The sequence below is a fragment of the Mobula birostris genome, chromosome 4 (assembly GCF_030028105.1).
Source record: "Mobula birostris isolate sMobBir1 chromosome 4, sMobBir1.hap1, whole genome shotgun sequence".
Classification (NCBI taxonomy): Eukaryota; Metazoa; Chordata; class Chondrichthyes; order Myliobatiformes; family Myliobatidae; genus Mobula; species Mobula birostris.
In genome coordinates this window covers 174641074-174751487 of record NC_092373.1, presented here as the reverse complement: position 1 = coordinate 174751487, position 110414 = coordinate 174641074, and the positions used below count along the sequence as shown (strand labels likewise).

General features: G+C 45.7%; 1 protein-coding gene across 11 annotated transcripts; it reads left to right on the top strand.

The window, feature by feature from the left end:
- Nucleotides 1-3724: 3724 nt before the first annotated feature.
- On the top strand, nucleotides 3725-73401 carry LOC140196770 (cyclin-dependent kinase-like 2). 11 transcript variants are annotated; one of them, XM_072256520.1, is made up of 15 exons: nucleotides 3726-3815; nucleotides 5575-5686; nucleotides 7641-7793; nucleotides 9026-9216; nucleotides 22763-22957; nucleotides 27900-28078; nucleotides 32044-32156; nucleotides 39162-39301; nucleotides 39500-39588; nucleotides 50883-51018; nucleotides 52646-52971; nucleotides 55688-55781; nucleotides 62339-62492; nucleotides 72171-72305; nucleotides 72891-73401. In XM_072256520.1, the coding sequence occupies exons 3-15, from the start codon at nucleotides 7772-7774 to the stop codon at nucleotides 72899-72901; spliced, it is 1785 nt and encodes a 594-aa protein (XP_072112621.1). In that variant the 5' UTR covers nucleotides 3726-3815; nucleotides 5575-5686; nucleotides 7641-7771; the 3' UTR covers nucleotides 72902-73401. The 11 variants fall into 11 exon arrangements, 10 of the variants coding, with proteins under 10 accessions (XP_072112620.1, XP_072112624.1, XP_072112622.1 ...); XM_072256519.1 differs by lacking the exon at nucleotides 5575-5686 and having other exon boundaries at nucleotides 3725-3999; XR_011885808.1 differs by lacking the exons at nucleotides 5575-5686; nucleotides 72171-72305; nucleotides 72891-73401 and adding an exon at nucleotides 58918-59051 and having other exon boundaries at nucleotides 3725-3999; nucleotides 62339-62427.
- The last annotated feature ends 37013 nt before the right edge of the window (nucleotides 73402-110414 follow it).

The following is a 110414-nucleotide window of genomic DNA, read 5'->3' as shown; positions in this document are numbered from 1 at the left end:
AATGACCTTCCTTTCTGCTGGAGCTGGAAAATGATCAGGTTTTGCAAAAACATAAGCAATGACTCGTATTTATAAAAAAAAACCTTTAATATGATAGCTTCATCGGAGCCCTAATACAGAGCCATAAAGAAATAACAAGGTAATTGGCCAAATGCTGGAACAGAAGTATTTTAGGACTAAGGATGATCAGAGATTACGGCTGATGGAAATCTGGGATAGTCACCAAGATAGAATTGGTTTGGATAGGTGGATTATTCTATGCAGGCTGTGAGAGAAATAGACAGGGTGAGGACTTGTAGGCAATTTTGGTCTTTGGTTTAACATCTCACCCGAAAGGTGACAGTGCAGCTTCCCCTCAGTTTGGCAATGGGAATTAATGTGACTGAATGGGCGGCACAAATGATGGATGGACAGGCAGGAGAATGATGGATGGACAGGCAGGAGACAGAACAAATGATGGATGGACAGGCAGGAGGCAGAACAAATGATGGATGTGACAGGCAGGAGAATGAAGGGGAAGAAATCGCTCAAGGTTCTACAAATGAAATTTGTCAATGTCTATAGATTAACCCCTTGAAAAATGACTGCTATCTTCATTACATGGTAGAAAAACAGTATAAATGTGTTCATTATTTACCTACCATTAGCACTAATAGTAAATTTACAACTTGGTACATCAAAGTTTTTAAAATGTAAAATATTTACAACAGACAATTAGGCTATTCGTAAGGGTAAGTGGAAGGATAAACCAGCGCTGAAGAAGATTTTTCAGTCCCGAATCGGGAGCAACGAACAAGGTCCCGTATGGGAGGTTAGTTAGGAAAATTCAGTCGCTAGGTATACATGGAGAGGTGGTAAATTGGATTAGACATTGGCTCAATGGAAGAAGCCAAAGAGTGGTAGTAGAGAATTGCTTCTCCATGTGGAGGCCTGTGACTAGTGGTGTGCCACAGGGATCAGTGCTGGGTCCATTGTTATTTGTCATCTATATCAATGATCTGGATGATAATGTGGTAAATTGGATCAGAAAATTTGCTGATGATACAAAGATTGGAGGTGTAGTAGACAGTGAGGAAGGTTTTCAGAGCCTGCAGAGGGACTTGGACCAGCTGGAAAAATGGGCTGAAAAATGGCAGATAGAGTTTAATACAGACAAGTGTGAGGTATTGCACGTTGGAAGGACAAACCAAGGTAGAACATACTGGGTTAATGGTAAGGCATTGAGGAGTGCAGTAGAACAGAGGGATCTGGGAATACAGATACAAAATTCCCTAAAAGTGGCGTCACAGGTAGATTGGGTCGTAAAGAGAGCTTTTGGTACATTGGCCTTTATTAATCAAAGTATTGAGTATAAGAGCTGGAATGTTATGATGAGGTTGTATAAGGCATTGGTGAGGCCGAATCTGGAGTATTGTGTTCAGTTTTGGTCACCAAATTACAGGAAGGATATAAATAAGGTTGAAAGAGTGCAGAGAAGGTTTACAAGGATGTTGCTGGGACTTGAGAAACTCAGTTACAGAGAAAGGCTGAAGGACTTTATTCCCTGGAGCATAGAAGAATGGGGGGAGATTTGATAGAGGTATATAAGATTATGATGGGTATAGATAGAGCGAATGCAAGCAGGCTTTTTCCACTGAGGCAAGGGGAGAAAAAAAGAGGACATGGGTTAAGGGTGGGGGGGGGGGAAAGTTTAAAGGGAACATTGGGGGGGGGCTTCTTCACACAGAGAGTGGTGGGAGTATGGAATGAGCTGCCAGACGAGGTGGTAAATGTGGGTTCTTTTTTAACACTTAAGGATAAATTGGACAGATACATGGATGGGAGGTGTATGGAGGGATATGGTCCGTGTGCAGGTCAGTGGGACTAGGCAGAAAATAGTTCGGCACAGCCAAGAAGGGCCAAAAGGCCTGTTTCTGTGCTGTAGTTTTTTCTGTGGTTTTCTAACAATTCTTTCCTTCCTGGGGCCGGTTACGTGTGAGAAACGGGTGTCCGTTAATGATCCTGGGCTGTGTCACGGCTTAGATTATTTGTGTCTGGAAGTATGTTAGAGGCTCTCTGTTACCTGTGAGCAGTCCCATACATTAGAAATGAGCAGACAGAATTTTACAGCTCCAAAGTATTGCAGATGCTGGAATTTATTGATAGATACATTGCAAAACAGGCCGCCAGGCGATTTACCGATTTAACTCCAGCCTAATCAGGGGGCAATTTACAATGACTAATTAACCCACTAACCGGTACATCCTTGGACGGTGGGAGGAAGCCGGAGCACAAGGAGGCAACCTCGCGCACTCAGGAAGGAACGTACAAACTTGCTTACAGAGGATGCCAGAACTGAGCTCTGACGTTCCGAACTGTAAAAACATCGCGCTAACCGTAAGGCTACTGTGGAACATAAACAGGCTCTTGACGCCGAGATATCCACGCGAAGCATGATGCCAATTTAATCTACACATGATCTAACTCCATCAATTACCAACGTTTGAACGTGTAAAACAGAAGCCAAGGTCATGAAAAATCTTATCTGTGAAGATGGGAACAGTTTCAAGTCGATGGTCTTCCAGACTTGGCGTGAAGATTTCCTATAGGTTGATATCATTTACTGCTTTCAGTGATTGGTGTGTGAAATGTTGAACTGGGTGAGTGTAGGCAAGTGAAAGCTAAAGAGAGATTTATTTGAGGCGTAAACAAATGGGGAGCCTGGTGGGTCGAGCCGGAGCAGCTCGATGACAGTACAAAAGGCCACGGTTCAAGGAGCTTGGTAGATCTGTTTGAGAGACGAGGAAACCTCTTCACGCAGAATAGCTCCATGTTGAGCCAGTGGGAGAGGTACTCTCTTTTCCTACCACACAGGCTATGTTGTTTGTGGGACTATTGCAACCCCCACACACTGAACCCCCGGAGTAAAACTTACCCCTCAGGACAAGCTCCCGCTCCTACCGTGGAGCTGCGTGGTAGAGTAGTGGTTAGCGCAATGCTACTGTGAAGCCGATGGCCGGGGTTCGATTCCTGCTGCTCTTCTCGTGACCATGTGGGTTTCCACCACGGTGCCCCGGTTTCTTCCCACTTTCCAAAGACATGCGGGTTAGGGCTAGTAAACTATGTGACACCTGACGTGCATATTTGAGCTCTGTTCCTCGTTGATTCAAAGGACAGTTTTTGCTGTATATGTTTATGCACATGTGACAAAAAAAGCTCATCTTTGCCAATGGGTGATGGGGCCATGAACCCCCTGTATGCTGTGGCTGGAACCACACCCCCTCCCCCTCAGTATGAACTTGTGGGAGGGGGATCTCCGTTTCTCAGATTGCTCTTCAGCTAGCGGTGGTTAGATCTTCTGTATTGCTGGGATGGAGTGGGACAACATGTAAGGCATCACTATAGGACTTTCTTATTGAGATTAGGGTTATTGCTCCAGAGCAAACACTTAACACGCCTTTCTCGACTTCTTACCACCACTGGCGAGAATGGGCACTTCCCATTGGCTTAGACCGGCAGTTCCACAGGCTCTTTTCTTTCATCTCTCGTTTCCATTGGCCGACACTGGCAGAGCCACAGGCTCTCCCATTGGCTGAGCGAGTAACTGTCCTCGGTGCCGCATCTCGGAGCCCCAAGTCCCCTTTTGAACCAACCGCAATGTCCGGCTGACTGGGCGGGGAGAGGCGCGAGACGGTGGGGCGGTGGTTGGACTCTCCTGTAAGGAAGAAGCACCGCCCTTACTCCGAGCCTCCCACACCAGGAGCCAGCAGCGGCTATCTGTGGGACAGGAGCTAGATGTGAAGCGCCGCTGGAATCCAGGAACTCTGACCGTGGAGGTACAGTTGAGGGAGGGTTTGTTCATGACAACGAACATAGTATCGCAACGATCCCGCCGTGGGGTCAACTCCCGGGAATATGCTCTCCTCAACGCGATTTGTGGGAGGTTGTCCTATCCTTACCGATTTGAACCATCTGAGGATCTCGCCCTGATACCTGACACTGGTTCGCAGGGTTGTACAGGTATGGTGGGGTTAAATGTTTAAAGTTGACTCCGAGTGATACAAGATACTGCAGGAAGTGAGCAGGTCGGTCATTGAGACTTGATGCGGAGTCTCGGCCCGAAACCTCGACACTCTCCTTTCCCCCAACACCTGCTGCTCGGCATAAATTCCTCCAGCAGATTGCTGAGATTACTCAAATGTTTAAACTGCACCCTGATTCTGGAGCAAGAGCGATGACTAGGGAAGACACGGATCTAACGAAGCATGGACACACTATTTCCCCCTTCGCAACTCGCCGGTTCTCGGTTTGACCGCTCTGTGCATTTTGACCCGGGGTTCTCACTGATGTCTGTCTCCTCCAGCCCAACGCCACCACCCTGCCCAGGGAAAACAAATGCTCACCATTCTAAAACCATCTTGACCTACTTTTCTGTGGTTTCCAGGCTATAAGGAGGTGCAAGGCTATTTTGGAGGAAAAAAAAACACATCTCATTTTCCCACGTTTCAGTCCTGGAAACGTGATACAGTATTGAATTAGCCAACTCTCTCTCTCTCTCTGCCAGAATTGAACAGATCTGCTGTTCAGTAAATTTATTTCGCCGTGATTCTATTACTGTGGCATTCCCATATTTCAGAGCCTTTACAGCACTTTGTCAGCACGCTTCAGGTGCCCAGTTGCTGTGTTCTCAACCAGAGATCAATTTCATCTGTAGGCTTGTCTAGACCTCTCAATTCTATACTTCCGAATTAAATCTCCCTTAGGGTAATTATGTTCATTCCTCGGTTTAATATCTCATCCAAAAGTCAGTCCCTTTGATCAGCCAGTACTGCTGCAGAGTGAGAGTTTATAATGAGTTCATTACTGTCCAGGGTCCCCTGTGGCTGTGTGTTTTGTGAGAAGGGGAATGCTGAGCTGCGAGTGGGTCGCCTGAAAACAAGCTCCAGAAGTGTGTACAGTAATTGTTAATGCGGGTACTCATCTCCGTTTGAAAATTTGGTTATAAACGACTGTTCTACGTCGTTCATTCCTGTCAATGAACTAAGCCTCCAGCCTTGGTGTTTTGTGTTGGTGCCACTCCCATACACAGGAGATGAGATTTAGAGGTGCTACAAACCTCGTAGTTACACAAGGACACATCAAACTATAACTCTTTCTTCTTGCAAACTAATGACAAGTTCATTTACAACTGCGCTAGAAATTTCTAAACGACTGAAAACGTGAACAGTCTTAATCCATAATTATAATCTTCTGCTTTCAGTTATTGCGCGTGTTCAAATATTTGCATGTTTGCACATCCCTGTTCCTATAAGCTTCTCCTGCGCTCTCACTCCCCCATCCGCCTCTATAGCCCTCAGCGGCCCCGCACCCCTCAATCTCTGTAAACCCCTCCGGCCCCTACACCCCTCCCTATCTCCGTAACCCCCTCCGACCCCTACACCCCTCCCTATCTCTGTAACCCCCTCCGGCCCCTACACTTCCGTATCTCTGCACTACTTTGTATTGATCTGGTTAATGTCCCCACACTACTCCCTCACACTGGTGACTTTTCCGTTTGATCCTAACTTTGGGAATTTACCCCTGTCCTCTGTTCAGATGCTGGTTGCCTGAGCTTTCTAATGACCGCAGTCTGGAATGTTACTGGGCAGCACCCGTGAAGTAGAGCAGAGTCCATTGTGCTGAAGGTGTTCTATAATGTGAGATGAAGGTATCTTTGTGTTTCAGACGGTACACGCTAGAGCAAATATTTTGTCATAATGCGTTGATTTTATTTTTGTGACTGATATGTCCCTCTATTGCAGGGCCTTGTGTAGAGTCCCAGCATGGAAACAGGTGGGGTGGGTAACCCGGAGGAGTGGGAATAGTTATTGGATTGGCAAAGATCAACACCACCTCCTCCCTCACCATCCCCTCAATCCTCATTCCCAGTTTATGCAGCTGATTTTATGCACCCATACCGTCCTATAGGAAACAGTTCCACACCAGCCTCCACTTCCAACACGTAGTTTCTGAAACTTCTGCGACGGGATCCCACCACCAAGGTCACCTTTCTGCTTTCCGCAGGGATTGCTCCCTTGTTCATTCGTCCCTCCCCACTGATCTTCCTCCTGGCACTTATCCTTGCAAGCGGAACAAGTGCTACACCTGCCCCCACACCTCCCTTGTCACTACCATTCAGGGCCCCAAACAGTCCTTCCAGGTGAGGCGACACTTCACTTGTGAGTCTGTTGGAGTCATCTACTGTATCTGGTGTTCCTGTTGTGGCCTCCTGTATGTTGGTGAGACCCTGCACAGACTGGAGACTGCTTCACCAAGCATCTAAGCTCCATCCCCCAGAAAAAGCAGGATCTCCCAGTGACCACCCATTTTAATTCCACTTCCCATTCCCATTTCGACATGCCAATCTGTAACACTCTCTACTGTTGCGATGAAGCCACACTCAGGTTGGAGAAGCAACAGCTGATATTCCGTCTGGGTAGCCTCCAACCTGATGGCAGGAGCATGCCACCACAACCCCACCCCCCCAGCTCCCGCCTGTTCCCCATTCCCATTCCCTCCTCTCTCACCTCCTTACCAACCCATCACGTCCCTCTGGTGCTCTTCCCCTTCCCTTTCTTCCATGGCCTTCTGTCCTCTCCTATCAGAGGAGTCACCCTTCTCTAGCCCTTTATTTCTTTCACTAATCGAGCTCCCAGCTCCCCCTGTTTCAACAATCACTTACCATCTTGTACTACTTCTTCCCTTCCCCCAACCTTCTTAGTCTGACCTCTCATCTTTTTTCCGCCGGTCCTGATGAAGGGTCTCCAGCCCAAATGTTGAATGTTTACTGTTTTCCACAGATGCTGCCTGGCCTGCTGAGATCCTCCAGCATTTTGAGTGTGTTGCTGGATTTCAAGCATATGCAGATTTTATCTTGTTTGTGATTGGCTCATTCTCTGGCTAAGAGCTATCTCCTGAACTCTGAAGGGTCATTGGTATCTTCTGCAGGAGAAGGATTCTCTTTGAATTTGATCCATGTGCCACTTGTCAATTGTGGCAGAGAAAGAGGCCATTTTGCTCATTGGGTCCATGCTGATAGCCAGTAGAGTGATCCCATCAGCCCTATTCTCCCTGCAATGTTTCCTCTTTCTCCACCCGTCAACTCTCCTTTGAATATTTTCTGCTTGAGCGTTCTGGGGGGTTATTTATGGCTTCTCCTCAATAGGTGCCAGGTGTTGCATTTTGAGATGACAAATGGTAGGACTTTCACAGTGAATGGTAGGACATTATGGAACTCAGGAGTACAAGCATGCGGTTTCCTGAAAGTGCCCTTACAGGTAGACAGGTAGAAGCCTGTGTCAGGACACTGAGGGTACAAGTTGGGATATTATGTTGCAGTTGTACAGGACATTGGCGAGGCTGTATTTGGAATACTGTATTTGGTTACCCTGCTGTAAGAACTGGAAAGGGCACAGAGGAGACTTCTGAGGCTGTTGCCAGGTCTCGAGGGACTGAGTTATGGAGAGGGGTTGAGCCGGTTAGGGCTATATTCATTGGGCCTTAGGAGAATGAGAACTGATGAATAGATGAGTTTAAAAGTATCAAAGTTCAAAGTAAATTTTTTATCAAAGTACATATACTGTATGTCAGCATGTATTACATAGAGATTCATTTTCTTGCAGGCATTCACAGTCGAACAAAGAAATACAGTAGAATCAGTGAAAAACGACACATAAACAAAGACTGAAAAAGCAACGTGCCAAAGAAGACAAACTGCAAACATAATAATAAGTAAACAAATAATACTGAGAACATGAGCTGTAGAGCCCCACAAGGTGAGTCCAAAGGTTGTGGAATCTATTCATTGTTGAGGTAAGAGAAGTTAACCACGCTGGTTTAAGAGGTTGATGGTTGAGGGGTAATTACTGTACTTGAGCCTGCTAGGGCTCCTCTAACTCATTCTCAGCAAGAAGAGAGCATGGCTGGATGATGGGGGCCCTTGATGACGGATGCCGATTTCCTAAGGCAGCACCTCTTGCAAATCTGCTCAATGGTGGGAAGGAATTTGCCTGTGATAGACCGGGCTGTATCCACTGCTTTTTGAAGGGTTACTCATTCATGGGCATTGATGTTTCCATACCAGGCCATGATACAATCAGTGAAAATACTCTCCACTGTATGACTATAGAAGTTTGTCAAATGTTAGATGACGTGCTGAATCTACACAGAACGAGGAAAGTAGCTGTTGTGGCATGTTACAGTTACGTGCTGGTCCCAGAACAGATCCTCTGATATGATTACACCAACAATATTAAAGTTATTGACCCTTTTCTTTGTCCTGTAGTAAATTATCAGCTCTTTGGTTTTGCTGACCATGAAAGGCAATAGAGAGGATGAATAATCACCATCGTTTCCCCAGGGTTTAGGAATCACAAAATGGATGGTTTAAAGTGAATGGGGAGGATTTTCATAGAAACATATGAGGCAACTTTTTTACAGTGGTGCTCAGTATATAGAATGAGCTGCCAAAGAAAGAGGGTGAGGCAGTTATATTAGCGGCATTTAAAAGGAAACATGAATAGGAAAGATTTGGAGGGATATAGGCCAAACACTGGAAAAATGGGACTAGCTTTAGATAGGTGTCTCATTTGGGCCCAAAGGCTTGTTTACATGTTATATGACTCTATGTGGGAGGAAAGTCAGCTGGTCACAGGGAAGTTGTGACTCCACAGGGAGAGCACGATGGCAGGATTGAACCCACATCCCTGGAGCGCTGTAGTGGCAGCTCTGTCAGCTGTGCTATTCTTCCATCCAGACTTCCTGAAGTTGCTTTATTCTCCGCTTGCTCAGAACTCTCCTGATGTTTAATCTCACAGTTCCAATGACTTCCTCGTAAACGTTCCCGGCACCTTCTCCCATCTTCTGTACCTGTTTGTGAAATGGGACAAGAGCTGTACACAACAGTGTGGTGTGGGCCGAGCTGTGTTTGTTGCACACTCTGTTGGAGTTCAAAGTTTGATCTGCAGCAGTTTCTGATAACAGAATGATCTGCTCCTTCCTGGTGCAGGTCATCGACGGACATTAAGGAATATGGAAAAGTACGAATATTTGGGCATGCTAGGTGAAGGGAGCTATGGAATGGTCACAAAATGCAGGAATAAGGAAAATGGAAGGATTGTTGCCATCAAAAAATTCCTGGAGGGTGATGATGACAAATTCGTGAAAAAAATAGCCATGAGGGAAATACGGTTATTAAAGGTAAGTGTACTCTTTCTGTTGGAGCTCACCTGGTGTCTGGTTACAGATGGTAAGAAGCATCAACCTTTACAGAGGTGGGATGGGAGTGAGATAGAAGCAGGACCAGGCTATTTGGCCCCTCCATCCTGTTCTATTCCTCTATAAGATCCTAGCAGCCTCCTCTATATCGGTGACACTGGGGGGGACCACTTCGTCGAGCACCTTTGCCCCATTTGGTACAAAGGTGGAAATTTCCAGTGACCACCCATTTCAATTCGACTTCCTATTTCTATTCCATCATATCCCCATCCATGGCCTCATCTACTGCCCCAATGAGGCCACTCTTGGATTTGAAGAGCAACACCTGGATAGCCTTCAATCTGATGGCATGAACATTGATTTCTCAAGCTTCCAGTAATTTCTCCCTCCCCTCTCTTTCCATTCCCTATTCTCTCTCACACTTACCCATTCTCTTTTCCTCACCTCCCTCTGGTCCTCCTCACCCTTCTCTTTCTCTCATGTTCTACTATCTTCTATCAGATTCTTTCTTCTTCAGTCCTTGACTGTTTCCACCTATCACTTCCCAGCTTCTTACTTCATCCCTTCCCACCCGCCCACCTTCCCACTTACCTGATTTCACCTATCACCTGCCAGCTTGTACTCCTTCCACTCCCCCACCTTATTCTGGCTTCTTCCCCCTTCTATTCCAGTCCTGACGAAGGGCTTCGGCCCAAAATGTCAACTGCTTATTCTTCACCAGATGCTGCTTTACCTGCCGAATTCCTCCAGCACTTCATGTGTGTACCTCAAGATTTTCAGTATCTGCAGAACCTCTTGTGTTCGTGAATCTCTGCCCCATCTGCTCCTTCCTCTCTGCTTCCATATCCAGTGACTCCAATAATCTATGGATGTCAGCCCTGAGTGGCTGACAGCATCCAGAGCTCTTGGGAGGAGAATTCCAGAGATTTTTCTCATCTAGATTGTGATGATCCATCCCTTAACCTGAGCTATCACACACAAAATCTCGGAATTGCTGCCTGTGCCACGAGACAGAGGGTAGGAACAGGAAGTTATGGCAGATGAATGCGTGGCTGAAGAGTTGGTGCAGGGGGCAGGGGTTCAGATTTCTGGATCATTGGGATCTCTTCTGGGAAAGGTCTGACCTGTACAAAAAGGACGGGCTGCAACTGAACTGGAAAGGGACCAATATCCCGGTGAGCAGGTTTGCTAGAACTGTTGGGGAGGGTTTAAACTAGTTTGGCAGGGGGATGGGAATCAGAATGTGAGTGCAGAGATGAGGGTAGAAAGACAAGGGCACGATGCTATGTGTTCTGAGTTGGTGAGGAGGGACAGGCAGGGGACAAAACATAAATGTAGCCAGTTAGAGGGGTTGAAATGTGTCCATTTCAACGCTTGGAGTATTAGGAATAAAGGGGATGAACTTAGAGCATGAATCAGTACGTGGAACTACGATGTTGTGGCCGTTACTGAAACTTGGCTGGAGGAAGGGCAGGATTGGCTGATGCAGGTACCGGGGTTCAGGTGTTTTAAAAGGAATAGGATGGGAGGTAGAAAAATGGGGTGAGTAGCATTACTGGTCAGGGATAGTATCACGGCTGTAGAAATGGAGGACACTGCAGAGGGAGTGTCCACTGAGTCGGTGTGGGTGGAAGTCAGAAATAGGAAGGGATCAGTCACTGTGCTGGGAGTAGTCTATAGGTCCCCAAATAGACCTCGGGACACCGAGGAGCAGGTAAGCAGGCAGATTTTAGAATGGTGCAGGAAATACAGGGTTGTAGTTATGGGTGATTTCATCTTCCCTCATATTGACTGGCACCTCCTGACTGCAAGGGGAATAGATGGGGCTGAATTTGTCAGGTGTGTTCAAGAAGGATTCCTGACACAGTATGTGGACGGACCAACAAGAGGAGAGGCCATGCTGGATCTAGTTCTGGGTGATGAACCTGGTCGGGTGATGAACCTGGTCAGGTGGCAGACCTCTTGGTGGGGGAGCATTTTGGTGAGAGTGACCACAACTCCCTTAGCTTCAGCATAGCTATGGAAAAGGATAAAAACAGACGAAATGGGAAAGTGCTTAACTGGGGAAGGGCTAACTATGAAGGGATGAGGCAGGAACTAGCGAGAGTAAATTGGAAACAGATGTTCAAGGGTGAAAGCACAGAAGTAATGTGGAGGAAGTCTAGGGATCACTTGTGCTGGGTGCAGGATAGGTTTGTCCCACTGAGACAAGGAAAAAATAGTAGGAAAAGGGAACCGTGGCTGACAAAACACGTGAGGCAACTCGTCAAGAGGAAGAAGGAAGCATATGTTAGATATAAGAAGCAGGAAGCAGGAGGGGCTCATGAGAAATATAGGGTAGCCTGGAAGGAGCTTAAGAAAGGACTTAGGAGAGCTCGAAGGGGACGTGAGAAGGCCTTGGCATGTAGGATTAAGGAGAACCCCAAGGCATTCTATGTGTATGTGAAGAACAGAAGGATGACAAGAATAAAGGTGGGTCTGGTAAAGGATAAAGAAGGCAACATGTGCCTGGAGGCGGAGGAGGTTGGGGAGGTCCTAAATAAATATTTTGCTTCAGTATTCACAAGTGAAAAGGACCTTGATCAAGGTGAGGTCAAAATAGAACAGGCCTGTGTGCTGGACAATGTGGAGATTAAGGAAGAAGAAGTGTTGGAGGGCCGGCTGTGGCGCAATGACATCAGTGCCAGACCCGGGAGCGGAGGTTCCCGGGTTCGAAACCAGTCGGGTCTGCTCCCGCGTATGCCTTCTATCCGTGCTGGGTTGAGTGTCGAGATCACAACTCAACCTCGTAAAATAAAGGGAAAATATTGCAAGATGTCTGTGTGAGGAGTGGCATGTCTCTCCTCCCCCCTCTCCTCCCCCCTCTCCTCCCCCCTCTCCTCCCCCCTCTCCTCCCCCCTCTCCTCCCCCCTCTCCTCCCCCCTCTCCTCCCCCCCCCCCCCGCGCCTTGTAAAAAGATATCATCACGGATGCACGCACGCAGGCACACGCCAAAAAAAAAGTGTTGGATCTTCTTAAAAACATCAAGATTGAAAAGTCCCCAGGGCCGGACGTGATATACCCCATGTTGCTGTGGGAAGTGAGAGAAGAGATCGCTGGAGCAGTAGCTATGATCTTTGAATCCTCTTTGGCTGCAGGGGAGGTGCCGGAGGATTGGAGAATGGCAAATGTAGTTCCCTTGTTTAAAAAAGGAAACAGGGAGAATCCTGGGAATTATAGACCAGTGAGTCTTACGTCAGTGGTCTGCAAATTATTGGAAAGGATTCTTAAGAATAGGATCTACGAGCACTTGGAGAAGTACAGTCTACTCAAGGATAGTCAACATGGCTTTCTGAACGGAAGGTCATGCCTCACGAGCCTAATTGAGTTTTTTGAAGAGGTAACAAAAGAAGTTGATGAGGGTAGGGCGGTAGCTGTGGTCTACATGGATTTTAGCAAGGCATTTGACAAGGTCCCCCATGAGAGACTCATCCAGAAAGTCATGAGGCATGGGATCAGTGGAACCTTGGCTGTTTGGATAAAAAGTTGGCTTACGGGAAGAAAGCAGAGGGTAGTAGTGGAAGGAAAGTATTCTGCCTGGAGGTCGGTGGCTAGTGGAGTGCCACAAGGATCTGTCCTGGGACCCCTGCTGTTTGTGATTTTTATAAATAACCTGGATGAAGAGGCGAAAGGATGGGTGAGTAAGTTTGCGGATGACACGAAGATTGGAGGAGTTGTGGATGGAGCTGTAAGTTGTCGAAGGTTACAAGAGGATATAGACAGGATGCAGAGTTGGGCAGAAAAGTGGCAGATGGAGTTCAATCCAGATATGGGATGCTAGACTTCATTAGTAGGGGGATTGAGTTCAAGAGTAGAGAGGTCATGTTGCAACTCGACAAATCTCTGGTGAGACCACACTTAGAGTATTGTGTTCAGTTCTGGTCACCTCATTATAGGAAGGATGTGGAAGCTATGGAGAGGGTGCAGAAGAGATTTACCAGGATGTTGCCTGGATTGGAAAACAGTCTTATGAGGCAAGGTTAGCAGAGCTGGGAATTTTCTCTTTGGAGTGTAGAAGGATGAGAGGAGACTTGATAGAGGTCTACAAGTTTATGAGAGGCATAGATAGGGTGGATAGCCAGTACCTGTTTCTCAGGGCACGAATAGCAATCACCAGAGGGCAAATGTGCAAAGTCAAGGGAGGGAAGTTTAGGGGAGACATCGGATAAGTTTTTTACACAGAGGGTTGTGGGTGCCTGGAATGACTTGCCAGGGATGGTGGTGGAGGCTAAAACTTTAGGGGTATTTAAGAGCCTCTTGGACAGGCGCATGGATGAAAAAAAAATAGAGCGTTGCGGGGTAGTGTGGGTTTAGTACATTTTTTAAGGAATATATGGGTTGGCACAACACCGAGGGCCAAAAAGCCTGTACTGTGCTGTAGTATTCTAGTGTCTAGTGTCTAAAATGCTGGAGGAATGTGGAAACATCTTCTTCCTCCATAGATGCTGCCTTACCTGCTGAGCATCTCGTGTCTCCCTGAATCTGGACTCTCTGCATCCACTCTGTCAGTTCCTCTCTGAATACTGCATCTTATCTTGTATTTGATAAATAGGTAAATTGGTTTATTCTTGTTACAAGCTGAGGTACAGTGCAAATGTTTGTTTTGCATGCCATCTATTTCATCACATCAGTACATTAAACAGTCTTGAGCTGGTTCAAGGGAACAACAATGTGATTTTTTTTATTTTACTAAACTGCAGGGTGTAACCATCTCCCCTGCTTCATGGGGGCCAAATTTGTGAACCAACCTGTGATTTACTGACTCTGAGACCAGTCAACCTTCCTTCAAATAAAGGATCAACACTTCCCAACTTACTTTCTGCATGGTATCACCAAGCCCTGTACATTAGCGTGGCTTCCTTACTTTCAACACACCTTGCAAAGACCAGCACATCAATTGTATCCTGAGTTGCTACCCGTTGACTCTCTGTCGTTAACTGAACAAAATCCCTCAGCAGAAGATTTACTGGTTTCTCAATTTTCAGAAAATACTTGTTTAGAGTTTTAAAAGTTGAGTGGGCAGTGGGATAAATTTCAATGACAGTTGATGATGTGCTTACCAGGGATATATTCCCAGATAATTTTATTTCTCTGTTTGACACATACGAGAATCCCAATGCTGGAATCTGAAACAAGAAACAAGCTGCTGGATGAGTGGGTCAGGCAGCATCTGTGCAATGAAATGGACAGTCAACTATTCAGGTGGAGATCTCCATCTAAACCTGCATCTTTTTCCTCCTGAAGAAATTAAACCTATACGTTTCCATATCATAAAAACAAATACTCAGCAGGTCAGGGCAGCACCTGTTGGGAGGCAAACTGAGAAAATGTTCAGTAAGTTGACTCATCATCTAAATTTTATTTCCTATTAGTAATATTGGCAGTACTTCCTTTGTTGTATTACTCTGACATGTCATCTTTCTCTACAATTTTGCTCTACAGTTTGGTGAACGAGGATCACTGTGAGTCGGTGATCTCAATAATTCATTTCATTCTGCTTCCTTTGTGTTTAATGGAGACCCTTCACATTAAAACATGCTTTCAGCATTACATCATCCATCATTCAATTCAATTCAAGTTTAATGGTCATTCAACCATGCATGAATACCCATGAATATAGCCAAATGAGACAGTGTTACTCTGGGGCCAGCGTGCAATACACAGCACCAACAGTCACACGCAACACAAAGCACACATCGAACATACAAAATAGCAAGCACATGTTAAATACAGCCATGCAAAAAAAAAGTCAAGACCCAGTCCGTGAACGCCGCAGAAATCTGCAGTTGACTGCAATACAGCTTGTCTTCTGCGGACCGAACACTGGGGGTGGTACTGACTCCAGCCCGGGCACCACAGCTCATCCTCAAGTCATGAACATACACAGAAGTAGGCCTGTAATTCCTCACTGACCATGTGTAACTACTGAATGCTCCATAGAGTTATACTGCAGGGAAAACAGTCCCAGCCTATCCAGTCTCGCCTTATAATTTAAAATCTTCAGTCTTGGCAACATACTTTTGACTCTTTTTTTTCTGTCTGTTCTCCAGCTTCCTAGTGTCTGCTGATCAGAACTGTCCCCTCCACGTGTGGTCTTCTGCACAGCGACCCCATGATGACAAGCTCTTGCACTCTGTGCCATGGTAGATGCAGGCAAGCGTGCCAAACACCACCTCACCACACTGCCTCGTGTGTCAACTCTCACGGAAATGTGTACCTGTAGCCCCACGTCTCTCTGTCCCACAGGCTTTAGGTGAAATAGGATAAATATTAGCTTGAATGGGGAAGGACAATGTCCACGTGGGGTTGGGTGAGGGGAAAGGAGGGCAGGAAGGTGGGAGGAGCGGAAGCAGTGGTGTACTATAGACACAGTCACTCAGCATATACAATTGAACTGCTGCTTCACTGATCCAGTTACCTGGATTCAATCCTGACCATCTGCTGTCTGTGTGGAGTTTACATGTTCTCCCGTGACTGCGTGGGGTTCCACCCACTGCTCTCGTTTCCTTGAACTTTCCAAAGATGTTTGAGTTGGTAATTAAAGTGGCCACTGTAACTTGCCCCTAGTATAGGTGACTGGCAGGAGATTTGGAGGGTAGATTATGGACCTGTGAGGGAGAACAGATTACAGGGAAATACTTGGGGACTGGAACTGGTAAGGAATGCCCGGAGAGCTGGCATGAACTTGATGGGCAAAAGGTGAGCATTGCCTGCTTCCTTTCTGTAGCAAAAGAGTTTGTGGTGAGAGTTCTGTGGGAGTTCCGGTCCAGGACTGGAGCTCGTACCCTGGACTGGTGTTACTCTGCAACAGGGTTGGAGTTCTGTCTGACTCTGTGTGAGAGATGTTAAATGGCCCCACTCCTCTGTTCTGCTGGGTGCCTGACACCAGATTTGGAGATAATTAACATCGACAGGACACTCACAGGAGGCAGAGCTGGGCTGAGAAGCGGCAGATGGAGTTCAACCTTGAAAAGTGTGAAATGAAGGGGACAGAGTACAGGGTTAAAGGTGTTCAGGGCATAGTCACCTCATTATAGAAAGGATGTGGAAGCTTTGGAGAGTGTGCAGAGGAGATTTACCAGGATGCTGCCTGGAGTTGAGGAGATGGCTCCTGTGAATAGGCTGAGCAAGCTGTGGTTTTTCTTTATAGAACAAAGGAAGATGAGAGGTGACTTGATAAAGGTGTATAAGATGATAAAGACTAAAGCAGAGAAAATATTCTAGTCTTACTATTCCAGAAGTGGGATTCAATTCCACAAAGTTACATTTATAGAAAGTTCGTAAGGAACAAAAATTTAATTTTGCTTTGATTTCTTTCTGGAATGAATTTGTTGAGCCAGGCAATGGTGAACTAGTGGTCTGTAGCTGCATATAAAGAATTATTGATGTACCTGTGCATATCCCTAGAGATAAAGTGATTATGTAAAAGCAGGTATGGAGGTATCTGGATGGAACCAACAATAAGAGATTAATTTAACTCTTAAATTGTAAGCAGTTTATGTCTAGGTGTATGTTTAAATGTCAGAACTCCTAAAGCAGAGCAGTTAGTTAAAATCATGAGCAGGTTACTGAAAGACTAATAGTTTCAGTAAAGAGGCAAGTGAGCCAGTGAAAGTCAGATTCAGTAAAAGAGGATTGCACTTGTTAATATAAATATCTGCTGGCATTTACATATTTATAACATCTTATTCCAGACAGTATCTGTACTTTAACCTTTAGCTTATTTTATGTAGTTCTTTATTCTTTATAATGGTTGAATGTTGTTGCTTTTGTTGCATGTCACACCAATACACCACAGCAAATTCCTAATACATATCAATGTATATGGTGAGCAAAGCTGATCCTTGGGAAGCAGTGCCTTTTGTTCTCTGATTGATCACCACTGAATATCAACCTGGCGGCAATGGACATGATGTGCAGGGATGACAGGGAGCTTTGTACTCTTGGGCTGTATTCTGTTGACAAGTTAGGCCAGTAGTTTATATTAGTGAGTTTTCAGTCAGTGTTCTGGTTACACAATAATACAATTCACACTATTCAAATCTCATTGCCATAAAGCTAATAAATTCATGCATAATATACTCAGTGTGGGCATTGACTGGAGAATTGGAATCACAGGATATGATGAGATTACAAGATATGGTGGTGAAGCCAGCTACTCTCACATTCAAGAAATACCTAGACAATCACTTTAATTGCTAAGGCATAGAGAAATATGAACCAAATTCTAGCAAATGGAGTTAACACAGATAAATAAAGGAGGGAGGAGAAGATGGCGACGTGACACAGCATGCGTGGCCATTCCGAATTAATATCGTATGTGTAACTAGGGGGCCGTGCACAATCCGGATTTGATGGAGACAGCTGTAAGAAGCTCGGAGGAAGACCTGCAGTAACTTCTGAAATGCCTGCTTCGCTGCCACTGCTACTGTGCGATCGAGAGTCTCCAGAGATGAAGGCCCCAAATCCTCGGCTTTGCCTATTGCCTGTAGCCGGGGCCAGGGTCAAAGCGCTTGGCAGAGATAGTGCTCAGTGTCGGAGAGCTGGTCGGAGGCTCGGAGTTTTCGGACGGACACGGAGTCGGATTGCGGTCGGATGCTTCCAGTATGCTGCGTCGGCAAGTTGGCAGCGCTGGAGGTTTACCGTCTGTGTGAGATGATGGGACTTTCGAGAGGCTTTGAGACTTTTACCGTGCCCATGGTCTGTTCTTATCAAATTGCGGTATTGCTTTGCACTGTTGTAAATATATGTTATAATTATGTGGTTTTTGTTAGTTTTTAAGTCGGTTTGTCAGGTGTTTCTGTGATATCATTCTGGAAAAACATTGTATCATTTCTTAATGCATGCATTACTAAATGACAATAAAAGAGGACTGCGTGTCCTCATAATCATAATCGAATAATTGGTGGTTGGTGTGACTGACTAAAACTGAGCCTCACGGAAGCTGTAACTGGGAAATACTGACGTCTTTATGCACGCAGCAAACCTCCAGGTGACAGAGAATCTGAGAGGAGTTCACTGTCTGGACACAATGTTTTATACGTCTTAAACAGAGAGAACAATAAATGATTGACTATTGTTTCAGTTGTTTTAATCACCTGTCTTCTGGTAGATGATGGCACGCTTGGACACAGCGGCCTCTCAGGGATGAACTAATTAGAGAAAATCTGCAGATGCTGGAAATCCTCCAGCATTTTGTGTGTTACAAAGGTGTTTTTGTCTTTTTTATGATTGCAATACAATGCCGCAATTTAAGAACATCAGGTACTGCAGCTCTACCCCATCAGTGAGCTGCTCGTTAGAGTTGGACTTTGTGCAGACCGTGTTGCTGCCTGCTACAGGAGGGCATCGGAGTTGGTGCACAAAGATGGCATGCAGTGTAATGACGGGTGATCGTCTCGGATGTTTCAATCATAAACACTATTGGACACTGATAATTTAAGTTGCCACAGGCCCGTTTCCCTTATTTGTTGAGTGACAAGCGGCAGAGGAGCTGCGTGGCTTGGTTGTCGCGAGAACTAGCCGTTAAGTTGCAGGCTTGCCTGTTGCTGGGTCCAGGAGAGGAGACACCAGAATCAGTGTTGCGTGGTATCCATGCTCAGTTGAGGGCTATTCTCTCCCATTGGTGCTGCCCTCCAGTGTTCAATCATTGGAATGACAAGCTGGATTGTGTGCACTGGTGCACTTGTCTGTAGACTGCCAGGAACTCTTTTTTTCTTCTTGCCATGCAGCATCAATTTGTGGGACATGTCACTTAGAGACTTGGGCTATACGCTTTTTGTGTGACTGTATGTATGCTTGTCATCTTGAATGTGCTGAGTATGCCTTTATGCCTTGTGCTGTGTATGTTTTTCACTTTGCCCCAGGAGAACGCTGTTTTGTTTGGCTGTATTTGTGAATGATTGAATGATAATTAAACGTAACTTGAACTTAACTTTAACATTTGAAATATAGTCAAGTAAATTTACAGAATTACATATTTATGAAGGCAACGCATCTCATCTTGGGGAATCACTTTGAAAACTCAAGACTGGTGTCTGTTCCAAAGGCCAGACGCCCAAATTATACCTGTTTTGTTACATATTGAGGGATGACTGTATGACTAACCACAAGGTTAAGTGAAACAACAGATCTGTCCTGAACCGTGCCTTAAGTGGCAGGGATGCCTGTGGACAGGAGCTGGCTTGACCAAAGTAATTTCAATGAGATAGAATCAGAACAGAGCAACTTCCAGCACTGCTTTCAATAAAGTGGATGAATAAATGTTTTACCTGAAGATGCAAAAAGTGGGGCAGCGATATCTCAGTTGGGTCGTGGGTTAGAGAAATGTGGTCAAGACCATTCGAAAGAGCAGGTTCTAAATGCCATGCCCTAATTCACAGGGTCTGTGTCACTGTGCGACTAGAGCATGGGGGTGGTACTAGATAACACTGTAGTTCAGTTGTGAATGGCAACAATGTGCGGACTGAGTGTGGAAATAACGCGATGACTTCAGACCAGATTTTTCATGATATGCCAAGTGCAGAGGTGTCACGTTGCTTTTCAGCAACACTATCATGCTTTGAGCAAAGTCTAAGAAAACAGTAGGTTATCAGGAGTTGAGGATTACATGATCATTATAATCATTTATGAGGTACTGGGGATGAAATGTTTATAATAAGTCATTAATTTCTAAAATTAGGCCTGTAATTCCTCAGCTGGCCTCCTCCTATCGAGTGCCCCCCCACCGCCCCTTTATCTTTATTACCCCCTTAGAAACTGCCACCACCCAAATTACTGCCTACTTCGGGAACCACTGGTCTAACGCCTTCTGCGACAGCACCATGGGAGTGCCTTCACCAGAGGGATTATAGCAGTTCATGAAGGCAGCTTACCTCCTGTAAGGAAAGAGTTAAATGTGACTCCTCCTTGGTATATGCTAAAATATCATGGAAGTCTGTAAGATAAATTGGTGTTAGCTTGGAGTGGCATTGTTTTGAGAAAGTGCAATTGGAACAGTACACAGCAATGTTTTTGAGAAAGTCAAGCAAGTACAAGTCTACAGTCATAACTGGGAAATGGTGAAAAATGTTACCTGGCATGGTAAGAGATGAGGGGGTGCAAATGGTACCACCATGGGATGGGAAAATACTTGTGTAACAGGTTTTGAAGGGTATAAAAAAGGGCACTTTCTTTATGCAAGTGGGAGAGTTTTGTCTCAGGTTAGGTTATGGCTGTGTTAGTGCTAAGATAGGGAAAAGTGCTTCAAGTCTGAGTTAGAGTTTGAGAGAGGGGGGAAACGGGCTGTGTGGAAGATTGTTGGATCAGTGGCCCCCTCTGACATGGCAGAGATTGGCATGTTTAGTGGATGACAAGTGTTATTTTGATTTCTGTACTGCTACTACCGTAGACACTTATTATTTTTTCTTTCTGTATTGCATTTATGCTAGTCCCAATAGAGTATTATCTTGTGGTTTAATGTGTGTGCAATGTCTCCTTAGTTTGTGAATGCATATGCAAATACCCTGAGCTGAATAAGAAAAGAACAACACAGAACAAATTTGAAAATAATTTTCCTTTCACCTCCACCTCCTCAGGGTGACTAAAGATGGGCAAGAAACGCTGACTTTTGCCATAATAATTCATTCACAAAGATGAATAAGTGAAAAGTAGAAGTGTAAAGGGGAGATTATAACCAGGAGGTTGATAACTCCAGAAGGAGGTAAGGGAAGGAGAGTGGGTTTAGTCAGTGTGGTGGACATCAGGAATGTACCTGCTGAAAAGGCAAAGCATCTTCGAAGTTCAAAGTGAGTTTATTATCAAAGTACATTTTCAGTACATCACCATATACTACCCTGAGCTTTATTTTCCTGCAGATATTCACGGCAGCACAAAGAAATACATTAGAATCAATGAAAACTGCAATAAAACAGACTGACAAACAACCAATGTGCAAAAGGCGGGAGGGGAACGTCGACTCAGACCGTGAGAGGCCTGCGTTGGGCATTTTCATGCCTTACAAGGCGCAGATTGGAAGTCTGTGTGGGACGCCACTCCTCGCACAGACACCAGAGCAATGTGTGATTAAGTGCCTTGCTCAAGGACACAAACACGCTGCCACAGCTGAGGCTCGAACTAGCGACCTTCAAATCACTAGATGAACACCTTAACCACTTGGCCACGTGCCCAACACAAAAGATGACAAACTGCAAATACAAAAAAAAACAAATAACAATTAAAAAAAATAAACAAATAAATAATAAGTGGGAAGCGCCAAGAGAAATTGTTGAGAACAAAGTGTGGGACTGTGGGAGAGAATGGGCAGAGGACTCGCTGGGAACTCCTTCAAAGAGTGGTCACTGGCTCAATGGAGTGAATGGCCTCTGCAGAATCACTTTTTGATTAAAATTGCAAATTAATATAAAAATGGAAAAAGTACTAGATATGTTTAAATTATCTTTTGTTCTGTTAACAATGATTATGTGATTATTCTCCAGTGGCTTCCCTCCGCTGGTCTTGGCACCTTGCTCACTGTGAACTACTGGTTAATGTGTTTTTGATTTGAATCCTATGTTTACGAAGTCCTTGGGTGACCAGACAAGTCTGAGCTTGCTGTGGAATGCAGCTTGCCCATTGCTTTGGCTCAGAGTCATGTTTTCAGGTTCCTGCTGAGATAAAGAAATGTACGTCTGCCTGTGTACTTGATGTGCTTGAGTGACGTGGTGGGGCGAGGGCTGCTTCCTGTGAAGATTTTTTTTACACATGCCTGATGTAGGCCAGTAGACCCGTCACTCTGTGCTGGCATTCCCACCTCACTCTGACCTCTTCCCACTTCTCTCCGTACCTCCCCAAAAGCACTGCAGATGCTGGAAACCTAAAATAAAAACAATGAATGCTGGGAGTACTAGATGGATTCAGACTGCACCTGTGCAGGGAGAAACAGGGTTAGTGTTTTGGGGTTGAAAACCTTATTAAGCATGAATGTCAACCATTCCTTCTCTCCATCTCTCTTTCTCTCTCCAGCTTCCCTTTAAACCCAACCCCACTGCACTCCTTGACCCCTCCATCTGTGGCAAGTCCCACATTCCTCTTGCTCTCTGTTCCCATCTTCACTCCACTCCTGAAACTCTGGAAGCTGTAGCAACCTCTTCCAGGTTATCCACAGGACCTTCTCCTTTCAAAGGAAGGAGCACAGGTCTTTGTGCCAGTTAGCAAAAATATTTAACCTGATTTGAATGTGTTTGAAAGGAAGGATATCCACATAGAAACAAATCAACCCAAATCTGAACACAGATTCCCCTGCTCCCTTAGGTCTCACCAGGGTCTCAGTCTCTGTGGAACTCACCAAGGTCCCAGGTCTCACTCTCTCCCAAGACTTGCTTTTATCTATAAAAACTGGCCCGCTGCCTGACTGTGTGAGGACAATTGCTAACTTTGCCAATAGCCTGTTTGATAGGTAGCTTGGGATTGCAGTAACACCTGGGACAACCATTCTTCTTGTTTTTAACAGCGGCTTCGACACGAGAACCTGGTCAGTCTGCTGGAAGTCTTCAAGAAGAAAGGTCGCTGGTTCCTGGTCTTTGAGTACATGGACCGCACGCTCCTGGATGACTTGGAGCAGTTTCCCAAAGGGCTTGACTACAGCAGAGTCAGGAGCTACCTGTTTCAAATCCTGCGGGGCTTGGCCTTCTGTCACAGCCACAACGTGAGTCCGACCTACCCTCCCAACAATGGCACCAGGACAACACCTTGTATTCTGTCTGGGTAGCCTCCAACCTGATGGCATCAACATCAATTTCTCCAGCTTCCGGTAATGCTGCCCCCGCCCCCCCCCAACTTCACCATTCTCCATCTCCTTTTCTCTCTCACCTTCTCTTCTTGCCCGCCCATCACCTCCCCCCTTTTCTTTCTTCCATGGCCTTCTGTCCTCTCCTATCAGACTCCTCCTTCTACTGCCCTGTATCTCATTCACCAATCAACTACCCAAGTCTTTACTTCACCCCTCCCCCTTCAGGTTTCACCAATCACCTTGTGTTTCCCCTCCCCCCCACCTTTAAAATCTACTCCTCAGCACTTTTTCTCCAGTCCTGCCGAAGGGTCTCAGCCTGAAATGTTGACTGTACTCCTTTCCGTAGACGCCACCTGGCCTGCTGAGTTGCTCGAGCATTTCATGTGTGTGTTGCTTGGATTTCCAGCATCTGCAGATTTTCTCTTGTTTGTGACTGGCATCAGGAAACACCTTTGAAACTACGCTGGTCACTAAGGAGAGACTGGATAGGCTGGGCTGTGTTCCTCGGACTGAAGGAAGCTGAGGGGTGCCCTGACCAACATGTATAAACTTAAGGGGGAGTAGATCGAGTGTATGGTCAGAATCTTTTCCTTATGTTTGGGGTGTCTTAAGAGAAGAGGGTACAATTTAAGGTGAGATGTTTAGAGGGGTTCTGAGGGGGAATGATTCCCCCCAGAGGGTGGTTGGAATCTAGAATGCACTACTTTGAGGGGTGGTGGAGGCAGAGACTCGCACACCATTGAAGAAGAATTGGATGAGCACTTGACTCAAAGGAATGGCTAGCTCCAGACCAAGTAATAGTAACTGGGATTAGTTAGTTAGGTACAATGGCTGTTGTTTGCACTAGTAGTTTCAAATGACAAATATCTCAGGGCAATTTGTTAATTCTTTAGCTAATTAATGCAATGCACACTTCCCCACTCAGCTAATGACCTTAAGACACAAGAGTCTGCAGATGCTGTGGGGAGGGGGGGTGGAAACGAACTGCTAGAATAACTCAGTAGCTTGAGTAACATTTGCGGAGGCAGAGAGATGATCGACGTTTTGGGTCGAGGCTCTTCGTCTGGACTGTGAGTATAGAGGAAAGTATAAGGAAGAGAGGGAGAGGGGTAACAAAGGTGAATCATAGAACAATACAGCACCAGTACAGGCCCTTCAGCCTAACAAATCCATGCAGACCACAGCACCTTCCCGGCCAGTCCAATTTTCATATCACACAAACCCTGCCTTTGCACGTACCTGTTCAGGTGCTTCTTAAATGGTACTATTGTACTATTGGACAGGTATCAGCCTTCAACCAACAGGTTCCTGAACCAGAGTGGATAACTTCACTCGCCTTAACACTGAACTGATTCCAAAACCTGTGGACTCACTTTCAAAGACTCGACAGATCAGCTTCTCAATATTATTCATCTATTTATTTATTATTTTTCATTTGTATTTGCACAGTTTGTTGCCTGTTGCACACTGGTTGGTTGTCTGTCTTTGTGTGTAGTTTTTCATTGATTCTATTGTGCTTCTTTACATCTACCATGAATGCCTGCAAGCAAACGAATTTCAGGGTGACTTACACATACTTTGATAATAAATTTACTTTGAAATTTGATCTTTGAACTACCCCAAATGTTTTCTCTGACAGCTCGTTCCATATATTCACCACCCTCTATGGAAATATTGACCCCCAAGTCCCTTTTAAATCTTTCCCTTTTCAGCGTAAATCTATGTCATCTCCCCCCCCCCCAATCTTTGGACTCCCCTACCCTGGAGTAAAGACTGTTACCATCCACCTTATCAATGCCTCTGATGATTTTAAACATTTCTAAAAGGTCATCTGTGTTCCAAGGAATAAAGATCTAGCCCGGCAAATCGCTCCTTATAATCCAGCCCCTCAAGAATTAGAATTAGAATCGGAATCCAGTTTAAGATTACTGGCCTATGTCATGAAATTTATTGTTTTGTGGCAGCAGTACAGTGCAATACATAATGATATAAAAACTATAAATTACAAATGTACAATAGGAAATATATTTAACAAAATAAATTAAATAAGCAGTGCAATAAGAGGGCAAAAGAAATTGAGTAGTGTATATGGGTTCATTGTCCATTTAGAAATCTGATGGCGAAAGAGAAGAAGCTGTTTCTGAAATATTAAATATCGCTTCAAACACCTTCACCACCTCCTTGATGGTAGCAATGAGAAGAGGGCATGTCCTGGGTGATAGGGCTCTTAATGATGGATGCTGTCTTTTAAAGGCATTGTTTTTTTGAAGGTGTCATCCATGCTGTGGAGTCTAGCGCCCATGATAGAGGTGCCCGAGTTCTCAGCTTTCTGTAGCTTCTTCTGATCCTGTGCAGTCGCAACCCTAAATCTTCTCTGCACTCTTTCTAGTTTAACCACATCTTTCCTACAACAGGGTGACCAAAACTGTACATAATACTCCGTGTGGTCTCATCAATGACTTTTATCACTGCGACACAATGTACCAACTCCTAATCTCAGTGCCCTGACTAATGAAGGCTAGCATGCTAAATGCCTTTTTCAACACTCTGTCAACCTGTGACTTGTAACCCTGGGTCCCTCTGTTCTATTACACTCCCTAGTGTCTTCGTATTGATTTTACATTCATACCATTTGCTGGTATGAGTCCTAGATGGGCTTCATCTGTCCATCATACTCCCTCTCGCTTCTTGTAAGGAATTGATCTTATCTGTCTTATTGCTTTCGATGTCATTCATTACAAAACCATGGAACTAAGCTAGGCTGCCATGTCAAGTGATTTTCATGTTTTATCTGATTTATAGACAAGATTGATGTTGTTGTACCTTTTTGCACCTTGTGGGGCGTCAGGCGGCATTTTCCGCTGTTTCCACAGCAATTTTCTGTTCTTTTTTACAAGGTTGAGTTGCTAACTTGACACTCAACCCAATACGAATAGAAGGCATGCAAAGAGCTGGTTGGTTTTGAACCCGGACAATTTGCCTCCAAGTCCGGTGCTGATGCCATTACACCACAGGCCGGCTAAAATCGCCTTGTAGACATCTGTACAACAGAACTCATTATTACTTGGGAACAGCCCGTGTCCTATTTCAGAAATTTGTTACTCTGTCACCAGGAGCTAAATTTTGGAATTGAGCTTATTAAATGTTCATCATGAATATTAAGGGTTATTTCTATCCCCAGTCATTCATGTTTCCCTGATCTTATTGCTGAATTAAATGAATTGGGGAGCCTTTGTTACTACATCTGGCCAGCTGTGAGCTGAACTCTGGTTTTGGTGCCTTCTCTGATACTCAGCAGTAGGGTTGCAGAACACTGAGACTGTGAGGATTTCAAAATGGCTCAAGTCTTGCCACCCAGACAGACCACAAGTGGAGCCAGTGCTGGTAGAATAGTTGCCTTACAGCTTCAGAGGCCCTGATAAAAAAAAAAGTGCTCCCAGGAGCCTATTGAGGACAGTGATGAAGGTGAAGGAGATGAAGGAGTCTGGATAGGCTGGGACTTTTTCCCTGGAGCTCAGGAGGTGAAGGTGTGACCTTATAGACATATATAAAATCATGCGGGTAAACGGTCACAGAGTTTTCTCCAGGGTATGGAAATCGAAAACTAGAGGGCACAGATTTAAGGTGAGAGGGAAGGTTTTCAAGGGGACCTGAGGGAGACAACTTCCACACATACGGTGGTGGAAATATGGAACAAACTGCCAGATGAGGTGGTAGAAGCGGGAGAAATGACAATGTTTTAAAGACATTTAAACAAGTAGATGGACAGGAACGGTTCAGAAGGAAATGGGCTAAATCGAGGCAAATAGGACTAGTTTGGATAGCTATCTTGGTCACTGAAGGGCAAGTTTGTATTCTATAAAACTCGCTATCTCAAATAATGACATTCCGACATCTTCAAGCTTCCTTAAGATCTTGTATTTGAATTAAGTTGCCCCTCATTCTTCTAAACTCCAAAAAGTACAGACCCAAACTGTCTAGTATCTCTTGATAGAACAATCCTCTCACCCCAGGAATTAGCCTGTTGTGCTTCCTCTACCAGTGCTACTATATCCATTTTTTGGTAAAACTGTGCACAACATTCCAACTGCGAACACCAATTATAAGAAAACCTCCCTATTCTCAAATGCTGACCTCTTTGTATAAAGTCCAATATGCTGTTTTCCACTTTAACCACCTGTTGGACCTACTGCTAACTTTTTTTTTGTGATTACTGCACCAGAACTCCTAGATCCCTCCGGACTTCATTCACCAGTAGTCTCTCTCCATTCAGGTAATTATCCACCTTTCCAAAACCCTTCCTTAAATGTGAGAGTTATCAAATTCCACTGCAGAATCACAGTTATCCTCATCCGCATGCCTTTTCACCTTTTTTATTTAGAGAAGCAGCTCCGTAATCCACATTCGCCAGCCAACTTGGAAACTTTGCATTTCATTCCCTCCTACAGATCATTAATGTAAATAGGAACCAGCTGAGGACCAGGAAACGATCCCTGTGATCCTCCACTCACTGCATCCCTCCAGCCTGAGCAGGACCCATTTATTCCTACCATATGCTTTCTACATGACAGCTAGATTTGATTCCATGCTGACACAGTGCATTAGCCATACCGGACAGAATCACACAGGATGAGTCCATGAGGGAGCCTTTGATCAGTCCCTCCTTCTCTGCCACTCTTCCTCATGGTCCCTTTTGTAACCTGGTTGCATCTGGGTGTCTGTACAGGGTGCCCAGTTAGTGTGTGTAACGTGTATATTTAACATAGTTTTATCGCCCTTCACCGGAGAGGGCCGGGGACAGAATGGAGTCGGGACTGGAGGCTGTTGCCTTGTCACTTTGTTGTAAGTTTTCTTTCAGATCATTCACCGTGACATCAAGCTGGAGAACATCCTGGTGTCTGAACGCAGCGTGCTCAAACTGTGTGACTTCGGCTTTGCCCGTACCCTGGCAGCCCCAGGGGAGGCACACACCGAGTACGTAGCGACCCGTTGGTACCGCGCACCGGAACTCCTAGTGGGAGACTCCACGTATGGCAAGTACGCATTATGATTCAGGAGCTGGGGGAGGCTATTCAAACCTCTGTCCCTTTCTACCTTTCCGGTGGGGCTGTGTGCTCAGTATGGCTGCTCTTTATAATATATAGGAGCAAAATTAGGCCATTTCACCCATCTATTCTGCTCCACCATTCAATCATGGCTGATTTTTTTTTCATCCCAATTCTCCTCCTCCTCATTATCATTAGCCCCTTTTCCAATAAATAACATTAATCTCTGCCTTCCAATCTTGATAACATCCTTCTGAATCTTTTCTACAGCCTTTTCATCTTTATGGCATCCTTCCTAAAGGCAGGTAACCAGAACAGTGCACAATACTCCATGTGAGATCTCACTTGGCCTCCACTGCCCTCTGTGGCAACAAAATCCACAGATTCATCACCCCCTGGCTGCAGAAATTTCTCTTCAGCACAGTTTTAAAGAGATGTCTCTTCATGTTGACACTGGGCCCTTGGATCCCGGACTCTCTTATTTTGCCTTTGTCGCAGCTCTGGACTCTTCCCGTCAGACTCAGATCGGGAGCTCTTGATCGACTCACAGATGAGGAGTGGTGGAAGAGAGTTTCTCCTTTCCCACCCCTCTGTGTGTGATACTGCTTCGTTCCTGATGTGCTCTGTAAATGGTGGGAAGGCATGGGGAGGGGGTGTCAGGAGGTGAGTTGTTTGTCATAGGGTCCCCAGCCTCTGGCATGTTCTTATAATCACAGTCTTCCTGTGGCCAGTCCTTGTCAATCGTGACCCCACCCCCACCCCACAGGAGGTTGACAGAAAATGGTGGACACGCACAGCGGATCTGGCAGCGTTCATGGAGAGAGAAGCAGTTAATGTTACAGGTCAGGGTCGCTTCATCAGAACCAAATGATGCAGAGAAAGGACATCAAACTCTAAACATTACATGTTTCTCTCTCCACAAGTGCTGTCTGACCTGCTGGGTATTTTCAGCACTTGCTGGTTTTAGTTCAGATCTCCAGAACCTGAATTTGTTTTTTTGATTTTTATTGACCCCAGGATGTTGATGGTGGATAAATCACCGTAGAATGTAAAGGTTATTAGTGAAAAATGAATCAATTTGAACAGCAGCTGTTGAGAAGCAAACACTCAGTTTTTTTGGTTCGTCTCCCTGAGCGAACAACTCCAACATGAAAATTGTGTCCCTTTATTCTGATCCCTGGCAGTTCTCGGCTTTCACTCTACCACTTCCTGAATTGGATCATCGCTTACTGAACGCACTGACCCTTCAACTGGAGGTTATTGAGTGGGGATGAAGGTTCATTGGAAGTCGGACTGTATTCCCTGGGGCAGAGAAGAGTGAGTGGAGATCTTATAGAAGTAACAGAATTATGAGGGGTATGGATAGGGTGAATAGCAGGCTTTTCCCCTTCAGGTTGGGTGAGACTGGGTCTAGAGGTCGCAGGTTTAGGGAGCCTGAATGGGAACTTCTTCACCCAGCGTGGTCCGAGTGTGGAATGAGGTGGCAGATGCGTTATTCACTTGTAACATATAAGAAAAGTTTGGATGGATACATGGATGAGAGGGGTTGGAAGACTAGATGGAATTAGGCAGAACACCAGGTTTGGAATGGACTAGATTGGTCTTGGGTTCTTTGCTCTATGACTCCATAAAGTATTAATACTCTGACAACAGGATATCTCCCCATTGCAGCTGTCCCACTTAATGATGCAAAAGGTCTTGTTTCTTTCAAAATAAAATTATAGGAATGTCACATTTTCCACTACCTTTCTGCAAGGTTCCTATATTTTGTACATTAGTTTGGAAGATCATTATCTGAGCTCCTCCTCTGCACCTGTGCCAGGGCCATGATGTCCTTTCGAGAGGGCGGGCTGCAGGATTGTCACGATATTGTGGTTGGCAGTGAATATCAGTGCTTCCATTGACATGAGTAGAGGAGTTGGGACATCATATTACAGGTGGACATGTCACTGGTGAGAACATACAGTACTTGGAGTATTGAGTGCGATCTTGATTGCCAGCATAGGAAGCATATGATTGGGCTGGCGATGATGCAGAAAAGATTTATGAAGATATTTCTTGAACTGGAGGGCCTGAGTTATGTATGTTTTCCTTGCAGCGAAGGATGCTAATGGGTGATGCATTGAAGTTTATAAAATCACAAGGGATCGTAGATAAATTAGTGCTTTGATAGTGTGACGAGAATACACATAGATTAAGATGTTAGCTGTCCTGTGCTGGCACCAGTGGGATCAGCAGTTGGTCTGCCACCTGTCTTCAGGAGAGAGAGATAAGGAAAACAATGAAGCAGCATTTGGAGATGTTAATGAAGGGACGGGAGAGAGTAACGGAAGGAGAGCTGTCAAGATCGGCTCCCCCTTTGAACCCTGAACTGATTGAAGTGATGGACAGGCGATACCCCAGCAGGGGGATAAAAAGGGACAGGTTCGCTAAGGCAAGACACACACGACACCCCGAGGTAACGAGACCCTGGAAGCGGTGCATCTCTCACAAGTCGTTGGGAAGTTTTGGACGGCTGGTCGCGGGACAGGCCATAGACGCACAGGGTGGAAAGGCACGATCGGCGGGAACCTGGTGTGCGTCCACCCTTGCCTGGGTGCCAAGTTCACCGCAGAGAAACGATCGTATCTGGAAACGGAGGGGTCACGGTTGGTGACCTCAGATGACATCACAAAGGGCTCGCACGAAAGCTGACTGCGAAGGTCTGTGTGTGGAAGCAGTTTGAATATTCATTCGTTTTGCTCTCTCTCTCCTTCCCCCCACTGTCTGCGAATTGAACTGAACTAAATTGAACTGAACTTTGCGTCACTTTGAAACTGGTCATTTACCCCTAGACAACGCTCGAGCTTGATTGATCCTGTTATCTTAATTCTGTGCACATGTGTGTTTATCATTGCTGAACTGTTGCATTTATTATCCTTTTGATTGGAGTACTGTGTTGCTTGTTTCTTTAATAAAACTTTCTTAGTTCTAGTAATCCAGACTCCAACTGAGTGATCCATTTCTGCTGGTTTGGCAACCCAGTTACGAGGTACGTAACAATAGGGATAGGAGGATCTAAAACTAGAGGGCACAGGTTTAAGCCGAGAGTGGAAAGATTTAAAGGGGATCTGAGGAGCAATTTTTCCACATAGAGGATGGTGGATATTTGGAATGAGATGCCAGAGGTAGTGGTAGAGGTAGGTAACCTTATATTCAAAAGAAATCGGACAGATTCATAGAAAGGTATTACGGGAAAGGTTTATTGGATATGCAGCAAACATGGGCAAGTGGGAAAGTGTAGGTGGAAAACTTGGCCAGCCTGTATCCATGCTGTCTGACTCATGACTTTGATTTAAAAACCACCTCCGTCCCAGCTCCGCGCCTTTAGTGATCGCCTGCCGAGAAAATCGACAAAACTCCACCTTGATTGTGATGAACAGTGACTGAGCCTGTGGATTTCAAACGTTCACCTGAGTGAAGCAATTTCTCCTCACCTCACTCTCACGCATCTTTACTCTGGGATTGTGACCCTGCCCCTAGTATCCTCAGCTGGAAGAAATGCTCTCCTTGTCGAACCCTGTGAGAATTTTGCCCATTTCCCTGCATGGATATAATGTTCTGATGAGCTGTGGTTGCAACAAATCCCAGAAATTGAATACCAGTAGCTTCACATCATCCCTCAGCTGTGGAGCCTGCTTCTCATGCTGGGGTATGTGAAAGGGGTCGACGTTACCACAAGGGGTCCACTGGGCAGTTGTGGCAGAAAGAAGTGTCTCATCATGCCCCACCCCACGTGTTACTACCCTTGCAAAGCCAGTACAGTACAGTTTGTGACTGGTAAGAGTTCTGTTCTGGTTTAGTATGCTTTCCCTGCTCATCAGTCCGTAATGAACTGAGGATCGCAATCGTTTAGCTATCACATAATCTGCACTTGCTGTTTAATGGTGTAATGCAAGTACATTTTGTTGTCCCCAGATCAGTGGATGTTTGGGCCGTGGGTTGCCTGGTGACAGAGATGTTGACAGGAGAGCCGCTTTTCCCTGGAGATTCTGATATCGATCAGTTATATCTCATTATCAGGTGCCTTGGTGAGTGTTATAGTTCAACTCCATTGGTTGGTGGAAAGGCCTGTCATTTAAAATAAATAAAACCACTCTTAAGGTTAGTGACAGTTAATCTTTTCTTATATATATTCTCAGAAGCCAGCATGTATTCCCCATCTCTTTCTGCCCTTGTGAAGGTAGTGGTGAATTGCCTTCTTGAACAAAGTAGTCTCTCTGGTGAAGGTGCCTACAGTTTCAACTCTGTGATTGATTTCCAGGTCAGCCTAGTGTGTCAGCAGAGGGCATTTGCAGGAGATGGTGTTCCTTGCACCTGTTGCCCGTATCCATCTTTTTGGTAGAGGTCATGGTCTTGGGAAGTACTGTCAGAGTCTCTCACCACAGGATATCCCGACCTGAGCTGCTGTGGTAGCCAAAGTAATTTTGTGGCTATTCTACTTGTGTTTCCGGTCAATGGTTACCTTTCAAATCAAAAGGGGAATTAGAATCAGGTTCAGAATCATATTTATTATCACCAAAAGTTGTTAAAGTGGAAGTAAATGTGAAAGTTGTTAATTTTCAGCAGCAATACAGTGCAAAGATATAAAATTACAAAAAAAGTACAAAGATAAATAGTTTTTAAAAAATGGTCTATCACTTATTGTTCATAGGTTCTGATGGTGTTGTTCTGATGGCGGAGGGGAAAAAGCTGTTAATCGTTGAGTGTGGGTCTTCAGACTTCTTCACCTACTCCCCAGTGGTAGTAAAGAGAAGAGACCATGCCCCAGATGGATGAGGTTCTTTAGAAACATAGAAAACCTACAGCCCAATACAGGCTCTTTGGCCCACAAAGCTATGCTGAACATGTCCTTACCTTAGAAATTACCTAGGGTTACCCATAGACCTCCATTTTCCTAAGCTCCATGTACTTATCCAGGAGTCTCTTAAAAGACCCTATCATTTCCGCCTCCACCACCGTCACCGGCCACCTATTCCATGCACTCACCACTCTCTGCATAAAAAAACTTACCCCTGATATCTCCTCTGTACTTGCTTCCAAGCACCTTAAAACTGTGCCGTCTCATGCTAGCCATTTCAGCCTTGGGAAAAGGCCTCCGATTATCCACACAATTAATGTCTCTCATCAACTTATACACCTCTGTCAGGTCACCTCTCATCCTCCATCACTCCAAGGAGAAAAGGCCGAGTTGACTCAACCTATTCTCTTAAGGAATGCTCTCCAATCCAGGCAACAACCTGGTAAATCTCCTCTGCATCCTTTCGATGGTTTCCACATCCTTCCTGTAGTGACGCAACCAGAACTGAGCACAGTACTCCAAGTGGGGTCTGACCAGGGTCCTATATACCTCTCGGCTCCTAAACTCAATCCCACGATTGATGAAGGCCAATGCACCATATGCCTTCTTAACCACAGAGTCAACCTGCACAACAGCTTTGAGCGTCCTGTGGACTTGGACCCCAAGATCCCTCTGATCCTCCACACTGCCAAGAGTCTTACCATTAATTCTGTATTCTGTCATCATATTTGACCTACCAAAATAAACCACCTCACACTTATCTGGGTTGAATTCCATCTGCCACTTTTCAGCCCAGTTTTGCATCCTATCGATGTCCTGCTGTAACCTCTGCTAGCCCTCCACACTACCGACAACCACCCCCGAGCTTTGTGTCTTCAGCAAATTTACTGACCCATCCCTCCACTTCCTCATCCAGGTCATTTATAAAAATCACGAAGAGTAGGGATCCCAGAACAAATCTCTGAGGCACACGACTGGTCACCAACCTCCATGCAGAATGTGACCCGTCTACAACCACTCTTTGCCTTCTGTACTGTACTAGGATGTGATGCAACCTGTCGGGATGTTGATGGTTTAGATGCTCCCTTGATGGAGATGATTGCTACCTGGTAATGTGCTGCGACGTCACTTATCACTCACTCATGCTCCAGTCTTACTGCATGCAGGGATAGACTGTTTCACTTGCTGAGCAGGTGAATGGGATAGAATATTATGCAAACCTCAGTGAACATCCACACGTCTGCCCTTAGAAGGAAGGTCATTGATGAATCTGAAGTGGTTTGGGCGCACGACACTATCCTGAGCAACTCCTGCAGAGATGTCCTGTATCTGGAATGATTGACTTTCAACCATCACTACCATCTCCCTTTGTGGGTTGTGTGCTTCCAAAAACCAGATCAGCAGACTGTATCCCCTTCAATTCCCAAAAGTTGTAAATCATCAGGACTGCTTTTTGCTGTTCCAACACTCCTATGAAGCTTCTTGATTTTTTTTTAGAATGTTCAAAGAGCTATGCAAGTCGTATCTGTTGTTGGCATTAACAATATGTAGCTGCCTTGGTGCTGCTGTGTCCTCAGCACACTCAAACAAGGGTAGGGCTGAAACAGTAAACGGTAGGACTTTAATGATTGTTGATGAACAGAGAGACCCGAGGTCCATTTTCACTGTTGCCTAAAATTGGCAACACAGGCCAATAGGGTGGTAAAAAATGAGAATGGAATGCTTGCCTTCACAGGTCAGGGTAGAGAATATAAGAGTTAGGATGTTGTGTTGCAACCTTAGACCACACAGTTCTGGTCACCACACTATAAGGAAGATGTGGTTGCACTTGAGTGAGTGCAGAGGAGATTCACCTGGATGTTGTCGGGACTGGAAGTCTTTAGTTATGGGGAGGGATTGGATATGTTGGGCTTGTTCTCCCTGGAGTGACCTGTTGGTATTATATCATTACAAGAGACACAGATAGGATAGATGGACAAAAACTTTATCCCTCAGTTTCCTCCCATGTCCCAAAAACGTGTAGGTTTGTGGTTAGCTGGCTGCTGTGAATTGCCCTGTGTGTGTGGGTGAGGGATAGAACCTGGGGCAAGCTGATGGGAAAGCAGGATTGGTACAAATGGCTGGCAGTTTGTCAGTGTGGGCTCTGTGGATAGAGAGGGCTGTTTCTGTACCTTATCTCTCTACAGCTTTGTAGTAGAGGTATCAGAAACGAGGGCACAGTTTCAGGTGAGTGGAAGGAGCCTCAGAGGGAATCTAGGGCTAAGTTTTTAACACGCAGAGCAGTTGATATCTGGAACTCACTGGCAGAGGAAATGGAATCAGATTCAATGTTAGAGACACTTAGACTAAAACCTAAATAAGAAAAACATAGAGAGAAATGGGCTTAATATGGGGGGCATATGGGACTGGTGTACAGTACTGTGCAAAAGTCTTAAACACATATATTTAGCCAGGGTGCCTGACTTTTGCACAGTACTGTAGTAATTTTACGTATTGCACTGTACTGTAAGAAAACAAACTTCATGGCATGTAAGTGATGATAAACCTGATACTGATATGGGTCTCTATTGTAGACTGAGAGTTGGAATGGGGCAGGGAGAGGGGAATCGAGGATGAGAAAAGGGAAAGGGAGAAGGGAGAGAGCAGGGAGTACCGGGGAGACATCCTATAATAATCAATAAACCTATTATTTGGAATCAAATGACCTTACCTGGTGTTTCAGGGGTGGGTGTGCCTGCAGTCATGCTATCCCCCCCCCCCCCCCCGGCACTCCTTCTCTACCACTTGTCCCACACCCCCCCTGCGGTGCTGCACCCTCACCATTCCCATTGCTCAGCTCCATGTTGACAAATATAGTACTGTGCAGAAGTCTTAGACAGAAGGTGGGTATGGGCAAGTGGGACTGAAGCACCCACTCCTGTTCTGTACTACTCTGTGGCTCAGTGCGGTCTGAAAATGCCTGGGAGGATGCTGAGTGTTTGTCAGGACGGACAGGTAATGAGATGGACCTGAGATGAACGTGTGTGAAAGGTAGTGCTTCCAGCACCACTATTACTGACTGATGGTTGCCTATGCTGTTCTGAGCTTGGGGAGTGGTCCTTTGAGGGTGGAGATGAGCTACACTCCACGGGTGAAACAGAGTGGGGTTATCGTTGCCTAGACTGCTCGTGCAAAGCCTGGTAGAGTGGCGGGTGGTTCTGTGAGAAGTGCCAGGAGCAGTGGGCCCTCCTGGGCTGGATTCTCAGTCCATTCCCATGGCGAAGGCACGCTGAAGACTGACTGCTGAGGGAGGTCTGCTTGTTTAGGCCAGGAACTGGCAGGACCATGCAAAAGCTGTGTAGTTGGCAGCTTCCAATGCAGCAAACACAGTGACGGTGGGGGGGGGTGGGGTGTGGAGAAACGTCAGCGAACGCCTGAGGGACTGTGTTGAAGTTGCATTAGCATAGTTATCCACATGTTGCTATGGAGCCAGTGACACGAGGTTTCAGAGCAGAATTGCTTCGGGCACCACTAGTAGATTCCGATCAAAATTACCTCTTCTGAACAACACAGACCTACGCTTCACCCTGGACCTTCACACAATCGCAAGCTTCAGGACAACCACAACATGAACACTGATTAATTTTGGACCAGAACAACTTTGGCTGAACTTTTACTTGAATGGTAATATCCCATTAATTATTTACTGGCTTTTCTATTAAACTTTCATGACTGACTGTGCTTTGTGTCTCTGTTATTCTGGAGTTAATGGCTCACTGATTCTCACTGAAGACCCTCCTTCCCTTATTCCATGGTCCACTTTCCTCTCCTATTTGATTTTCTTCTTCAGCCCTTTACCTCTTCCATCTATTTCCTCCCACCTTCTTACTTCTCCCCCACCCACCTTCCCCCCCTCACCTGGTTTCGCCTATAACCTGCCAACTTATATTCCTTCCTACCCCCCCCCCCCACCTTCTTATTCAGCTTCTGCCCCCTTCCTTTCCAATCTTGATGCAGGAACTGCCTGACTTGCCAAGTTCCTCCAGCATTTTTTTAGATTAGATTATGAGGACACGCAGTCCTCCTTCATTGTTATTTAGTAATGCATGCATTAAGAAATGATACAATATTCCTCCAGTGTGATATCACAGAAACACAAGACAGACCAAGACTGAAAAACTGACAAAAACCACATAATTATAACACATAGTTGCAACAGCGCAAAGCAATACAGTAATTTGATGAAGAACAAACCAAGGGCACGGTAAGAAGTCTCAAAGTCTTCCGAAAGTCCCATCATCTCACGCAGGTGGTAGAAGGAAGAAAAAAAAACTCTCTTCCTGCCATGAGCTTCCTGCGCCGCAAACTTGCTGATGCAGCACCCTGGAGGTACCCGACCACAGTCCGACTCAGAGTCCGTCCGAAAACTTCGAGCCTCCGACCAGCCCTCCGACACCGAGCACCATCTCTGCTGAGCACTTCAACCCCAGCCCCAGCCGCCAGCAACAGGCAAAGCCGAGCATTTGTGGCCTTCCCCTCCGGAGATTCTCAATCGCACAGTAGCAGCAGCAGTGAAGCAGGCATTTCAGAAGTTACTCCAGATGTTCGTCTGTGCTTCTCACGTCTGTCTCCATCAAATCAAGATTGTGCACGGTACCTACTTTACAAATACCGATATCATTCCGGAGCGCCCGCGCGCACTGCATCACATCGCCATCTTCTCCTCGCTCCAGCGTTTTGTGTGTACAAAATACACAGCATTTTGTGTGTATTCTTCAATGAAAGTGACTGCATTTGTGTACAAACCCACTCTATGGTGAGGAGCACTTTTTTCCTGCTAACCTTTGATAACCGGTGTTTTTCATTACATTGTGAGAGTGAATGGACCTGTACTTGCGCCATGCCTTCTAGAACATTCTGAACAACCCCCTCTCCCAGGCTAGTCCAACAGCGCCTTTCCCAAACTATCTTCACCACCAAGGACTAAGGCAGCAGTTGTGGGTGAACACCATCACCTGCAGGTTCCGCTCCCTGCTACTCCTCACACTGGTGTCAGCAGAGATTGTTTTGGAATGGTTTGTGTGTCTGGTCTTCGGGGACAAAGACAGGGAGCTCAGGGAGGTGCTCTGGAGATCAGGGTCTCCGCTCAGGGGAGTTGGAGAGAAATGTCATTAGTGACTCAATTTCAAGATGTAGCTAGAAAGGCTAGCATTTATTGACTATCCCTAATTGCCCTTGAGAAGATAATGTGAGCTGATACCATGAGCCATTGCAGTCCTTCTGGTGAAAGTGCTCTCTGAGTTGGTGGGACGGAGCTCGGGGATTTAGACCCACTGATAACGAAAGAACAACAATCTTGTTATGTATGTGCAGAGACAATGGAGTAATGTGATTGAATGTTGTTACTGAGTCCTGTTAGCCACAGGCAAGTTACTGTGTGGGACTGACTAACATAGCTCGCCGAGACAAAAACGTGCACTCGAAAGTCCGTGCTAAAGAGACCAATTGATTCACCACGTGATCAATCAGCAGCATACGCGTTTGTCACTTTCTTACAATTGATCCGATACTGGTCAAGTATATTTCCAAGACAGAAATTGTATGAAATTTGGAAGAGAACCTGCATGTGGCGGTGCTCCCTTGCATCTGCTACCCTTGTCCTTGTAGTGGTCATGGATTTGGGAGAAGACGTTGCTGGAATATTCTGAGCAAGTAACTGCAGTGCACATTGTAGAGGTACTCACTATACCCCACTGCACTGGTGACAGAGGAAGGGCGTGTTTGCATTGGTCTTGGTGAGGTGCAAAGTATGAATCGGTGAACAGGCTATGGGTAAGTAAAAGCTGCTGGATAGCACTATCATTTCGTGATCACTGACAGCTGATTGATTGTGATGTGAATAGCCACGTTTGATTTGACCTGCTTCTTGGTGAACATGACAGACCACATTGCTGGGTAGATGCCAGTGTTGTAACTGGACTGGAACAGCTTGGCTGGAGGTACAACTGGTCATCAGTATGACAGCTGAAGATCCTGCCTGGTTTTGCCTCATCGAGTGACATTAATCAGCTGGAGACAGGTGCCTGTGATAGCTGCCCAGAGCTTTCCTGCGAACCTGTGTTCGTGCTCACAGACATCGGCACATTCTGGTCCTTAACAAAGGGTAACTCTTCCTAAATCTTCATAGGTGGCACATCCCACTTGCAGTTCCAACCTTCACCTACTCCAAATAATTCCAGGAATTTTTCTGTCACAGGAAATTTAACTCCAAGACACCAGGAACTTTTCTACAAGAATCCCCTCTTTGCTGGACTACGTCTTCCCATAATCACAGAAACCAAACTTCTTGAAGAACGCTATCCTAAGATACCCCTGATGGTCATTGATTTGGTAAAGGTACGTACATGATGCTGTTAAAGTGTCAGGGACAAGGCAAGGTCAAGGGCATTCAAGGTCGGTCTTTAAAGGCACTATACATCTGCTAGTTTCACGTCACATGCCGGTGATAATAAACCTGATTCTGATTCTAGTTCTTGTTGCTAGGGGTCGATTATACTGTGTCATTGCTGCAAACTGTTTCTTATGTGTTTCCAGAAATGTTTGCACATTGATCCGAATAAAAGATCATCGTGTACTGAGTTGCTGGAGCATGAATATTTCACAAAGGACAGCTTCCCTGACAGGTGAATGTCCATTTTGTTGGATTGCAACTCCTTATAGTTGGAGGAAAACTACATGGGTGAAAACATTGTGGCTTTCCCACTCGAGTACTGGGAATTCTGGAGGTGAGGGCATGGGGTGAGAGGAATTTTTGATTAAGCCTCAAGAATCATTCATTCTAATAATGACAATCTTGTTCATTTCAGTCATTGGCTAGAGGAAGGGATGGCATCATTCTGATAGACATGTTGGGAGACCAGTGACTAGAGAGAATTGCAATGTTAGGAGATCATGTTACCCTAGATCTCTGATATCCCTGGTATCTGTTTATCACACATCTGTTCCTATTGGGATCTCTTTGCTCCGGATTCCTGTTTCCCGGGGATTTCTGTCCTCCTCTAATATTACCCTGATAATTCATAATATCCTTTCCCCCCCCCATCCTAACCCACTTGAGGCCATGTCTTTCAACGCCTGAGCCTCATTCCCTGTTGATTTCTCTCGACCTCTCTCTCTAAGGTGCTCCTTAAAATCAGCTTCTTCGACCAAGCTTTGGTCACTGGTCTCTTTCTGAGGTTCACTGTTAATTTTTATTTGATATTTACAACAATCTGTTGTGAAACTGGTGCAAATTTCACCACTTGGTTGATCTCTCTCCCTCTATCTCTCTTTCCTTGCCCTGTCTCCCACTTCCACACCTCCCTTGCCTTCCATCTCCCTCCCCTATCTCTCTGAGACCTGCTCTGCCTCCCCATCCTTTTCCCTCTTTACATCTCTCTCCTACCTCCGTAACTCCTGTCTCTTCTGCCTTCCCACTCCTCTCCCTACCCCCCCACCCCCGCCGGCGCACTCTCCCCCTCTCCCAGCACCCCCCCCACTACTACCCCCGCTCTCAACCCCCCCCCCCCCCACATCATTGCAGTTGCTGTGTTGTTATATTTCCAGTGCTCAGCAAAACTCCAATTGTTTGAATCATTGGGCACATTTCCCAGATTATTGAATATTACCCACATTAAAATCCTAACACACTTTGCTTTGCAAACATCATGAGATTGTCTAGCTTATCAGATCCACTGGTATTGACTCAAAAATACACCTTGGCGTTGAGTCAGAGCCATCCAGAGCAGAAGTGGGCCCTTCATGGAACATAGAACAGTACAGCACAGGAACAGGCCCTTCAGCCCACAGTGCTGTGCTGAACCAATTCAATGAGTTGTCAAGTAGCAACTAAACTTCTCTTCCGCCTGCTCAATGTCCCTATTGTTCTACTTTCATCACATTCATGTGCCTACCTAAACGTCTCTTAAATTCCTCATGTTTCTGCCTCTACCCAGCTTGTCCATGTTGACATCTTGCCTTTCTGCACTAAACTCAGTTGTCCACGAGGAGTGACTCCTTCTGTTTAAGTGATAGCCGAAATGTCTCAAACATCGTGACTGTATCTGATTTCAGCGCCACCTCTGACAGCAAGTTCCAGATATCAGCCACAGTTTGTGTAGAAAACCTGTCCCTCAGATCCAATTTAAAACTTCTTCCTCTCACCTTCATCATGAGTGCTCTTATTTTTGATACTCCTACCACGGAGAACTATCTGACTATCTACCCTGTCTGTTCCTCTCTTAATCTTACATTCCTGTATCAGGTCACCTCTCAGCCTCAGTTGCTCCAAGTAAAACAAGCACGGTCGATCCAATCTCTCCCATGAGTTCAAAGTAAACTTATTCTTAAAGTACATAAATGTCACGATAAACAACCCTGAGATTCATTTTTCTTGTGGGCAGTCACAGTAAAAACAAGAAACACAATACAATCAACAAAAGATGCATCCAACAGAATCAAGTCAAGTTTATTGTCATTTATTTATATACGTGTATATAATGTATTTAACCATATAATGTATATAGAAACAAGACAACGTTTCTCTGAGCTAGAGTGTAATGGACAGTGACCAATGTGCAAAAAAAAGTAACAAACTGTGTAAATACAAAAAGAAAGAACGATAAATAAATAAGCAATAAATATGAAGAGCGTGAAATGAAATGCCCTGGAAAGTGAGTTCTTAGGTTGTGGGAACATTTCATTGATGGGTAATGGAAGTTATCCCCTTTGATTCAAGACCTTGATGGTTGAGGGGGTAGTAACCGTTCCTGAAGCTGGTGTTGTAGGTCCTGAGGCTCCTGTATCTTATTCCTGATGGCAGCAGCGAGAAGAGAGCATGGCCTGGGTGGTGAGGTTCCCTGATGATGGATGCTGCTTTCCTGTGACAACACACCATGTAGATGTGCTCAATGGTGGGGAGGGACTGGGCCATTTCCACTACATTTTCCATACAAGGGCATTGGGGGGGTCCATACCAGACTCTGATACATCCAATCAATTTACTCACCACCATGCATCTATTGAAGTTTTAGATGACATGTCGAATCTTTGCAAACTCCTCAGAGGTGCTGCTGTACTTTCTTTGTAATGGCATTTACGTGCTGGATCCAGGACAGATCCTCTGAGATGTCAGCACTGAGGAATTTAAAGTTACTGACACTCCCCACCTATGATTGCCCTGACATTGAGTTGCAGCACGACTCCGCCAAATTTTCAATGTGCTGATTCATCACCACCTTTGATTTGGCCAATGACAGTGGTATCGTTGGAAAATGTAAATATACATTGGATGTGTGCTTAGCCTCACAATCATGAGTATAAAGCAAATAGAGCAGGGGGGCTAAGCACGCAGCCTTGTGGTGCACCTGTACTGAGGGAGATTGTACAGAAGATGATATTGCCAATCCAGACTGACTGGGGTCTGTGAGTAAGGAGATAGAGGATCAAATTGCACAAGGAGGTATTGAGGGGATGATAGCATTGTATGTCAAACAACTGTAGTCAATGAAGAGCATCCTGATGTATGCATTTTCACAGCCCAGATGTTCCAGGATTGAGCAAAGAGCCAATTAGCATCTGCTGTTGACCTGTTGTGACGGTGGGCAAATTGGAGTAGATCGAAGTTGCTTCTCAGGCAGAAGTTGATGTGTTTCATCACCAACCTCTCAAAGCTTTCACCACTGTGGATGTAAGTGCTACTGGACGATAGTCATTGAGGCAGATTACCCCGTCCTTCTTAGGCACCGGTATAACCGAAGCCTGCTCGAAGCAGGTGGTTGCAGAAGCGAGAGGTTGAAGATATTGGTGAACACTCCAGCCACTTGAACAGCACAGGTCTTTAGTAGTCGATCAGGTACCTTTTCTGGGCTTTCCTGTGGGATCACCCTCCCGAAGGATGCTCTCACATCGGCCTCAGAGACTGAACTCAGAGGGTAATCGTGCTGTGAGAGTTTGTGAAGGTGCTTCCATGTTTTGATGGTCAAACCCAGCATAAAAGGCATTGAGCTCATCTGGGAGCAAAGCCTTGTTGTCACTTATGTTGCTTGGTTTCACTTTGTAGGAAGTGACGGCCACAGCTGTCGAGCATCACAGTGACTATAGGATCATGAGGAGGAGCAAAATTAGGTCATTTGTCCCATCGAGTCTGCTCCACCATTTCATCATGGCTGATTCATTTCCCTATCAGTCCCAATCTCCTGTCTTCTCCCCATATCCCTTCATGCCCAGAGTAATCAAAACTCTATCAACCTTTTGCCATAAGTATACCCAATGACCTGGCTTCCACAGCAGCTTTTAACAAAGAATTCCACAGATTCACCAGACTCTGGCTAAAGAAATTCCTCCTCATCTCTGTTCTAAATGGACATCCCTTTTTTTCTGAGGCTGGGTCCTCTGGTCTTAGACTCTACCACCATAGGAAACATCCTCTCCACATCCACTCTGTCGAGGCCTTTCACCTTTCGATAGCATTCAGTGAGGTCACTCCTCATTCTTCTGAATTCCGGTGAATACAGGCCCAGAGCCATCAAATGCTTCTGATGTGATAAGCCGTTCAATCCAGGAATCATTTTTGTGAGTGTCCTTTGAGCCCTCTCCGATGTCAGCACACCCTTTCTTAGATAAGGGATCCAAAACTGCTCATTATACTCCAAGTGAGGCCTCACCAGTGCTTTATAAAGCCTGAACAGAACATCCTTGCATTTGTTATCTAAAAATGAATGCTAAGATTGCTTTCTTCATCACTGACTCAACCTGCAGATTAACCCTTGGGGAATCCTGCAAAAGGACTCCTAAGTTCCTTTGCACCTCAGACTTTTTGAATTCTCTTTCCATTTAGAAAATAGTACAGTATATATGACCGTACAGTTCCCGACGCTGTATTCCATCTGCCAATTCTTTGCCCTTTCTCCTAATCTATCTAAGCCCTTCGGTAGCCTCTCTGCTTCCTTAACACCAGCTGTCCTCCACCTATCTTTGTATCATCTGCAACTTGGCCACAAGTCACTGACTCTTTCATCTAATTCATTGACATGTACTAAAAAGAAGTGGTTCCAACACAGACCCTGTGGGACACTACTAGTACTGGCAGCAAACGAGAAAAAGTTCCCTTTATTCCCACTCTTTGGCTCCTGCCAGTCATCCACTGCTTTATCCATGCTAGCATCTTTCCTGTGCCAATCAACTAGCTGGAGTATTCAAGGACATTTGCAACCTCTCACTGCTATGGGTGGAAGTTCCCACTTGCTTCAAAAAGGCAACAATTATACCAGTGCCTAAGAAGAATTATGCGAGCTGCCTTGATGACTATCGCCCAGTAGCACTCATATCGACAGTGATGAAAGGCTTTGAGAGGTTGGTCATGACTAGACAGAACTCCTGCCTCAACAAGGACCTGGACCCATTGCAATTTGCCTATCACCACAATAGGTCAATGGCAGACACAATCTCAGTGGTTCTCCACATAGCTTTAGACCACCTGGACTACACAAACCTATGTCAGGATGCTGTTCACAACAGCAGATGCTGGAAATTCAAGCAACACACATCAAAGTTGCTGGTGAACGCAGCAGGCCAGGCAGCATCTCTAGGAAGAGGTACAGTCGACGTTTCAGGCAGAGACCCTTCGTCAGGACTAACTGAAGGAAGAGCTAGTAAGAGATTTGAAAGTCTGTTCATTGACTAGAGCTCAGCATTGAACACCATCATTCCCACAATCCTGATTGAGAAGTTGCAGAACCTGGGACTCTATACCTCCCTCTGCAATTGGATCCTCAACTTCCTAACCAGAAGACCACAATCTGTGTGGATTGGTGATAACATATCCTCCTCGGTGACAATCAACACTGGTGCACCTCAGGAGTGTGTGCTCAGCCCACTGCTCTACTCTCTCTATACACATGACTGTGTACCTAGGCACAGCTCAAATATCATCTGTAAATTTGCTGATGATACAACCATTGTTGGTAGAATCTCAGCTAGTGACGAGAGGGCATACAGGAGTGAGATATGCCAACTAGTTGAGTGGTGCCACAGCAACAACCTGGCACTCAACATCAGTAAGACGAAAGAGCTGATTGTGGAATTCAGGAAGGGTAAGACGAAAGAACACATACCAATCCTCATAGAGGGATCAGAAGTGGGGAGAGTGAGCAGTTTCAAGTTCCTGGGTGTCAAGATCTCTGAGGATCTAACCTGGTCCCAACATATCGTTGTAGTTATAAAGAAAGCAAGACAGCAGCTATACTTCATTAGGAGTTTGAAGAGATTTGGCATATCAACAAATACACTCAAAAGCTTCTATAGTTGTACCATGGAGAGCATTCTGACAGGCTGCATCACCGTCTGGTATGGAGGGGCTACTGCACAGGACCAAAAGAAGCTGCAGAGGGTTGTAAATCTAGTCAGCTCCATCCTGGGCACTAGCATACAAAGTACCCAGGACATCTTCAAGGAGCGGTGTCTGAGAAAGGCAGTGTCCATTATTAAGGACCTCCAGCACCCAGGGCATGTCCTTTTCTCACTGTTACCATCAGGTAGGAGGTACAGAAGCCTGAAGAGACACACTCAGCGATTCAGGAACAGCTTCTTCCCCTCTGCCATCCGATTCCTAAATGGACATTGAATCTTTGGGCACTACCTCACTTTTTTTTTTAATATACACTATTTCTGTTTTCGTGTTTTTTAATCTATTCAATATATGCAATTGATTTATTTATTATTATCATTTCTTATTTTATTTGTTATTTTTTCTTTCTGCTAGATTATGTATTGCGTTCAACTGCTGCTGCTAAGTTAACAAATTTCACATCACACGCTGGTGATAATAAACCTGATTCTGATTCTGTAATACTATGGGCTCTTAACATGTTAAGCAGCCTCATGTGTGGCACCTTGTCGAAGGCCTTCCGAAAATCCAAATATACAACATCCACTGACCCTCCTCTGTCTATCCTGCTTGTTATTTTTCAGGCAAGATTGTCCCTTGAGGAAACTATGCTGACTACGGCATATTTTATCATGCACCTCCAAGTACCCCGAGACTACATCCTTAACAATCGACTCCAATATCTTCCCAACCACTGAGGTCAGACTAACTGGCCTATAATTTCCTTTCTTCTACCTGTCTCCCTTGAAGAATGGAGTGACATTTGCAATTTTCCAGTCCTCTGGAACCATGCCAGAACCTATTGATTCTTGAAAGATCATTACTAATGCCTACACAATCTCTTCAGCCCCCTCTTTCAGAACCCTTGGGTGTAGGCCATCTGGGCTAGATAACTTATCGCCCTATCAGACCTTTCAGTTTCCCAAGCACTTTCTCCCTAGTAATGGCAACTTCACTACTTTTGCCCCCTGACACTCAAACTTCTGGGATACTGCTAGTGTCTTCCATGATGAAGAATGATGCAAAATACTTATTTGGTTTGTCCACCATTTCCTTGTCCCCCATTACTACCTCTCTGGCATAATTTTCAGCCGTCCAATATCTACCTTCACCCCTCATCCCTCATACTGCCTTTAGAAAACTACTTCTTTCTTGTGATGTATCTATCCTGCTCCTTCCAAATTGCTCTCAGAAACTCCAACCATTCTGCTGTGCCATTATTCCTACTAGTGTTCCCTTCCAATCAATTTTGGCCAACTCCTCTCTCATGTCTCTGTAATTCCCTTTACTCCACTGTAATATTGTAATCTGACTTTAGTTTCTCCTTCTCAAATCACAGTGTGAATTCTATCATATTATGATCACTGGTCCCCAAGGGTTCTTTTACCTTAAGTTCTCTAATCAGTTCTGGTTCAATCCACAGCACCTAGTCCAGAGTAGCTGATCCCCTAGTGCAGGGGTCCCCAACCTTTTTTGCACCGCGGACCGGTTTAATATTGACAATATTCTTGCGGACCGGCCGACCGGGGGTGGGGGGTGTTCAAGTAAGGTTAAACTCACCTCAACATGTCTTTTACAGTTAGGGTTGCCAACTTCCACACTCCCAAATAAGGGACAAAAGTAGCAGTCAAATACCGGACAGTGTTTACCCCGAGAAAGACTACCATGACCATGAAGCCCTGCGTGGGCATCTGTGTGCACATGCGCGTACGTGCTGATTTTTTTCACAAATCAGTTTTGGCTTAATCTTCCTGACTATACTGTACATACATTATTTCTACTTTATATAGGCTGTGTATTTATCATATCATTCCTGCTTTTACTATATGTTAGTGTTATTTTAGGTCTTATGTGTTATTTGGTATGATTTGGTAGGTTTTTTTTGGGTCTGGGAATGCTCAAAATTTTTCCCATATAAATTAATGGCAATTGCTTCTTTGCTTTATGCCATTTCGGCACGAAAGGTTTCATAGGAACGCCCTACCTTAGCGGGGGAAATACGGGACAAGGGCAGTCCCATATGGGACAAACCAATTTAGCCCAATATACATGATGTCCCAGCAAATAAGGGACAGTTGGCAACCCTATGTTCAAGTTCAACAGTGCGTGACAGGGAATGAGGAAAGGTGCAGCTGACTCGTATCGTTTCCTCGTGGCCCGGTAGCACATGCTTTGCGGTCCGGTACCGGTCCGCAGCCCAGTGGATGGGGACCGCTGCCTAGTGGGCTCAACCATGTTGCTGGAAAAAGCCATTTCATAGGCATTCTAAAAATTCCCCTTCTTGGGGTCCAGCATCAACCTGATTTTCCCAATCTACCTGCATATTGAAATCCCCATGATTATTGTAACACTGCCCCTTTGACATGCATTTTCTATCTCCCATTATAATTTGTAGGCACATTGTTGCTACTGTTCGGAGGTCTATATACAACTCCCACCAGGGTCTTTTTACCCTTGCAGTTTCTTAGCTCTGCTCACAATGATTCTGCACTTTCCAGTCCTATGTTATCTCTTTCTAAGGATTTGATTTCATTTTTTACCATCAGATCCACCCCACTCCCTCTGCCTAGCTGCCTGTCCTTCCAATGCAATATGTATGATTAGATGCTAAGCTCTCAGGTATAATTTTCTTTCAGCCATGATTCAGTGACGCCCACAACATCATACATGCCAATCTGTAACTGTGCTACAATTTCATCTATGCATATATTGTGTGCGTTCAAATGTAACACCTTGAGTCTTGTATCCATCATCCTTTTTGATTTTGTTCCCCTTTTACGATGCAACTCATTCTGTTGGCTGCAATTTTACTCCATCATCAGCCTCTCCTTGCGAGGAGTCTCACTACACACTGCTCCTGTTTGTAAACCAACTACCCCATCCTTAGCCCTATCACTCTGGTTCCCAACCCCCTGCTAAATTAGATGAAACCCTCCTGAACAGCTCTAGCAAACCTGCCCGAAAGGATCTTGGCCCCCTCGAGTTCGGGTGTAACCCGTCCCTCTCGTACAGGTGGTACTTCCCCTAGATCGCAATGATCTATAAATCCGAACCTCTGCCCCCACACCAATTTCTCAGCCACTCGCCATCTGTCAAATCATCCTATTCTTGCCCCCTCTGGTGCATGGGACAAGCAGCCATCCAGGGATTACTACCCTGGAGGTCCTGCTTTTCAGCTTTCTAACTCCCTAAATTCTCTCTTCAGGATCTCCTCACCTTCCCTACCTCAGTCACTAGCACCAATATGTACCAAGGCTTCTGGCTGCTCACCCTCTCCCTTTAGAGTGTAGTGGACCCAATCCGAGACATCCCCCACCCTGGCACCTGGAAGGTAATATACATCCGGGTGTCTCTGTCGTGCCCTCAGAGTCCCATCTCTGTTCCTCTAACTGTGAAATCTCCTATCACCACTGCAGTCCTCTTCCCCTCTTTTCTTTTCTGAGCCACAGCACCAGACTCCGTGCCAGAGACCGGTCACTGCGGCTCCCCCCACCCCCACCCCCAGTAGATCGTCCCCCTCAACAGTATCCAAAGTGGTATAGTTATTATTGGGGGGGGGGGAAGAGGGTGTCCACAGGGGTATTCTGCACCGGCTGCCCATTTCCCTTCCTGCTTCTGACAGTCACCCAGTTACCCGCCTCCTGCAACCCAGAGGTGCTTATCTCCCTGTGGTTCTAACCTATCACCTCCTCTGTCTCCCGTATGAGCCGAAGTCATCGAGAACACCTTTGACCACAGGGCCATCAGCCAGTGGTCAGCACGAAGTGTCCTGCAGGCACTGCAGGAGAAGGACGTGATGGACACAGTGGGGTGGTTCCCTGAGCAGACTGTCCAGTTCATCTGGCAAAATGCCTCATCGCCAGATCTCACCAACAGGCACCAAGACCTCGCCTGGCTGGCGGTGAGAGGGGCCCTCCCAGTCAGAGCCCTCCTGTACACCCGGAATGTCGTCTCCGCACCCCACTGCCCATGGGAGGACTGCAGTGAGGAGGAGTCTGTGACTCACCTCTTTGCACACTGCCAGTTCGCAAAGAGGGTGTGGAGGAGGATGGGCGGGCTAGTGTCACGTTTTATCCCCAGCAGCTGCGTAACAGAGGACTCTCTGATCTACGGGCTGTTCCTGGGGACGCACACGGAGACCAACATTCGGTGCTGCTGGCAGATCATCAACTCGGTGAAAGACGCTCTTTGGTCAGCCCGAAACTTGATGATCTACCAGCACATGGAGATGTCCGTGGGAGAATGCTGCCGACTGACACGTGCTGAGGGACGCACTGAAACTTGGTGCAGCCACCGCAAGGGCCCGGTGGGGAAGGACCACAGTATAGGTTTCTCCACCCGTGGGAGTGGGAGGGGTCGGTGGGCGGGGAGTATACCCCTCAACAATGATATGCTAAGCTGAACTACTGGAGTGCCACGTGGGTGGCTATTAATAAGGATATTTACTGAGTATAATGGAAACGTATGTAAAGGATGAAAAGTTATTGAATGGTTTATTGTATATATTTATATTTGAATAAAGTATATTTTGAAATAAAAAAAAACACCTCCTCCGAGGAGCCGCATCTCGCTGCAGATGTGGTTTTCCGGGAAGCTGGAGGCCTCCCAGAATTCCCACATCTCACACACAGACAAAACACAGTCCCTGGAGCCAGTCGCACTGCACGAACGGACAAGGAATGAAGAATAAAGAGGAAAAAGAGAAACTTACCAGATACTTTCCTCGCCCAAGCCCGATAAGCCAAAGCCACTCCAATATAAAAACCTTGGAGTAGGCTACTCCTTGTTTGCTAATCACAGAACTGAAAACGGCAAATGCTTGTTTAACATCTGCCTTTGGCGGTATGTAAACTGCCATCAGGATCATGGAGCAGAAATAAATTGAACTAAAGTTAACTGAAGTTACCATAACTTTATAACATAACTATGGGCAGTACAGTAGTGTCAAGGTTAGTGTAGCACTATTACATTGCCAGCAGTCCAGGCTTAATTCAGCTGCTCCCTGTGAGGGGTTGGCACATTAGCCTCGTCTGGGTGTTTGGTTAGCGAAACACTTTTACAGCGCCAGTGACCCAGGTTCAATTCAGCCGCTGTCTGTAAGAAGTTTGTAGGTTCTCCTTGTGACCACGTGGGTTTCCTCCAGTTTCCAGAGATTTATGGGTTAGTGGGGTAATTGGTCACATGGTGTCACTGGGTGGCACAGGCTCACTGGGTTGGTAGGGCCTGTTACCATGCAGTACTTCTAAATAAAACAAAATCATGAAAGTAACTAAAGTCCTGCAGTCCAGGCAACTTCCTGGCGAACCTCCTCTGTGCTATTTCATCCATTGGCAAAACGGCATCTGTTCATCTTCAAAGAGGTGCCTTGGGAGCTCGGATGGGGACTTTGTCCAGCATCACATCACTGGGAGAAGGCAATAGGAGCTGATGGGGAGATGATGGGAGGACGAAGGTGTGGAATGGGGAGGGGTCTGGGATTTACAGACTGTTGTGGTGACAGTTCTCAGGGTACTCTTGGAAAGTCACTTGTTCTGCTCTTGTGCCCGAGACCAGATTTACGCAGGACTTTGAGACTCACACTCTGCAGGACTGGAAAGGTAACCTTCCAATACCAAAAAAATCAATAACTGGCAAGAAGAATATGGAGGAAGTGATGGAAAGCCAGAAGAATTTTGAGGTGGATTCAAAGGTAACTCAGACCCAGCGAAGAGACTCGGTGGCCACGGGCAGTCCTACGTGGTTGCCGTACAAACCAGCTGATGTAGAGTATATAACCAAACCTTGTTGTTAATTTGTCATTTCTCATTAGTGAGGCTTATGGAATGCCCTGAGTATAAAATAGTGCAGCCCGGAGCCTGATTACTTTCAGCCGCTAATGAGCCTTGTCATAGAACGATACAACACAGATGCAGGGTCTTTAGCTCAAAATCCTCAAACTTTTCTGCACTGTTTCCACTTGCACCACATCTATCCTATAAAGGGGGGTGACCAAAACTATACACGGTACTCCAAATGCTGCCTGAACACTAGCATCTAATATTAATGTACTAATGTCTTCAGATTAATTACTAAATATTAAAATGTTACTTTTCTGCTTTTTTTTCCTGCATCTCAGCTTTATTGCCCTCTGTTTTACTTTCTGTTCATGATCTAGCATTTACTAAACACAAACTTGGCGACCATTTCAGTGATCACTTCCATTCCGTCCATGATGGCTACCTGGAGATCTCTGTGGCCATCCATTTTCATTCTCTTCCCCATTCCCGCTTCAAACTGCCTGTCTTTGGTCCCCTTCACTGCAAAGGTGAGGCTAAACACGAATAAACGTATTCTGCCTGTGCAGTCTACAACTTACAAGAACATTGATTTCTCCTGCTTCTAGTTAATTGCTCCCCATCTTGTCTCTTTTTTTCTCTCCTCCTGAATTAAGCCGTTCTTTTTACACTCACCAAGCCCCGGTTACCCTGTTTCTCTCCCCTCTTCCACCCACACATTGGGTCCTCTCGTTGGTCTCTCCGTCCTGAAGTTCCTATCTGTCATCCCTCCTCCCTCACGATTCCATGCTTCACCTGCCTGTCCAATCAGATTCCGTTATCCATCTCCCTCTGTCAGCACCACATATCACCAGCCTTTGTCATTCCACCCCCCCCCCCACAACTGCCTATCACTCCCCCTCACCTTGATCCATATATCACCTGCTACACACAAAATGCTACAGGAACTCAACAGGTCAGATAGCATCTATGCAGGGAAATAGACAGCCAATATTTTGGGCCAAATCCCTTTCTGATGACCAGCCTGAAACATTGTTCATTTCTTCCATAGATGCTGAGTTCCTCCAGCATTTTGAATGTGTCACTCAAGATTTCCAGCATCTGTAAAAGCTCTTGTGGCCATCTATGACCTGCCAGCAATTGTGCCACCCCTCCCCCCACATTTAACTGGTTCTCTCACCTTTTCCCTTATAGTCCAGAGGACAGCTCTTGACCGGAAATGTTGATGTCCATTTCCCTCTGCAGATGCTGCCTGACCCACTGAATTCCTCTGGTACAGTATTGTGTTTGTTGCTCCAGCAGTTATCCTGCCTTGTTCAGACTCATCGTTCTGGTGAACATTCTAAGCTTGGCTTGGGTCTGGCACCATTGTTAGTCCTGCAGAGGGTGGCATGTGGTGTTGGGTCACAAGATCCAGCAAGTTCTGGTGCATACAGCCAGGACATTAGTGTGTGTGTGTGTGGTGGAGTGTGAGGCAGGACACTGTTGCCTCTGGTAAATTAAGGAAGGATAACTCAAGGGTGTTTCCTTTCTGAAGCACAGGTTGAAGACGCAGAGCCAAAGAGCAGGGATGGTAAACCCGATAGTAAAGCTCTCAGAATCAAAGCATCAGAAGCTGTCTGTGAGAAAGTTGCCACACTGGAGAGAGCCCAGGATGCCCCAAGTCAAAACGCTGGTTACTGTGCGAGTCCCTGCATTCAGAACACAAAGAGATTCCTCTCTCCAGGTTTGGGCAAGGAACAGACCTCAAACAACTATAAAAAGCCATCGGCTGTTGTCATCGTCCCTCCCATTAGCCAGGGTCACCCCTCTACCCTGCAGCTAGCAGGGAGCCCCTGGACTGGAGCTTCGGGACCACCCAACCTCTGGTAAGGCTAAGTGAAAGGCCACTGTATGCTTGGAAATAGCTGCATCCACACATCTCAACTGTCCTGTTAATGTGGCAAGCATCCAGCACTGGCAACAAAGGGCTGACAAGTGTTACAGGAGGTTTTACAGGAAGGGAGGTGACAGAGTTATAGAGATGTACAACACATTTGTCCATCCCGACCTTTTTGACTCATCCTATTTGTTTATGTTAGGATCACATCCTGATATTCCTTCCCAATTCAAATGTAGCGATTCCACCACCTCATCTGGCAGAGAGTTCCGGATATCAAGCACTCTCTGTGTAAAATCCTCCAAAAGGACCACAACCTTGTCATATGGTTGCGTGCCTCAATGACTCGGAGAGCTATGTTGGCTGGAGCTGTGGAGGGGATTTTGCTCATCAGTTGGGAGGGAAACTGGCAGGACAGTGGTGTGGAGAATGCTGATGAAAATGAATGGTGTCAGATGTTATAACCAGGTTCCAGTGTGAGTGGAGAATGGAAGTTTGGCTACAATGGATAAAGAAAAGGCTGAATGTCTGGGACACAAACACGAGGAATTCTGCAGATGCTGTGTTCACCAGCAACTTTGATAAATGTCTGGGAAGCACGTTTACAAAGTTACGTAGACTAGACAATGTAGGGGATGAGTATATTAAGAGACAACAACGTATTTTGATGAAGAATGGGAAGATTTGTGAGAAACGAGACATTTGAGAGAGCCATGGATGATGAATTTATGTAGGCTTACCTGAAATTGCTGTCAATAGTGCAAGTACTACAGGGCCCAGGACAGGATGTGATCAGTTCCAGCATCTGCCCCAGACAGTCCTGAAGAAATTGCCTGAGATTGGAAAAGGACTGTGGTGTTGCCTACTGTTAGATCTGGGAATGATCTGACACTGCCAAGAAGCTACAGCCTTATACTCTCACCTCTTCACTGTGTAAAATAATGGAGAAAATGATAGTAATTAGGCTGATGTTTATTTTGGAGAAGAGACTGTTACTTTGCCCCTGCCAATGTGGGTTTTGTAAAGGAAGATCTACGTATCATGCCCTCGTACAATTGAGAAATGAAATTCGGAAAGCTTTTACTGTAAGAGAATCGGTAGTTTCAGTGTTTCTGGACATAGAAAAAGTTTATGGTATGCTATGGAGGGGAGGGGCTTTTGACTAAACTAACTGAGCTTGGTATTGGTGGGAGGCTTTACAACTGGGTTTTGGATTTTTTGTTTGGTTGGTTGATTAGAGTGAAGCAGTGTCATCAGAGTTTGCAGTGGATAATAGGACCACCCCTCCCCCTCCCCAGGGTAGTGTTTAGTCCAATATTGTTTAACCTGATGATTAATGATATTTTGATGGTGTTGGGCATTGATTTGGATTGGCTTTATATGCTGATGATGGGGCTCTGTGGAAAAGGGGTTGTAATACTGCCTATGTGGAAAGGTCTGTGTAAACAGCTTTATCAGCAATGGAAGAATGATCTTTGAACTGGGGTTTAAAATTTTCTGTTTCTAAGTCAAACTATATGGTTTATACTCAGAAACATGGGTTGGATAGCATTCATGTATGGGCGTTTGCTGTCTAGAGCTCCCGTGTTTAAATATTTGGGATTATGGCTGTGGCTAGATGCGAGGTTGACTTGGAGAACACAAATAAAGTTTTTGGAGGATAAATGTTAGCAGGTCATTAACGCTTTGCAGTGTGTGGCTGGGTATGAGTGGGGAGCTTCTAGGGGTATGCTGTTGACAATTTATCAAGCTTTAATGCACTCTTGTCTGGGCTATGGTTGTATGACTTATGGGGAGGCAGCTCATTCAGTTTTGTAAAAGTTGGATGTCCTACCGGTCATGGCACTTAGAATCTCAAGTGGAGCATTCCAAACCACACCTCGAGATGCCTTGGGGGTTGAACTAGGCGAGATGCTTCTTGTCCCGCGGAGAGGAAAATTGAGCCTTGCGTGCTGGGCTTCTGTGGTAGGGTGGGGGAACATTCAGATTTAATGGATTGCTGGGAATATACTAACAGAGTTGGTAAATGTTTTGGGCGGATAGCTAGGGAATACGTGTGGGAGTATGGTCCTGAGGATTTGTGGATCACCCAATGGTGGCCTGGCCAGGAGTTCCACCTTGGAAGTTTCTAGACATGGGAATAGATGGTCATTAATGGAGGAGATAGATAGCATCTTGTGGGTGATGAGAGGGTGTCTGATCATCTACAGCAGAAATCAGAAATGAGAAATACAGGGCTACGGGGGGGAGGGGGCGGGGGAGGAAGAAATCACTTGGGGCGAGACCTGCTCTGTTACAGGTGTTCAAAATGAAATACCACGAGTTTTCTCACAAAGTAGATGTGAGGGAGTTTCTGTGGCAGGGGGCAGGTGACCAAAGGGAACAGGTGAAGGAACCGTGGGAAAGGAGGGAGCAGATTCAACAGGCTCCTCCACAAGAGAGCTGGAGAAGAAAGTTTACCTAGCTATGGAGATGAGAGGATTGGAACAGATTAGGGAACTCTTGCAAAGGGCCAGCACAAGTCCAATGGGCTGAATGATCTCTAGCACAATCAAATTCTCTGTTCATATCCATGGATTTTCCGCTTTGAATCTGTGCTTGTGACTGGGTTGATATCACATGGGTGAACCTAGTGAAGGGATGGGATGGATGGGCTTTGCTGATTGGCCACAATGACTGTGTGCATTCTCTTTTCTCTTCTGAAGGTCCAACCTTAAGATGAAGAGGCACAAAAACCTGCAGGGGAATCTTCAGCAGCTGCCTCACACCAGACCTATCGACCTGCTCTTAAACAGCCAGGTAAGATCCTCAAAGAGTCTAGGGGAGTTGGCCAAACACCACCAACCGCATGGGCAAACCCCTGACTCCAGTAATCCATGACCTCAACCCACAACTTGCCAATTAAAGGAGGATAGAAAGATAAATTGGTAAATTAGTTTATTATTGTTACTTACACACACATACACACAAAAACACACACATACACACAAAAACACACACACACAAAAACACACACACACACACACACACACACATATATTGTTGTGATCAGATGATTCAACGCAATAGAATCAACAAAAGATGCACCCAACAGAATCAGGTCAAGTCAGTTTCTAGGGTAGGTTACATGGTCAGCACAACATTGTGGGCTGAAGGGCCTGTAATGTTCTGTAGATTTCTATGTTTATCAGAAACCATAGTTTTTAAGCAGGTTGTTATGAGGGGAGATGCCTTGAGTTATTTACCGATTCAGGCAGAATTAGAGAAGCAGGTCATGTCTCCATGTCGCTGAGCAGCATATTATGTGTGTACAAAACTGAACTCTGGTCTAACATTCTCTGTCCAGCAACTCCCATGGTCTGGCATTCTTAGAATATTATTACAGATCCACACTAGTTAGTGGATTGAAAATTAACTAAGATCTATTCTAACCTGTAGCTAATTAACCCAGCAATACAACTGGGGTATTTAACAGATTTCAGCCAGCACCTTCCTGACTTAGAAAAACTTTAGGTCACTGTAAGTTCTCAGAACTCTTACATGACTGAGGAGTGTCTGTACTTATAAAGGCTGCTCTGTCCCTGCTCAGAGGGAGATGATATGGGGCAATTTTTGTGGTCTGGCTCCAATCAAGGTCCCAAGGATGAGATCAGAGGGGCAGAGGGGTTTGGTAAGGGGAGCCCAGGACTGGAGCTAGGCAGTGAAGGGCAGAGTTGCTTGTGTTGAGGAGATGGCAATCGGGATGGTAAAGAACACAGACACCTGCAAGAATTGAAGAGCTGCAGGGGCTCGTAGAGCTAGGAGGGGGAAAATCCACAAGAAGGGTTTGTAAACAAGGGGGGCATAAAGTTGTTGAACATAGAAACAGCCCTTCATGTCTGTGCCACCTGTTGTACCCATCTATGTTAATCCTACCCACCTGTGTTAGGGCTTCTGTTTTCTATCACTTGTACTTACTCTTGTTTGTACTTGGGGCGCCATGGTAGCATAGTGGTGATCGCAGTGCTATGAAAGCACAGGGCGTCAGAGTCTGCAGTTCAATTCCAACGCGTTCTGTAAAGAGTTTGTACGTTCTCCCCGTAGCCCTGTGGGTTTCCTCTGGATGCTCTGGTTTCCTCCCACACTCCAAAGACTGGCTGGTTGGTAGGTTAATTGTTCATTGTAAATTGTCCTGTGATTAGGTTAGTGAGTTGCTGGGCGGTGTGGTTCGTTGGCCCAGAAGGGCCTGTTCCATACGCTATCTCTAAATTAATAAATAAACAGAGGACAAAAATGGCAGATGTGATTAATACATTTTTGGCATCTGTCTTCGCCACAGAAGACTTGCTAATATCCCTAATCTAACTGATAGGCTGATTTCAGATAACATGGTAGAACTTATAAAACTCGCAATGATAAGGGATAAAGTATTGGCAAATCTAACAAGAGGCCAACGGCAGGCAAATTGCCAGAACCTGATGGACTGCACATTTGGGCTTTAACAGAAGTGGTTGTGGAGATGGTGGAACCTTTGGATGAAATTTTTCATAGCTCGCTAAAGTCGGGGCGGGAGGGGAATAAACTGGAAGGTGGGAAAGCAGACAGTATGACTCCCTTGTTCAGAAGAGGAGGAAGGCACAAGGCAGGGAACTACAGGCAATTGCTAGATGTAATAGATATTGTTGACAAGGTGCTGAAGTCTCTTTTCGTTTGAGCAGTTGTCAGCTAAATATAGCTTACCAAAAACCCACTTTTTTCGACATTTACAAATTAGAGACTTTCTGCAATCTCAATTACATACATTTCCTAAAAGTCCTGATAAGAATTTATTAGATGTAATTTTTAATGTGAAACCTTTTCATAATGGATCAATATCTAATATTTATGCTATGTTGTTGGGAATGAGAAACGCTCCTTTAGACACAATTAAAAATCTCTGGGAACAAGACTTACGGACTTCAATTTCTGAGGAAGCTTGGAATGGAATTTTTAAATTGGTTAATACCTCATTGTTACGTGCCTGTCATTCCCTCCTACAATTTAAAGTGGTCCATAGGGGCCCACATGACTAATGATAAGCTCTCTCATTTTTATTCGGATATATCTCCCTATTGTGACAGATGTAACAATGGAGAAGCTTCACTAATTCACATGTTCTGGACATGCCCGAGTATTGAAAAATATTGGAAAGAAGTATTCCAAACTTTTTCTGTACTTTTCAGAATAAATTTAAAACCTAACTATATTTAAAATTTAAATTTAAAACCATTGGCTATATTTAAGAGGGAGTTACCCTTGTGGCTAAAGAGATCAGAGGGTATGGAGAGAAGGCAGGTACAGAGTTCTGAGTTGGATGATCAGCCATTATCTTACTCAATGGCGGTGCAGGCTCCAACCTACCCCTGCACCTATTTTCTATATTTCTATGTTTAACCCTTTGATTGCCTTATTCTGTATAATTGGCGGAATAGATATTATCTTGGAGACACCTGATTTGCACATTTTGGCTTTTATTCCTCTTATAGCGAGGAGGGCATTGTTGTTTAGGTGGAAAGATGTTGCTCCGCCTACTCATGCTCAATGGTTAAGTGATGTTATGTCCTGCTTAAATTTAGATAAGATTCGTTGTTCAATTTCTGAATCTAGACAAGACTTTCTAACATTGTGGGGACCATTTTTGAATTATTTTCAAAATCTTTGATTTGGTATTATGTACAGATGTTGGCTAATAATGTTTTGCTGCATGATTTACTCTCCTTTCTTTACTAAACAGCTTTTCTTGGTAGTGGGTTTAGATTTTTTTTGTATAATAAAATTATTACTTTTCAATATTATGATTCAATTTAATTTGCAGACATACATGAATATGGGGTAATGAGATAATAAGTGTGATTTAAATATATTGTAATTGATATATAATGTATACCCTCCTGTACACTGTATTCTTTTCTGTAAGAAATCAATAAAAATATTGAAAAAGAAAAAGACAAGGTGCTGGGGTCAGCAATCAAAGAGGAAATGACTACTCACAATGTTCTTATCACATGTTGTTCTCTAAGAGAAAACAAAAGGCTGATTGTTCCTAAGTTGGTAAGTTTGTTAATTATTTTCATGTGTACTGAGGTCTTTCATTGATTCTGTATGGTTATTATTCTATTATGGATTTATTGTGTATACCTGCAAGAAAACAAATCTCAGGGTTGTATGTAGTGACATACACGTACTTCGATAATAAATTTACTTTGAACTTTGAAGCTGGGTGAGCAGGAACTTCATGTCCAGACACCAGGAGGTATTGATTAGGAGGCAGACCTGACCACTTACAGCTGTGCCCGAGGGTACTGCATGGTCCATTTGGAGAACTGAGAAGCCCTCAGGTGTATGACAGTCAGGTAAAGCAAATGAATGAAATACAAAGGGTTCAAGGTATTCTAGTATATGAATGACAAGGCAATTAGCAGGCAGTCCAACAGGTAGTTAAGGTAAAAGTGATTTTGGTTTTTATTGCAAAGGAGTTGGAGTTAAAAAAAATTTATAATTCTACAGGGCGTTGGAGGTGCCACACCTGTGAACAGTTTTAGACCTCTTATCTGATTTTAAAAAAACATAGTCACTTCAGAGGCAGATCGAAATAAATTCACCACGCTACATCCTGAGATGCGAAGGTTGCTGTACTGAGAGAGACTAAATAGTTTGGGTCTATATTCCTTTTAGAAGAATGAGGGTGACTTTATTCAAACAGATCAGATCCTTGGGGGTCTTGACAGGATTGATATTGGGATGTTTTCACCCAGAGAGTCTCAAACAAGAGGACATGGTTACAACACAAGGGGCTAGTCATTTAAAACTGACGTTGGTAGAAGTTTCTTCCTCTCAGACTGTGGTGGATCTCTGGATTCCTCCGCTCCCGAAGATGGCAGAAGCTGCATCTTAGCAGTGTTTAATGGAGGTGGAGAAATATTTGAGGAATGGAGGGGTGTGAAGAAATTGCACAAAAGAGGAGTTGAGGCTGGCATAGATCATCCATGATAACATTAAATGGTGGGATAGGGTTGAGGGGCCGAGTGGCCAACTCCTGCTCCTGATTTCCTGTGTACTTGGCCATTGTCAACCTGTGACACGTCCAGGAATTGTGAACAACTTGCGAGTCATCAACTGAGAATGGATGGAGGGGGTCTGAGCACTGGGATAGTCACCCCATAAACAGGCACCGCTAACTGAAGCTCAATGTTCTGGACCTCAACACAAGGTCTACTTGTACCTGAGTAAAATAAAACCTTATTTTCCTCATTAATTTGTCATTACAATGGTGCATTATTTCTGAAGTTGCTTCATAAAGCAGCAGAGGGGTACTGCCCATTTTGTGAGAGGGGAGATCTGCTCCATCCTATCTCCCAGCTGGGCGACATCAGCCCGTTTCCCTGATGTTAACCGGATGACCTGCTATATCTCAGCCAGCCAGCAGGCGGTGCCAGCTCCACAAATATTGGGCACCAGGCTGACATTTGCACTTCCTGCAGCACAGAAGGAGCCCAGTTGTTCCATGGTCCCTGTGACAGCTCTTCGGAAGTTTCTCACAGCTCTGCACATTTTTCCTCCCTTCTTCCCACATTGCACTAACACCCCCCCCCCACACACAAATTCTACTCCTCACCTACACACAAGGGCCTCAATTTATAGAGCCCGCTTAACTCTCCGGCCCTGATCACCTTTGCCATGTGAGGAGAACCCACAGGGTTGCAGGGAGATGTGCGAACTCCACACAAAAGCACCCAAAGGTTAAAGAGGACATGGCAAACTTACTTAGCCTCCTGAGGAAGGAGAACTCTGGTGTGCTTTCATAGTCAATGTAGTTGGATCAGGACACCAGACATCCCACCCTGCAAAAACTCATTTCAGGGAGGTAGCACCATCAATTTGCGGGAGACTCCCAGAACTTCCAGGAGAGATGGGATGTCTGCAATAGAGTAGCTCCCTAGCAGCTAGCCAGCTAGTTTAAATAACGTTAGCTATGCTAATGAACAAATGACACCTGTTAAATTCACCTCAACATGTCTTTTACAGTCTTAACCCATCATGGGCAATAGAAAAGTCACTGTTGCAAACAGTGCAGCGAGCAACACTGTCATTATTTTTGACCCCTATTAGGCAGGGGTACACTTTAGGGTAGTCTGTGGTGACGTACGTTTTATATTTTCTTTTTTTGGAACACTCTGCCATGGCGCGTGCGCGCTCCCTCGCTCCCTCTCGCCCTCTTGCTCTCTCGCTCGCTCTCTCTTGCGGTCACTCGCACTCTCTCGCTCACTCTCTCTTACTTTCTCTCTCTCACACTCACTTGCTCTCAAAAAAATTGATTTCTGGGATATTGTATATAATTTGTGGACATCAGGGGGCCACTATTAATATGCGGGAGACCCCCGGAACTTCCAGGAGAGGTGGGATGTCTGGGACACGCTATTGGTGATGTTTACTCCTAGGAACCTGAGCTTAGCCATGTTGTAGATAGGACTATGAGAACTGCCTCCCTTCCTGCTGTCAATGACCAGTTTTTCTGTTGCCATTGAGAAGATTGTTGTCATGAAAGCATGTCACTAGGCCCTCTACCTCCTTGAACTCCAACTCATCATTATTTGAGATACAGCCCACTGCGGTGGTTATCATCTGTAAATCTGTACGTGGAGTTGGCAAAGAATCTGCCCACATAATTGCGAGTGGGTTGGCAGTAGAGTAGGGAGCGGAGGGGCCTTGTGGAGAGCCAGTGCTGAGAACTATCGCCATGGAGGTGTTGCCACCTATCCTTAATGGTTTGTGATTAATTGGTCAGGAAGTTGCAAAGGGAGGTATTGATCCTAGATGGAGGAGTTTGGAGGTGAGTTTGTTTGGAATTATTGTACTGAAGGCAGAGCTGCAGTCAGTAAACAATAGGCTAATGTTCAGATGCACATTCAGATGTTCAGATGTTCGCTGTTGAGATGCACTCAATGAGGTTTAGAATCTGGGGGGGGAGTTTATGGGGATTTGAGGAGAGTTAATAGTAGAATTAGACTGCTCTGAGAGGTGGAATACACTCGTGGCCAACTGGCCTCTTCCTTTGACTATGGAAAGTAGGACAGCCCCAGTTTTTCCAGGCACTACTGGGCCAGAATCCCTCAACCGTGGACAGTCTCAGTAAGTCTCTTCCTCGCCCTCACTGAGATTTGAATACATTATGCGAACACGTCTCCTCCCCTTGGTGTACTGCGTGGGGTAGTACCTCACTGCTCGTCAGTGTGTTGCTGTGGTGTGTAGTGTAAAGGACTCTTGTGTGCACAAAATGGCTGGAAATTACTGGGTAAATTCCCTCACTAATGCCTGCCTCCCTGACCCTTCTGCCTCAGCTCCAACACAAGAAGGCAAATAGTTACGCCCAGCTGGAGAGAATGGGAAACTCTGGCAGGAAGCAGCGGGAGGCTTGGAGACCTGAGAGGGAGGGAATCCACTTCCCGGATCTCAGCAGCAGGTGTCACGTTGCCGACCCCATCACCAGAGAAGGTAAAGTTGTGTTCCGTGTTGAGCCCCGTGGACTGTTGGGTGTCCAGTCAGAGGATGAGGTGCAGTTCTTCAAGGCTGTGCCGAGTCTTAGCTTATCAGCCAGAAAACATAACTGTTTCTCTCCACAGACGCAGCCTGACCGGCTGAGTGTTTCCAGCATTTTCAGCTTTTATTTTGGGATTAGTTAAATATTTCATTTCTGTTTTTCACCAGGTTACTTTGACATGGATTTGTTAATAATTTAATTCATTTCAAACAAAAAATAATTTCATAACCTTTTATAAGTTACCCATAACCAAAAGCTTGATGAAATGCACATTACAAAGTTCCATCAGGCCACATATACAGAGAGGCCTAGTGAGGTCATCATCGTCATTATGGGACGTATCATATGACATGGGCAATCATGGTCTCCAAAATAAAGCAGTGTTCCTCGCTCCTGAACTCGACAGCCAATCGGGTACAGGAGGCAAAGACTGGCTGGGGGGAGAGGGAGGTCATTCAGCCCCTGACCCTACTCTGTCACAATTCAATAATGGTTGGTCAATATCTTGTCTTCATCTACTTAACTTGGATCCAGATCTCCCCCAGTGTGACATTCCCCATACTGAGGCACTCCCTCATCATCACCCCTCCCACAGTGAGAAGCTCCCTCAGTGCCACCCCTCCCATAGTATGGCACTCCCTCACTTTCATCTGTCCCACAGTGTCATCTGATAGTTGAACATGTGTCTGCTCAGTGAATGTAACTGATGTGTCATCTTTTACAGCCAGATGTTCCAGAGTGAGGAGGGACCCCTGGAAACATCCCGAGTCCAAAATTCCTTCCCTGGAGGCTGTGGAATTAATTCACCTGCCCACCCGTCCAACATAAGCTCACAGGTGGTCGGTGCTGGGTACAAGACACAGACACAAACACACGCATAGGCATGCATACGGGCGCATCCAGACTAACACGCCAGCAATACCATACTCCCAGATTCACAGCCACCTCTGTACCCACACGCACAGACACCACAACCCCCTGAACAGAATCCCCTCTGACATCCTCTCATCTGCTCATTCCCTCCTACAGAAAGCTCAAGCCAATTTCCACATGTACACGCCCAGCAAGACAGCGGTTCACTGTGAGGCACTAATACACACTTAAACTTGTACACAATTATACTCGCAGGTACTGAATCGGGAATGGAGTCCTACGTTAACTAAAATCCTAAAGTTGGGCATTTGGACTGACCCCCATGGGGGAATCTGACTCAGTGAAGAGGGATTGGTGGGCAGCAATTTAACCAGTGATTTCTTTTTACTGTCTGTAGGATGCCAGGGCGTATTTTTAGGTTTAATGGGGAGGAAGGAGAGTATTTGCTTGAGTACATATTGTGGCCTCGCTAGGGTCTGATACATTGTAGGGACAGCGATACGGGGAATGCAGTGAATGGGGGCACTGAGGTAGATTGTAGGGACAGCGATATGGGGAATGCAGTGAATGAGGGTGCTGAGGTAGATTGTAGGGACAGTGATGTGGGGAATGCAGTGAATGGGGTGCTGAGGTAGATTGTAGGGACAGCGATATGGGGAATGCAGTGAATGAGGGTGCTGAGGTAGATTGTAGGGACAGTGATGTGGGGAATGCAGTGAATGGGGTGCTGAGGTAGATTGTAGGGACAGCGATATGGGGAATGCAGTGAATGAGGGTGCTGAGGTAGATGGTAGGGACAGTGATGTGGGGAATGCAGTGAATGGGGTGCTGAGGTAGATTGTAGGGACAGTGATGTGGGGAACGCAGTGAATGGGGTGCTGAGGTAGATTTTAGGGACAGCGACATGGGGAACGCAGTGAATGGGGGAGCTGAGGTAGATTGTACGGACAGCGACGTGGGGAATGCAGTGAATGGGGTGCTGAGGTAGATGGTAGGGACAGTGATGTGGAGAATGCAGTGAATGGGGTGCTGAGGTAGATTGTAGGGACAGTGACGTGGGGAACGCAGTGAATGGGGTGCTGAGGTAGATTGTACAGACAGTGACGTGGGGAATGCAGTGAATGAGGGTGCTGAGGTAGATTGTACGGACAGTGACGTGGGGAATGCAGTGAATGAGGGTGCTGAGGTAGATTGTAGGGACAGCGATGTGGGGAATGCAGTGAATGGGGGTGCTGAGGTAGATTGTAGGGACAGTGACATGGGGAATGCAGTGAATAGGGGTGCTGAGGTAGATTGTAGGGACAGCGATGTGGAGAATGCAGTGAATGGGGGTGCTGAGGTAGATTGTAGGGAAAGCGATATGGGGAATGCAGTGAATGAGGGTGCTGAGGTAGATTGTAGGGACAGTGATGTGGGGAATGCAGTGAATGGGGTGCTGAGGTAGATTGTAGGGACAGCGATATGGGGAATGCAGTGAATGAGGGTGCTGAGGTAGATGGTAGGGACAGTGATGTGGGGAATGCAGTGAATGGGGTGCTGAGGTAGATTGTAGGGACAGTGATGTGGGGAACGCAGTGAATGGGGTGCTGAGGTAGATTTTAGGGACAGCGACATGGGGAACGCAGTGAATGGGGGAGCTGAGGTAGATTGTACGGACAGCGACGTGGGGAATGCAGTGAATGAGGGTGCTGAGGTAGATTGTACGGACAGCGACGTGGGGAATGCAGTGAATGGGGTGCTGAGGTAGATGGTAGGGACAGTGATGTGGAGAATGCAGTGAATGGGGTGCTGAGGTAGATTGTAGGGACAGTGACGTGGGGAATGCAGTGAATGAGGGTGCTGAGGTAGATTGTAGGGACAGCGACATGGGGAACGCAGTGAATGGGGGAGCTGAGGTAGATTGTACAGACAGCGACGTGGGGAATGCAGTGAATGGGGTGCTGAGGTAGATGGTAGGGACAGTGATGTGGAGAATGCAGTGAATGGGGTGCTGAGGTAGATTGTAGGGACAGTGACGTGGGGAACGCAGTGAATGGGGTGCTGAGGTAGATTGTACAGACAGTGACGTGGGGAATGCAGTGAATGAGGGTGCTGAGGTAGATTGTACGGACAGTGACGTGGGGAATGCAGTGAATGAGGGTGCTGAGGTAGATTGTAGGGACAGCGATGTGGGGAATGCAGTGAATGGGGGTGCTGAGGTAGATTGTAGGGACAGTGACATGGGGAATGCAGTGAATAGGGGTGCTGAGGTAGATTGTAGGGACAGCGATGTGGAGAATGCAGTGAATGGGGGTGCTGAGGTAGATTGTAGGGAAAGCGATATGGGGAATGCAGTGAATGAGGGTGCTGAGGTAGATTGTAGGGACAGCGATGTGGGGAATGCAGTGAATGGGGTCACTGAGGTCGGCTGTGACTCTTAGTCCAAACACTCGGGACCACCACACTGGCAGGTTCTGTCCCTGTGAACCTGGACCAATGGCACTGGGACTGGCCACAGCTCCCCACCGCCTAACTGTGGCTCAGTGGGTTGCGCTTCCTTGCTTGGTCAGGGGGTCAGAGGTTCTAGTCCCACTGCAGAAAATAGAGCTGCAATCCCAGGGTGGTAATGACATCACTGTGACATCAGTAACACCCCTGCATGGCTCTGAGGGTGCAGGGCATGGCTGGAGGTTCTCCCATCCACATGGAACAGTCCTGTGAATGATCCCTACACTGTTCCAAACAAATGCTGGGAGTTGGCTGCATGAATTAGGTGTGGCTGTTTGACTGTCCAATTTACTCTTTAATATGATCTCAGCTGATTGTAGTCTCAGCTGTACATTCCCAGCCACCCTCAGTAGCCTAATGTAGAAGAAAGCACAGTACAGGACAGGAACATGATGTTTTAAGTTAGTCGTGCTATTGATTAAATGTGTAGCTAAGCTTGTCCTTTCTGCCTACACAAGTCCATAATTCCTCCGTTCTCTCCACATTCACATTTTTTTATCAACCTAATTACTTCCATTAGGGAGAGTATAGCTACAAATACTGGCAACCTCTAATGCCAACCTTGTAACAAGACGGCAACCGTGCCAGAATTTACAAGTATTTCTGATTCAGGTTGTAACAAAGAGTCTACTTGCTGTCTCGATCCTGTCCCTACCACACTTTTTAAGGACGCATTTAATAATGTTTTCAGTTCTGTTCGGAAAATTACTAACAAGTCCCTTGAAACTGGAGATTTTCCAGATGACTTCAAAAGTGTGACCCCTACTTAAAAAGCCAAACCCTTATAACGAGGTACTAGCTAAACTACAGGCCGACATCAAATCTTCCCTGGGCAAGAATCTTCAGAAATTCATAACCAATTCAACAACTTTCTGAAAAAGCTTTGCTCAGGTTTTAGAGCAAACCACAGAATGAAGACAACCCTTGCAAAATCGTTGGCAATCTTAGGCCCAGCACTGATGCCAACAGAGTCCCAGTTCCAATTCCTCTAGATCTAGGGAGCTGCCTTCGACATAATTGATCACATTCTCACAGATCACCTTGAGAGCTGGCTTGACCTCTCGGGTAATGCCCTTAATTGGTTTTGTTTATGCATCTCAGAGAGAAAATTTTTGTCTGTTTTGGAGGCCAATTTTCTAAGAGATACGATGTACCTTTTGGTGTTCCTCAGGGAAACTCTCTTGGTCCCCCATTCGTCTCCTTACACATGCTCTGCTTAGGAGACATCATTCAAGAGCGTAAACTTCATTTCCACAATTATGCAGATGATACACAATTGTATGTCTCGGTTGAGCCTAATGATGATAACACTCTATCTTCTCTGACTTCTGGTATGACAGCAACAAACAAGTAGATGAGCAATAATTTCCTAAAACTAAATGAAGATAAAACTGAAATACTTTTGGTTGGACTCAAAGCCAAAGGAGATAAACTAGGGAACTTGGCTTCCCTTGTAAAATCAGAAGTAACAAGCCTCGGTGTTATCCTGGATTCAGATTTGAGTTTTAAATCACACACAAAGAAAAGTAAACAGAGGGGCATTTCTACGCTTTAGAAATATTGCAAAGGTCTGTCCATTTCTGTCACATATGATGCTGAAAAACTAACTCGGATCTTTATATTGATTTGACTAGATGACTGCAATCCTCTTTTTTACTGGCCTTCTGAAGCAAACTCTTGACAAACTTCAACTCATTCAGAACTCCACAACTAGACTTTTAATTAAAACCAGGATGAGAGAGCATATCACTCCCATCCTAGCTACTCTGCATTGTCTTCCTGTATCTTTTAGAATTGATTTTGAAGTCCTCTTGTTTTTAAAGCTCTCAATGGTCTGGGACTAGAGTACATTACAGAATCGCTTTTGTTTTATAATCCTGATCGAGGTCTCAGGTCTTCTTCCACTGCTCTCTCTAAACAATCTCTTCAAAAGATAGTTGGCAGGTCAATTTTTTTGACTACGCTCCTAATCTCTGAATTTGAATACCTAAAATTATAAAGGATGCAGACTCAGTTGATACTTTTAAACACCAGCTCAAAACCTATTTATTGAAACTTGCTTTTAACTAACATCTTCTTGTCTTTTATTTTCATGTTTGCACTTTATCCCATTGTAAAACACCTTTAACTACATTGTCTGTATGAAAAGAGCTCTATAAATAAATTATTGCTATTATTGCATTCATGTGCCTACATAAGAATTTCTTAAACACTTCTAATGTATTTGCATCCACTGCCACCTGTGTCTCCACATTCCAGGCACCCACCAGTCTGTGTAAAAATCTTGTTTCATCTCCTATGAACATTTCCCCCTCCCCTCTCACCTTAAGTTCATGCCCTCTATAATTAGACATTTGGCCTTGGGGAAAAGATATCTATCTATGCCTCTCATTATTTTATAAACCTCTTCAGGTCTTCCCTTCAGCTTCTGAGGCTCCAGAGAAACTAACACATATTTGTCCAATCTCTCCTCAAAGCACGTGCCCTCTAATCTGGGCAGAATCCTGCTAGATTTCTGCCGAGCCTTCTCAAAAGCCCCCAGGTCCTTCCTATAAGAATTAAATGCAGTGCTCCAGATCCAGCCTGACCAGAGGTTAATCTAGATGGTAGCAAGAATCTTTCAAAGATATTCCAGCACTCTGCTCCTCTGCCCTTTGGATAGCGGTGTTCCAGGTTCCAAAAGACTAACTGCCCCTGAACCAAAAAGTTTCAGTCGCTTTCATCTTAAATGTGTGACCCGTTAATTTTCTTCTCATCTGCCTATCACCTCCCCTGGTGCCTCTCCTCCTTCCCTTTCTCCCATGGACCAGTCTCCCCTCCAATCAGCTTCCTCCTTCTTCAGCTCTTGACCCTCCCCACCCACCTGGCTGCACCAATCACCTTCTAGCTAGTCCTCCTTCCCCTCCCCCACCTTTATATTCTGGCATCTTCCCCCTTCCTGCTCAGTCCTGAAGAAAGGTCTTGGCCCGAAATGTCGACTGTTTATTCATTTAGACTAGAAAGACCATAAGACAAAGGAGCAGAAGTTGGCCATTCGGCTCATCGGGTCTGCTCCGCCATTTTATTATGAGCTGATCCATTCTCCCATTTAGTCCCGCTCCCCTGCCTTCTCACCATAACCCTTGATGCCCTGGCTACTCAGATACCTATCAATCTCTGCCTTAAATACACCCAATGACTTGGCCTCCACTGCTGCCCGTGGCAACGAATTCCATAGATTCACCACCCTCTGGCTAAAAAAATTTCTTCGCATCTCTGTTCTGAATGGGCGCCCTTCAATCCTTAAGTCATGCCCTCTTGTACTAGACTCCCCCACCATGGGAAACAATTTTGCCACATTCACTCTGTCCATGCCTTTCAACTTCGAAATGTTTCTATGAGGTCCCCCCTCATTCTTCTAAACTCCAAGGAATACAGTCCAAGAGCGGACAAATGTTCCTCATATGTTAACCCTCTCATTCCCGGAATCATTCTACTGAAGCTTCTCTGAACCCTCTCCAACGTCAGCACATCCTTTCTTAAACAAGGAGCCAAAAACTGCCCACAGTACTCCAAGTGAGGTCTTACCAGTGCCTTATAGAGTCTCAACATCACATCCCTGCTCCTATACTCTATTCCTCTAGAAATGAATGCCAACATTGCATTCGCCGCCTTCACCACCGGCTCAACCTGGAGGTTAACCTTAAGGGTATCCTGCATGAGGACTCCCAAGTCCCGTTGTATGTCAGATCTTTGAATTCTCTCCCCATTTAAATAATAGTCTGCCCATTTATTTCTTCTGCCAAAGTGCATAGCCATACACTTTCTGACATTGTATTTCATTTGCCACTTCTTTGCCCATTCTCCCTATCTATTCAAATCTCTCTACAGACTCTCTGTTTCCTCAGCACTACCGGACCCTCCACCTATCTTCGTATCGTCAGCAAACTTAGCCACAAAGCCATCTATTCCATAATCCAAATCGTTGATGTACAACGTAAAAAGAAGTGGCCCCAACACGGACCCCTGTGGAACACCACTGGTAACCGGCAGCCAACCAGAATAGGATCCCTTTATTCCCACTCTCTGTTTCCTGCCAATCAGCCAATGCTCTATCCACGTATGTAACTTTCCAGTAATTCCATGGGCTCTTATCTTGTTAAGCAGCCTCATGTGTGGCACCTTGTCAAAGGCCTTCTGAAAATCCAAATATACAACATCCACTATATCTCCCTTGTCTAGCCTACTTGTATTTCCTCAAAATATTGCAACAGGTTGGTCAGGCAGGATTTTCTTTAAGGAATCCATGCTGAGTTCTGCCTATCTTGTCATATGCCCCCAGGTACTCCATAATCTCATTCTTGACAATCAACTCCAACAACTTCCCAACCACTAATGTCAAGCTAACCGGTCTATAACTTCCTTTTTGCTTCTTTGCCCCCTTCTTAAATAGCGGAGGGACATTTGCAATCTTCCAGTCCTCCAGAACCATGCCAGAATCTATCGACTTTTGAAAGATCATCGTTAATGCCTCCGCAATCTCCACAGCTACTTCCTTCAGAACACGAGTGCATTCCATCTGGTCCAGGAGATTTATCTACCTTTAGACTATTCAGCTTCCTGAGTACTTTCTCTGTCGTAATTGTGACTGCGCACACTTCCCTTCTCTGACACCCTTGAGTGTCAGGTATACTGCTGATGTCTTCCTCAGTGAAGACTGATGCAAAATACTCGTTCAGTTCCTCCGCCATCTCCTTATCTCCCATTACAATTTCTCCAGCATCATTTTCTATTGATCCTATATCTACTCTCACCAGTCTTTTACTCTTTATATACTTGAAAAAGCTTTTAGTATCCTCTTTGATATTATTTGCTAGCTTCTTTTCATAGTTTATCTTTCCCTCTTAATGATCTTCTTAGTTTCCTTTTGTAAGCTTTTAAAAACTTCCCAGTCCTCTGTCTTCCCACTAATTTTTGCTTCCTTGCATGCCCTCTCCTTTGTTTTAACTTTGGCTTTGACTTCTCTTGTCAACCACGGTTGCATCCTTTTTCTATTCGAAAATTTCTTCTTTTTTGGAATATACCTGTCTTGCACCTTCCTCACTTCTCGTATAAACTCCAGCCACTGCTGCTCTACCGTCTTTCCCGCTAGTGTCCCCTTCCAGTCAACTTTGGCCAGTTCCTCTCTCATGCCACTGTAATTTCCTTTACTCCACTGAAATACCGACACATCAGATTTCGGCTTCTCTTTTTCAAATTTCACAGTGAACTCAATCATGTTATGATCACTGCCTCCTAAGGGTTCCTTCACCTCAATCTCTCCAATCACCTCCGGTTCATTACACAATACCCAATCCAGTACAGCCGATCCCCTAGTGGGCTCAACAACAAGCTGTTCTAAAAAGCCATCTCGCAGACATTCTACAAATTCTCTCTCTTGAGATCCAGTGCCGACCTGATTTTCCCAATCCACTTGCATGTTAAAATACCCCACAATTATCATAACACTGCCCTTCTGAAAAGCCTTTTCTATTTCCTGTTGTAATTTGTAGTCCACATCACTGCAGCTGTTGGGAGTCCTGTATATAACTGCCATCAGGGTCCTTTTACACCCCCCCCCGCAATTTCTTAGCTCAACCCATAAAGATTCTACACCTTCCAATCCTATGTCACCTCTTTCTAATGATTTAATATCATTTCTTACCAATAAAGCCACGCCTCCCCCTCTACCTACCTTCCTATCCTTCCGATACACCGTGTAACCGTGTATCCTTGGACGTTCAGCTCCCAGAGACGTGCATCCTTTAGCCAGGTCTCAGTGATGGCCACAATATCATACCTGCCAATCTGTAGCTGTACAACAAGATCACCCACCTTATTCCTTATGCTGCGTACATTTAAGTATAACACCTTAAGACCAGTATTTGATATTTTCTGCTTTGATTGCACTGCAACTCATCCCAATGGCTGCCTGACCTGCTGAGTTCCTCCAGCATCTTGTGTGTGTTTCCCTGTTAACTTTGTCTCTTGTTCTTAGATTCTCCCATCAGAGGAAACATGCTTTCCACACCTACCGTGACAAGCCAGCTTTAGTATTTTACGTTTCATTTAGGACCCCTTACACTCCAAGTACTAGTCTAGTAAACTTTGTCTGAGCTGCTTCCGGCAGATGGAGATTCTCCTTAAGGAGCCAAATACTGGACTTCTCTAGATGTTCTCTAGATGTGGTCCTACCAATATCCTGTGTAACCAAAATATCACTTTTCCGTTTTGGTTTTCTTTCCCTCAAATAGTGAAGAATGACAGGAGCTTTCCCAAATACATGGTGCAAGGACGTAGTGACCCAGTGCAAACCACCTTTCTGGCCAATAACAATCCATCAGCCAACAAGGTTAAAGACAACACTGGTGATCGCACCAGTGTCACAGGTGAGATCTGGTTTGTGCAATCTGGCTGTACACAGGTCATCTGCCCTGTCTACCAAACTATAACAGTGTCACAGGTGAGATCTGATTTGTGCACAGGTCAGCTGCCCTGTCTACCACACAGTGTCAGCCCCTCAAGTATGGTGAGACTTCAGGATGAGGGCTGAGAGATTCAGGAGCGGGAAGAGGAGGAACTTTTCCACTAGGAGCTGGAGGATTTGGAATTCTCTCTCTTCAGGGGATGTTGGTTCAATAGGAATGTTCAAGGCTCGACTTGAGGCGTTGTTGCGGTTCAGTGCTTGTGGGAATTGGGAAGGGAGGTGTTGGTGAAAAACACACCTTGGCATTGAAAGACCAAACGGGCTAATGATTCCTCAATGGAGCAGAGGAAGTTGAGGTGCGATTTGACAGAAGTATGCAAGATTACAAGACGATCGGGTATGTAGCTAGTCAGAATCTTTTCCCATGTCACATCTCACAATAAGGCGGAGCTTAGGAGGGATACTGGCGCCTAACAGCGACTCTTTTGCTTGCATCTTCGGAAACAGCTCTATTTCCACCTTTAATACCTTTATTTTTCCCTTTCAGGGTTCTTTTGAAGACCCTGACCTGGAGTTACACGCAGGCTTCGATTCTTTGCGGGAATGGGACCCATTCTCGGGGTTCCACAACTGGCCGTTATTCGACACGCCAAGAATTTGGCCTGAGTGTCTCAATCATGTTCAGAAGTCTAAGATCTCGGGGGTCTGGAGACGGGTGGATCGAGGGTCGGTGTCACAGCAGGAGACTCGTGTGTCGTCGGGGAGGCCAGGAAATCTTTCACTGTGGGCCCGAAGACCCGAGGTGTTTGCGATCTTTGGACACAGAGCTTGAGAAAAGTGACAAAATGGACTTTTAAAATTGTAAACCAGCGGGTGGTTGTTATGTCTCCCGCTCGCTGTGAAAATGAGGGACACTTTCTCTCCCTTGCCAGGGACAGAGCGAACCTGTGGTTTGTCGAATGTCAGATGAAATGTGAAGCCTTTGGGGTAACATTGGTCTGTGTCTTTGCTATCGCTTAGCACACGCTCGTGCTCAGTAGCAGGTGCGCTTTTTGTTTTGTCGGGGGGGAGGGGGGATTGTTGTTTGCTGCCGCTTACGCGCAGGAGGGGGGAACTGGGGGCGGACTTTGGGGTTCTCACGTTTAACTGTCGTTCATTCTTTGGGGCACTTCTCTGTTTTCGTGGATGTTTGTGAAGAAAAAGCATTTCAGGATGTATATTGTATACATTTCTCTGACAATAAATTCAACCATTGAACCTTTGAGTAAGTGGGAAGAGTTTTAAGGTGAGAGCCAAGAGTTTTAATGGGATTCTGAAGAGTGTTGTTCTTTTCATAGAAAATGATTGATGTCTAGAACGCACTGCCAGAGAATGTAGTGGGACCGAATGCAATCATTATGTTTAAGAGGCATTTAGACAAACACTTAAATAAGCAAGGTAGAGAAGGATACAGTCCTAATATGGGCAAATGAGATTAGTGCAAATGAGATGAGCGAAAAGGTCAGCATTGACATGTTGGTCTGAAGGGCCTGTTTATGTGCTGACTCCACGATGCTAGGACTAGGAGCTTTGGGACAAGCTGAGGTCTCACAAAACTCTGTCGAAATCCATGTCTATTTTTGATGCTCTGAACAGCCACCTGGGGACAGAAGGGTTGGTGACACTCCCCACCTACGCCCAGTCATTCCAGTTCAGAGTCTGGATTGAGAAATGGAAACCCAGACAGAGAGAGTGGCCACAGGCTGAGGTTTGTTTATCTTCTGTTTTGCTGACACTGAGCTCCTCCTTACAGGGATTGGAGAGTCTGGAGTTTGGTTATGAGGTCAGTCTTGTGGCTGGAGTGAGGTAGTGTCTGGGGGCAGAGAGGGACGGCTGGGCCACAGACAGACAGATGCATTATCATCCCTTCTCTTGCAGACCTCCTCTAACTCCCCAGTTGAGGGTAATTTCCCTGGCAAGCGACCACTTCCCTAGGAGACAGCTACCTATGGTTTGTAAACTGCAGTTCCTTCAAAAACCTGGACAGGTTCAGAAGTGTCCTCGGCCTCAGGGCCAAAACCAGAGCAGTGAGGCCCAGCTGCCTGGACTCTCCTTTCCCCTTTCCACCACTCGGAGCCCATGTACAGGGGAGGAAGAAGACCCTTGCCTTCATGCTGCTCTTGGCCATACCTAGGCACTGCACGGAGCTTCAAGCCAGCGCTGGACTCTCCGTGATGCACAGCAAGATCCCACACCTAGCAATGTGACAATGAGCACGCAACCTGTTTCAGGGCTCACTTCAGGGACCCGGAGAAACTCCCCTTCTCCCTCTGGGAATAGTCCTTCAATAGTTCTATCTCCCCGATTGGTTCTGGTTTAGCATCTCCTCTGTCAGGGTGACCCCCCCACCTAACCCAGAGTCCTGAATCAGAATCCAACCGGGGTATTGTCCTCAGCTCTGTGAAGTGGGTCGACCAAATCTTCACTGCACCTTGTTGGCAAAATGTACATGAAACGTCTCAAGCTGATCCAGGGTTAATGGTCGGAGGCAGAACCCCCATCACTCAGCTACGGATTAAAGCCCAAAGCCCAAACCTGAGCATGTGGTGGTCAAGCTGCAGAGGGGCAGGAAGAGGCCATTCAGCACACAGAGCCTGACGCTCCATTAGATGTGGCTGAAGTTTGTTTGTTATTGCCACATGTACCAAGATGCAGTGAGGAGCTTCTCTTCCATACTGTTTATACAGATCACTTTATTACACACTGAGGTAGAATGAGGTAAAGAAGTAAGAGTACAGAAAAAAATGTAATGGATACAGGGGTTTTATCCCTCCCTCCTACGTTACCTCACCCAATAAAGCTCCAGCAGTTTCTCTATTCATCCACTGGACTCCCATCCAACACGGTTCTGGCACCTCTCCCACCTTCAATTTCTCCTGTCCTCCTCCCGCCCTCCCCACCAGCCCCAACCCTCACCCAACCTAATTGCCCTATGCTCCCTCTACCCTCCTCACCCATCTCACTGACCCTGACCACCATTCTCCAACACAACCCATTTCCTCAAGAATCAACAACCTCCCTTGAAAATCTCCGACATTTCCCACAGATCCATTGGAGCAGAAACCCTGGACTCGCGTTTCCCTAGGAGCAAGAGGGAGCTTCTCAAAGTTCAAAATAAATTCATTATGAAATTACGTGTATGCCACCATATATCACCCTGAGATTCATTTTTTTGCAGGTATTCAAAGTAAGTACAAGGAACCATAATAGAATCAATGAAAGACTGCACCCAACAGGAAGGACAACCAGAGTGTAAAAGACAGCAAACTGTGAAAATGCAAAAAAAGAAAAAAAATTATAATTAACAAATAAGCAATAAATATTGAGAATATGAGATGAAGAGTCCTTGAAAGTGAGTCCATAGACTGTGGGAACAGTTCAGTGATGGGGTGAGTGAAGTTATCATCTCTGGTTCAAGAGTGTGATGGTGGAGGGTAATAACTGTTCCTGAACCTGGAGGTGTGGGTCCTGAGGCTCCTGTACCTCCTTCCTGATGGTAGCAGCAAGAAGAGAGAATGGTCTGGATAATGGGGGACATTGATGATAGATGCTGCTTTCTTGTGACAACGCTCCCTGTAAGTGGGCTCAATGGTGGGAGGGCTTTACCTATGATGGACTGGGCCTTATCTGCTACTTTTTGTAGGATCTTCCGATCAAGGGCATTGATGCCTCCATACCAGGCTCGATGCAAGCAGTCAGTGTACTACTGTGCACCTATAGAAACTTGTCAAAGTTTTAGATGTCATTCAGAATCTCAGCAAACTTTTGAGAAAGTAGAGGTTCTGCCGTGCTTTCTTTGTAATGGAGCTCACGTGTCGGACCCAGGACAGATCCTCTGAAATGATGATTGTTGAGGAATTTAAAGTTGCTGACATTCTCTGTCTCTGATCCCCTGATGAGGACTGGCTCATGGACATCCAGTTTCCTCCTCCTGTAGTCAGCTCTTTGGTTTTGCAGACTTGGAGTGAGAGGTTATTGTGTGGCACCATTCTCCTGCCTATATGCTGATTTGTCACCACCTTTGATCTACTCGACGACAATAGCGTCATCAGCAAACTTCCATATGGCATTGGAGTTGTGCTTAGTCTCCCAACCATAAGTAGAAACCAGGTAGAGCAAAGGGCTGAGTACACTGCCTTGTGGTGCACCTGTACTGATGGAGATCGTGGAGGAGATGTTGCCAGTGTGAACTGACTGGGGTCTGCAAGTGAGGAAATCAAGGATCCAGTTACACAAGGAGATACTAAGGTCTAGGGATTGGAGCTTATTGATCAGTTTTGAGGGAATGATAGTATTGCATGCCGAACTGTAGTCAATGAAGAGCATCCTGATGTATACATCTTCACTGTCCCCATGTTCCAGGTTTGAGAGAAGAGCCAATGAAATGACATCTGCTGTAGATGTGTGACGATAGGCAAAATGGAGTGGATCCAAGTAGCATCTCAGGCAGGAGTTGATATGTTTCATCACCAACGTGTCAAAGCACTTCAACACTGTGGGCATAAGTGCTACTTGTTGATGATGGCTGTGGCAGGTTACCACATTCTTCTTGGGCACTGGCATAACTGAAGCCTGTTTGAAGCAGTTGGATACCTCAGGCTGCTGAAGTGAGAGATTAACGATCTCAGTGAACGCTCCAGTCAGTTGATCAGCACAGGTCTTCAGTACTTGGCGAGGTATCACTTCTGGGCCAGATGCTTTCCATGGGTTCGCCTTCCTGAAGAATGCTTTCACATCAGCCTCAGAGACTGAAATCACAGGTTCATCGGGTCTGTCAGAGTTTGCGACAGTTCCTCCATGTTTTAACAGTCAAAGCAAGCATAGAAGGAACTGTGTTCATCTGGGAGTGAAACCTTTTTGCCACATGTCACTTAATTTCATTTTGTAGGAAGTGATAGCATTTAAGCCCTGCCACAGTTGTCGAGCATCCTCCTGTGATACCAGTTTGGTCCAGAATTACCACTTTGCATGTAAGACAGCTTTCCAGAGGTTATACCGGGACCTCTTGCATTTTACTTGGTCACCAGACCTGAATGCCACGGATCTGACCCTCAGCAGATTGTGGTCCTCTTGGTTTATCCAAAACTTCTGATTGGGGAAGACTCACAATGATTTTGTGGAGATGCATTTTTCCACAACTGATTTCATAAAGTCCTGACGTTAACCAAGTGGTCAGGCTCTGGACTCACTGCCTCGGAGGAAATACATTGCCCTTCACCCCACCAACTCATCTTCACCTCCTCAATCAGCTCTCTGTTTACCTAACCCAGAATACTCTGTGAAATCTGGTCTTTAAACTTAAACCTTTCATTAATCTGCTGTTTCTGGTAGATGTTTCTAGTCAGACCCTTTGGCTCAACTGCTCCATGCTGGTCACAATGCTCCATCAAAGCTAGTCCGATTGGCCAGTGTTTGTCCATAACCTTTTAAACCTTTCCAATCCATGCACCTATTCAAATGTCCTTTATATGTTGTTGTTATTGTATCTGGCTTAACCACTTCTTCTGACTGCTCTTTCCACATGGGTACAGTCTCTCAAGCTCCTATTAAATCTTAGATTTCTAATCTTCAACCTTCTTGATTCCACAATTCTGGGGGAGAAAGGACAAGTGCATTCACCCTGTCTATGCCTCTCTGATTTTATACACCTCTGTAGATCACCTCTCAGTCTGCTATGCTCTAAGGAATGAAATCCTGGCCAGTACGACTTCTTTCTGTCCAACTTCTCTCTCTAAGCTCATCCTCAATTTTTGACAACATCCTTGTAAACCTTTTCTGCAATTTTCTCCATTTAATGACATCTTTCCTATAGCAGAGCAACCAAAATTGAACATAGTCTCCTGTACAACTACATCATAACTCCTCAAAGTATGTATCCAATGGTATCACAAATGGCAATTGTAGAGCATTAACTGCAGTAAATATAGCACATTCATGAGAAATGAAGGCGTATCTCGATTGCTCTGAATTGTTTTTTTGCATATTTACTTGGACTTCAGGGTGTGTTCGAGTTGAGAGCTTGGGCAGGAAGATCGGCATGTATCATATGCAGCAAAACCAAACTCATGGAGGAATTCATTGGGTCAGGCAGTGTCTGTGGTGGCAGAGGGAGTGGTCAACATTTAGGGTCTAGACCCTGAATTGGTGTCGGGAGGCGGTAGTCAGTTTAAAGAGGTGAAGGGAACATGAGGCAGGTGATAGGTGGAGGGGGATGATGAACAGATGGAGTCGTGGGGGAAAGGTTGGAAGAGTGGGCCAGGGGACAGGGCCCAGATGGATAAGTGTGTGGGTGGAGAGGAGATGTAAATGGGAAAGATGAACAAGCAGAGCGAGACCCGAGTGGACAGGTGGGAATGGGGGTGAAACACGGGGAATGGGTTACTGAGACTGGAAAATTCAATGTAGTGTCAGTTGTTTTGTTCAGGTGCAGGGCCTATGCCTGAAATCCCTCTTATAGAGCTGTAGCTGTTCAGCACTTTGACCTGTCGTGTTCACGCTGGCCACAGTATCCATCTACTCCAATCCAACTTACCCATATTAGGACTGCAGCTTTCCATGCTTTGTCAATTCAAGTACTTGTCCAGATGTTGAGAGTCTCTCTGCCTCCACCACTTCTTCAGGCAGGGCACCCAACTTCAGCCATCCACTGTGTGAAAACATGCTTTCCTCCCCCCAGATCCCCTTGACATCTCATACCTCTCACCTTAAACCTGTGCCATCTTGACTTGGACTCAACACTGTTGGAAAAATATCCCTACTATCTACCATATCCAACCCCCTCATAATTTTGCATACCTCCTCAGCCTCCTACACCCTGGGGAAAACAAACCCAGCACATCCAATCTCTCCTTGTTACTAAAAGACATAAGACATGGGAGCAGAATTTGGCCATTCAGAGCGTCAAGTCTGCTCCGTCATTCAATCAATGCTGAATCCGGGCTACAGTCTGGTGAATCTCCACCGCACCCTCTCCAGCACAGTCACACACTTCCCACAGTGTGGTGACCAGGACTGAACACAACCAATCTGTGGCCAAGCTAGTTTCACCCTCTTGGGTGCTGTGCTGTCTGTTCACTGGGTGAGAGGTCCTTTACGGCCTGAGGAATCTCTGTTCACTGCAAAATTGGACTCTGCATTGTCAGAGGAGGTTAATATTCCTGCACAGACCTTCTGATTGTTTACTATGACAGCCTCTGTCTCCCCATTCCCTGTGACTCACCACTGCCATGGGATACCCCTCCCTCTTGACAGGGAATGCTTAAGGTTTGCATGAACCCTTCATAACCAAAAAGAATTTGAGAGACGTCTCCACAACCTGACACTCCCAGGCCGTGGAAGGCACATTACGGAGTCCCTGTGGTGCTTGAGGATGTGACCTCTCAGCTCTAGGAGACCAGCATCAAGCACTCCACTAATAATCCTCATCTCTGTCAAAGCACATCTGTACTACAGGCTCTGAAAACAGAAGACTGCAGATGCTGGAGTGCGGAGCAAACAGCAAGTGCTGCAAGAACTCAGTGGACCGAGAACCATCTGTGGAGGTGAAGGGTGTAAACTGAGGTTTTGTGTTGAGAGCCTTCATCAGGCTATCCCAACCACTCCTGTTCAGCTCATCCTCTTTGTATTAGTCAATCTCCTTCAGTATCAACTTGTGATCGAACAAACTATTGTTTGGATTGGACTTTATCTTGATACCCGGTGTTGGATGTGAAGTAAATAGCCTAAGCTGTCTGCTGTTTAAGCAGAAGACTATCTTCCAGAACATTCTCTCTGGTTTCCCACTGATGCATAAGGCCAATTTCATTACCGATTTGAAAATGTCAATGTGGAAAAATTTCCTTGCAACCTAATGGGTGAAATCAACCTCAACCTAGGATGGATTGTCACCTGTTCTGGGCAAAGTCTAGAAGAGTTGCAGGAGTGGGTGGGAGCGTATTCACTGCAAACATTCCCCAAGGCTGAGGGCCTTCAGCTCTGGAGAGATCGGAGAGGTGGGCTTTTTTCTCCAAGCAGGAAAGGTTAAGGGGAGATTGAATGAATGTGTTCAAAATCACCAAGGGTTTTGGTGGAGATAATGGGGTGAGGTTGTTCCCAGAAGGGTAGGTGACCAGAGGACACAGAGTGAATGGGAACAGCTGAAAAATCTGAGCGGAGAGGAGGAGAATATCATTGCCCAATGAGTTACTGCAATCTGGAAAAAAGACACAGCAGGGAATGAGGTGGGACAATCAGACGTTCAGTCAAAGTGGACCCAAACACAGACCAATTCACTAAAGTGCACCAACCCCTGAATACAGACATGTCCTGCCCTCAGTTAATCCACTCTTCCAGTCCCCAAACCACAGCACAGAAACAGGCCCTTTGGCCCAAACTGTTCATGCTGACCATCAGCCATCATCTTGTGCGGGGGATGGGGCTTTGATGTTTCTGTCATTCATTCTATGGGGTTCTTGTTCTGTGGATGTCTGTGAAGAGTAAGAATTTCAGGTTGTATGCTGGATACCTTCTCTGATATTAACGTAAACCTTTGAACCACCTATTTACACAACTCCCATTTTTTGATTTTTCCGATATTATCAACTTCTTGCAGGATCTGCTTCTCACCTACACACTTTGGCCAGTTCACCTACCAATCTGCATGTGTCTGGGACAGGGGAGAACCTGAGGTCCTACTGCTCACCCACACACTCTGGGTATTTTACCTACCAATATGCATGTCTTTGGGATATGGGAGGACCTGAGGGAATCCCAGGCTGTTACAAGGGGAAGATGAAACCTCCACATAGATAGCAGTGGAGGTTCGGATTGAACCGCGACTGCTTGGAGCTAGTATGCATCAGCTCTACCTGCTGTGTGCTGTGTACTTCCCTGAACGTAGTTTCTCCGACACTGCTGGCGGACCTTCAGCTACAGTCCCCAGGCTTGGAGCTCCCCCAAAAATCTCAATCTGCCTTGAGATGCTCCTTAAAATCTGTCCCATGGAATCTTCTAGTGGCAGAAACGTGACAGCAGTGAAGGCGGACAATCCCACCACCACCCTTCCTGTTTTCTCACTGAGCTGGTGGGGGGTTGTTGGTGACTCAGCGGGTAAATTCAGGAACAATCCAGAGATCCGAGATCATATCACACTATGGAAATGTGGAATTTAAAAATCAATAGACAATCTTGCAGTGAAGACAACTTGTACAGTAAAACTCCAATAATGCAGCAGGTTTAGGACACTGTGGAACCGTGCCGGCAGATTTTCCATGCTATTGATGTTATTAATAATGCAACACTATTTTCATTCACCATGAGTGAATAAATTTTCCAGTGAACTCTACAGGTATTGGGACGGGGATGTGTGAACAGGGCCTCTGGTGAGTGTCGGGTGGTTGTGGGAACCAGGTCCTCTGTGAGTTTCAGGAGAGCACAGGACTGGGAATCGTCAGCAAGGGAGAGTATGAACAAGGGACCAAATGACAATGTGCAGTACAAGTGGGAGAGTGAGTGAGAATGGGACAACTGAGACCTTGCTGTGGAGTGTGACCGACCGAGGCTCGTTCCTCTCAATCTCCCTGACAAAGCTGTCCCTCAGCTGCCTGTGACTCAGAGCCTGTCATAATGGAGACAGCTGCATAACTAGTCAGAACATAGAGAGGTAGCGCGTGGTCCTAATGTGGATCAATTAGGCACTGGGGCAGAAAGGTCAAGGAGATGGATATTGGGATGGGCATATAATGGGTGGTCAAAACTAAGAGATCTCTAACATTCTCTGAGGCTGAGTTTAGACTGGAGAGAGAAGGAAATTCATCAGGATGTTACCTGGATTGGTGGGCTTTCGTTAGGGGGAGGGAGATTGGATAGACTGGGTTTATTCTCCCTGGGAAAAGGAGACTGAGGGGTAACTTGACAGAGGAATATAAAATGGAAGGTTGTAAATAGGATATGGTCAAAATTTCTTCAGCTATCCTCTTGACCCAAAACCTTGACAATTCATTTTCCCCCTCACAGACACTGCTCGACCCACCGAGTCCCTCCAGCAGATTGTGTGTTGCTCCAGATTCCAGCATCTGCGGTCTCTTGTGTCTCCTAGTCAGAAGCTTTTCTCTTGGTAGGGCTATTAAAATCCAAAGGACATTGATTTAAAGTGAGAGGTAGATTTAAATGGAATCTGAGTGGCAAGTTTTTTTTTACACAGAGTGGTTGAGACCTGGAGCTCATTGTCAAAGGAAATGGTGGAATCAGATACAATCACTATGTTTAAGAGATATTTAAAGAGAATTTATACTGAATGAGCAAGGTGTTGAAGGACAGGGACCTAAAGCATGGGATTAGTATAGAAATATGAAAATATCAGCATGGACGTGGTGGACTGAATGGCCTGCTGGTGTGCTGGACACCTCTTTGAGTCTTTGGGATGTGGGAGGGAAATGGAGTAACTGAGGACCTGCACAAGTTCCACACAGTCAATAATGGAGGTCAGGATTATGTCAAGGACTAGTTCCCCTGGTCTGAAAGTATGATATCAGGGCAGGGTGCTGCTGTAGGAGGGAGAGGAATGGGGTGAGGTGTGTGAGGAATTGGAAGGCCACAGAACTGTGAGATGCAGACTGGGAAAGGGAGGGGAGGCTGTGGTCTTGGGTGTGGAAATATGTGGATTATTCCTTCTGCTCCATTAGGCTGGTTGACTGACCCTGAGTGTAGACTTCCTACCCTGAGGCTCAGGCTAAAGCGTTCAGATATCTAAAGGAGCCCATCGCTCAAACATTCACTGTCCCTCAGTCCTCTCCCTCCTCAGATCTCGGTTCCCTCATTCTCCCTCTCTCTCAGTCCTCTCCCTCACCAACTCTCCACCTCGCTCATTCCACACCTCTCTTCTCGCTCCAAATCCTTGCCCTGCTTCATTCCCCACCTCCCTCAGTCCTTTCCATCCCTCATTCCCCACCTCCCCCCAGTATTCTCCCTCCTCCCTCCCCAGTGTTCTCCCTCCCTTCGCCCTCACCCTCCCATATTCTCTTTTTTTTTTCCAAAAATACTTTATTCAGAAATATTACAAAATAAAAATAATTACATACAGGAAAAGAAAACCATTCGTTGACTGTGTGTCCTTATTCAATACAGTTATTAACAATAAAAATTTTGCGTTGACTCTGTTCATTTACAAATGAAAGATGTTTACAGTAAATCATGCGTTTACTCTCAACCCTTGGTCAAGAGTTAAGACTTAATAACAATCAAAATTTTCAACAATAAAGGCAGGCAATGGCTCTAATACTTTCCCAAATTAACAATTCCACCCACTCCTTGGGCACCATGTTGATTATCTGTCCACACAGCTGATGAGGGTAGGTCTCCTCCCCACCCAACCTCTCCCCCTCCTACGGGTGATGAACGTTAAACTGTGGTCCTTCCCCACCGGGCCTTCGCGGTGGCTGCACCAAGTTTGAGTGCATCCCTCAGAACGTACTCCTGCAGACGAGAGTGTGCCAGTCGGCAGCATTCAGTCACGGACATCTCCGTCAGCTGGCAGACCATCAAGTTTCGGGCCGACCAAAGAGCGTCTTTCACCGAATTGATGATCTGCCAGCAGCACCGGATGTTGGTCTCCGTGTGCGTCCCCGGGAACAGCCCGTAGATCACGGAGTCCTCGGTAACGCAGCTGCTGGGCATGAATCTTAGTACTGTCCCTTCCATTCTCTTCCACACCTTCTTTGCGAACCCACAGTGTGCAAAGAGGTGAGCCACCGACTCCACCCCATTACAGTCCTCCTGTGGGCAGTGGGGTGTGGAGGAACCGTTCCGGGCGTACAGGAAGGATCTGACTGGGAGGGCCCCTCTCACCGCCAGCCAGGCGAGGTCTTTGTGCCTGTTGGCGAGATCTGGCGATGAGGCATTTTGCCAGATGAACTGGACGGTCTGCTCAGGGAACCACGCCACTGTGTCCATCACGTCCTTCTCCTGCAGTGCCTGCAGGACACTTCGTGCCGACCATATTCTCCACCTCTCTCACTCTACTCCTTCCCTCAGACCTCCTCGTCCCTCACCTCTCTCCTTTTCTGGGACAGTGCATCTCACCTCAAAATTGTGATGTGGAGACTCCATGACTTTGGGAAAATGGCCCCACTCCTGCCACACTTTTTTAAAATAAAAAATAAACCTTATTCCAAATAAAAATTATTTACAAGAATAAACTGTACGATGCCTTTTCATTCTTATATTCATGGCCAATGCTTTTAGTACTGTTGTTAAAACTAACAAGGCCAGCCCTGGCCCTTTACTCCAGGTTGGAGAGAGAATTTGTACTTAGCACTTGGCATTTGGCAGTGAAACCACAAGGCACATGTGTTTGTTCTGTGCACAGTGATCACGTCCAGATGATTAATGCCCTGCACAGCACATTGCTCGTGAGCTGAGCAACACATCAATCTTGTGGTCTCCCTGCTACCTTCAGCTGATGATTGATGCATGCATTAAACATCATTACAGTAATTACCTGCACCAGAAAACCCATTGCCTCACTCTTCCTGCGCCAAATGCAGATTTGGGATGTGGTTGAGTAATCAGACGGCATCAGGCAGTGTCATCTCTTTCATGAAAGCACAAGAGTTGATGCTGGAATCTAGACCAAAAAGCAAACTGCTGGAGGAACTCAGCAGGTCAGGCAGTGTCTGTAGAGGGAGAAAAACTAGCTGAGCTCTTCCTGCAGATTACATTTTACTCCTTGATCTTTTTGTTAGCTCTCTGAAGCAAGAGGGCGAAGGGGTTGGGAGAGAAAGTGCCATTTGGCTTCAGTGGCCCAGTGTCCTATAGAGCGTGTGACCTGAGGGTGATGGTGCTGAGAAGTTAACCACACCGCCTGTTGGAATGTGTGTGATCTGAACAAAATGTCATCAAAAGATACTCTGACAACTGTCAGACAGAGGAAAAACAGGCAAAGCAATACATATAGTCATAAAGTCACAGAGTCATACAGAGTGGAAGGAGACCAGAATGTGCCTTACCTGCTTCTCAATTCACCAGATGTACTCTGACAAAGTTAGAAGCAGAAGGTTTGTGTCCTAATCAACACCTTGTGGAGCTCGGACGTGACATTCCTGGCGAGCTCCTGATCACCCAACCTGGAATGTGTTATGGTGAAGTGCCGTCCATGCTGAACAGCCTAGATGAGTATGTCATCCCCATTGTGGACTTTATCAGCAAGTGTGTTAATACTGTGTATTGAAGAGGACATCCAGGCATTCCCAAAATGGAACCCATGGATAAACTGGGAGATCCACTCCTTACTGAAGTTTAGGACTGTGGCATTCAATTCAGATGATCTTTACCTTTACAAGAAACCAAGGTAACCTCCATTAAGCTATCAGGGATGCCAAAAGACAATACCGGTCCAAAATCAGGTCCCAGACCAGCTGGCGGTTTGATTTCATTCTTTTTCCATTCTCCATTCTGCCCTCTTAGCCCTTCCCCTCCCCTCCCCTCCCCTCCCTTCCCCTCCCCTGTTCTCAAGAGATGAATCTCAAGGTTGTATACTGTGCACATACTTTGGTAATAAATGTACTTTGAACTTTTTGAACTTCGAAGCTCTGGGACAATGTTGAACTAGTGTAATTCACCTACAACTGAAACGAGTGTACAGCTGATGGCATCTCACTGGCCCTACCCTCATCTCTAGAGCATCTGGAATACACCAGGCTGGCTACAGCCTCAGCCATCATAATTCCAAGCAAACTCATCATCAAGCTCCATGACTTTGGAATCAACGGCTCCCTCAGCAATTGGACCACAATCACTAAGGACAGGCAGTAATACCTTTGCCATGGTCATCCTTAACACTGGTGCTGAACAAGGTTGCACCCTTGTTGGGCACCACTGAGATACAGCACAGGGTAGACCCTTCTGGCCCTTTGAGCCATGCCGCCCATCAACTCCGGACTTAACACAAGCCTAATCACGGGACAATTTACAATGACCAATTAACCTACCCGCTGGTAGGTGTTTGGACTGTGGGGGGAAACCCACTCCTTAGAGGCAGTGGCGGGAAATGAACCTGGATCGCCTGTACTGTTAAGCATTGTGCTCCTATGCCGCGTGGCTGTGTGGCAGATTCTGCTCTAATCCCATCTACAAGCTTTCAGAGGACACCACTATATTGGGCCATATCTCAAATAACAATGAGTTGGAGTACAGGAAGGAGATAGAGTCCAGTAATATGGTGTCATGAAAACAACCTCTCTCTCAGTGTCATCAAAACGGAAGAGCTGATCGTTGACTTCAGAAAGGACAGCAGTGTACATGTGTCTGGTTACACCAAGGATGCTGAGGTCAAGAGGGTTGAGTGCTTCATTTTCCTAGGAATGACAATCACCAACAGCCAGGCCCTGGTCCAACCATATTGACGCCACAGCCAGTGAATCTCACCACCACCTCTACTTCCTCAGGAGGCTAAAGAGATTTGACACTTCCCTTCTGACCCTCATCAATTTTTGTTGGTGCGCCACAGAAAGCATCCTATCCGGATGTATCACGTCTTGGCATGGCAACTGCTCTGTACATAACTGCAAGGGGGTTATGGACACAGCCAAGCACATTATGGAAACCAGCCTCCCTTCCATGGATTCTTGTCCATGCTTCTCATTGCCTCAGTGAAGTAGGCAGCATAATCAAAGATCCCCATCTACTTCAGACAGTACCTCTCTCCCCTCTCCCATTGTGCAGAAAATACCGAAGCCTGAAAGAAGATACCACCAGACTCAAGGATAGCTTCCACCCCATCATTATAAGATTATTGAATGGTTTCCTAGTACGATAAATTGGATTCAAAATCTACCTTGTTATTACCTTGCACCTTGTCTACTGCACTGCACTCTCCCAGATTGTAACACTTTATTCTGCATACTGTTACTGTTTTACCTTGTACTACCTCAATGGACTGTTGTAGTGAATTGATCTGTAGAAATGCCATACAGGACAAGTTTTTCACTACACCTCAGTACATATGACAGTAATGAATAAATTTACCCTGGAGAGGTGTTGAGGTGTATCCCTGGTGCCCAATATCTAACCACAACACACCGTTCTCCAGGTGCGGAGCAATAGGAGCCCATGTGCTTTTGATTATTGTTCCAGCCTCTCACCCATGGCCAACAATACTCACCAAAGGTGTGTAAGGAAAGGCCTTGGAAAGGTGAGGCCAAAGATACATTACTGAGCTGGAGACACAGGAGAGACTGCAGATGTTGGAATCTGGAGCAACACACAAAGCACCAGAGGAACTCAACGGGTCACACAGCATCTGTGGAGGGCAATGGACAGTCAACATTTCTGGTCAAGACATTTCACCTAGACAGATAGTTTATCAGAATCTATAGATACTGCCTGACCCACTGAGTTTCACCAGCACTTGTGTGTAACCTCCTGAGCTGTTTTAGAAAGATACATCATAAAAAAAGGCCTTTCGGCCAACCAAATTCTAAGAAGCAAAGGAATGAAACTCGATTGTAACATGTAATAACTTTCCAGCAAGTAGATTACCATGAAGTTACATATAAATTAGCGTGACCAAAGTCATAGAATTGTACAGGCCAAACATGTTGACTTCCTGATCCAGTCCCATTTGCCTGCATTTGGCCCATGTCCCTCTAAACCTCTTATATCCATATATATGTCCAAATGTCTTTTAAATGTTGTAATTGTGTCCATTTTTACCCCTTCCTCAGGCAGCTCATTCCATATACCCACCACCCCCTGTGTGAAAAACCTCTCACCTTAAACGTGTGTCCTCTACATGTAGGCTTCCGTAACCTGGAAAACCAGACTGTCTACTCTGTCTACACCCCTCAGGATTTTAGAGACCCCCATAAGATCACCCCTCAGGATTTTAGAGACCTCTGTAAGATCACCCCTCAGGATTTTAGAGACCTCTGTAAGTTCACCCCTCAGTCTTCTTTGCTTCAAGGAAAGCAGTCTGCAACCAGCAGAGCCAGTGGAGAGTGCCTCTGAGGGTGGTCCTGGGGAAAGTGTAGTGGTCACTAATGTGACTATCCGTTCTTCAGATAAGACAGGGGAACCTTCCCTCTTTCCTGCTCGGGCAGTTAAGAACTTGCTTTAATATTTCATTCAGAAAGACTGCACTTCTGACTCCAGTACAGATATAATGGGTCTCAGTCACTCAGATCTCGATGTGGCTCTAGAATTTTTAATCAAGGGACCTTTTGCTTTACAGTTATTAAGTGACCTGGATCTAAAGCTGTCAACCTTCCCCAAAGTACTATGGTAACCCGTTTAAAATCGTAGACACATTGAATGACGTCCCCTTTTGCATCTTATTAAGGCACTCCAGCATCCTGTAATCAGCATATAAGCACAAGTAAGCACAACATGTGCATATAATGCTAAGTGGTGGGTGGGTGTCTCATTATTGATCACCTTTAGTAAGAGCCGCACTTTAACTATAGAACTGCTCCAGTCCGTGGGGGCGATATTTCTGAAGGTAAATGGCTGTCGGTGATAGCACAATCGTTCCTCTAGTTTCTGAGGGTGGGTTACAAACATGGCTTGTTAGCGAGGGGTAAGTGCTTGCATTGCAGTTAACTGCACCACTGGGGGGGGTGGGGGGGGTCACAAAACATGAACATGCAGGGAGGTTTCTCAATATCCAGCCAGCAGTTGTCAGCAAAACACAAATGCTGGATTTCCTGAGCACTATGTGCACAAATTCATTCAGCAGCTAGCAACCCCGACATAGGGGAACGTCAGAGCTTTGCTTCCAAATCAGCTCAATGCCTTCTGTGCTCGCTTTGACCACCACACACCCCCATGTCTCCCCATGGTCTTGTTATTTATTGCTACTTATTTACATTATATCTGCATTTGCATAATCTGTTGTTCATTGATCTTGTTTACAGTTTCTGTTCTATAGATTTGCTGAGTATGCCCGCAGGAAAAATAATCTCAGGGTTGTATGTGGTGACATGTACTCTGATAATCAATTTTACTTTGAACTTTGAAATTTAGTCTCTGTTCTAAAGGGGCGTCCTTCTATTCTGAGGCTGTGCCCCTGGTGCTAAACTCCCCCACTCTAGGAAACATCCTCTCCATGTCCACTCTATTTAAGCGTTTCAATATTCAATAGGTTTCAATGAGATCCCCCTGCCTTATTCTTCTAAATTCCATCGAGTGCAGGCCCAGCACCATCAAACGTTCCTCATACAATAACCCTTTCATTCCTGGGGTTATTCTCAGAAGTCTTGTAATAACCTTACTATGGGGAAGCGGGCCAGCAGGAGAGCAGTCCCACAGAGCCCGGTGATGATGAATAGGAGCCTTTAATAGTTCAAGATAAGGGAGTGAGGGTGGGATAACTTAAGGCACAGTCTCCACACTATAATCACAGGCAACCCCCTTCATAATTCTAACTGCATGGCCCGTAACAGAGAATATCATCAGACCAGGAGCACAGTGGTGGAAATGCCAGGGGAGATGGTCTAACGGTAGATTTCCACTGGATGAATCTGAGGAAATACTGTAACAGTGGGACAGTGAAGAGTGACCAGGGTAACTGGAGGGAGCAGACAGATGGGCTGAATGGTCTCGTGTATTGCATCATGACTAAGGACATGGGCAAATGGGACTAGTTAGATGGATAAAAAGGTGATCGTGGACACGATAGACCAGACGGCCTGTTTCTGAACTGTACAGCTCGATGACTCTATACATAATTTCAGAAAAGGCATTTCACTAGCACTGACACATAATCAGACAAGTCAGAAACAAAGAATGTTTGCAAGCCTGTTGTGGTGCATCGAGCAATAATTATATAACAATTATCTGTATCAACAGACTAGACTCAGAGTTAAAGCAAAATGTATTTTCAAGCACAATAGATGCCACATTTCAGAGACAACAGGTAACAATCCCTCACAACATTCTTGTGGTGTCGGGAATTTTGCCCCTGGCTGAAAATTCCCTTTCCAATTTCACAGCACTAAAAGACACACAAGACTGCGGAGGCTGGAATCCAGAGCAAAACACACGCTAATGGAAAGGGCAACACACACAAAGTGCTGGAGGAACTCGGCGGATCAGGCAGCATCTATGGAAAAGAGTACAGTGGACACTTCAAGCCAAGGCCCTTCATCAGGACTGGAAAAAAGGATCAGAAAGTCCAGTCTTGAAGGGTCTAGGTCCGAAATGCCGACTGTTTTCCATAACCTGCTGAGTTCCTCCAACAAGAGGAATTCTGCAGATGCTGGAAATTCAAGCAATTCAAGTTCCTCCAACAGTTTATTTTTCTCCCTCACAGTACAAGAATGCTGTCTAGCAGAACCTGGTAAAAACAGAAATCTTGTTCCCCATCCTCTTTTTTTCAGCAGGATACATATTCACCCTGAGAAAATTCTGCTCATTCAATCCCATCGAGTGCAACTGTGGAGTGAAGGTTCCTCTTGCTGAGCTGCCATGATGTAGGCTGTGGGTGTAAGCACACACTTTCCACAATACGTACCCCAGCTGCATGAGGTAGGAAACCCCTTAAACTGTCCCTACATGTCACTCCATTTTAAGATGCTGCCAAGCTGTGGTCTCCATCGAGATTGTGGCTCAGACTTGGCTGTTGTTTAAGTTTTGGGGACAGAGAGGAGAGGTAAGGTTCGATTTAACATTTAGAGACAGGAATGTGGGGAGTAAGATGGCAGGTGGGTGTTTGTGGACAGGAATGTGGGGAGTAGGAGGTCAGGTGGGTGTTTGTGGACAGGAATGTGGGGAGTACGAGGTCAGGTTGGTGTCTGTGGACAGGAATGTGGGGAGTACGAGGTCAGGTTGGTGTCTGTGGACAGGGATGTGGGGAGTACGAGGTCAGGTTGGTGTCTGTGGACAGGGATGTGGGGAGTACGAGGTCAGGTTGGTGTTTGTGGACAGGAATGTGGGGAGTACGAGGTCAGGTTGGTGTCTGTGGACAGGAATGTGGGGAGTACGAGGCCAGGCCTCCACTCTGCTCCATGCTCCATCTGTGAAGGCCAGGAAAGTGGGTCGGTGACAACAGACATCTGCAGTCTAGGCCTCTGCTCTGCACTGTAAACTTCAACAATGTGGACATGGAACAAAGAAGATCCAGAGTCCAGAATCCACTCTGAGCTTGAGGGGCCAGAGATCTGGACACTGGGACAGAGGACATCCATGGGCTGTTCCAGGTCAGTGGTTGTCTGTATGAGTAGACCACGAGTGCTGGTCAGTCAGATCACTTGGTGTTTGATTCTGGAATTCAGGGTCCCGCCATTGACTAGTCCGGGAGTTGGTGCCGAGGATCGAGGCCTGGTGCTCGATCAGAGGTCTGGAAGTTGTTGTCCAAAGGCTGTAAACTGGAGGCCTGGAGGCCTGTACTGGAGTTGGAGGACATGGAGTGTGGGAGAGGGGAAAGGGATTTGCATTGATGTTGTCTTGTCGTGTTCTGTGTTGTTCTCCCGAGCATTGTGGGGATGCTATGTTGGCGCCGGAACCTGTGACAAGACTTGCAGGCAGCCCCAAACACATTAACACAAACGACACATTTCACTGTATACTTCGATGTCCATATGATAAATACATTTGATTCTGATTCTTCCTCTTATACACTCACTGAAGTTGTTTTACATAACACAACTGCTCTGCCCAAGACTGCACGAAATTGCAGAGTTGTGGATCTAGCCCAGTCCATCATAAAAGTACAGCCTCCCCTCCACTGATTCCTGCTACACTTCCCACAGCTTCAGAAATAGAGCCGACATAATCAAAGATCCGTCCCTCCGCAATCATTCTCTCTCCTCCTCCCAAGTCGGGCAGAAGATACAGAAGCATGAATATACGTATCACAGGCTCAAGGATATGTTCCATCCCACTACCCAATCTATCTCGTTGTGGTCTTGCACCTTATTAGTCTCTGTAGCTGCGCTGCACTTTCTCTGTGACAGTAATGCGAAATTCTGCATTCTGTATTCCCTTTTGCTACCTTGTTGTAGTCACATGATCTTTTTGGATCAAATTGAATTGAATTGAATTGACTTTATTGCTTACATCCCTCAAATACATGAGGAGTAAAAATCTTTACTTTGCGTCTCCGTTCAAATCGTGCACAAACTAAAGTTTTTCACTCGATCTCAGTCCGTGTGACAATAATAAACCAACGGAAAAGGGAGATGAACTTTATCTGTCACCTGTTCTTTGGAACGTTGAAATGTGTCAACAACCCACACAGTCAAGGGTTGTGCTGAGGGCGGCCTGCAAGTGTTGCCACACTTCTGGCACCATCGTAGCAAGGCCACAACTCACTACCCCAAGCCGTACAGTAAGTCTTTGTAAAGTAGGAGGAAACCAGAGCACCCGGAGGAAACGCACCTGGTCATGGGATTACGTACAAACCCCGTACAGACAGCGACAGGAATTGAACCTGGGTCACTGGTGCTGTAAGCGATTGTGCTGACCAGTAAGCTCACACGCTGCCTTGATTCCAGTAACAATTCTGAAACACGCACAGGCAGCAAGTTTCAGACTTATCACATGCACATCGAAACATATAGTGAAATGTGTCAATTACATTAACAACCTTCACAGCCAAGGACATGTCGGGGGCAGTCTGCAACTGCAAGTGTTCTGCTGCCAGTATAGTGTGCTCACGATGGTCAGCAGAGCAACACAGACCATACCAAGCAACAAAGCAACAACAGCAAGACAAGCCCTATTCCTCCCTCCCTCTCACCCACCCACACGCACATATGCAGCCTCTAAACTCAGGACAGGCTGCCTCCTCCAGCCTCCAGAGGACTCAAAGATTCACAGACATTGGACCGCAACTTCGCCAGCGGACTTGCAGATATTTGCAGAGGAAAGCTCTGGCCATCTGAACTTCCAACCTTTAGGCCTTTGATCCAGATCTCTGACTGACCTTCAGGCTTCAATCTGGATTTCCCATCGATCTTTGGGCTTCGATCGGGCTTTCAATTGACCTTCAGTATCGATCCAGGACTCTCAGATGATGACAGGTGGGGACCCTGGATAGGAGTCAGAGCTCCAGGCCTTGAACTCCATTCTCATTGGTGATGGGATCCTCCACGTCCTCGCTGATCTGCAGCCTGACATCCAATCACACCTCAGCACTGGCCTTCGAACACAGAAGCTCAGCCTGTCCTCTAATTCCGACACATCCCAGAACCTAAACCTTAAGCTGACCCCCTAACTTCCCTCTCTGTCCCCAAAACCATCCCTACGAAAAGCAAGAATTAGTTAGGGACTCTGCGAAACTGCTTCTTTCTATCGCCACCCCCCCCCCCCCCCGTAAGCTCACTGAAGTTGTGCAAGGAAACTCAGTGTGAGTATGTTCTTCACAGCTTCCTTCAGCCTCAATTGAAGGATTGGTACAGCAGGGATTGTTTTTGGCCGGACGTGTGAAAGGCTGGCTCATAGTTAGGCTGAGTCTGACACAAACGCTCATCTGAAACAACTCCCTGCATTTATATAGCACCCTTAACAAGGTTAACCATCCCAAGGTGCTTCTTTGAGACATTCCCGACCAGTTAGGGCTGTGGGGTATTTGACCAATGAGCAAGCAGAAGAGCGACAAGCATCCGGGAGAGCAGCTCAGTGAGTCAAGCAGCACCTGTGGGGCAGTGGGGATGGACGAGGGGGCGATGGTGGGGGGAAAGGAATTGCTGGTAATTCGGGTTGAAACCCTGCTTTAGAACTGCTCAGCCTGCTGAATTTCTCCAACAGATTGCATCCATCATTAAGGAACCCGATCACCCAGGACATGCCCTCTTCTCAAGGAGGTACAGACACACACTCGACATTTTAGGAACAGCTTCTTCCCCTCCCCCATCAGGTTTCTGATTTGCTTCTGGTGTCGGCTCAGAAGCATTCTGAGTTTTTAAATATGTTGCACTGTATTGCTGCCACAAAACAACGAATTTCATGACATATGTCAGTGATTCTATATCAGAAGCTAAAGCTGGGCGGGTTTTCCAGACTGCTTGTTAACACGGCAGTGTGAGTGGTTCTGCAGACAGGTGATATTTTGCCTCCTGTTGCAGCTTGGATAGTGCAGGTCTGGGCCCACGAAGAGTGTGGTTAAAGCTGTCTCGGTCGCACTTTCCCCAGGGTGAGTCCTGGTGAAGTCGCAAGTTCAGTGTTAGTCTGAAGCCACTCCTTGCAGCCACTCCACACCTTTAATTTAGCAAACCATCCTTAAGTGCTCAGGCAAATCAGCAAAAAAAATAGGGTGGAAACGTTAGGAGACAAAACGAAATGTTTACGTGCCAGAGGAGCGTTTGGGTAGGTCTTTAAGAAGGGGAGCAGAAGGAATTGCAGTGTGTTGAGCCAGGAGGAAGTAGACCCCAATGGGGAGAAAATCAAGTTAGAACCTGGAGATTGATCACCAGGTTCAACTGTTCTCAATCACGGTGAGGTGGTAAGAGCAATGTCTGGACAGGGATCTTCAGTCTCAGGGTAGACTGGGAGGACTTCCATCTGCCCCTGGCTCTCTATTGAGGGGAAAGATCTGAATCTGAGAGTGTGAGGGGCAAACTGCTGGAGGAGGTGATAGAGGCTGGTATAGTCACAGCGCTGAAAATGACACTTGGACAGGTACATGGATAGGAAAAGTTCAGCATGATAAGGGGCAAATGCTGGAAAATAGGATCAGAGGAGATAAGCATCTTGGTTGGCATAGACTAGATAGGCTGAAGGGCCAGTTTCTATGACTCTGTAGCACTTGTACCTCCTGTGGTCTATATCTTCACTGCAATCTGTCTCCCCAGTCAGAAACAGAACCTCCTGTGGTCTATATCCTCACTGCAATCTGTCTCCCCGGTCAGAAACGGAACCTCCCGTGGCCGGTATCCTCACTGCAATCTGTCTCCCCGGTCAGAAACGGAACCTCCCGTGGTCTGTATCCTCACTGCAATCTGTCTCCCCGGTCAGAAACGGAACCTCCCGTGGTCTGTATCCTCACTGCAATCTGTCTCCCCGGTCAGAAACGGAACCTCCCGTGGTCTGTATCCTCACTGCAATCTGTCTCCCCGGTCAGAAACGGAACCTCCCGTGGTCTGTATCCTCACTGCAATCTGTCTCCCCGGTCAGAAACGGAACCTCCCGTGGTCTGTATCCTCACTGCAATCTGTCTCCCCGGTCAGAAACGGAACCTCCCGTGGCCTGTATCCTCACTGCAATCTGTCTCCCCGGTCAGAAACGGAACCTCCCGTGGCCTGTATCCTCACTGCAATCTGTCTCCCCGGTCAGAAACGGAACCTCCCGTGGCCTGTATCCTCACTGCAATCTGTCTCCCCGGTCAGAAACAGAACCTCCCGTGGCCTGTATCCTCACTGCAATCTGTCTCCCCGGTCAGAAACGGAATCAGAATCGGTTTATTATCACTAACAGATATGATGAAATTTGTTGTTTTGTGGCAGTGGTACAGTGCAAGACATTAAAAAAATATTACTATAAAAATTAATAAATAAATAGTTACAAAGGGGAAGAGTGAGAGAGCCTTCATGGGTTAATGAACTGTTCAGAAATCCGATGGTGGAGGGAGAAGAAGCTGTTCCTAAAACGTTGAGTGTTGGTCTTCATGCTCCTGACTTCCTCCCTGATGCTAGTAATGAGAAGAGGCCATGTTCTGGGTGGTGAGGGTCCTTAATGTTGGATGCTGATGTTGGGCACTGCCTTTTGAAGATGTCCTTGACGGTGGGGAGGCTTCTGCCCATGATGGAGCTGGCTGAGTTTACAGTCCCTATCAGATGGTGATGTATCCAGTCTGAATACCTCACAGAATCAGGTTTAATATCACTGGCATCTGTCATGAAATTTGTTGTTTTGTGCCAACAGTAATACATAATAATAAAACAACCTATAAATTACATCAAGTATAAATATATAGGCATCTGTTAGTCTCGTCAGACCATGGATTTGCGCCTTGGAGGGTTTCCAGGGCACAGGCCTGGACAAGGTTGTATGGAAGACCGGCAGTTGCCCATGCTCCAAGTCTCCCCTCTCCACGTCACCAATGTTGTCCAAGGGAAGGGCATTAGGGCCAACACAGCTTGGCACCGGTGTCATCGCAGAGCAATGTGTGGTTAAGTGCCTTGTTCAAGGATACAACATACTGCCTCAGCTGAGGCTTGAACTAGCGACCTTTAGATCACTAGACCGACGCCTTAACCACTTGGCCACGCGCCAACACATACTGCATATACTACATATAAATATATACTGCATATATAAAATTAAATTCAATAAGTAGAGCAAAAAGAGAGGGAAAATACCAAGGTAGTGTTCGTGGTTTCATTGCCCATTCAGAAATTCGATGGTGGAAGGGAAGAAGTTGAGTGTGTGTCTTCAATCTCCTGTACCTCCTCCTTGATGGTAGCAATGAGAAAAGGGCATGTACTGGGTGCTGGGGGTCCTTAATGATGGACACTCCAACTGCTTTTAAGGCTTGCTTTCTTTTTCAATGTTCACCATGTCCCAAGGCTCCTAAGTCTCTCTCAAGGTTCTCAAATCTCTCTTGAGGTTCCCCTGGTCTTTCTCAAATTCCCCAGGTTTCTGTGCGAAGTTTTCAGGTCTCCCTGGGCATCAGATGCCAGCCACAGGGAGGGTGGTACTGTAACAAGCTCTTCGGTCCTAGGTGGGGAGCTAGAGACCATAGGGCTCTGAGGTTTTCAGAGCACCTAAACTGGTTAATTGATGTTTACTAAGAGTCATTAATCGTTTAGATTTCCTTGTGTTTTTCTTCGGCGACTCGCTCTTTGTAATGCAGTCTCCTGGTGTGTTCTGTATAACTTGTTCAATTTATTTTGATAGACAGCAGCCTGAGATAGAAATATTGCTAATGCCCAGGTGATCCAAAGAGTGGAGAGGCAGTGAGATGGTATCCATTGCAGACCTATTGTGGTGGTAGGCAAATTGCAGTGGGTCCAGGTCCAGGAATTGATTCTAGCCATGACCAGCCTCTCAAAGCACTTCATCACAGCAGATGTGAGTGCCACTGGGTGATAGTCATTGAGGCAGCTCACTCTGCTCTTCTTGGCTTAGAGTCTTTGTTAACACACCAAATGTCCTCAGACTCCTATGGAAGTATAACCTGTAGCAAGCCTCCTTTGTGAAGGCATCACTATGCTGATCATAGGATACATCCTCTGAGATGTTGAGATGAAATGAGATGTTGAAAGTTAAAGGTTACAGTCTTGATAGAATATTCAACATTAACATTATAAGGTTAGCTTTATTAGTCACATATACATTGAAACAAACAGTGAAATGCATCATTTTGTGTCAACTTAAATCAGTGAGGATTGTGCTGGGCAGCCCACAAGTGTCTCCATGGTTCCGGCGCCAACGTAACATGGCCACCATTCACTAACCCTAACCCGTATGTTTTTTGGAATGTGGGAGGAAACCAGAGCACCCAGAGGAGACCCATGTGGCCCTTCAGACAGCAGCTGGAAATGAACCCTAAGCCCACAGCTGGCGATAACTGTGACATCATGGGCACCACTCGGTTCTTACACCACCAGCTCCATGGACACAGCAGGTCGAGAGGTTAGTCTCAGAAAACCCTAGCTTCACTGGCACCCAAGTCAAACAGAGTTGATGGTCCTAACCACATGGGACTTGATAATATTTATTACACATCTGCTTAAATGTCCTTCTCCAAACCCGGGCGTCACTGGCCCATCCCCAACTGCCTTGGAGAAAGTGGTGATGAGCTATCTTCTTGAACAACTGCTGACACTCGGTAAGTGTTGTTGGGGAGAAAGTTCCAGGACATGGGCCCAATGATGGTGAAGGGCGAGTGATATATTTCCAACTGAGGGTGAGGGAGGGAACCTGCTGCGTGTGACACTCTCCGACTCAGGGGGAGAGGGGGGAGCCTGCAGCGTGTGACACTCTCTGACTCAGGGGGAGGGGCGGGACCTGCAGTATGCGACACTCTCCAACTTGTGAACTTGTTAGAGTAGGCCACCGATGAAAATTATTCTGAGCGGCCATTCGTATGCGTGTGGATTTGAGGAAGACATTTGAAAGGAATTCCATGTTAGGTTGTTCAGTGAAAATAGTGAGACTATTTACTATTTTCAGAGTAGTTTTTACCATTTCTGTACTACTGTTGGTTTCTGGGTTACTGTCATGGAGCTGGACAGCACAGAAGCCGGCCCTTTGGCCTAACTTGTCCTTGCTGACATTATTGCCCATCTTATTTGCCTGCAGTTTGTTTGTTGTGATCTGTTTAATACTTAATGTAGGTAATGTCTCTCTAAATGCCTCTTGAATGTGTTGATTGTATCTGATTCCACAACCTCCTCTGGCAGCAAGTTTCTAAAGAGTGTGTTAAAAAACTTCTCTGTAATAAACAGATCCTCTTTAAATCTCCTCCTTCACCTTAAACCTATGCCTCTCTTGATCTCATGGGAAGAAGATATTGACTATTTACCCTATTTATGCTTCTAAGTTTATATACTTGCCCCAGGTCTCCTTCGCTCCAGGGAAAACACCCAGCTCGTCCAGTCTCTCCCCATAACAGAAGGCCCCCAATCCTGCTGAATCTCCTCTGTCTGCACTCCCACGCAATAACATCTTCAGGAAATTTTCGAGAGCCATTTTAGGTTTGGCCAGCCGTGGCACATTCAAGTAGCAATTCATAAGGCTCTCACGGTCAAACTGAGCTCTGTCATCTGATAAATGGACAGAAATCTGCATAAAGCTTTGGTTAGGAACAGAGTACTGTGTGCATTTCTGGTTGCCCCCATTACAGGAAAGATGAGGAGGCTTTGGAGATTGTGCAGAAGCAGTTCACCAGTATTCTGTCTGGATTGAAGGGAATTAGCTGCATGGAGAATTTGGACAACCTTGCATTGTTTTCTCTGGAACATCAGAGACTGGGTGGGGGGGGGGGTGCACCTGATATACATTTATAAAATTATGAGAGGTCTTCCCAGGGTGGAAATGTGAAGCATGAAAAAACATAGCTTTACACTGAGAGGAGGAATGTTTAAATGATTTGTACCAGGCAAGCTTTTGACACAGAGAGTGACAGGCGCCTGGAACAGGCTGCCAGAACTGCTAATGGAAGCAGATGCAATAGAGGCATTTATGAGGCACGTGAATAGGCAGGGAACAGAGGGATATGAATCATGTGCAGGTGAGTAAGTTTAACTTGTTGGGCACGGACATCATAGGCTGCAGGGTGTGTTCCTGTCCTGTACGGTTTGTGATTTGTGCTCTACGTCCCTCACTGGGGACAGCTTATTTATGTGATATAAGGCAGGACCTGGCAGGAGTAGAGAATTTAGAGGAGAGGTCCTACAACCAGAATGTGTGGAGAGGGATTTAAAAGAGGGAATTAGGGAAGTGAAGAGGGGACTGGTAATGGCACTGGTAATGCAAGCCACATATGGAGAGAGACGATACGGCAGAGGCCTTAATAATTGATATTCACTAAGGAAAAGGACGGTGTCATTGGAGAATTCAGAGAGGTTCTCTCACGTGATGCTATGTCTTAGTTTGGAGAAAGTTAGAAGTCGAACCTTTGAACCTATGTTTGATTTTGAGAAAAGATGGGGTTCATTTGCTCGTTATTATCGTTTGAGTTAATTGATAGATTTCCTCCACGATCTAATTGTAAATTTTTGGTACTTTTTGTTTCTTGCTGGCGGTTTGATGTTTACCTTTAGAAGCTTTTTGTATGACGCATGACTCCGGGGCTGAACACCTAATGGAGTTTTTTTTCCCACTTTTTCTTGCTTAGTAGGGTTTTTTTATCACCAAAATTTTTTCAATCTTTAAAATAATGTTTTTTTTCTTGAGACATTGTAAGTGTTGCTTACTTCGATGTAATCGTGTTAATTTTGGATAATAATAAAAAGATTTGAAAAGAAAGAGGGGAGAATAGCAGAGTTCTAGAACATATCATTAAGAATGAAGAGGTGTTAGATGTTTTAGAAGGTTTAAAGGTGGTTAGTTCCACAGAGCCTCATGAGATTATCCCAGGCTGGTTTGGGAGGTGAGGGAGAAGATTGCTGGAGTTTCTCTGTCCATGGGTGTGGTGGCTGATGACTGGAGGACAATAAATGTGGTCTCTTTCTTTAAGAGGGCAGCAGGAATAGGCCTGGTAATTACAGACTGGTCTCCAGTGACAGGGAAATTAATGGAACTGGTTCTGAGGGCCAGGATTAATCTACCCTGTGAGAGGAAGGAATTGACCAGGGATAGTCAGCACAGTATTGTCAAGGGGAGATCCTGCCTGAACCATCTGAAAATAAACTTTTTGAGGAGTAACTCAGTGTGTCAATGGGGATAGCACAGATGATGTTATCTACCTGGACTTCAGTACAAACTATGGTAGGGTCCCACATAGGAGACTGGTCCAAAATATTAAATGGACATGTTGGCAAATTGGGATCTCACACTGGCAGGGTAATAGTTACGGGTTGCTTTGGTGACTGGAAGCCTGTGACCAATGTTTCATCACAGGGATCAGTACTGAGAATCCCACTGTTTCTTGATATATATTAACAAATGGGGTTTTAATCTGGGAGGAGTGATCAGTAAATTTGCAGATGACATGAATATTGCTGCTGTTCTTGATGGTGAGGAGGGCAGCTACCAGCTAAAGCAAGATATTGATTGGTTGGTAACATGGGCAGAGAATTGGTAGATGGAATTTAATCCTGAAACAACTGAGTTGTTACATTTGGGATGATTAATTAGAGTAGGATATATACAAAATGAATGTTAGGACCCAAAGAGTTCTGAGGGACTTTGATGTCCAAGTCCAAGGTTCCGCGAAGACAGCAGAACAGGTGGAAAAGGTGGTGAAGAAGACAAATGGGATTCTTGCCTTCATTAGCTGGGATTATGAATAAACTTTCAAAAACATTGATAGTCCATACCTGGAGTATCGTGTGCAGTTCTGGTTGCTACATTATAGGAGATTTGATTGCACTAGAGATGGTGCAGAGGAGATTTATCAGTATGTTGCCTGGGTTGGAGCATTTCAATTATGAGGAGAGACTAAAAGGGACTTGGTTTTGTTCTCCTTGGAGCCGAGGAGGCTTGTAGAGATGTATGGCGGATAATGAGAAGCATTTCACTGCAGCAGAGGTCTTAAGATTGGATGGCCTTAGTTTAAGGAGAGAGACCTGAGATAGATTTTTTTTCACCCTGAAGAGGTTGGGATCTGGAATGAGCTGCTTGAGAAAGTGGTCAAGGTAGGGAACCTCGCTCCATTGTTGAAGTATCTAGATGAGTGTTACAGTCACAAAGATATAGAAGGCTGGCCACCATGTGCTGGTAATTAGGACTCATCGAGTACTTGTTGCTCAGCATAGACATGATGGGCTGAAGGGCCTGTTTCTACACTCAATGTCTTTATGTTTTCTCTAGATTCAACAAATGTTTACAATATGAACGAGGAATATCAGGAGAAATTGTCCTGTGAGCAGATTACCAGTTCCTTCCTGTGTGCATTCCAATACCTGGTCACCATTTAGCACAACACATCAAATCCTACATGAAAATACAAGAGACTACAGATGCTCAAATCTGGGTCACGTATGGAGAGAACTGGACATTCTGAACCTGAAATTTTGGCTGTTCATTTCCCTCCGCAGATGCTGCCCATTGAGTTCTGCCGGCTGCTTTGTTGAAACCATACACTTGTAGGGAGAGGTAGATGTCACATGGCTCTTTGGCACCACTTACTGGTTCCATGGGGTACTGCACTATGACATTCCAGCTCTCGTTTCCTAACCTGTGGACATGATGTGCAGTTGGGATGGTTTAAGCACAAACAAGGGGACTGATTCTCCAAGAGTATGGAAAGGGCAGCAAAATTATAGTCTGAGCAAGGAACACAGAGGCTGTGAGCTCAAACTCCACACCATGGTCCTTTGTGGAATGTCATGGAACTGATAATTCAAAGATTCAAAGTACATTTATTATCAAAGAATGTATAAATTATACCTTGGGATTTGTTTGCTTACAAGTAGCCACAAAGCAAGAAACATGAAAGAGCTAAATTAAAGAATAAATAAATAAATAAAAGACCAATCCTGATGTGCAAGAGAAAGGAAAAAAAAAACACAAATCATGCAAACGAAGCGAACAACAACATTCCGAACCAAATTGAATCCTCAGATTTAAAACCTAGAGCAGCCCAGAGTAGGCCCAAAGCCTCACTTATCAGTTCATCATATTCACGGGCACAAAGTGCAGCAGCTGGGGCAGTCTTCATAGCCTCAGCGCCATGGAGAGAGAAGTGAGCAAAGTCAGCTCGCGCCTCCGATCCTGACACCCTGTCTTTTCAGTCTGTCTGGGACAGCCTTTAAATTGACCAAACAATGGGACAGTGAGGGGCTTTGGCACCTTGGAGAGAGGAGTGAACATTGCAGAGAGCAAACAAAATCAGCCTCACCTCTGATCTGGGCCTGTGTTTAAAAAGTGGATCATACCTCGCACTAAAGGTTGCCAACTTTCTCACTCTCGAATAGGGGACAAAAGTAGCAGTCAAATATGGGACACTTATGTTTACCCCGAGAAAGACTACCATGACCATGAAGCCTTGCATGGGCACCTGTGTGCACATGCGTGAAGTGCGCATACGTGATGTGCGCATTCTTGTGTGTGCTGATTTTTTTCTACAAATCGGTTTTGGCTTAATCTTCCCGATTCTGATACACTGTACATACATTATTTCTACTTTATATAGGCTGTGTATTTATCATATCATTCCTGCTTTTACTATATGTTAGTGTTATTTTAGGTTTTATGTGTTATTGGTATGATTTGGTAGGTTATTTTTTGGGTCTGGGAACGCTCAAAAATTTTTCCCATATAAATTAATGATAATTGCTTCTGCACTTTACGCCATTTCGGCTTATGAAAGGTTTCATAGGAACGCTCTACCTTAACGGGGGAAATACGGGACAAGGGTGGTCCCGAATGGGACAAACTAATTTAGCCCAATATACAGGATGTCCCGGCAAATACGGGACAGTTGGCAACCCTACACTAGAATCCGGCTACTGTGAAGGGGTTGGGGCCTAGACCATGCCACCCAGTGTCTCGCTCCAGATCCAGGTTTTGCCGCCCAGCCCAAAGCCGCTCTCAAGCTCTTCAAGTCAACTTGGCCTCCAGAGCGATCCAACTTTGCACTCAGGCCAGTCGTACGGGCAATGAATCTCCTCTGCCACAACTTCTCCTCTTGGTATCCAGAACAATCCAACCTTGCACCCAAGCCAGTTGTACAGGCATCGGGACACCACTGTCCTGGTTTCTCCTCTCTGCATGGCTCACTCCATCTGCATCAATTCTGAAACACACCATCCTGGCTCATTCCTGGAACTCGTCTCACCATCGTTCGTCCCCTCACTGTTTGTGGCAATAATTTAACACTATTTACCTCAGAAAAATTGTTTCTGGTGAGGTTTTTAGTTGATTTCTTGCCTTTTTAACCACCAGTGAGCTGTTGCACATGTTCAGTAGTGCCATTTTAACTGGAGGTTAAGATGGCGATAATTCAGGAGACAATAATCAGGAAAGCAAAATGGATTTTCATTAAAAATGAAAAACCATACCAGAACTAACCTAAAGGAAGGGGTTTTCATTTTTATTACTGGTTTTCTCATCTTCAAAATATCACTTCACAGCCTGGATTTAAAACTGAGGAATTTCTTCAGCTAGATGGTGGTGAATCTGTGGAATTTGTTTCCCCCGAAAGCTGTGGAGGCCAAGTCATTGGGTGTATTTAAAGCAGAGATTGATATGTTCTTGATTGGTAAAGGGGTTAAGGGTTACAGGCAGGGGGAAGAATGAGGTTAAAAAATCAGCCAAGCATCACCAAACTTGATGGGCTGAATGGCCCAATTCTGTTCCTACGTCTTGTTCCGGAAATGTTGTTACTGCTTCAGAACTATCTTCTTCAAGGGCTGGTGAAGCAATCACTGAACGTGTTAAGGCAGAGGTAGGAAGAATCTTGATAAGCAGTGATTGAAAGGGTGTGGTTAACATCAAATCGGCTGTGATCTTACTGAATCTTGAAACAAGTTCTATGACAAAAATCAGCAGCCTCCCTTCCACTGACTGTCTACACTTCCTGCTACCTTGGGAAAACAGCCAACATACTCAAGGGCCCCTCCAACCCTAATCATACACTCTTCTCCCCCCTCTCATGAGGCAGAAGGTACAAAAGCCTGAAGGCACGTACCACCCAGCTCAAGAGCAGCTTCCATAAGAGTGTTGAATGCTCCGTAGTATGACCTCTCAATCAATCCCGTGGTGACATTGTCTTCCCATAGTACTACCTTGATGTACTGATCCTTTGGAGTGATCTGTATGGAAGGCGCACAAAATAAAGTGGTAAAGGTGACAACAGTAAACCGATTACCCATACCTAAGTCCAAGGGGCTGACTAGCCCCAGCAGTAGTTCATACATCAGTGCAGTGTCCCATGTATGAACATCGGCTATGTGACATGTGACCTGTGCCCTGAGAACAGGTAGAGAGCTCATCATTGTGGTGATGTCCCTTGTTGTGTACTCACCTGTTGAACATGAACACAGGGGCTACACCTGGTTTATTTTCATGGACTCCATCTTATGGCTTTCAGTTGCTTTCATCATTTATGAAAGGCGCTTGCAACTTCTGGAACACTGATCTTTGGTAACTCGTCCATGATTCCCTATTTCCTTCTCTGTTCTTTCCCAGTACAAGATTATCCAGTGCAAAGGAATGTGTCCGTGTGATTAGACAGTAGATCCCCACACATGGCAAGGGATTGGTTCAGTAAACAGGAACCATTTGTCACAATAGCATTTTGTGCCTACTTCCAATGTTGTTGGATAAAACCAACAGAGAGCTAACAGTTACCAAGCTCCACAATTCAATGATTGTACGAAGATAGTTCAGGATGATATAACTTATATTTTGATGCCTCTGTGAGTAACAGACACAGGAAAGGGCAAGTACACCAGTCACTCCTGAATTGGCATGGGGTGGGTGGGGGTGGGAGGGTTACAATTTTTCAGAGCATCTTTTAGCTGAGGAATAGGATGAACGTAGATAGAGAGTTCTTCATCAACATTCAACATTCCCAGTTGCTGGCGAGTGTTTGACATTAAAGGCCAGTGTGAGTCACTGGTGTTTTGATATAACTTTTGAAATGAGGTCACAGCAGTGATGAGGTCACAACAGTGAAGTAGTGGTGATGAAGTCAATTTGATGAGGTCACTGTGATGAGGTTATGAAGAGGGTTCAAAATGCCCAAGAGAACCTTTCAAAGACGCATCGCTGTGACCTCACCACTGCAACTGCACTACCATGACCTCTCTGCCAAGAACGTGATGAACCCATGGCAATGACAACATGGCAGGGGCCATGGTGGTGAACTTGTGTCAGTGAAGTCATTGTGATAAGGTCACAGTGGGTGAAGTCAAGGCAACGAGTCTGACAGGCTTTCTTGAACATTAAAGGTGCTGGAGAGATCCAGGATTAATGAGCAAACACCTTTCATTGTTTTGCTCTGGGATTTTCAGCTTCTTCACCAGTGTCATGGAGTCAAGGTGTTCTGAAGACCATTCACAGACTACCATCTGATCAGATTAAAGACCTTCATTTGAGCAGGACCCTAATAATGAGACTGCTGGCATGGTTGGTTACATTGTATTGGGCTTGTCAGTGTGTTCCAGTTTTCAGAGCCCACACACTGAATGTGGAGATAGAGAACAGCTGGAGGCCAGATACCAACCTATCTCACTCCACCCTGAGTCCAGAGTCAACGTGACCCTCGGGGCAAGGAGCGAGGTGCACTTTGCACCTGACCCCCTCAGTCTATCAGTGTAATGCCCTGGTTAAGATTTCCACTGCTATGCTGTAGGTATTTCATTGAAGCAGCTTTCTGTGAAAACAGAATGTTTTGCTTTTGGCTAAAGATAAGGGGCCATGTTGTTCAACTTCGGAATGTTGTGTCAGCCAATCAGGAAGGTTGGATCAGGAGAAGGTTCTAGACAGGGCAGGGCAGAGAGAGATTTGGGACGTCAGTGGTCAGGTTCATGGTCTTTTGCCAGGAGATGTGGAGAGGAGAAGATTGAGAAAGTAGGATTTGATCTGACGGGAAGACGCTATTGCAGAAGAGCTTCACCAGATGGAGTGCAAGATAGGAAGTTCTACCAGTGCAACACTAACAACACACTGGAGGAACTCAGCAGGTCGGGCAGCATCCGTGGAAACGATCAGTCAACGTTTCGGGCCGGAACCCTTCATCAGGACTGAAGAGGGAAGGGGCAGAGTCCCTATAAAGAAGGTGGGGGGAGGGTGGGAAGGAGACGGCTGGTAGGTTCCAGGTGAAAAACCAGTAAGGGGAAAGATAAAGGGGTGGGGGAGGGGAAGCGGGGGGAGATAGGCAGGAAAAGTGAAGAAGGAATAGGGGGAAACACAATGGGTAGTAGAAGGAGGGAGGTGATAGGCAGCTGGGGGAGGGGGCAGAGTGAAACTGGGATGGGGGACGGGAGGGGGAGGGAATTACCGGAAGTTGGAGAATTCTATGTTCATACAAGGGGCTGGAGACTACTTAGACGGTATATGAGGTGTTGCTCCTCCAACCTGAGTTTAGCCTCATCATGGCAGTAGAGGAGGCCATGTATGGACATATCTGAATGGGAATGGGAAGCAGAGTTGAAGTGGGTGGCTAGCGGGAGATCCTGTTTGTTGTGGCAGAGGTGCTCAATGAAGCGGTCCCCCAATCTGCGTTGGGTTTCACTGATGTAGAGGAGGCCGCACCGGGAGCACCGGATGCAATAGATGACCCCAACAGACTCACAAGTGAAGTGTTACCTCACCTGGAAGTACTGTTTGGGGCCCTGAATGGTGGCAAGAGAGGAGGTGTAGGGACAGGTGTAGCACTTACGCTTACAGGGATAAGTGCCGGGTGGGAGATCCGTGGGGAGAGACACGTGGACCAGGGAGTCGCGGAGGGACCGATCGCTGCGGAAAGCGGAGGGGGTGGAGAGGGAAAAATGTGCTTAGTGGTGGGATCCTGTTGAAGGTGGCAGAAGTTGCGGAGGATAATGTGTTGGATCCAGAGGCTGGTGAGGTGGTAGGTGAGGACAAGAGGAACTCTGTCCCTGTTGTGGTGACGGGAGGATGGGGTGAGGGTTGAAGTGCGGGAAATGGAGGAGATGCGGGTGAGGGCATCATTGATGATGGCAGTTCTACCAGTGATTGGTGATGAGAATTGAGCTCCATGAGTAGCAGTTACCCAGCTATTGGAAGAGATAGGCTCCAATGGTCATGTGCACATTGAAATTGGTCTAACTGTAATGGCCCTTCTTATTTTTTATCCTTTTTTTTCTCTTAATAACTGTTTGATAAAACTTAAATTGGTAAACATACTTGCTTTATAATTTTATGCTGGTGTATGATTTCTCATTTCTTGGTGACTGGTAATTCTGTATGGGCAGATTTACACAGCATTCACTCAAATTGAAATTCCTTTCATCGGAACATATCAGTTTTCCTATTTGGTGGAACCCCAAATCATATCAACCCTAGATACTTATTGCTTATGAAGAGTGGTCTTCCCACTGCTGAGTCATGTTGCTGATAGCAGAGTTCGCAAATGGGCTGAGTTCGGATATGAGCCCTGGTGAGAGGCCCAAGTCAGAACGAGTGGGCCTGGAGAAGCCTTATTCATTTCATAAGGTCATAGAACACTACAGCACAGAAACAGGCCCTTCATCCCATCTAATCTGTACTGAACTACTATTCTGCCAGGTCCCACTAACCTGCACCTGGAGCATAGCCCTCCATGTCCCTCCCTTCTTATCTTAATTCTCTTCAGTGTTGAAATCGAACCCACATCCATCACTTCCACTGGCAACTTGTTCCACACTTCCACCACCCTCTGAGTGAAATCCCTCTCATATTCTCCTTAACATCTCCCGAGTACAGAGGCCTCCGATAGCCAATCCACTGTTCACGAGGTTCCGTTGCTCCCGCTACACCTCAGTTGGCGACACTGGCATGGAATGGTTCACCCACCGAGCCGCAGGGCCTTATCCTGAAGATGCAAATCTTCCGGGCTGCATCCTGGGGATATTGAAAAACCGCCAGTTGGTAAGCTCCAGAAGTGGGAACCACAGTTTGAGTGCAGCTGTAGATCACGGACTCAGACAGAACCTTTCTCCCAGTTTCTGGCTTCTGCCATGAACCCACTGTTGAACTGAATTTACTAACTCATCCCGAATACCAAATGACTGAACCTTCTATAGGAGTGTTTTAAGAGGAAACTAAATAAGAAAATAAAGGTCCAATGCTAGTTCCTTGGAGCAGTAGTATGTGTGAAGTATTGATACTGACACAGACTCATTAGATCAAACATTTTGATTCTGTGCTGTAAAACCAATGGTGCTTCAATATGTTCAGTCAAAAAAGAGAAACAGCAGGGTACAATTCCAGAAAATTTTATTGATATTACATTGAAATTATAGTTATGGTATTCATAAAAGTAACTAGGAACAATCAGAAGGAATCATCAGACACCTTCTACTCATGAAATGACATTGTAGATGAAGAAAAGAACAGAGAGAGCAGGTGATCAGATGGTGCATTAGCCTCACAAACAGAACTGGTCAGGCAGCCAACCTGAGCACCTTGGATCCAGCCCGACTACTCAGCCACATTGCGGATTCCAGCACACAATGGATAGTACAAGAGGTATCACACATGTGCCATCTTATTCTTTGACTGAGCTCTCCAGTTAGTCAGAGTCCCTTGCTCTTTGTTCCTCAGCCCAACAAAACATTTCCCATTTAAAGATTTATCCAAGCACCTTTTGAAAACTATTGTTTGAATTTGCTAACACTGACCTCTTGGGCAGTACATTCTAGATTATAGTTGTAACTTCTAAATATGGAAATCAATATTTTTGATTTGAAAAGGAAACAAAATAAAACATTACAAATGAATGGGATCTCCTCATGCCCACCACTGGTCATATTTGAGCCATCTATTTTAATCTGTGACCACCTCATAATATATATATATAATCTATTTTACATTGAAGAAGTATTGCAGAAAAACAATCTGACCTGTCCATTGTCCTTAACATTGAGATAACATGTTGATGCAGAAGTTGGTATTTGCAAGAACCAAGAACCACTTATAAGCTGAAGAATGTAATTGGCTTGGTGCTGCCAATATGAGTTTGGGAAACTTGCTAATATGCCCGAGCTCCTGTCCCAGATAACTGAAGTGGCTGTGTTCTGTGCCTGGAGCATGTGTGACAAATTGTTGCAGGGAGAACTAACCAGCTTAGCATAATGTTTTGAAGATGGTGGCGCGACGACAGTGCACGCGGCCTCTCCAGTGATGAATAGCTGTTATCTGTCAAATAGGGGACCGTGCACAATTCTGATTTGATGGAGACAGACATGAGTGCACAGTGGAACATCTGGAAAACTTCTGAAATGTCTGCTTTGCTACCGCTGCTACTGTGTGGTAACCAGAATTTCTGGAGCTGAAGGCCTCGAAATCTTCGGCTTTGCGTGTTTCAGCAGCCGGGGAGAGGTCGAAGGCACTCGGCAGAGAATGGCGCTGGGGAGGCTGTATCGGAGAGGCTGTTCGGAAGCTCAGAGTTTTCGGATGGATGGACTCAGGGTCGGCTGTGGTTGGCTGCTTCCAAAGTATCAGCAAATTGACAGTGCCTGGAGGTTTATGGCAGGGAGTTTCTCCCTCTTGTCGCCTGCTATCGGGGACTCGGGAGTCGATCGACTCAGGACTTTGAGAATTTTTTTTTACTGTGCCTCTGGACTGTTCTTCATCAAATTATGGAATTGCTTTGCACTGCTGTAACTATATGTTATAATTATATGGTTCTGTCAGTGTTAGTCTTTGGTCTGTCTTGTTTTCTGTGATATCACGCCATAGGATCATTGTATCATTTCTTAATGCATGTATGCATTTCTAAATGACAATAAAAGAGGACTGAGTGTTCTCATAATCTAATTCAAGAAATGGCCGATGTCAACAGTAT

Coding starts and splice junctions, on each gene's coding strand:
- LOC140196770 (XM_072256519.1), top strand. CDS start 7,772: ATGAGCTGTAGAGCCCCACAAG. Junction 28,079..32,043: donor GGAGACTCCACGTATGGCAA/GTACGCATTATG, acceptor TGTTGTCCCCAG/ATCAGTGGATGTTTGGGCCG. Junction 55,782..62,338: donor ACCTGCTCTTAAACAGCCAG/GTAAGATCCTCA, acceptor CTTCTGCCTCAG/CTCCAACACAAGAAGGCAAA.